Source organism: Mya arenaria, chromosome 9 (genome assembly GCF_026914265.1).
Source record: "Mya arenaria isolate MELC-2E11 chromosome 9, ASM2691426v1".
Taxonomy (NCBI): domain Eukaryota; kingdom Metazoa; phylum Mollusca; class Bivalvia; order Myida; family Myidae; genus Mya; species Mya arenaria.
Genome location: NC_069130.1, coordinates 1785326 through 1929504, shown reverse-complemented (window position 1 = coordinate 1929504; position 144179 = coordinate 1785326). Strand labels below are relative to the sequence as shown.

Below are 144179 nucleotides of genomic sequence, written 5' to 3'. Positions count from 1 at the left end.
AAAAAGACAAATGGGGATGTCCCTGGACCCAATAGTTTGATGACTGCACAACAAAATTCAGGTCTAGCTTAGCCCCTGGTAATTATATAAGACATGATTAATAATATGGACTAAATCATAAAAATCGCAAACTTATTTATTGACAAATTGTCAACATCTATATATACTTTATTAGAATGATACTACAAAATAATGGTTGAGGAGAACAAAAGAAACAAAATGTTGAGTAAAATATTTGTGCATAATGGGTGGCAATATATTGTCACTTTTATTGAGTCAATTAATAATATAAATTGTAAATTTAATTTTTAGTGGATGGGCTGATTTTTACAATTAATGAGCCATTAAGCATTGAAAATCGAACCATTGAAATATCACTTTCATTACCTTCTAATTTACACTTTTATGCAAAAGACAAGTATTAATTTTATGGCCGCATTGTCCCAGTAATATGAGGTTTAATAGTGCTTGTTTATTATACCCCCACAAACGAAGTTTGAGGGGGTATATAGGAGTGAGCTTGTCGGTCGGTATGTCGGTCGGTCGGTCGGTCTGTCGGTCTGTCTGTCGGTCGGTCGGTCGGTCTGTCTGTCTGTTGGTCGGTCGGTGGGTCTGTTGGTTTTCATGGTTTCCGGACGATAACTCATGAAAGGCTAGACAGATTTGAATTTTTTTTTGTACACAGGTGTAACATCAGAAGATACAGGTCAAGTTCGATATTGGGGCTGGTGGGGCCAAGGTCAAGGTCACTGTTACTAAAAATAGAAAAATGGTTTCCGGACGATAACTCATGAAAGGCTTGACAGATTTGAAATTTTTTTTGGTACACAGGTGTAACATCAGAAGATACAGGCCAAGTTCGATATTGGGGCTGGTGGGGCCAAGGTCAAGGTCACTGTTACTAAAAATAGAAAAACGGTTTCCGGACGATAACTCATGAAAGGCTTGACAGATTTGAAAAATTTTTGGTACACAGGTGTAACATCAGAAGATACAGGTCAAGTTCGATATTGGGGCTGGTGGGGCCAAGGTCAAGGTCACTGTAACTAAAAATAGAAAAACAGTTTCCGGATGATAACTCATGAAAGGCTTGACAGATTTGAAAATTTTTTGGTACACCGGTGTAACATCAGAAGATACAGATCAAGTTCGATATTGGGGCTGGTGGGGTCAAGGTCACTGTTACTAAAAATAGAAAAATGGTTTCCGGACGATAACTCATGAAAGGCTTGACAGATTTGAACATTTTTTGGTACACAGGTGAAACATCAGAAGATACAGGTCAAGTTCGATATTGGGGCTGGTGGGGCCAAGGTCAAGGTCACTGTTACTAAAAATAGAAAAATGGTTTCTGCTTCATAACTTTAATTGGGCATGAGATATTGTGATGGAACTTGCTGTATAGGCAGCCTCTGTGAAGACAATGCTTGTGATTGAAAATGGGGCCAGTGGAGTAAAGGTTTTTGTGCACTGTTACGAAAATAGAAAAACGGTTTCCGGACAAACAATACATGCATGATAAAAGAAGATGCATTAACCTTGGAGTTACGGCCTCTTTTCAAAGGAATGGTTTGCCATTCCTGTGTCCAGGCGGCATTTGGGGGTATTCGTCACTCCTGTGACAGCTCTAGTTAGGAAATAACCTTAAATGGAACGCAAATAAAACTTGAGTGGGCTCTTATTTAGTTTTTCACACACTTTTTGCTTAGCAATAACGGATCTATTTTTCCCTGGAAATGGTCAGTAGAACGGTTCTTTGTCATTATTCTCACCTTGCTTATATTTAGTACCACTCAGATAGTGGGTTGTAACACACGTTAGTATTCCTGTGGACAATGCTTCGATTACGCCAGCACCGGATAAAGCTAATCAATTTCCGTAAAGGCATGAAAAGCCAGCTTTCAGATTCTGAGAGTGGCCTTTATTGGACGAGCCCTCGGTGATAGGTGCTTCGATTGTGGATATTATGAAAGTAATTAAGACTATTGATTCATTTTGTGACTATCATGTTTTTTTTTTGAGGAGAAATGTGCCGACTTAAGTAATTGGCGTGAACTGATATTTAGTGCTTTTCTTCTCTTGCATTTCCTATAGATCCGTGCCGATGGAGAAAGCTCTGAAATTGTGCTAAAAATTACTCATGAGAAGTTTTGAGATGTAGTGAAACTTAAATTATTGTACTAATTTTTTATTTGAGTTTATTGCAAAAGTGATTGAATATTATATAATAAAAACTGTAGCGGAAATTTATAGTGCTCTGTGGCTTATATTCATGAGAGTGAATATGGATTAAATTGGTTTCTTTAGCAATGGAGATATTTAAATTAACTAAGACAATTTCTAATTTTAATTATTGTAGTAAAATGAGGATAAAAGGTTTTATCTGGTTTATATGTTTTCAGTTAAAAAAATTGTGTTTTCAGCTGATCTTTTTTTTTGAAGAAAAGAAATTTAGGTTTTGTGGTAGCGTTGGTGTCCTTGTCATCATCAAATTGAAAAAAACCCCACAACCTTTACACATATTGGTCATAACTCAATTTTTTTTCAAGATATGCAAATAAAACTTGGTAACCATGTTGCCAGCACCAATAAACACATTTGTAGCAAGCATACATGCCATATTTTCTGGAGACCATTCAGGGGGATTTGTTCAAAAGGCTGAAAATTCAGGGGGATTTTGGTTGTATTCAGGGGGATTTTTTAGCAGGTCTAAGTTGGCGAAATTTTAAAGTATTTTTAGACGCAAGTACGAAAAAATGTATTCACATAGTTTGCTTTGAAAACCTCATAACTTTTTCATTATACAGAATTATTTTATATCATGATTTATCATATTCTTATGATACACTGTCATGTCATACTGTAATGCACTTGCAGAACAAAATATGTCATTGGAAAAATATGTTTTCGAGACAAATAAATTAAATTTACCTTCCTCCAAAGTCTTTTAAAAAATTGTGCTTAATTCTATCAGCTTGATGACTTTCAGACAATAAGAGAATAGAATAAATATTATTAATTTCTTCCTTCCAAAATAGTAATATTTCTTTGCCTTTGATAATTACTACAAATTAATTGATCACTTGTTGTAAAAGTTTCCTTTTGGAATTTCACCCTTGTGGAGTTGTTAGTTGTTTCTTTACATTCAGTTTCACTCACATACTTTGGTTTCACTTACTTTGTCATTATTGCCTGATGTAAAATTTCTAAAAAAAAAAAAAAAAAAAAATATTTTTTATTTATTTTTTATTTTTTATAATTCCGGGGGATTTTTATCTCCCGCCAGGATACCGGGGGATGGATCAATAATCCGGGGGATTTTTGCTCCCGCCGGGGGATATGGCATGTATGGTAGCAAGGCTGGTAACTAATAATTGTGGAGTTGTGTGTCTTTTTGAATGAAAAACAAAACTACAGGTGAGCCTTGGCATATTTTTCATTGTGTTCTTGTTACATATCAGAATAAGTTTTCAAGGAAAAAAATAAAAGATAGCATGAAACTTGGTACAAATATTTTTACTGAATTCTTTCTCTTGTTTGATTCAGAGAAAAACTGACCAGCAATTGCATCTACTTGCAATGCTCTTGTTTAATAATAACTGCAGTTTTCATGACAAACAAATATAATAAATCTCATAATTATTGTTACCATTAATCAAAATAACATACCAATAAAAATTAAAAGACATTTTTCTTTGAAATTAGCAATTAGAAAAGTATGGAAAATTCAGAACTTTAAAGCTTCAAATTACAGTGATAAACAATTTAAGCTTTTATTATCAATGTTGTGGTATGAAGTTTATTAATATAAAGTTTAATCATAATGTTAATTTCAGTTAAAATTATTCAAGCTTTTTTTTTTGGGGGGGGGGGGGGTCTGGAGGGGTCTGAGTTTCTCCCCCCTTTTTTCATGACAGAAAAATATAAAACAAATCATTAATTATGTAACCATTATTCAAATAGCATAAGAATTACAAGATGTTTTTCTTCGAAATTTGCATTAGAAAAGCATGCCAGCTGAAGAAATTTAAAGCTTCAAACACCAGTGATAAACAAAGTTTATATTATCGATGTTGGGGAATGAAATATATTAATATAAATAATATAAAGTTTACTCAAGTTGAAATAAAAGTATTCTAGTTGTTTCCTGGCCTGTACTGTAGGCTGAAATATAATTATCAAAAATGGATGGAGGATTTGACATTGGGTGTATGTGTATGGATTGGGGAGCAATTTGGAGCCCCCCCCCCCCGCACCCCCCCCCCTGGAACTGGAAAATATAGACTTTACATATAGTATTGATGGTTTGGGGCTCTTCCTCTCAGAAAAAATGGCTTATAATAGTCTAAAGTGGTGAATTTTAGTGTACATTCTATTGTGTTCTTACTATTGTCATAAAAAGTTCACTCGGCCAATTTTAGGGGGTGTGTGCGCCAGGCCCTCCCCCCTGTGTCTGCGAGTAATTAACACAATAACTAATGAATGCGTTCCTTGCGTCAGTGAAATAGATAGCTTGGGTATTTAAATGGTGAATTTTGTCACCCTGCTTGTATGTGTGTCTAAGCTTCCAAATATTTTTTCCATCTCAGAATTTTTGCAATGCACAACAGTTACTGATGAAAACAATATTGGCCGGAACATCCTTGTAATGGAATTACATGTATTAGATTAAACTTGTCATTATTGAGTTACGAGAAAATAATTCAGGAAAATGTACTACGACTTTCATCCAATACTTGCACGCTGATTTGATTGGTGGTATTAAATCTAAACTTGCTTGCTACTGAAAATAATCGAGATTTTTGAGTCTGGAGGATAGATAATCATTATATTAGTAATTAAGTTTAATAACCATAAACGTCCAAAATGATGTGCACTATCAGATCTGAAATGATACCTCTTCTTAACTGTTCAAGGTAATAAAATTATGATTCGCTTATTTCTCGTTTCTTCTATATTTAAAACAAAATGTTTTTCATCATTTGGAAAAATGAGAATGTGAATAATTGAGAATTAATGAACAATGATGACATGTGGCCCTAATTTCCATTCTTAAGTATCCTATTTCATCTTGCAAAATTACATACTTATGGTACAGTCACATAATGATGTTTAAGTGAAACTTATGTCTAAGGATTGAATAAATAATGTCAACGCGTCGGCATGCTCCCCAAAAAAGCATACACAATTCTACAGCATGAACAAGCACATGCATAACATATTGAATGTATACAATATCTTATGTCTAACTTATAAGTAACCTATCACTAACTTATAACGATAACTTATGACCGTGTATCACAGTGTATGGCCAGTCACGGTCAGGATTCTCGACTTAATTTGCCCAAGGTATGTGTTGAAACCTGAAAGCAGTATGTTTGGCGTGTTGTCAACGTTCAAGTGACATTCTGCCTTAATACGACACCAATCTCTACAGTACCACATTCATAAAGTAGGCGCCCAGCTATCAACATCAACATGGTACCAAAGGTAAATTAAGAAGACAGCAACCGAGAAGTCTACCAGGAGCCAAGTTAGGGCAAACAAAAAACTGTTCTACACCATCATCGCCCAAAGCTGCCAGTTTACCAGCTCATTATTTCCCTGCCGTGCCCCGAACAGGTGGAGAAGTGATTGTGGGCTACCCACACGACCCCTTATATAAAGGGAACGCAAATTGCTGGCAAAACACCAATAATACGCTATTTGTACAATGGAAACATGTTCAATAAGTGACACCATCATCAAACATACATCTAGAATGTCTGAACATGTATGTATGCATTGCAGATATGTCTGATATGGGTTTGGAAGAAAGATACTCATAGGTTATCAAGAAGTTTGCTGTACAGTACACCTTCATGCCAGGGTACTCCACAGATGAGTAACCTGCCTCTAATGCATAATGTATGTCTAGAGTATGCCTAACGTAAGCCTAATCTTTGAAGAGGACGTCGGCATATGCCCAAAATTTTGTGCAGGCAAAACAAGTTATTTCGGACCCTGCATCCAAAAACGTATGCCAGTTTATACCAGTATTCTTTAACATATATTGAACTTACATCAAACCAACTCATGATTTATGTCAACGTACACCAGGGTGTTGGTGAAAATTCACATACACATACATGGGCATAAATTACTGCTATAATTAATATTGTGACTGTGCTATTAAACTTGATTTTATAAAACAAAAATTGGTTTATTGTGAATGTCATTGCGATGATTTTCTTTTAAAGACTTGGAACTCTTCAAAATGAGAAATTAACAGGTTATACTAAATCAGAAATAGTGTGTTAAGCTTGTCCCTTTCAAACAGGACTTAACAATATTTAAGGTCAGTGCTGACAGTATTCATGACATTTCAAAATTCAATTTTCTGGGTTTGAGTCTCGAACTGCGATTTAAAGTGACTAAATAACACCAGATTATACCATTGCAAGATAAAAAAAATCGTTAAAAACTTACGTAAAATTGAAATCGTTGTGTACTACGCATTGAATCTTACTGACTGATGTATCATGTATCTGTTGCAGTTTTTGCGTGTTTTTTTTCCAATTAGAGATTTACTGGGTTTGTCTACCAAGCAAATTGCGGTAAATTAAAAAATAGCCTCATTATATGTGTCTGTGCTAATCATGTGACTTTCGCATGCCTTAAACATAAACACTATAAACTGGGAAAGCATTATGGGCTATTTTTAAACAGGTAAATGCAGCTGAGACAGCAACAAAATATTCTTTGAATCGTGTAAAATGATGTATTATCGGCCTCATACTAGTTTATATTGATAAGCTTAGGCTTGTTTTGAAGTCAATTACTGTATTTGGCAATTTTGAGACCATCTGGTGTCTAGTCCCTTTAAGTCATTAGTGAATACAGACCCAGCTGTCAAAGTCACTAGAGTACTAAAACTTCTTCTCTACTTATATTATAAACATAAAAATCAAAATGTCAAAATGACTTTTAGTCTGTGTGTTTTTCTGTGCTCGCGATTCAATACAAAAAGTTCATAATTCAAATTATAAGTATGCAGAAAATGATAGTCTGGCAGCGACTTTAGTGCAAAATTTGACTTAAATGGTATCCACGAAGTAGGCCATTACTTTGCCATATTCTCGAGAGGAATTACATCTTAACCTTATTACTTTATCTGTAATTTCTCATCGTATCTTGACCTTTACATAAGACAAATTGAAGCATTATTTACCAAGGGGTATTGGAGACCTTTCCATGGAGACAAATCATAGCATTAACTAAGAAGTATTGAAGACCTTTGCACGAGACTTTCCTGATCTATTTCTTTTATTTTCTATCCATTTTGCCAGCAACACTCGAGGCAAATGAGTGTTGTGGCAGAGTTGACATTTAGCATTTTAGCTTTGATATAGTTAACGAATTAAGTCAAGGTGGGTTAACTGAGTTCAGAAGGAATACAAAAGCTTTTTATTTATTTTTACAGTGATTCAGGGCCTCTGAGATTTTTTAAAGGGAAAGCACATGTGTTTTGCAAGACATAAGAACGTCCTAATGGAATATAGCTGCATTTTTCCATTCACTGACTCCCATATTAAGGCTCTATGAATTGTTTCGTCCAGATGTTTTTTTTTAAGTCAATGGACAAACATAACCAATAGTTTTATTTTAAAATAAATTATAATCAACAAAGGAATTTCATTATATTAGGGCCTCATATAGTGTTTTGCAATTACTGTCAAACCTGTATTAAGTGACCAACTTTGGGAAAAGGTCAAAGTGGCTGCTTACTACAGGTGGCTGCTTATTAAAGGTGGGAATTTTGTCAATCTTTGTGAAATTTGATTTGGGAAATTTTGTCAGCAGGGGGGAAATTTGTCATACACATGTCAGATGCAGTGCAATTTTTGACAGTATTCACAGATTCTTTATTGGCCAATCAAATATGATAAGTAAACTGATTGAAATACCTGTTTATCCATTTTAATAATAAATAAGGCAACACTTTTCACAGATTTTCTTAAGGAAGAGCAATTCTTCATTGTCCTTTGTTATTGCCTGTCAAATGATAATCAATATCTTTACATGAAATTAGATAACAGGTTTTAAAGGAATCTAGGCACTGCTTGTTCAAGTCAGGGAAATTAAATGTAATGTGTATTGATGGTTTAGAATAATTTTTAAGCCATCAGGATTTATTTCAAGTGGTAGATTATGAGAAATGGGATATAATGGATGAATGTGGTTTTGCAGGAAATAAAAAAAAAGTCTATAAAAAGGAATATTTAGGCTACTTTGTATATGTACATCAAGAAGATATTCACATATGGAATTTTTATTTCTTTTTTTGTGACAATTTATTATTTTATTAATTGAAAGACATAACTTATTTTACAAAAGCCTATTTAATTTCGAAAACAAGTGCTTTAATTAATTGCTGCAATTATACTTAAGGGAAGCCATTTGGAGAGATGGGTATCGGAAAATAAATAAAGTAAAAACTTATATTTTTCCTGCATACTTAATTATAAGCACATACTTATATATGGATTTATGTTTAGGAACTGTTACCTTTGACATCCTCCTCTTCCTCTTTTTTTGTATACAGTACTTAGTTTTTTGAAGGAGTTTAAGAGTAATGTTATGCGAAACTTGAAGTTTGGCATTATTCAGTTATGCAGACTCTAAATTGTTCAATGTGATTTGTTAACGATGCCAAAATTAAATAAAAAAGAAGATAAATGTTTGTTGCAGTTTAAGATTGGAACATATTTCATAGAGTAAGCAACATAATTTAAAGCTACATTTTTAAAGCTTTAAACCACAAGTGAAATATGTACTTTTGGTGGTCACAATGTTGAATTATATTATATAAGACTTTGAGGGGGGAGGGGTATTCTTGAGAGTTACGGTTCGGTAAGATAAGTTTTGTTCTTATGCAATATTTGTGTAGAAAATGAAAATGTATTCGCACGCTAGTGGAAATTTAAAGGGGGTGGGGGGGGGGATGCATTGGGGTCAGGCGTACACCCTCAATGCTATTGTGGTAAAATAACATTTCCAACAGATTAGAACTTCATACTTTTCTCAGTGGAATATTAAATTAATATATGTCATGCAAACTGCAACATTACACTTGAAAACCTCATTAAACCATTTCACTTTGTTGACTTGTAGCAAAAAATGGCAATAATGGAATATTTAACTCCTGTAGAAAAATCTAAAATAGGTATTTTCATTTTAACAGTCTCTAGATCCATTAAACAGATATTAGAAGAGATTTATTTTTATGTTATAGTTTTTTTTCATCAGCAAATGGATAAAGTGATTTTATTAGGTGTCTTTTTCGTCAGCAGCAGGATAAAGTTATTTTGTTTGTGTATATAGGTCTCTTTTTCGTCAGCAACAGGATAAAGTTATTTTGTTTGTGTATAAAGGTCTCTTTTTCGTGAGCAACAGGATAAAGTTATTTCATTTGTGTGTATTTATAGGTCTCTATTTTGTCAGTTACTGGATAGAGTGATTTCATTTGTGTATATAGGTCTCTTTTTCGTCTGCGCAACTGGATAAAGTTATTTCATTTGCAACTGGATAATTCGTGTGGTTTGAATAAAAATGTGATTTTTTTTTGAAAATTAATTTAATAAATAAGTCTTATATTTCTTCAACAAATCAACTGATTTTCATAAAAGTACAAAGTGTAATTTAACCTACAAAGTACTAAGTGTGATTACTAGGAAAGTACTAAGTGTGATTCAAATAAAAGTGCAGTGACATTTAAAAAGCATGGTTATGTCCTTATGTGTGGATTTGTTATAAAACATGAAAGATGCTAGCCAGGTTGAACTAAAAGAGTGACTGCTCTGACCAGTGATTGCTCTGTCCACTGGGTCAGTAGGGGGCCATGTTTTTCTCTGACCCCCTAGTGCTGTGGTTTAGGGGTGGGGCACGGGAGATTACTACTCCACCCCTTACATTTGCAGGAGCTGGGTTCTTCTTCAGAGGTTGGTACAGAATGGTTGGTGAACATTGTCCACTAGATTGTTCTGTGTAATGTTTGTTGTTGTCTTAGTTTGTCATTTGAGGTTGGACTGGAGGATTGTATTTTCAAACATTCTAATGAACAGTCCAACATTCTTTGAAAATTACACCAAACTTTGACCAGTAACAATTGCGGTATATTATCATATACAACGAGGTGGTTTGTGGTCACCAAGCGGAACCAGTGGGTTTCCTCCATTAGTACTCCGGTCTTTCCCACAACACAAGACCACACTCTCGCATAACATCGTGCCAACGAGAGTGATTAATATAAGTCGCAGAAGTTTCACAATCGTTGCAAAATAAAGTTTAAACTATATACAACTTCTAAATCTTCAACTTTTCCGGATTTTAAAACTTGTTATTTCAGGATATGGAAAATGAATTTGTTTGCCCGAGCAAACTGTTGTAAGCCTTGTTACCCTTTGAATATCTCTCTTTCTGCCTTGGTTTTCAATTTGTCAGACCATATAATCATTAGATTAATTGAAAGGGCACTTGTCTGTCTGAAAAGGCAAGCAATTACCTTGTTTATTTTATGAGAGTTCCATTCTAGTGCAAGTATTTGCATATAAAGGCAATATTAATATAGGTATTTTCTATGATAGAGAATGTAAGATAGGTTTATCCCAACAGGAGCGTAGGGTGTTTTGCGGAAACAAGGTTTGCCAAGTTTCTGCAGAACACCATGCACAGTTGGTGGAATGAAAACTTTCTTAAACAAGCGGCTATGGTAGGTGCTTTTTCTCCCATCTCAGTTAAACAAAATATAGTAAAAATGTAGTTTAGTTTATTTTTCACTTACAGGTACTTTTTTATCTTTGTCTTGGCAGGATTTCCAGCATGGCCATTGCAAATATTTGGATTCTTAGGTTTAGAATTCTAAGAAACTGCCCCAAAGGTGGTACTTTTAGCTTTCAGCTTTCCTGACAGTTAAGCTATAGAAATCGGTATAATCTAACCTAATCATATTCTTTTCTATTTGCAGATGGAGCACGTGCAGCGAGTATGGATTCCCCTCTCACGTGCCACTACCCGGGATGCGATAGTTCCCTTCCGGAAGCAGTCAGGGTAGGTGCACTTTAGCATATAATGCTTTTGATTTCGTTTAGGCCATGAAATTATTTCGTAAGTTTGTCCCATTCCAAGGAAGCTTCACCAACAGCAGATCTTAGTTGGTGTCATTTATATTTAAAATTACAAACTAAATTCCCTATGTCAAAGTTGTTCGAACCTTAGGAAATACTTTGAGATAACGAATACTTGATATAACCAAAATAAAACTCACCACCACTACCCCCCCCCCCCCCCCCCCCCCCAAAAAAAAAAAATGAAAAAAAGTTCTACATACCCAGAAAATCGAGATAACAAAGTTCGACTGTATAATTTTATTTTGAATTCAAAGTAACCATAAATTAATTCAAACATTATTCTTAATTCTTAACCTGATTTTTAAGTAGATATTGGCTGAAAGGGACTTGTTCATGTTTTTGTAAAAGCATTTTTTTGTATGACGAAATAGTGTGAAAAACCATAAACAGTGTCGAATCTAAGATACTGACGGCTGGAACAAGTTCAACAAATGTTGATATATACTCAAATATTGCCTTTGAAATCCCTGATTATGAATAGCTTTAGAAATGCCATTCAACAAAGGCTTAAAGGTAAAGTTATCCTGGTGTCTGTGTATGAGTCTTTGTGGGCGTAACTTTTGTAGTCAATTTTCCTTGACTGTACCAATATGGGTATGCACCTAGTCCAAATAATTGTACGTTGATGGATTTTTTTTAGATTTTTGATATGGCAAATCCTTCACGTACAAATTGTTTAGTTTTAAAAGTGGCTAGTTGTTCCGATCAGAATTCCGGGTTAAAGCATATAGCGTCTATAAAATATCATAAAAACAAGAAATATTACCAGATAATGTTATTTTATATTAGTTCCGTACACAATTTTTTTTTATCCAACTTATAATTATGAATTTGACGGCTTTTCTTCATTTCATTCTGTCAAAACATAACGATATATACATGAAGGGCACCTGCAAGGCTTTAGGGCACAGTTTTAAATTGCTCGGAACATTTCGGCCATGGCCGAGTTGTTACGATTGTACAACGAGGTCTATCTCGAAGCTTTGTCGGAAGAGGCCGAGTTATTACGATTGTATCGAGTTGTTCCCATTCCCATAATTGTTATCTGTGTCAGTCAACTTTCGTTTTATTTGAAAGGTAAACAACTTGTTTTAATGCATTAAATGCTTGTTTAGTGCAAAATAACATTTCACTTACATGGTAAAATATGAATATAACTCTTTATGATCAATTTCAACCATAATATACTTCACTTAAAACAATTTCAATATTTTTAAAACACCCCCGTTTTTTGCACATTCCCGTTTAGACGTTAGGGATTGGAAGAATCCCGTATAACACGTATATTATTTTAGACTAGGTATGCACCCAACTTAAATACCAGATTATTACTTTATACTTAACTTTGTGCGTATTTTTTTCAGCTTTTTTGTTATTAAAGAGTTAAATAGTTAGAAGTGTTTTCAGAATCATTATCGGGAAGATTTTTTTTGTCAAAACATGATGGAGTCCCTTAAATGAGCACAATTCCGCATTAAATCGATTAAAAACAAACAATGAATAATGCAACTCGATTATTTTAAGATGCTGCACTTTCAGTTTTACTTTAAAACTGATGGATTATATTTCCAAACAGCTGTGTGCAACTATCCATCCTATCAGTATTTATGTGTGATGATGCTGTTTACGCTGTTTACCAATAACACTTGTGATCTTCCGACTGTTCTCTGTAAACCAATTAAATATTTTATGACCTGCCTGTTTTAAATGAAGTTAGCTACTTTGAAAGCTGTATTTTGTGGACATAGAGCTTCCTTTTTACATATCAAGTGAGTGCTTAACACTCATAGACTACTTTTATTAAATAATAAAAACTGAATTCTGAATCAGATTCTCAACTCAATGTATTTGTCAGTGTCATGCAATAAAGCCTTATATCTGAGACATTGCAGTTCTGAAAATAAGCACGAGCCTGCAAGCCCTGCGCTGTTAAAAGACTTACCAGCCTTGCTCAAGCTATGTAATGGTTATATGACTTGAAGTAAATTATTAATGATTAAGAATTGGCAGAGTGAGGGTAGCAAATGAGTCATTCTTAATCATTAAGATATTATTTTAAGTCATCTAACTGACTTAGAATACAACCTCATTGGCTGATACATTGTCAACACAAAATCTTACGCAGGGATTGCGTATCTGAGGAGTGGCAGGAGGCAGACCTTTATACACACGGGAAAGTTGAAATTCTTAATGATTAAGTCTACTACTTAATGGTTGCCTATCTGCAATACCATTGGCTGAAATTGTTGGTTGTACTCTAAGGATTATTATGTAACTGTGATTGTTGAATAATATTGAATGCAAGTTATTGTGTAAGAATTTGGGCATCCAAAAGTCCAATATTTACGACTGCAAATTTTGTTCAACCTCTGCAGCAGATGGAATTGGATATAAAAAAAATTCTTACTTAAAAAAGGACTTTTAGTTCTGCTAAGAAGTATGCAGTTTGAGAAGTTAATCATATTACTCAAAGATGAAACAAGAAAACGCAGATGCGCAAAGCTATTTCTAGATGAGTGAAGCAAAATGTTGTTATTGCTCTCCTGACATTGCTTTTTTCATCGAACGATTCTTTTAAAGTCTTGTATGAATGGAGAACAATATATTTTCTCATTACGAATTATCTTTGAACTTTGATGAAGTGATTGCAGTGTTCCCGTGATGTTATTACATTATGGTTCTTATGACTATCTGTCACGTCACTTCACGTCACACCTTCATTTTTTCGAAAATTAAGAATAAATTAATATCAAAAGCAATGGTTCTTATGAAGGATATCATGTTTTATTTGAAAGAAAGGTGCAGAAAATATTGTATTTCTACTTTATGAGATGATAGTTGATCACTGTAAATCTTTTTGGACTCACCAGTCATTTAATATTTGTGCTTTTTCAGCTATTAAATACACGTTTACAATCTTAATATCAGTGATTGATATTTTCCATTTATGCATTATTTAGTTAGTAGTTAAATGTTTTTCACTTAAAATTTATGTTTGTTACATTGATTATGAATACGAGTTTCACTATAAAGAAGGAATGTTGGAAGCTTATGAAACTTTATACATAAGTTCAAGGCAGACCAAACATGGCTTACATGCTATCACACTATTCTAACTGAATTTTAGGAGTTTTCTCCCTTGTTGAGATTTGAAAAAAAAGCTCCCATCTTATTCATTGAATATCATCCAGAAGGTTAGCGGCAAGTTTATCAAACATCACACGTAGGTTCATGTCAGGCAGTTTATTGCTGGCATACAGCACCATCACTGTGGCTGAACCTATGATTGAGTTAAACCCCTTGTAAAAAAAACAAAATAGTTTTTAAGTTGGAATTTATTTACAATATTTAAATAATATAAAGACAATATAATTGAATGAAATTTCACATATACTTATATGGTAGACAAAACATTGCTTACAGGCTGTCATATCATCCTGACAGAATTTGAGGAGTAATGTCCCTTGCAGAAATTTGAAAAATAAGTAGAATGTCATTCGGAGCACCTCGGCCATATTTATCGAAAACAACCTCGGATGTATGCTGGTACATCAGTTGAAGTAGTTTGTAAATTTTTGAATTATATCATTAATGAAATGTAGTGTTTAAGAGTATTAATTGATCTTAGTTTAAATTGATTGACAGTGAAGTATATTATTGCAAACATAATTAAGATTCCCAAGAGTTAAGTCATAAAGTTAACAGCTAAATAAAATCAATACGCAATCTACTTGCAGTGGACTAAAATGTACCATTTTTTGAGTATGTAAACCGCCCAAATATATCCGAGGTTGTTTTCGATAAAAATGGCCTAATGCCTCAACTGTATTGCTTGTCCTTCGCTATCTTAAAAAGGGCCCCAAAATACTTATATTAATATTAGTAAAAAATGGTTAGTTTTAAGCTATTTTAGGCTTTATAATTACTTTTAACAATTACTGTATTGAGAATAATATGTTTTATTTTAAAAAATGCCGAGGAAGGCCAGTTTGTTTAACTGAAAAAAAATGTTTGAGCATTTTGCATTCCCTAGCTGTGTTCACACATTTCATCATTCTGTTAATAGTAGATAAGATTACATATCTAACAGAATCTCAATGTCAGAGTTTTATCTTTCAAATAAGGAATATAATACCTCAGCTCTTAATCAAGTTTCACCTTCCTTTGTCGACAAAAAATGAGAATTGATTAGTTATGAAGGGAGATAATCCATGATGTGGTTGATCTACCAGAGTTTGTGGTATAGTATGCTGTCACTAGTTACTTCCCTTGGAAATGGATTTTTTTTTTTGTAACAAAGACAGTGGCATCTGTTTTTGTTTACTTGAAAAACTTTCTTGATTGCAATTATATAAGTTTTATTGTTTGTCATTTTGTTGATTAATGAGATAATGATAATTTGTATCACTTAATATGTTTATATTTTGCGGTTTTACAACATAAAATTTTAAATTGTAGTACCATACATATCTCCTTTATTAGACCTTTAAGCTGTTCTTAATACAAACTTAACTATGAATCATAGCTCTCTTTGAAGCAGATTTATTTTGCCTAATTTGCAATTTTAAAATGGATGACAGAGAATCCATCACTTTATAAAACATCTGTTGTTTGTGTAGCATGAGTCATAGCTTGTGTGTGTTCTGAGAGGTAACTGAATTTTAATACGCAGATTTCATTTCATGAAATGGTTTTAGCTGGAATTGATGGATTTATATATTTTTGAAATTTTTTTGCAACATGAAAATGTTGTGTATAAATTATTGTAATGTTGAATGTAAGTCATAGCCTTAATATTCAATCAAGGACTAAAGATGTATTACACCCTGCCCCACCCTGTCCCCTAACCCCCACCCCAAAAAAGTTTGAAAGGGGGAGTATTGGTTATTCAAGAAGCAAACTGGTGTTTACCATACATATTTCTTCAGTTGCAGCAAATTTGTTAGATTTATGGCTCTTTAACTGAATTTTCACTGTATCTTAATGGGGCTTTGTGTTTGCTCAAACTTCGCCGTATTGTTCTGAAACTTGGTACAATTGGTCATCCTGAAGTGTTCAAGTCAGCTTAACACATTTTGCATCAGTTTTGTTTTTAAGAGCATTGGCCAGTTCTTGTTTTTCCAATCTATCTGTGAATGAAAGGTTTTGAGGAGCAAATTACCTTCAAACTTTATTAGAAGTCTTTAGTACTTGTTTAGTCTTTCTTAATCACTATTAATTTGCCAAGCAACCTCATTGGTGGAGACATGACTGCAAACACTAAAAGTTCTTATTAATAATCAAGGCCGGCATATTAGGTTTCCAAAAATACATACTCTACAGAAGCCATGTTTTTTAACCACAAACATACTTCAAACTTAGAGATGTTTTTTCACTTGAAACTCAGACACATTGGAGAATTATACATTATAATGTTTGAAGGAGAGGTATTAGTTACCCACTTGAATGATCATCGAAAAGTTCAAGTGCTGTTTAAAAATGGGCAGAAAAATAGCCGCTAGCATTTAAATGGTAGCATTAATTAGAATTTTTACTGATGCATGTCTCATGTAAATTTAGTACTATATGCTTTCTAAAGTTTAGAATTTGAAATAGAGGCAGTAGTGATGAATTTTTTTTATGCAGTCTTTGTTATATTTCAGTTTAATCAATTCCATTTCATCTCAAAAGCTAATACAAATCTTAATTATAATTATCTTAATAGAGGCCATATTTGGCACACAAACCAGTATGACTGGTGTCCATTTTTTAGAAGGCTCAGGTTGGGCTCAAACCCTGGACATGGATGTCTTGGATGAAAGTTGGGACCTTTATTAATACCACTATATAAAAAAAAGGTAAAGGTAATTTAGCATTTTTGAGGGTATCATCACTTTTAGCAGGATTTTTCACAGAAATCGTTAAAAGACGATCCATTTCCAGAAAGTTGTAATCAGCATTTCATTGTTTTGAATCAGTAGCGGAGCTATTAAGGCAAAGGCTATGCAGTAAAATACATCAACATGCTGGTGGGAAAAGAACACATTTATAGCTGAAGTCATTAAGAATTAAACACATAACACAACGCTGATGGACATTTGACCATTCTTTGATCAATTAAGTGGTTATATTTCATCAATACTGAAATAACAGAACATGATTGTATATATTCCAAAGCATTATTTTAACTAACCCTGAAAAGTGACCAGGTCGAGCCAGGCTTCCAATAGCTTTATGTTTGTTATAGCTCTATGGGTATTTGAGGGAATGTTTTATGAGTTCCAATAAAGTAGCCTTTTAAGTCATTGATGTATATTTGAGTTTTGGTTATTTACCCTCAGCTGATTTTCAAAAGAAGTTTATATATCTTAGCTTTATAAATGACCACAGTGTGTATAAGACATGCATTAAAACTAGCCTTTGAAATGAGACAATCTTGTGTTATATTATTAAATAGCCTGCTGATTTATAGCCAGTATCGTATTTAACTAAACTGTTGATAGGTGATAGGGTTAAAGATTTGAAAGAAATCGGCAAGGATGGCTGAATTTAATGGTCATTAAAAGTCCCGTGTATCTTATATTGCTTCAGCAGATAAACCATCTTGTTAAACAACTTTTTGTACAGATTTTGATGAAATATTGATAGATCATATTGACCATTAATCATGATCGTTTTTCCTGTGTGATGTAAATGTAAATTATACCTAGTAACATTGAATTTTTCTATTCAATATTAAGTACCAGTCAATGGAAATATTATTGTATTATCAAACTTAAACATTTCATAAAACTGACTCAAATATCTAACAAAATAGAGCATTAAGCACTATAATAATACTGATTATGTTTCGTTTTATCGCTTGTAACAAATTCAATCCCTCCCAAAACAAGGTGACAAACTGTAAGCTCGGATGCTTTATATCGTAATCTGCGTTATCTGCGGGAGGCCTTTTGTCATATTGTCTACCTCAGTATCCCCTTTAAAGCTTGTGGCGCTAATTGTTTACTAATAGCAGATCTTCACAATGGAGGAGGATTAAGTCTATCAGGAAATCTTCACATATGGAGGCAGAAATGGTCACTTGCTCTTCAAATGGAGGTAGATTTAGTGGCTATGAGTCAATATGGCTCCAAAGATTTGAATCCTGCTGGAAATGATATAAGAATGTGAAACAGTGAAAGAAACAGTAGAAGACATTCAAGATGAAAATGTTGATGAAAAACATGATGTTTTGTATGGAATACTGTGAAAATAAAATTGGTGTGTAGCTGGCAGGAATATTCTTCAAAATGGTGATACATTTTAGTACATGATTGTAGTAAACCAAGAAACCATACAGTGGTCATTCATTTATTGATAGGATGCTATAAAATAAGCTTAATTGAAAACTCGCGTCTATCTTTGAGGTAAATGACTTCTTAAATTAACATTTTAATGTTGAGAGCCTCGTTCAAGGAATACAAATTATGATGACATTATCAGCGTTCGAAATCTTAATTCATTTCGTAATGGGACAAGTGTAATAGTAAAATGTTTTATTACATTATCCATCGTCAATCTTATATGTGAAATTGTATAAAACTGTGTGTCCTAGATAATAAAAACATCAAAGTCTTAAACGTAGAGAGGCGCAAGGTCAATGTTTCATTAAGACATCTTAATACGTACCAAATTCACCCATTATGTTCTTAAAGTTTCTGTTAAATTAAGTTTGTACAAGATGTTTTGATGGAAGACTTGTGTACAGTTAATTCAAAATGTGCATAATTCCTAAATTCATACTTCAAACATATCTGATATGAACATTTCAAGGGTTGTATTTTTTGTTCTATTGTAATAACATGCTATTTTATCTTGTCTGTTATCCATGAAAAAAAGTCAAGATATTTTTGCAATCAAGGTGTCTTTGTCCTCTTCGTAGACGATATCTCCACCCAAAAGCCTTTGACCTTGGCTATAACACAAAAAATGTGAAAAATGTTCAAACAGACTTGGTACACATGCTTGCCAGAGACAAAATACTCATTTATAGTTAAAGGCCCATAACTGTGTCTTTAACAATATTGAGTTGTGTCCCTTATTTGACTTATGAAATAACAACAGACAGGTGTTCAAACAAACTTGGTAATTTTTTAGAGACACTTTAAAAATACACATGTATAGTTAAAGGCCCATAACTCTGGCTTTAACAATATTGAGTTGTTTCCCTTGTTTGACTAATAAAAAAACAAGAGGCATGTTTTTTGCTCACTCTGTGGTGCTCTTCATTTTAAATTGTTTTGATGAAAGTTTTTATCATAGGGCAATGAAGACAATTGTAGGCTAAAGAATTTAAAATTGAGCTTAAAAGCGTCCATAGAAGCTGTACATACCACATGACTATTTAATAGGAAGCATTATGGATTGTTCACAGTTTTATAAACAACACAACTTTAGGAAACATAGGTACATATTATAACTGTACATGTTTGTAAGAAAATTACACATATCAGGTATGTGCAGAAATGATCATTGGTGTCTTTAATACTATTAGAGTTACGCCCCTTGATTGAGAACACAGAGGAGCATTGACCCTGCTTGTGGTGCTCTATTGATGAAGATGAAATTTTCTTTACTCAGCAAATAAGAGCATAAATCCATTTTTCCTGTGAGATACTCATATCATTCACTGAACCTCATTTAAGTTTGTAATTTACATGAGTCAAGATAAGAAAAGACATTTTCTAATCAGAATACAAGTTTATTACCTTGAATTTGATGAAAGATACTGATACATTTTTGTTACACCTTTTTAAATGCCCGAACATTATAATGAGTGTGGCTTGTCTTTAATAGCCCATTGAAAATGGGCGACCCTTGATCGTATGGGCATGTAAACCTTTCATATCTATTGATTTTTTCCTGCCGAAACTGACATTTTTTAATAGTCAGACTCAATTTTATGGTATTTTTCTGGATGATTTAAGATAGGATCAAAACTCAATCATGGTTACAGTAGGCTATTTTTGAACTGAACAAATTCAGAAGAGTTGAGTTAAAGTTGAGTAAATGCCCATAATTAAGCATTACTGTTAAATTGGCCTGAAAATTAGGTATTTTCTTTATTTAGAATGTTCGTGTTTTTCATTGGCAAGTATCAAAAGACCCTTAACAATTTATAGAAGGATGAGTACATAAGTTGTCTGTGAAGCAGATATCGTGTTCATAAATTATTGTCTTACACTGAGTTATCCAATGTTTTAGAAATTAACTTCCTAGTTTATTTAAACCCTTGGCTTCTTTGCATGATGCAAGACAATGTCAAGACTGTAGACTATTGTTCAAGGAGCAAGATACTGTCAAGTGATCCTCTACCAAGTTGGTACTCCTCTGCTGTGTAAGACTGTAGACTATTGTTCAAGGAGCAAGATACTGTCAAGTGATCCTCTACCAAGTTGGTTCTCACTCTGCTGTGTAAGACTGTGTAAGACTGTAGACTATTGTTCAAGGAGCAAGATACTGTCAAGTGATCCTCTACCAAGTTGGTTCTCACTCTGCTCTGTAAGACTGTAGACTATTGTTCAAGGAGCAAGATACTGTCAAGTGGTCCTCTACCAAGTTGGTTCTCACTCTGCTGTGTAAGACTGTAGACTATTGTTCAAGGAGCAAGATACTGTCAAGTGATACTCTACCAAGTTGGTACTCCTCTGCTGTGCAAGACTGTAGACTATTGTTCAAGGAGCAAGATACTTTCAAGTGATCCTCTACCAAGTTGGTTCACACTCTGCTGTGTAAGACTGTAGACTATTGTTCAAGGAGCAAGATACTGTCAAGTGATCTCCTACCAAGTTGGTACTCACTCTGCTGTGTAAGACTGTAGACTATTGTTCAAGGAGCAAGATACTGTCAAGTGATCCTCTACCAAGTTGGTACTCACTCTGCTGTGTAAGACTGTAGACTATTGTTCAAGGAGCAAGATACTGTCAAGTGATCCTCTACCAAGTTGGTACTCACTCTGCTGTGTAAGACTGCATACTATTGTTCAAGGAGCAATATACTGTCTAGTGGTTCTCTACCAAGTTGGTCCTCACTCTGCTGTGTAAGACTGTAGACTATTGTTCAAGGAGCAAGATACTGTCAAGTGATCCTCTACCAAGTTGGTTCACACTCTGCTGTGTAAGACTGTAGACTATTGTTCAAGAAGCAAGATACTGTCAAGTGATACTCTACCAAGTTGGTACTCACTCTGCTGTGTAAGACTGTAGACTATTGTTCAAGGAGCAAGATACTGTCTAGTGGTTCTCTACCAAGTTGGTCCTCACTCTGCTGTGTAAGACTGTAGACTATTGTTCAAGGAGCAAGATACTGTCAAGTGATCCTCTACCAAGTTGGTCCTCACTCTGCTGTGTAAGACTGTAGACTATTGTTCAAGGAGCAAGATACTGTCAAGTGATCCTCTACCAAGTTGGTTCTCACTCTGCTGTGTAAGACTGTAGACTATTGTTCAAGGAGCAAGATACTGTCAAGTGATCCTCTACCAAGTTGGTACTCACTCTGCTGTGTAAGACTGTAGACTATTGTTCAAGGAGCAATATACTGTCTAGTGGTTCTCTACCAAGTTGGTCCTCACTCTGCTGTGTAAGACTGTAGACTATTGTTCAAGGAGCAAGATACTGTCTAGTGGTTCTCTACCAAGTTGGTCCTCACTCTGCTGTGTAAGACTGTAGACTATTGTTCAAGGAGCAAGATACTGTCAAGTGATCCTCTACCAAGTTGGTTCTCACTCTGCTGTGCAAGACTGCAGACTATTGTTCAAGGAGCAAGATACTGTCAAGTGATCCTCTACCAAGTTGGTTCTAACTCTGCTGTGTAAGCTGTTTGCTTATGGAGCAAGTGATCTCTTATCAAGTTTTACTATCTTTTAAAGCATAGGGTGGCTATGTCCAGTACAGTTTTCAAAAAATTCAGTGGTTATAACACATTTAAATAATTAACATCCTCACTAGATTTAACCCTGGAACCCAGCTGAGATAGAGCCTATGGCGTGATGCCAATCAGCTCAGCAGGCATTATGTTATTGACCAAGAAAAGAGGATATTGGTTGTTATTCTCAGTAATTGCTTGCTCTGCCATTAGCTGTCTGGCTTGTTTGTGTTTCATGTCAATTTGCAAATGATGCCTTTTGTTGCAAGTACTGTATGGCTGTTTCATTTCTCTATTTCTGGTGTTGAAAATATTATCCAACTAGTGTAATACTGTAGACATTTTGTCTCAGGACTCACTGGGGGGACACAAGTGACATTTCACAATTAAATTAAGGGTTGATTATAAAACATTTGTTTGATTATGCATTATGAAGGCTCGGCTGTGATATTGTAAATCCATGAAATTCCGTACTGCTTCTTGGGAAATTTGCAAGATCACACCCGGCTACAGTGTTCATGATGCATGAACGAAATATGCTCAAGCCCGCAAGGCCTGCACTGGTAAAATGCTCCCTGGGCTTGCTCAATTTCTGGGTTTTATACAGTAGGGCTTGTGCAAAAATGTTATGCCAAGCAGTGGTATATGAATTTGGGCTTGTTCATCCAAAAGACTAATTTCAATGATCAATTGTTATATTTAATTTTTTCTCTGCTTATTCTTATTGCTTTGAATGTAAATAAGAACATAATTTAAGTAAAATAATGGAAAGAAATTTGAAATTGCATCTGCATTTTATGTCTATTAAAAAGAACAGTAACACATTTGAAACGTTGTTTACCATTGGATTAATGATGTGGCACTTGTCCAATAAGAATCTAGCTAGCTAAGCACTGAAATAAACAATGATGACATAATGCGTTGCAGCCCGGTAGTTCATGAAGAGAAGGGCAATGTAATTATTGTTTTATGTTTAATGTTTTTTTTGCTAAATGTTGTTGCATGATTTCAACAACTCAGACTAATTAATAAATATTTAAATCCGTATAATGGTTTTCTTAGAAGTTTGTCATTAAGATGTAATGAAGATTAATTGTATGCGAATTTCATTGTTTTAGATTAATTGGGACTTTGCTGTCTTAGGGTTTAATCTGTTTTAATATGTGTCTTTGTTAAACTGTTTATTGAGAGAACGATGAGATTTATCCTCTGACTTAAAATTTTGACATTAAATTAAATTGAGCCGACATGTGAAAAATCATGTAATTATTATTATTTAATATCTTGTTTAAAAGGGGCTGTACTCCGTATGATGAAGTAGCGAAAAAAAAAGAAGAAAATTGTCGAAAACTGACATAAACTTGGTATCGAAGTGTACAATCTAGCTGACTGAAGTACCACATAGTTTACAATTAATTTATTTTTGCAGTTTTTTGTTTTCTTCTAGATTACCAGGTATGTCTACCTAGTAGAATTCATTCCTTATGCGTGATTGGCTGGTCGATGTTATCACGTGATATTATCACGTTAGGAATATAGTTTAGATATTCCAAACATTTAGACTGGGCCTTTGTAGCACAGTGGATACAACGCTGGACTGCAATTTTGGCGACAACAGTTCGAACCCGGTCTCAGACTCGATTTTTTTACATTTTGGTATTTTTTTTACAATTATGATATAAAAGAGTAAAACATTTAATAAATAATTGTCCTGAGATTCATTACAGAAAAAAACTATTTTTGGTGCCAATCTGGTGTACAGTCCCTTTAAAGGATGTATCATTACCGGTTTTTATGTGAATACTTTGAGATACCTATCTTAATTATAAGATGAGAAATTGACATGTTTAAGTGACAACTTGCTTGATTTTATATCATCTTTGCCCATGGGCACATGTTATTGAATAAGAAATAAAAACATTTTGATTGATTGTGAAATTAAATTGAATATTTACTGCAAGCATAACTGCGATAATTTTCACCTTTTACCTTGTATTATTTTTATTTTTTTAAAAACATGTAAATGTATGTAAAACATGAAGCAAATGGCAGATTACAACATTTTAATTGGCTGTGACATCGGTATAAAAAGTGATAACAAGGTTTGCCTATTTGGTTTGAATTTACCTCAGATAAACGATCATCTTTAATAAATAATTCAAACTCTGAAAAATCTTTCAGTAAAAGCGTGATACTGAAAAATTGAAGTATTTCGATTTACATTTCTTGTTTTTAAACTTTCAAATTAAAAGCTGCAAGAAAAGATTGTTTGACTATAAACAAAGGCATTAAGATGCATTTTATATCTGAAAAGCATATCAGATGTTGACGAAAATGAAAATTCTGCATTTTCACGCGCTTGCTTCAGGTTAATTAGCGACCAAGGCATTTACATTACTTTAAAACAATTACAAGAGTCATCAAAAAACTGTCTATTTAACATAATTGTGAACAAATGCCATTTAAAGCTGCACTCTCAAAGATTGACAGTTTTGACTTATATTTTATTTGACTTATATTTTAATTTTTTTATTAGAATCAGCTGATTTTGGCATCGATGACTTCAATTCAGTCATATAAATTGTTTGGAAAACTGCGGAAAAACACATTTTTCTTTAAGCGTTAGTATCGGTTTCAGCCGTAAATATTGAAAACTTCGATCTGATCTTTTGTCAGCAGTCTTATATTACTGGTTTCCACTGACATTTATGCCAAATTTGTCTGATTCCACGAGAAAAAATAAAAAAATGTCAAAACTGTAAATCTGTGACAGTGCAGCTTTAAGTTTCAAAATGAGTCATTACTAATTTAGGTTTTATTTAACAATGAACACATAAACTAGATCTTGAAATCATGTCTCACTCATTAAATAAAGTATAGAATGATGATCATATGGAAAAACACTTTGATTGCGAAAAAAGCGCTCAAAATGGAATTAATGAATATTTAACGTAGTTCATTCAAAAGTTTCAGAAAAATAATAATAATTGTAAAATGATAGTTCATGAAGAGCGTTTTGCAAAGATGACACAAGTGAAGTATTAAATGGTTTATAGTATAAGGTAATTCATTGAGGCGTACTGGTCTTATGTTCAGATGAGTGTACGGTTCATGCTTGCTTTTCATTCATCATTTTGGTTTTCCAATTATCGACAGATTTGATAGGTGTTATACAGGAAAGGTTAGTCGAGACGTCAGACTTACTCCTGTGACAAGGAATTAAAATCAAAATCAAATGGACTGTGTCATTGGTTTAGCTGACTGGATAAATGATATTTTTGTGTTAAATATTGTGACCGATTTGAATAGAAAGTGATTTGTGGATGTTTTTGTGAATTGAAAAAATGCAATTTATATGGATTTTGGACAGACTTGGATGAAAAAGCATCTTCAATATAATTTTTTTATGGGGGTATATTGTGATTCAAATTTAAATATCTGCCATTTGAATGCGTCATTTCCATGTCCTTAATTAATACACAATTGTTTTCTATATAATGTTAAATTGCAATGATTAATGAAAATTTCCAATATAATTGTTAAACCTCCAAGATAGAAAATTAAGGGCTGAATTATATGTTATATATTTTAATCGTATGACCTTGACATTTTCTAAAGCTGTTATGTTTTTTTACTTTTAATATGACATGTAACAATGCCATTGGAAATTGGAATAATAACATTACTAGATTGATCAAGAATCTTGAGGAGTAAATGTTATAATCCGTGTTCTCAATGAGAACCGGCTGCCGGCCAAAATGGACGGTTCAAATGGCAATAGGGCCGGTTCAAATTTGGAAAACTAAATGAATTTTCCTTAGAATAAGTAGAAGCTGGTCGTTTACTATTTGAGACGGTTCAAACAAAACTTATTGAGAACCCTGTATAATATTCATATATTAAACTTTAAATTGAAATGTTCAAACTTGTTTTACCATCCTTACTTAATTGAACTAATGGTATAATTACTTCAGTTTAAATTGATCGCCTTATATAATCATTTGGTTGAATTTATACACTGATGTATTTACTGATAAATAACAAAACACATTTTCACCTGCATGTAATAATGCATCCTTGAAACATTATATTATACACACACTAGATGATCATGTTTGAAATAATTCATGCGTTATAATTCTTGATTTTTAACGAGATTTTTAGCAAAATAGTAATAATCACATCTCACAATTTTATGCATGATTTTCTATGAAATTGTTTGGGATTTATTTTGCTGTTTGAAGTTTTTTCCCCTATATCAATTAAAGCACGTGCTTCTAATTTATGTAATGTAACAATATGGTAAACAGAATTTATGATGAAGCAGCTAGCTAAGGCTCATAAAATCTATTAACTCAATGAATTTTATGCTTTCCAGTGGTTTATATAGATTTGTCAGTGAAATAAAATTAATATTTCACTGTTTCAAACAGTGAAAATATCAGTTTGATATTTTTCACTGTTTTTAAAAGTCATTGCGCACAGGGCTGAAACACTGTGAATTTCAACGACATTATTTCCTAAATGACATTAAGTGTGCAATTAAATTGGCATGTTTTTCTAATAAAGTGTGATTGAATTTTATCATAATTTGATGCATAATATAATAAAAAGAAAAAAATTGTTTATTTCACTGAAATATATTTCACCTTGTGAAATATTAATTTTGGTGCTCACTCGGTGAAACATATTATGATCTTACACTGAAATAAACAATTGTCCTTTTATTATTAGAGATTGAATTTTATTTATTGTGTTTTCATATCTTCATGAATTTAGCTCCACCAGATACAAATCTTCCTTTGATTTGCAACCTAAGAGGCATAAATTTTGTCGAAATCAATTTTGATGTTTTATTTGCTTTTCTACAATTGTCGACACTATAAACAACTGCGGTAGATTTTCACTACCACTGTGAACAATGTTTGCATTTGACGCATTTAAAAATAATGAATACGGCTCTTGAAAATGAAAACTGATCATTTACGCTATTCGGTTTTGTCATCTTCGACAATGAACAGACTTTGTATCGCAACTGAGTCGTTATATTTTAATTGAAAAGAAAACGAGGGGCGCTGGTCTTTTAAAATTTTGTCAATTTAAATTATTTGAATACATCTGGATTTACACGCCTATTTTAACAAATGTGTGAAATTTAAAGTGAAAAAAGGTTTTGAGGTTAGAATTAATCAATATTCCGGTCAGCTTACACACTTATTTCGAGTTCATTATTTGTCAACAGACAAGTTTGATAAGCAGTGAATATATATAGCCCGGAATTGACTTAACTGGGTTTTCCCATGCCGAAATTCATGTAACAGTCCAATGACTCTATTGTCTCCGAAGTAACGTGTGTATATAACAACGGTTTAATTTTGTTTGTACCGGAGGATTAGGCTGGGAAAACCCGAATAACTATAATTCCGGGCTTAAACTATTTGAATTTCAGAATATAAACATTTAAAATTATCTGTTTAGAAGGACATAAAAGTGTCATTTTGAAAGATTAATGTCAGATAATCAGAATATGGATTTATAAGGATTGACTGGATTAATACTATGGAACAGCTAGCTATTTACAGAGTGTAACAATAGTATGTTACATCTATTAATTCCGGATTAACTTTTTAATTTGTGCAAAAAAACACCAGACATTTAACATTGAAAACAATAATCAATGGAAAAATGTTTAAGTGACTCAATAAAAAAAGTGACTCAAGTTGGAGGATTTAATATGACTATGTTTTAAGATATTGTTGATAAGTTCTTGTGTTTATGTTGGCATTTAGTACTTGCCAAATTTCCACACGTTTTCTGGACATAAAACGACGTCAGTTATGCCGAAAAACAAAAACAAAGTTCTTGGGACAAGCTCCCTTAAAGTTAAGCCGAAGAAAAGACCAGGGTTGATTAAACAATTATCTCAGCCTTTCTTGACTTCCAACAAGAAGAATAAAAAGTCGACGTCAGAGGAGAAGGATGAGTTAAGACTTTTTAGTGGTTACGATGATATGTTTTTACCAGACAGTCATAAACATGCAGAAGACACAGTGTATTTATCATCAGAGATGGAACTGGAGTCGTTTTTACATTTCGATAAGTCACCACTTTGCATAAAGATTTCAGAAGGGAGGGAGAAATGTTTCAGCGGCGATAGTGGTTACATGTCACCACCGTGTCAAAGTGAACTTCTTTCCCCGGGGGTAGGGACTGCCCCCGCTAAAGGAATTCTGAAAAAGACAAGCGTTTCCCCCGAGGTGAGATGTGACTCACCGACAGTGAACTTTGTGCAGTTACAAAATGGCCGTGCAACGCCAGACCCGATTCGAGCTATGTCTCCAATTAACTGCGAACGTGCCAAGTCACCATTTGATCGTAGTCGTGCGATATCCCCAATTGATCGCGCAATGTCACCTATTGGAATGGAGAGTATCGAAAATGCTCTTGGATTCCTTGATGATATTATTGATGAGGAAAATACCAGAAAGAATGTTAAGAAGTCTGTCTCATTTGGTGATATCGCTGAAGTTAAGAACTTTCTCAGTGATTCTTCAGATAATGACCTGTTTGATGAGCTTATGCCAATTAGGCAAAATGTTTCATTTGGCGATGTTGAAAACTTGAAAAGACAGAAAGACGAGTGTAACCAGTCCTTCAAAAAAAGTGTTTCTTTCGAAGATATTTATGCCAAACCGTGTTCAAATTCAAGTATTCATTTTGACTTTCTGACACGCAGCCAGTCTTGCGAACAAATTCCCTTACATGATACAGACAGTTCAGAGGAGGAAATGGAAAATGAAATATTGGAAATAGAAGAAAAATCGGTGATAGAAAAATCGGAAATCGAGGATGACGGGAAGGAATGTGGTTGTGAATCGATATGTGAGTTTGAGGTAGAGGTCAAGGTTGTGGATATTCAGCCAAGGTCAAAGGTTGAAGGTCAGGAAGAGAATGAGGAAAATGAGGTTGCCATGGATACATGCACTGTGATAGATAGCTTTAATATTTTGGTAAGTGTAATTTCTTATGGTAATGGGATGTTTGTTTTCTTGCTGCAATTTACATGTTATAATTTTAGTTAAAGTTGATAAAAAAAATATTACTTATGAAACAATATTCTCAACTTATTATCACATTATTTGTACTTGATTGATAAAAGGATTATCTATTGTGCTTCAATTATCTCTCAAGATTCTTGTTTGAAATATTATCTTGAGAATTATTTTTTTTAAAGATTTTTTTCTAAATATTATTTTTAATTTCTAAATGGACATTAATTCAGTGTGAGCAACATTACCAACTTGATGGGACATGTTTTACAATCATGGTGCAGAAAATATTGATTAAACAAATGTGGTTGCGTCTAATGTCATCTTTTCTGCACAAATTATGAGTTTGTAAATTTGCTTTAAGATTAAGTTGTTGTGTGACTTAAGAGCCCTTGATAACATGATGGAATGTCAACAAAAAGTTGAGAAAAATTAAAATGAAATGATGATATTGTACATACAGTCACTACTTCTTAGCCCTTAACTCTGACTTTCATAACTATTGACTTATCTCCCTTGTTTGTCTGAAAAAATAACAGAGGAGCATTGTTTCTTGTTCAGTGGGTCCCTTGTGGTAGTTCATTGTTTATTGGCTGGTCAAACAGTGATTGACAATAATTAGTTGTGGTCATTTCATAATTGACCTTGTTAACTGATAAGACAATGTCTCGAGGGCTGTGATGGCCGTTTCTTTAGGTCATCGAATAGTTTTCTCTGTAAGTATATTATTAATTTGATGGATTAATAAAGATAAACATTTTTTATCAGTGTTGCAGTAATATTCAGGTGTACATGTATTTCATATATGTCAATTTAACAAATTTATTCAGGAGGAGCAACAGTGACTGTAGGAATAAATTTAATTTGTAAACATGAAATTAAACCATCTTATAGCTTATCATGAAAAATCAGGTAAGTAGATCATTGAGTATGACTTGATTCCCAATTTGGATCAATTCAGTAACATTGGCTAAAAAACAGAATAGAGGGCAAGAAATTCTTGGCTCTGGTTGGCTTGTTTGATTAGTGATGAACTGATAATAATTGGTTGAGTAGGAATTAATTTTTTTAGTACTTAAATTGTTTGTTTCATACAGTGGTTCTTTAGTTCAGGATTATAGACCTCACTCCAAAATCAGGATTGAAAGATTTAAACATAAGACTACAGTTGTAAAGACTGTACCTTAAAACAAATATAAAGTGCAAAAGAAAGAATTTCAAAAGGGGTGAGGTCAACCCCCCTCCCCCATCACCCCCCCCCCCCCCCTCCACGGCTTTTTTTCATGATTGACAATTATCAGCTGTTAGACACACTGTTCTCTTTAAAACAAAGACATATACTGATGTGTTGGTTTAACAGTAATCAATTAACAGTCATAAATTGAAATAAAACTCTTTGAACCGAAGTATATAATGAGACAATGAAATTTGACAGTGTGTAACTGACTCATTAAGATTTTTTGTATTTTAAATAAAATAATCATTAGTATGACATCATCGTTAGTTAGGTAAATCTTTAAGTACATGAATGATGAAAAGCTTCAATGTTAAAACTGTGATGGTCCGTCACCTTTGTGGTGCAATTTTTACTAAATTCTGTTTTTGCAGTGCGAAGCGAGACTGTGGGGGTTTTGCCTATTTAAAGCTGCACTCTCACAGATTAACCATTTTTTACAACTTTTTTAATTTTTGTCTTGGAAAGAGCAAATTTTTGCGTAAATATCTGCAAACTAATGGTATAAAATTGCTGACAATTTTTAAGATCAGATCGCAGATTTTGATACTTCCGTTCGAAAATTAATGTTTTATGGCTTAAACTGTTACTAGCAGTTTAAGAAAAAGGCATAAAACATCATTTTTTGAACTTAAATATAAAAATCTGTGATCTAATTTTTTGTCACCAGTCTTCTATCATTGGTTTGCAGATATTTATGCAAAAATTTGCTCTTTCCAAGACAAAAAATAAAAAAGTTGACAAAACGTTCAATCTGTGAGAATGCAGCTTTAAAGTGGGATTAAAACTTAAATAAATAAAATGTTTTGAACAAACTTTTCTATAACAGATGACCTTTTGAGTAAATATTTGCCTAAAGTTCATGAATCTTGTTCGACCTTTACCTGGTTATAATGTTATATATGTCATGGTATCATTCTTCATGCACTTTTGAGCAAATGTTCAAATTAAATTAAGAATATTTTCAGACTATAAGACAATTATTGCATCTCTGTCAAGATAGTGTAGCCTTTTCATTTGTGTTCACTTCAAGATAGAGTTTGATAGATTGTGTAGATGTTTACATCTCACCTTAGAGGTTGTGGGTCTGTCGAGCCCTACTGTTTTTATGTTTTTTCAGCCCATGACCATTTTGACATGGCTTCTCGGTTTTAGCCCTTACGTTTTCATGGTTTATGAAGCCCTACTGTTCCTATAGTTTCTCCATCCCCAATGTTCGTTATAGCCTATAGGTCCAACCCGCCCAGCCACCATCCCGAGATTATGGTTATAGACACTGTCATATTTGATTTACCATAGTATTATTTCTGCTTATTTCATTCTAAATAGTTTAATCTAAATTCGACCCTGCAGGGACATGTATATGTGTGTCTATTAATCATATTAATATTGTAATAACAAAATACATCAGCCCTGAATTCAGTTAATGCTAACTCAGTCACTGACATGTAAACTTCTAGCTGTTTTATATTGTGTCCATGTTGCATCACAGTGCATTCTTTGCAAGCTGCAGACAATGCGAATGTCCGTCGGACAGTCGGACATGTCCGGTATATTTCCATTTTGACCGACGAAACTTTTGTTTTGGTCGGTCACAATGTCCGGTGAAAAATTACAGTCAGCACCGTTTAATTTTCGGAAAATTTACTTTCAGTTTCTAAATAAATGTTCAGAGTTATTTTTAACTATTATATCATGATTATTCAGCGTGTTAATCCGTGTATCACTATTTGTAAACCCCGTTTCGACATGTTTCCGTAAAAGCCGATAAAACGCGTAAGGTTCCGATTTCAGCTCGTAATTTAATACTTTTATTTTACGGAAATGTTCGGAAATTACAAAATTCCGTATGTATTTATTTTCGGCTAAGTGGTTCCCGGCAATCGTTTTAATTTAGATATGATGATTAATATACCGAGCTGACTTTCTTTCCGCTCTGTTTAACTTTGCCAATAACAAGAAATCTACTTTTGTTTTTGCATAAATGTTGTGCAGACTTGTAGTACAATTCGTTACATTTTATAACCGTACTGTATCTTTAATTTAAAGATGAATTAAAAGAGTAAGATCTATCTGTTCCATGGGTAGACGAACCATATATGAGTTTTTTTGGGAGGCAAGGGAAGAAAAAAATTATGACATAAGATCCGAATATTGATTTTTTTACATGATATTTAGCTTTTTTTGTAATTTATTATAGAACTGTAAGACAAATCTATCCAAATAGATCTAAACCTGTTATAATGGGGATTTGCAAAACTTATTTAAAAAAAAGATGCTTAAAATCAAGGTTCCGGCTGATGTAACCGAATACTGTTTGTAACATTGCGACAGGTAAAAATTTGTTGCGACAGGTAAACTTAAGGTGTTTACCTGTCGCAATGTCCTGTGAAGAAAAAAAGTTTTCGCGTTGTCTTAAGCTGGGAACCAAATTGCAAATGTAGATCAGAAACACCTTTTAAAAAGTAAGCGTTAACTGAAATCAGGGTAGGAGTGATTTATCTTCAGCATCTGATTCCAGGGTTGCCTAGCAACAGTTGATATGGTGTCCCTCTGTTATTGGTCAGTTGGTAAATGTGGATAAAATGTACTAAGGTTACATCACACTAAATCAAATACAAAAATGTGTATTACAGTGCAAGACGGTTGGCATTTCTGGCATTGTTGTGTCGGTGTGTAGAGTTTGAATTCCTGTCTTTGATGACGATGAAAGGTGCACCAATTTATCATGGAATTTGGGATTGATAAAAACATACTGTGCAACGAGCTTATCTGACTATGTAATAATTATAACGCTTGTATAAATCAAAGAGTAAGGCAACAAGTAATAAATGGTTTGTTTGGCGTTACTCGACCAACATTTTAAGGTGTGGGTAGGTTACAGGTATGATTTATTTACTTTCTAACCTCATCATTTTGTAATAGAAAAAAATAACCGGAGAAGTTTAAATATATTTTGGGTTGCAAATTTTTTTTTTAGTTGCATATGGTCCAAACAAACTATCTATTAAATGTTGTAAACCAAGTATCATAGAACTTCTCCGCAAATGAATATTTACAAAATTAAAAATAGTTTTAATTGTTATATAAGGTTGAAACTTATAGTTAGTATAGGATTGGATTTTTTTATAAAAAGGGTACTAAATCTTATTGTTCGTTTTGGATCAGATATTAGTTAGTAAAGGACAGTTCCCATAAAAGGCTGAAACTTGTAGTTAGTATAGGATGGGGTAGTTTCGTAAAAAGGGTGAAACTTATAGTTAGTATAGGATGGGGTAGTTTCGTAAAAAGGGTGAAACTTGTAGTTAGTATAGGATGGGGTAGTTTCGCAAAAAGGGTGAAACTTGTAGTTAGTATAGGATGGGGTAGTTTCGCAAAAAGGGTGAAACTTGTAGTTAGTATAGGATGGGGTAGTTTTGTAAAAAGGGTGAAACTTGTAGTTAGTATAGGATGGGGTAGTTTCGTAAAAAGGGTGAATCTTGTAGTTAGTATAGGATGGGGTAGTTTCGTAAAAAGGGTGAAACTTGTAGTTAGTATAGGATGGGGTAGTTTTGTAAAAAGGGTGAAACTTGTAGTTAGTATAGGATGGGGTAGTTTCGTAAAAAGGGTGAAACTTGTAGTTAGTATAGGATGGGGTAGTTTCGTAAAAAGGGTGAAACTTATAGTTAGTATAGGATGGGGTAGTTTCGTAAAAAGGGTGAAACTTGTAGTTAGTATAGGATGGGGTAGTTTCGTAAAAAGGGTGAAACTTATAGTTAGTATAGGATGGGGTAGTTTCGCAAAAAGGGTGAAACTTGTAGTTAGTATAGGATGGAGTAGTTTCGTAAAAAGGGTGAAACTTGTAGTTAGTATAGGATGGGGTAGTTTCGTAAAAAGGGTGAAACTTATAGTTAGTATAGGATGGGGTAGTTTCGCAAAAAGGGTGAAACTTGTAGTTAGTATAGGATGGGGTAGTTTCGTAAAAAGGGTGAAACTTATAGTTAGTATAGGATGGGGTAGTTTCGCAAAAAGGGTGAAACTTGTAGTTAGTATAGGATGGGGTAGTTTCGTAAAAAGGGTGAAACTTGTAGTTAGTATAGGATGGAGTAGTTTCGTAAAAAGGGTGAATCTTGTAGTTAGTATAGGATGGGGTAGTTTCGCAAAAAGGGTGAAACTTGTAGTTAGTATAGGATAGGGTAGTTTCGTAAAAAGGGTGAAACTTATAGTTAGTATAGGATGGGGTAGTTTCGCAAAAAGGGTGAATCTTGTAATTAGTATTGGATGGGGTAGTTTCGCAAAAAGGGTGAAACTTGTAGTTAGTATAGGATGGGGTAGTTTTGTAAAAAGGGTGAAACTTGTAGTTAGTATAGGATGGGGTAGTTTCGTAAAAAGGGTGAAACTTGTAGTTAGTATAGGATGGGGTAGTTTCGCAAAAAGGGTGAATCTTGTAGTTAGTATAGGATGGGGTAGTTTCGCAAAAAGGGTGAAACTTGTAGTTAGTATAGGATGGGGTAGTTTCGTAAAAAGGGTGAATCTTGTAGTTAGTATAGGATGGGGTAGTTTCGTAAAAAGGGTGAATCTTGTAGTTAGTATAGGATGGGGTAGTTTCGTAAAAAGGGTGAAACTTATAGTTAGTATAGGATGGGGTAGTTTCGTAAAAAGGATGAATCTGATAGGATGAACCTTGTAGTTACATCAAAGATACTTTCGTTAAAGGGTTAAACAAATAGTTAATAAAGGATAATTTTATTACAAAGGTGATTTTGTGCAAGTTTTTATTTAATATAGAGATTTCAAGATGGATAAAAGCTCAATTTGTTATTTCGTTGGCCAGGAAGTTTAAATAATCTGACAAAAATTGAAATGGAATGTTTTCATATCTGGGATATGAAGATATTTGAGATTTGAAACGGATTTAAAGACAATTAAACTCATATTTTATAGTCGTTATTAATTGAATTGTAACCACTGGTTGGCTGTTTGTTGATGGGGAAAAATATGTTTATTGTGTTACAATTATATCTAAAGACGGTTTAATTTGGATGATTTCTTTTGCGTTCTGTAATTGAAAGTAATTGGAATAAAACCATGTGTTTACAATACTTGGAATTAAATTGTTTATAAGTTTGCAAAAATTGTGTTTGAAGTGAAGAAAGTGAACAAAACTTTGAAATATTCTTTTTATTTGCAAAAATTGTGTTAAAAGTGATTTTTATTTGCAATCTTATTATGGTAACAAACAATTTTGTGATGGAGTTAAGATACATAATTATGATTTGGGGCCAATTTGTGTTCATAGATTTAAACAAATTCAACCAATAAATCAAATATATTGAATAGGATTTTCTACCATTTTAGGGTATATTTTTAGATCTATTGTCTGTGATGATGTAAAGCATAGGAATTTTGGGTGATTTATCTGGGGTGGTGATATGAAATTATGAGCCCATTAAATTGTCAGCCCCGCCCCCAGCAAGTATCAAACTGGGGGCACCTTGATTGGTAGCTATAGTGAGATTGATTAATGATGGTTTTTAACTAGAGAGGGAGAACAATATTGTTTCTATCTTTATCTTTATCTTTATCGGATGTCACTTGGAACCTCCTTGCTGCAACACCACATATAATGGACTGATTGTTCTGAACTTTGTAACATTGACTTAGTTGTTGACGGCATGGTTGGAAACTTTTTAAGATAAAATATCTTATGATAATCTCGTATCTTTAAATGGAACAAGTACAGCTGAAACACTCTGGATCACAAGTGTATCCATGAAACGTTGATAACTTTAACATCTATGTTCAAATCAATCCGCTAAATAAATGCTTTATTGCATGCCAATTATCTTTACCCTTTGTTTTCCATAAGTCAAATAAGCTATGTTTAATTGATTTTTTATGAAAAGAAGATTCAATGTCAATTAAAGTGGATGGGGTAAAGTACTTGAATAAATGAATAGCAAAATGAAAATGATTCTTAAAGCAATGAAGCATAGAGATTGTGCATCTATGTTATACAAGTACCCTAATAAGAATGTTAGATGTTTATCATTAGTTATAATTTGTTTTAAGGTATACACATATAACAAAAATATTTTTTAAGTAGTAAACCTTTAACTACTTACTAAACTGATAGCAAGATTGTTACCATGCATTTAAAAGCTGAAAACGCACAAATATTAAATGACTGGTGAGTCCTAAATGATTTACAGTGATCAAATATTGTCTTATATGGAAGAAAGACCTTGTTTTCTGCACCTTTCTTTCAAATTAAGTACGGATAATGCTTTATAAGAACCATTGCTTTGATATCTATTCATCCTTTTGGGTAATTTGAAACAATTGTTTTAATTGTGGTACATCTTATTCGGTAGTAAGAGTGCATCCTTAGCATTAAGGTTGATGGAGCTTCCAGAGAGCTTTTGCTTATGTATTGGGGTTAAATACCTTAAGTGCAAGTTTTATACCCCCACAAACGAAGTTTGAGGGGGTATATAGGAGTGAGCTTGTCGGTCGGTCTGTCGGTCGGTCTGTCTGTCGGTCGGTCGGTCGGTCGGTCTGTCTGTCGGTTTTCATGGTTTCCGGAAGATAACTCATGAAAGGCTGGACGGATTTGAAAATATTTTGGTACACAGGTGTAACATCAAAAGATACAGGTCAAGTTCGATATTGGGGCTGGTGGGGTCAAGGTCAAGGTCACTGTTGCTAAAAATAGAAAAACGGTTTCCGGACGATAACTCATGAAAGGCTTGACAGATTTGAAAATTTTTTGGTACACAGGTGTAACATCAGAAGATACAGGTCAAGTTCAATATTGGGGCTGGTGGGGCCAAGATCAAGGTCACTGTTACTAAAAATAGAAAAACGGTTTCCGGACGATAACTCATGAAAGGCTAGTTTTTCTTGTCAGCAGTGTAACTTCTAAATTACTCAACAAATTTAAATAAAACAATACATGCATGATAAAAGAAGATGCAGTGTGCAGTAACCTTGGAGTTAGTTATGGCCTCTTTTAAAAGGAATGGTTTGCCATTCCTGTGTCCAGGTGGCATTTGGGGGTATTCGTCACTCCTGTGACAGCTCTAGTTGTTGTTAAACAAACCAGAACCGAAAATTTACTTCGACTTAAGCATAAACAGCTCATCGTCACATTGCACAAATACAAAATACACATTCAATATATACATACATTATTACATAATAATGCGTTTTGAATGTTTTTTCGATGTAAAGCTGCTTTTTTAAATAGAAAACCTCAACCATGTTACCCACATATCCAGCCTGACAGTATGATGGTTGATAAAAAAAATTTAAGTGAGGATGTTCAAAGTTAAATTATCAATCAGATTGTTACTGTCATTAATAATGAATGACTTCAGTTTTATACTAATGGTCCATCAACATAATAATTATTAATATTTGCTTGAGTAACTTGGATAACCAAACTATTGATGGTATGTCAATATTAGAATGAGTAAGTTTGTCATGACAGTCTTTCAATGGTTGTCAATTGCCATGAAAAATCATGCACTGTTGTAAAAGGAAAAAAAAACAGTTTTATTTATATAGAGTTTTGAACAAGAAGCCATATCTAGTTTATTTATTAACCAAGTATTTCAATTTAACAGCAGATAATTTGTGAATTTGTGTACAGCTGCTATTCACAATTTCATGTTTTTATTTTAAAGACGGGGTTTCAATGAATAAATCAACACTGATAAATGTCCTTGAAATATATTATCATTATTTCAAATGTTTACTTAAATGGGTATTTATTGTTTTTATTGTTATTGTAAAAAAATCAACATTTCATATATAACAGGGAAGTAACTTCTATAGCTCATTTTGGTGGTTATGTAATGAATTACCTCCCTTCATCACCCTTAGTGAACTCTTGACTCCCTTGTAAGTTATTAAAAAAGATTTATTGTTAGACACACGGCAGATTTTTACTTAGATAAGGTCATTCGATGTTTACCCCCCATTTGTTTACCCTATTGTCGGAGGTTTAGTCTATTTTTGCCCAAAGAAGCTTTTGATGTGTTAATAGGAGAACAGTTCGATGTTTGATTTAATGCCCTATTCTCTCATTATTCCATAAAAATGGACATTCTCGATCAAGTTCAATCAGTTTTGGGATATATTTATGTGACTTGGTAGTTAAATATTAAGATTCATAAAAGAAATTTATGTCCGAACAATATAAAAAAGTCCTGAAAAGATTGGGGAATAGGTCGTATATTTTAACGATGACAGTTTCAAAAGTGTCCTGGGGTTAATTTTGTTGTGAGAGAGCTGGATTTTTAAAGATGCCTTATAGACATAGTGATTGTATACATTTCAAGCTGCGAGGTTTTAATGTTGGAAAAAAAAGACTATATTTTTTGAATAGAATGTCTTAGGCCCAAATCCTAACTAGAAAATTAAACCATTACGCTGTTAAAAATATCAGTTATGGTACGAGTGCTTGTTAAACATTCAAACGAAGACAAACATTAAATGTTTTTATTCAAATATTTGTGGGGTTATTTATGAAGATTTGTGAGTTTTGTTCAAGTGAAATGCAAAATATATGATAGCTTGTTTGGATTTTATGAAGTTGCGTGTATTTTGAAATATTAATACCACGGTTAGGTTTTGTTAAATCATTAAAGGAATTTCCAGTTTGATTTTTCTGCATTAAATATATTTCATTTTAGGAAAAAATAACGTATGAATTCAAATTATCTATCATTGTTAAGTGTTTTAAAATGTGAATTGGATTAATGTGCTTTTTATGTTGCAAATATTTCAATAACTGGACTTCATTGTATTACCATATATATTCATATAAATGTGCTGGGTGGGTTTCTTATATGATTCCTGCTCATTGTGAATAACTTGTTCAAATTAAAAATATGTTTTGAATAATGTTAGTGTTTTTTAACCTTAAATTAGTTCTATAAATAGGTATAGATTTATTTAAAGGATTTCAGAATGCAGGTGCATTGTCATAATTGGATACTCCGATACTCTATATGCTTCGTTGTGGACTGTGGGACGATTTGGCAAGGAAAATCTCATAATCATGAATAATTAATGAAGCTGAGGTTAGGCAAGATACCTGATGCTTTTGCTAAGAAAAAATATTCTAATGAAAACCGGAACTGAACCAGGTCCGCAAGTTCAGTACAATGAGTTTTGTCAGCAGTCAAAACCACTCGGCCATGGAGGTTTCGGACATTACCGGATTGTTGAAGAAAATTTAATTACAGGAAGAGTTGTCTCCCCTGTCTCATGCAAAATGTTTAAAATGAGATTTTGTCAGTCAATTGTTTCACAGTATTTATGAGGTATAACGGAATTACGTCTCTTGGTTGCTGACGGTGGTGCATAAGAAATATCATAATCACTGCTCTGATGATTAACATAGAAATAAGCAAAAATTTAAATTAGTTTAATAAAACTAGACGAAATAGCTTATAAATTCAACTTTATTATTCTATTTTAAGTGCATGTAATCTATTATGACTGGCTGTGACAGGACACTATTACGGATCATATATTTTCCCTTGATTGCAAAAAAGGCTTATCATAAAAATTAAGGTAGAGCTGTCAATAACACTTTTTTTTTTTTTTTTTTACTTAAGGTGTATTTCATTTAAAGAAAAAATGATGTCTTATATATATTTTATTTCATTTTAGTTTAAAGGTTTCTAATTTTTTTGTTGTTAGCTTTTTATTCAGGCAGATAAAAGGACCGTAACTCTGTCAACAAATTGATAGATGTTTTTAAAAAAATATGCATATTTGAGATTTTAATGATGTTAGCTTTAAAATGAGATATCACATCATTATTTATATCACTTGAAAAATATATTAATATTATGATTTTAATACTAACTCAGCAGTAATTTATAAGAATAAAACTCAGTTAACAAATTTTAACAGTCTTAAAATTATTTTTTCATTAGTCATTTGAGACCAATTATTGGGCCGATTGTTCAGAACTTTGTTAAAGTTAACAAAGTTGTTAACGTCATCGTTGTTAACTTTCAAATCGATATGCCTCTGTATTAGTTTCACAGATACACTTATGATCTGCAGTATTTTTAGCAAGAGTTGAGACAACTGTTTCAGTTGCATATGTTTGTATTTAAATACATGAGCCCATCATCAAATAGTTCACATCTAAAAGTTAAAGGGGCTGTACTCCGTATGATGAAATAGCAAAAAAAAAGAGATAATTGTCAAAACATGACATAAACTTTGTATCGATGTGTACAATGCATTGAAACTTAACTAACTGAAGTACCACATAGTTTACAAATAGGTTTTTTTTCGCAGTTTTTTTTGTATTTTTCCATTATAAAAGATAACTAGGTATGTCTACCTAGTAGAATTCATTCCTTATACGTGATTGGCTAGTCGATTTTATCACTTGATATTACCAAGAAATATATATTACCAAGTGCTTTAATACTCAACCGGTTAGAGTAAGCCTTCGTAGCACAGTGGATATGATACTGGACTGCAATTTTGGCGACAATGGTTCGAAGTCGCTCCCTGACTCTATTTTTTTTTACATTTTTGTATTTTATTTTGACAATGATATCAATATGATATAAAATAGTAAAACATTTTATTAAATAATTGTCCTGAGATTCGTTACAGAAAAAAACTTTTTTTGGTGCGAACCTGGTGTACAGTTCCTTTAACAATGATGTCGTTAATCCTGTTTTTAACTTTAACAAAAACATCTGAACAATCGAGCCAATGATGATGAAAAATGTATCAAATGATTTTTCTAATGATCAAAATCAGTGGTTACAATCATGTGCGGATATATACTGTAAATGAAGTCCGCAGATTTGAAAGACCTTGCATGTTCCACTTTTCAAATCTAATCAAGCAGAGAATATTCTCATCTCCTAAATAGAAAGCTGTCTTAAGCTACGGTTTGACCTTTGAAAGTATTTCTTAATAGGAAAGAAAAAGATTACATAAAATCTAAGAATTAAAAATAAACCATTGAAAGAGTTTGAAATTATGCAATACAAGTAAACATTAATCATTACGGCGCGCAGTGTTTGTTTAATTCTCATTCAAACAGTCGGAAAACAATTGGGCAGTCGGAATAATTATTAATTTATCACTAAACCTTATTTATGGATTAAAACATATTGTGCGACGACTAAGTTTGAATTTTCAAAATTATTACAATCACTATTTTTTTTGAGATTCTTTAAACAGGATCTGTACAACTCTTTGAAACAAGTGTGCTATTGGATTTAAAATGTGTGCCGTTCATTTTTGTGTTATACATGATGAAAACTTTGATATATGCCTTGTAAATTGCAATTTAAAAACACGTAATTCCTTGGACTTACGTATAACAGCTGATGTCTGAGGGCTTTGAAGTTTTATCTATTTTCATTTGAAGTGTGGTTAATCTGTTTAAATTTAAATGGATTATGTTATTTTGAAATATGTCAAATCATTTTCAACAAGTTTAATAAAGAAATTTTAATTTTTAACACTTGAAGGTGAATTGGTGGACGATTATTACTGGGTCAAATTCATGCTAAGTGTCAAAGCCCTTAATAGAATAAAAACATATTTAAAATACTTATTTATTCAATGACATAATGCACTTCAAATTTGCTATTTCAATATTCAGTTGGACTATTCATGGGTGAAAAAAACTTTCATTTTGATGTTCATATATTGAAAGGAGGTTGAATAGTTATGAAATAAAAATTGTATATGAGCAATATTCATATTAAATTTGAGAGAGATTTCTCTTTCAATAAAAGGATGAATATGATTCACTGAGATTCGTTTGATGTTAATTTTGATCATTAAACAGTGTGGTGATAATTACCATTAATATTACATTAGTGTTGGAAAACATTTAAAAGAGAATTTTTGTGAAAATCTTTCTTTGCTTATAACAGCATCTATCTCCTTCGGAATCATAAATATTTATTTAGTATTATGCAGAAAAATATCTGCGAAGCATTCTGCATACAATAATTTACCTAGTGCTGACTTAAATAGTTATGTTAATGTCAGCGGAATTTGTTGAACCATTTTTCTTATGCGTTTAACTAGTTCTCGGATTGCGTTAAACTATTTCTGGGATTGTTTGTCTTCTAAGGTCATCCGCTGATATTTTCGGACAGGAGATTAACTTAACTGGTCAGTGTTGTGGCCAGTTGGTCTAGCTTGTAGCAGGAACCATATTCTGTGTTAATACAACTCAACTCAACTCAAAGTTTAATTGCTATTTTAGGCTTCCAGCCATTTTAAGCACTGTCAGAAGCAACATGGAATATATCAGAATTGTCACAAGATAAAACATTGTGCAAGTGAACAGTATGACAAAAAAACCCGTCTTTTTGTAATGATGGACAATTAATTTTTATGACAATCTCGTGGAAGAGGATGGTGCGGCCAGGGAGAAATAAAATGTTATTTTGCATCTAGCGGAACAATATTTGATTATGACAAGACATTGCTGTTCTTGCTACAAACGATCAGCGGAATATGTAATTTTATTTGGATATTATTGGTTATGTGTCTGCATATTTGTTCTGACATTTGATGCAGCTGAGTGAGTGTCGGTCAGTTAATTCTTGATGCTTTGGAGCTACTTTTTATTTTGACCTCATTAAGGCAATTAAAACAGGGTGGTCTACTGATGGAAAATGGATTATCTTACTAAAATTATTATACATGTATGACAAAACTGACAACTTGAATATATTACTAATTTGTGAATGGATAGTAACAATTTTTGCTTGTATTATAATATATTGATGCGAGAATTCAAGTTGTGGAATAAATTCAAATGTGAAAAATGGATGTACTTGGAGTATTAGGTTTTAACAAGGGGAAAAAGGCCTCCCTGCCTTATCGACGAAATCGGAGTTATAGTCTTCCTGAGAATCGATACGAACCAAAAAGTCGGAGCTATAGTTTGCCGACCACTGTCTTTGATGGATCTTGTGAGGCAAGTATTGAATTGATTTCGAAGAATTCTTAAGTTTGAAACCCAGCTGTTGCAGTATAAAATTTGACAATTGGTTAGACATGGTATATTAACATAAAAGTTATTATGTTTGACATGTTCTTAGAATTATGAATTTATGATGAAGCTGAAAAGGTTTATGAGATATTCATTTTTTTGGTAGAATTTAAGTTATGAAGCATTACAAATGTATCTTCATTTCAGGAACCATCTCATTAATGATTCGATGTGCACTTTTCTTTCAATCGCTATTAAGATTCAAGATCTCTGAGTAGTTATAATCTGTATAAACATAAATTAAAGCTAATGTTAGTTTAAACAAACTGTTTTTGATTTTGCAAGTTAAATTTTCAATTAAATTTTGACATTCATTTAATAATTTTTAAGTGAAATTCTTGATCTTACATTATTCCAATATTTTGTCCTGTGTTGATAGCTTATATGCTGATAAGCTGGCCCAATTGAAAAGTATGATGGCAGATACTTTTGATTCATTTCCAGAGTTGTTGGCCCTTCATTAAATAAATTGATCTCAGATCTTTTTTCTATATTCTGGGGGATAGCAAAATTCTCTCATCACTGAATTTGCTAACAAAAGTGTTGCACAAAATATAAACATTTTTAGCTGGCTCATTTGAGAGGTTTTAAGAGGGCAGATACTCTTGCCTTCATTTTCAGAGTTATTAGCCCTTCAAAAAATAAATTGATCTCAGTCTTGAATCTCTTTCTTCTATTTTCTGGGGGATAGCAAAATTTTCTCATCACTGAATTCGCTAACGAAACTGTCACACGAGAACACGTAATTTTTTGCTGGCCCCACTTAGAGTATTTGAGGTAGATACTTTTGCTTTCATTTTCAGAGTTATTAGCCCTTCAAAAAATGAAGTGATCTCATATATTTCTTCTATTTTCTGGGGGATAGCAAAATTTTCTCATCACTGAATTCGCTAACGAAACTGTCACACAAAAATCATGTCACATTTACTTTTTGAAAAGATTTATCAGTGATTCAATTTCTCTTTATGATTATAATTTATTCAAATTTGATTTATCGTATAAACGTAAGATTTAAGTAAGACGCAGTGCATGGGACTCAAATAAACCCACTAAATTATTTGTCCCAGCGTGTAGCTTTGAAATTCATTGCCATGGTAACATAAATAATTTATTTACCGCCTTCAGAAAATTGAAACATTAAAGTTGACTTGGTATTTGAGTCAGATAGTGTAACTGGAGATCTATTACGAAAAAACATACTTTTGGAAAGAAATTTACGATCACAATATGTTCGTTAATTTCCTTATATGACTGTGTGTGTTGAGTTCTACATTAAATTGATATTTGACGAAAAAAGTAATAGTGTCAATCATGGTGTTGTGTGTTCGTTATTTATGTGGATTTACACAAATGGATAAATAACACATTGGTGTGACTTTAATGAAGAACTGAAAGGACAGGATGTTGTTTAAATTGTATATGATTTTTCTGAATTAGGTAAACAAAGTAGTCGGACAATTTGAATCCCATCCAAAAATATTTATGAAAGATGTATCATTGATACATGCATACTTTTGTCGGCTGGGAAATGTTTCTATCAGCGTTCAAATCTTCTGTTTATCTGTTCTTTCATTAGGCTAATTATTCAAAGTCTGCCCTTGGCTACTTAAATTCGGCCTGGCAATTTAGTTGTTAAATAATTCGGATGAAGTGTTGTATTATTGGGAATAATGTTGTGGATTTTATGTTTGGTTCATTATCTATCATTTTTTATAAATAATTAAGAGTAATTCATGTATAGAATATTTATGGACCAAAATTGCATGTATTAGGTATTACATACAGTAAATTTACTTAATGTGAAATGATATATGAAATGTGAAAGTTACAGAAAAACATTCAAATAAAATAAATGGAGAACCATCTTTGCTAAACTTGTGTTGAATGGGCATACATGAATTAGAAGGATTTAAGCGAAGGATTTTGGAGTGCAGAAAAGTTCAAAACCATGTTATGATGGTCTAAAACCTGGACAATTATGTCCAGCGTTTCATCGCAGTTATTATAATGGCTGGAGATAATAAGAATACTTAAAAAGAAGATGCTAAAACAGTGTCATCGGCTTAAGTTTAATCAAGCATGTTAAGCCTGCAAAAATACTATATTTACCTAGTTTAACATCGTTGGATAAAACTTAATACACTGATGTTTCATTTCAAAGTTTGTAAACAAGGAGTTTAAAAGATTAATAAATGAAAAACTTATGTGTAGGTTGCAAAGAATTTTAACAAAATTTGAAAATATTGATCCAGAAATTCTTGTGAACATTTATTTGATAAAACCGCACATATTTGTATCGCAAATGGATATATTGCGGGGGAGTGGATCATTGGTAAATGTTTGCATGAGGTTTTGACAAACATGTTTATTTTCCAAAAAAGGCGCAAACTCAACAATGCGATGGTATGTTTAACCAATGTGGTTTTATAATAATCAGTCATGCTCAATTTGAAGATGTTGTAATGGTGCAGAATTATTGTTAACAAGATTTTGAAATGTTCTAGTCTTTTTTGTGTACTTTGTTGTGAAAACATAATAAATCTGTTCGTCTTATGCTTGTAAAAAATTTTGGATTGTAAATTTTAAGATTTGATGCTCAAATGATTTTTTCACAGGTTTGTCTTTGCAGTTTTATGTAAATTAGTTAAAAAATAGCCTTATTTAAACCATTGTAAACTTTATATGATAAAATATGTTCGAGAATTATCATGCAATAAGTCATGTTTAGTTTGATGGTTCAAACAAAAGTTTGTCTATTGTATTTCATGAGTTCTCTTGTAGACTTCTTGGCTGACTTACAACGCCCATGTTCCGGGTCATGATGTCTGCCCAATTGATAGGGAGACATATTTTTTTGCCCTGTCTGTCAGTCCATCTGTCAGTTAGTCTGTACGTCACACATTGTTTCCAATCAATTACTACAGAACGCTTGGACCCTGAAACTTCATTCATGGTATGCAGTTGGTCATCACCAGAAGTCCCTCTATTGATTTTGAGATCAGTAGGTCAAAGGTCAAGGTCACAGTGACCTTGAGGTGAAAAAACAGTGTTGACTGAATAACGTAAGAATGCTTGAGCCAAGGAACTTCACACTTGGTATGCAAGCAAGTTGGTCATGATAAGTAGATGACCCCGATTGACTTTGAGATGACTAGTCATATACAGTAGATGTTTACATATTAAAGCTGCACTCTCACAGATTTACCATTTTTACAACTTTTTATGCCCCCACAAAGTGGCGGCATATAGGGTTGCCCTTGTCCGTACGTACGTACGTACGTCCCGAAGATTGTTTCCGATCTAATTCTTGAAAACCGTTTGTCCAATCCTCACCAAACTTTAAACACATGTTTGTGACCATAATATCTTGATCAAGTTCGATAGTCATGGAAATCACTTTAGTCATTTAGGAGTTACGGCCCTTTTTTGCCAAAAATTCCCGAAGATTGTTTCCGATCTAATTCTTGAAAACCGTTTGTCCAATCCTCACCAAACTTTAAACACATGTTTGTGACCATAATATCTTGATCAAGTTCGATAGTCATGGAAATCGCTTTAGTCATTTAGGAGTTACGGCCCTTTTTTGCCAAAAATACTTCAAAAATATATGTTTCCAATCTAATTCTTGAAAAGTATGTGTCCAATCCTCACCAAACTTTACATACATGATTGTGACCATAATATCTTGATCAAGTTCGATAGCCATGGAAATCGCTTTTGTCATTTAGGAGTTACGGCCCTTTATTTGCAAAAAAAGACTTGAAAAATACGTCCCGAAGATTGTTTCCGATCTAATTCTTGAAAACTGTTTGTCCAATCCTCACCAAACTTTTAACACATGTTTGTGACCATAATATCTTGATCAAGTTCGATAGCCATGGAAATCGCTTTAATCATTTAGGAGTTAGGGCCCTCAGATTATCCTGAATAATCATTATGGCTTATTTTCTGTGACAAAAAATCGAAGTGGGGGCATCCGTGTCCTATGGACACATTTCTAGTTTATTTCTTGTCTTGGAAAGAGCAAATTTTTGTGTAAATATCTTCAAACTAATAATATAAGATTGCTAACAAAAAATCAGATCGTAGATTTTCATATTTCCGTTCAAATTTTTTTTTTTTTAATGGCCTGAATGGTTTAAGAAAAATGCATAAAACATCATTTTTTTAACTTTAATACAAATATCTGCGATCTAATTTTTTGTCAGCAGTCTTATTTAACTTGTTTCCATGGATTTTCGCAAAAATTGGCTCGTTCCAAGACAAACAATTAAAAAAAAGTTGTCCAAACGTTCAATCTGTGAGAGTGCAGCTTTAATATGTTTGAAAAGGCCATATTCAAGGTCACTGGTCATTCGTCTCCAGTCTAAAAGTATAAATATCATGTCCATCATTAATTATTTCTCAGCTACGACCACACAATGGGGGAGATAAGGGCTTTTTCAAAAAAAGCAATATCTAGTTTCAATCTCCAAGACATCCAGTTCTCACCATTTACCATAATTTTGTACCGTGGTTAATTTTCCAGTCTGTTGACCTTGGTGTATGGTGAATGTGAAGCACAAAATTTAAAAATGTTTTCAACTTTGTCTATTTCAGATCTGTCACCACCCGGCGTGTACAAAGAACAATGAGAATCGACCCATGTTGTTGTGTAAAGAGTGTGACTCGACGCTACACTCGCGACCCGAGTCTAGCGGCCATCTTGTACTGGATCTGCCAAAGAGAAAGGCTGGTATGTATCACACTTTTCACACTTAAGATAGGGCACATGTTGTTGTGTAAAGAGATATTGCTCGTTGAATCTAGTGGCCATCTCGTTCAGGCCCTGCCCAAAAGAAAAACCTGTATGTATCATCCTTTTAGTATCACACTTTTCACACTTAACATAGGGCACATGTTGTGTAAAGAGTGTGATTCCATGCTGCATGCACAACTCAAATCTTGTGGCCATCTTTTTCTTGAAATGTCCAGAAGACAATTCAGTATGTATCACACTTGTAAGTATTACACATTTCACATTTTAGAAACATGTAGACTCTTTACACCTTTCTGTCTATATGACCTGCCAAGTGTGTATCAGCAGTCTTTTCCTCAACTGACAAATATAATTGCTTGCATGTATCACACTTTTCACACTAAAAACGGACCTGGATGCTATGGAAAGTGTGTGAATGAAAATATTCTTACAGTACACAAGTCCTGAGCGAACAAAGTGTGATGGAACCGATTAATGAAGGCTAAAGAACATGAATATACTGGTGTTTTTTTTTAAGTGTGTAACTCTATCCTTTACCAGTAGACAAAGTCTAGCGGATACCTTTAAGTAGACTTTCTCCAAGAAATAAGTAACCATCACAATTTTTGCACATGTGAGAACATTAACTGTGACCATACCATGCTGTTGCCATAGTAAGTTTGTTTTTGGCTTGATGATGTGGGCATAACACGCAAGGCACAAGCATTTAAACATAGCAGATGGTCATTATTATTTCGCAGTCTTGAACAAGCTCGGAATGTTTGTCATAAATTTTGTCAGCTGAAATTGCTTGTGTGATATATGCCAGAGGTCAGTTTTACAAAGATGTTGAACAAGCCTGGAAAGTTGTAAAAAGCTATGTAGAAGCTCACCTTCTGAGGATGAAACATTGGTCAAGGCTTGTTTGACCATATGGTATTATTATCTAAGTTGGACATGTAAATCATTGGTTGGACTTCTGTTGCAGTATTACTTTACGCCAAACTGCAATACTGTTACAAGAAACTAGGATGTCCTCCGTGGATGAGCTACATTTTTCCATTCACTGACTTTATTTTATTAGGCCCTATAAGTTGTTTTGTTCAGATTTTCGTTTATTTATAAATTGATAAATGTAATCAATAGTTTGTTTTTAATAGAAGTTTTGTTAGGGCCTCAGTCAGAGTGTGCGATTATTTATCAAACACTATATAAATGGCATAAAAGCCAATTTCAGTGCAGTTATATCTTTCATCATTTAATTACCCTAATTTATCTTAATTTTAACTTTCATGTAACTCAGATGTATTAAAAAATAAGTTTTTTTTTATTTAACTTAAAGATGGATTAGCGGGCCTTGTTGTTGGATATGTAATTATATATATATATATAGTTTTCGTAATTAGATGTACAAATTCCTTGCTTACAATTATGGCACACTTTGTGAAACCCTAAAAATGAGGCCCTGATATCCTCATTTTTATACATAAACTTGTTTGAAAGTCCTGAGCAATAATGAATAAAGGTATATCTGGCTAAATCAATGATGAGGGCCTCGAATATTTGAATCAGTGAAGGGCCTCAAAGATATTTCTCTTTAAAAGAATGAAATATATATTTTTTGATAACCCAGTTTTGGGGACATTAAATTTTCAGTTAAGGTAACCCTCAGAAGATTGAGTCGTTCTCATCAAATACAAATATTTGTTCCTCTATAGAGTCTTTAACAAATATTAGCTTAATATTCAAACATTATTATTTGCACCAATTCTTTGCGCCATGAAAATTTTATGTCATTATTCGCTTGTTTGGTTTATTATCATGAGGTATTGGACATTCCAACTGGACACCTGCTTGTTAATTAACTTTCAGATAAATTATATTGATCTGACCCCGAAAAATAATAATAATGGCAAAATTTTAGCCACAGACTACTGGGGTCAAAGTGTGCTACTGTGATTGATTTAGGTAGAAGATTTTGTTCTTGCTTTTGGATATATTTGGATATTTGGAGTACTTCCCCAAAAAGATATGAAAGGTATTTTTTTGTTACAGTGACACTCTTATTCAAATTCAATACATATACATGTATAACAAACATAAATTTTAAGTGATATACCTTAAACTACTTATTATTTAATGCATTTATGGAAAAAAATAATCACTGTTAACAAGATTGTAACCATGTATTTAATAGCTGAAAACACAAAAATATTACTTGATTGGTGAGTGCTAAAAGATTTACTGTGATCTACTATCATCTCATTAGGTAGAAATGCAGCGTTTCCAGATGCATCTTTCTTTCAAAAAAAACACAGTATCCTTCATAAAAACCATTGTTTTCGACATTTATTCATCCTTTTTGGTATTAATTAAAACAATTGTATTAACTGTGGAAAATCTGTTTTGGGAGTTAAGAGTGCATCTTTAATCTTTTCCAATATTACCATAGACCATCTGTCATGGTCAACAAGTACAGGGTGAGAAATCATGTGACTTCAAAAGGGTTCTCACACTGGTCACCAGGGGTCACAACAGATGTAAACAAACAATGAAGTGACGTTAATTTCTAAATAACTTTTATGACAGAAAAGACATAAAAATATTTCTAAGCCTATAAAAGGCTATTTTTTCTGCTTATATGCACATGTAAAATATTTTAGATTTGCTGTATTTTAATTATGCAATCCTAGGCTAAATTTTCAACTCAACTGAATGTTGTCGAACATTATGCAACGCTGTAATTGTGGCCAAGGATTTCATCATTAAAATAAGCAGAAGCAGAAAAAGCAGTTTTTTAATTAAGGCTTAGAAATATTTTTATATCTTTTCTGTCATAAAAGTTTTTTTTAGAATTTAACCACACTTGTTTGTTAACATCGATTGTGACCCTTGTTAAGAATGCCTTTTAGGTCATGTGATTCCTCAGGTCACATCAGTCCGCCCGATTAGCTCAATAGGTAGTGCGTTGGACTGTGAATCCGACAACCCGGTTTCGATTCCCGGGCGGACCAGGTCACTTCTGTTGTGATTGGTTATGAAATCCTTTCTATGACCATTCGCACTGTACCACTGCCGTGCTTGGCATGTACAGAAGTTGTCAGTTCCTTGCAGAGGTGAAGGCACCTAGTACTGGTTAACCGCCTGATAGTCTGCCACGGTAAGGTGTGCAGTGGTTGAACTGTCACTCTGTGACCTTTTAATGTGCTCACGCCGGGACCCAGAGTATAAACTACTAACACCACCACCACCAGGTCACGTCATTCCTCACCCTGACCTAAGAGTAAATTAAAGTAGTTTGCAAAATGAGCAGAATTTGATAAAATAATTAAGTGCTTTTATATTTAACACTGTTATTTGATCAAGAAAAATTTGGCTGATCGTTCAGAACACTGTTCAAGTTAACAATGTGGTTAACGTCATCGTTGTTAACTTTCAAAATGTTACTATTCTGGAAAATTAATGGATTCACTTTCATCTGCTGTATTTCTAACACAATTTTAGACAAATGTTTCAGCTGTACTTGTTAATATTTAAATATGTAATCACGTACATTATTTAACATTTTACGCCTAGAAGTGAACAACAATGTTATTAATCATGTTGTGAACATTAACAAAGTTCTGAACAATCCGCCCGATGATTATCAATTATTCAATATTGATCGATAGAAATAGGAGTAAATTGCAAGGTGACAGCAAATTATTTTAGAAATCAATTGAAAGGGTTTTGTGTCTTAAAGAATAATACGTGAAAACATATTATAATATGTTTTTTTTGGGCCTCTAAAGCTGCACTCTTACAGATCGACCGTCTTGACAACTCTTTTATTTTTTGGCTTGATGTGATTCTTTTTTTTTGCGTAAATGTGTGGAAGTCTGATAAGACTGCTTAAACAAAAATCAGATCACTGTTTTTCATATTTACAATCGAAAGATGTTTTTATGGCTAAAAGCGTAACTTATAACGCTTTAAAAAAAAGGCCCATTCAGTGATTACTCCGACAAGATAATTAAGTCATCATAATGTTTTTGGAGCAAAGTGCACAGACAGAATGTTACCCTGGTTAGAGCTAAACTGGTTCTTTAGGACTAGTGTATAGCACTGTCACACAGGACCCCCATTAAACGTCCCTCCCAGAAGACAATAAGTATTTTTTTGTGGTGCAGCTGGGAATCGATCCAGCAAGCCCTTGATTGACAGTCAAGTGTGTTAATTACCACTAGTACTCCGATCAGCCACCATATATAAGTCATCAGCAATCAATTCTCTTTAAAATGGAACCAAAATAATATAGGGTCAGCATTGATGAAAAATAAATACTATATCCATAGTGGAAGATGAAAATGACAAGTTTAAACTTTACATTATAAACGTTGAGTGTTCTTTAAACTTCTACATAATTGTAACCTGTGAACACCCCCCCCCCCCCCCCCAGGTCCGGGGAATAGCAGTGACTTTGACTTGCAGTCCAGCCAAGCCCGGGTAAAATCCCTGTCATGTGGGGATGAACTGTTGATTAAATCCCTGCCAAATGCCCCCGCACCCCAGGGACCTTAGGTAAGACTCATTCCCCGCTATTTTGGTGCGAAGACAAAACCACCGCAGCACTACGGGGCCACCAGGAATGTAAAAATACAGCCCATTTCCTCGGTATACCCCCGTTCCCGGGAGGGGGGGGGGCGTTGTTACAATGAACTGGTGCATTACAGTCGCTTACAGTCATTGAAATTGCCAAACTTACAAAATATAAAAAAGTAATTTTTATGTTATGGCTCATTTTTATGATTACTGTATGTATAAATGAACTAGAACTATTCTTGGCATATTCTTATTCAAGATTTCTGTATAAGGTTTTGACAGCTCAAATGGCAGTTATGAAGGCCTTGGAATCAAACACAGTAAGAAACAAGTCACAAACATGTGTTGAGGCTTGGAAAATACATCAGTCATTCGATCAGTCTGCAAATTTGTGTCTGAAGTGATTAAGCGGTGCTTTGTAAATGCCAGTTTTTGTCTCTATAAGAGGATCTTTTCTGTGCTTACGTCTAAATTACGTTCATCTCAACGTCAGACTTTATAATTTCATAAGGATTGGAATTTTATACAGGGTTTTGCAAGGCAATGCTTTTAACAATAATTTCCAATGGTATTTTGTATGATTTCATTGTTTGTCAGTATATTTCTAACTAGAGAGAAGATAGCAGCCCGTATACACCCACAATATCAATCAATCACATTCAGAACAGTATGTGATATTTCAGCCAGTTCTAAGACGGCATGGTTTCATGCACACCAACTCTATCCAAACTCCTATTGACCAATCACTGAGCAGTTTGTTATTTCAGCCAGTTCAGAGATGGCACGGTTTCATGTACACCAACTCTATCCAAACTCCTATTGACCAATCACTGAGCAGTTTGTTATTTCAGCCAGTTCAGAGATGGCACGGTTTCATGTACACCAACTCTATCCAAACTCCTATTGACCAATCACTGAGCAGTTTGTTATTTCAGCCAGTTCTAAGACGGCATGGTTTCATGTACACCAACTCTATCCAAACTCCTATTGACCAATCACTGAGCAGTTTGTTATTTCAGCCAGTTCAGAGATGGCACGGTTTCATGTACACCAACTCTATCCAAACTCCTATTGACCAATCACTGAGCAGTTTGTTATTTCAGCCAGTTCAGAGATGGCACGGTTTCATGTACACCAACTCTATCCAAACTCCTATTGACCAATCACTGAGCAGTTTGTTATTTCAGCCAGTTCAGAGATGGCACGGTTTCATGTACACCAACTCTATCCAAACTCCTATTGACCAATCACTGAGCAGTTTGTTATTTCAGCCAGTTCAGAGATGGCACGGTTTCATGTACACCAACTCTATCCAAACTCCTATTGACCAATCACTCAGCAGTTTGTTATTTCAGCCAGTTCAGAGATGGCACGGTTTCATGTACACCAACTCTATCCAAACTCATATTGACCAATCACTGAGCAGTTTGTTATTTCAGCCAGTTCTAAGACGGCATGGTTTCATGTACACCAACTCTATCCAAACTCCTATTGACCAATCACTGAGCAGTTTGTTATTTCAGCCAGTTCAGAGATGGCATGGTTTCATGTACACCAACTCTATCCAAACTCCTATTGACCAATCACTGAGCAGTTTGTTATTTCAGCCAGTTCTAAGACGGCATGGTTTCATGTACACCAACTCTATCCAAACTCCTATTGACCAATCACTGAGCAGTTTGTTATTTCAGCCAGTTCAGAGATGGCACGGTTTCATGTACACCAACTCTATCCAAACTCCTATCGACCAATCACTGAGCAGTTTGTTATTTCAGCCAGTTCAGAGATGGCCAGTTTCTTGCACACCAACTTCATCCCAACTCTAATTGACCAATCACTGAGCAGTTTGTTATTTCAGCCAGTTCGAAGATGGCCAGTTTCTTGCACACCAACTTCATCCCAACTCTAATTGACCAATCACTGAGCAGTTTGTTATTTCAGCCAGTTCGAAGACGGCACGGTTTCATGGATACCAACTTTATACCAACTCTTACGGACCAATCACTGAGCAGTTTATTATTTCAGCCAGTTCTAAGACGGCATGGTTTCATGCACACCAACTCCAATCCAACTCTAATTGACCAATCACTGAGCAGTTTGTTATTTCAGCCAGTTCGAAGATGGCCAGTTTCTTGCACACCAACTTCATCTCAACTCTAATTGACCAATCACTGAGCAGTTTGTTATTTCAGCCAGTTCGAAGATGGCACGGTTTCATGCATACCAACTTTATCCCAACTCTTATGGACCAATCACTGAGCAGTTTGTTATTTCAGCTAGATCAAAGACTGCACAATTGCATGCACACCAACTACATCCTCAATTTTAAGGGACCAATCAATGAACAGTATGTTTTATTTCAGCCAATAATAAGATGGCAAAGGTACATGCACATACTCCACCCCAACTTTTATGGGCCAATCACTGAGCAGAATGTTGTATTTCAACCAATAAAAAGACTGCATAATTGATGAACACCAATTCAATCTGAATTTCATGAACCAATCACTAAGCTGCTGCATTTTATGTTTCAGTCAATGAGAAGACGGCGCGGTTCATGCACACAAACTCCACCCCAAACTTCATCAACCAATCACTGACAAGTATGGATATAGAGGAGATTGAGCCAGGAGAGGGGGATGATGACGGGGAACTGGTGGTTGCCATGGAGACGGACAGGAATAATTCTGTCAGGTATCACTAAAAAACATGTTTTTATTTAGTCTGTAAAACAAATGTTTTTTCTGATTCTATTTTTAGCTTGCCCTTTGAATTGAATAGGTTGAAAATTTGCCATAGCCCTTTTGTCTTTATTGCCGGCATCATACTTTAAAAAGTTATTTCAAGATATTCATATAAAACATGGTACACATGTTGCCAAAGACAATATGCACATATACCGCAAGGCTCATAACTCCGCCTTTTATGACAATTTAAAAATTTCCCCCGTTGGACTGTAAAAAAAAATCATCTGATGTTTATTGGTATTCGGTCCCAGGCATTCTCAGTATGACCCAATATTTGACTTTTATTGCAGCCATCTTAAAATACAATCAAAAAACTCAAGGTATAAATGTTGTAGCCTTTCCATTGTTCAAACTGATATCTCCAAAGAAAAGTGCTCTTTAATCAGATTTTATTAGATTTGCAAAGGCTCATTTGAACTGCTATGTAACACTTTTTGCACCTCTTAAAGCAAGGAAACAAAGTTGGGTGTATTGATTGTTATAGCTGTGTTGTTATGGGTGAATTTTAATGTTGGCCATAACTCAGAAACCATTGAAGATGTTGTTATGAAACTTGGTAAACATGTTTCCAATTTACTTAGGCGTTACCAAAAGAAATAATGGTTTCACAACCTATCTCTTATTTTTTACACCCGGTTCTAATTCGAATTGCCAATGGACAAACTTATTCCGACCATTTTGAGTATTTTAGCTATTACTTTTTTTGTGAATGTCCTGTTTTTTGTAGAGCAATAAGTCAGCAATGACCCAGCTAAAAAGGCTATTGTGTGAAAATGAAATGCAGACAAAGCTTAGTCTTACCTAATAAAATAATTCCTTAGAAATTGTTACTTTGGCCCTATCAAATTATTACTCAAAATATTAGTGTAATTTATTATACAGAGCTGCCTTTATAAATTTATGCTGTTATGTTTAGTGTATTAGGAGCCTTTCACCAGTTTTGATGGAAAATAATTCAGACATGAAATTAAAATAAGAACACTTGCTGAGAATTGACATTTTTATGTCAAACAGCAGTTGTATGGCTATTTGAGATAACTCATTAATTTTAAAGGAGGAAAATGCACATTCATAAATCCAGAACCAGTTTATCCAGGATCAGTCAGTTGACATCTTAACATATTTATTTGAAACTTGAAAACCATTTATCATCTATCTTCAAATATCAAATTAGGTCTTATCTGAACTTGTTGATGATAATAAAAAAATAACATAAGCAAATATTCATATCAATATTTATCGAATGTGAGTGTTTTACAGTGCGTTACAGTATAAAGATTTTAGGTACAAGCGATCGGTCGTAAAATCATATAGCTTTATTACTTCCCCTTAAGAGAGAATATCGTTTTATTGTCCGAGTTTGACTCCTATCATGAAATTTGACATCGTTTTGATACTTGGAGTTGATAATAAAACACTCTTAAAGTGCTTTCACATTTTTTGAAACGCAACGTTGCATGTCAGGGCCGTCTCTAAGGTTTGTGAGGAAATGGGCCGGGCCCTTTAAAGAGAGCAAGTTGTCCCCCAAAAAGGGCATTTCGAATTAAAGACAATAATAAATATTCTATTAGACTTTATGAAGTTTAAATGTACCAATGTTATACAAATACCACTAATAACATTCATTTATTATCTTTATTCTTGTGACAGCTTGTTGAGAAAGTCTATTAAATTGTCAAAGTTTACATTTATTTTAGTTGAGGAGAAAAAAGTAACAAAATACAACCAAGATGCACCATTTCAGACTAGAAATTGTTAAATTTTCTTTTCCTCAAAACCTCCTACAAACACTATATACTTAATAAATTTTGGTTATGAGTGAGGGGCAAAAGTTGAAAGGTTACGCCCACTCTAACATCAAATCCTGGAGCCGCCCCTGTAATATATACGGTAGAATACCTCCAAAATGGGCAAGATGAGTTTATTCAGGGATTTTATTCACTTATGAAAAAATTGGTAGAGGGGATTTCGTCTGTCTGACTAGATTTACACATGTATGCCATTTTATTTACCAAAACTATTTTTTTATTCCAGTAAAGACATTGTAGACGGGTCTGAAGCGGAGAAAAAACTGAAACGTAAAAAAGTTGTGAAAGCCAAACGACGTCACACTACGGTAAGCTTTGATCAATTGCTGTATTACCGTACATTGTGGAATAAATTTCTGTTTGTTTGTTTGCAGTGTTTTGGTGCAATTAGGCTTTTTTTGGTAACCATGACAACAATTTAATGGTGTCAGTCCCAGTGTGCTGTAGAAGTTTTGATACTTTCAGGTCTTGCTTTGGCTGTATGATTTTGAAAGTTTGGCACTGATTTGAATATTTTATTTTCCTTAGTTTTGACTCTTTTCAGTACCATTTTGTAATCAATTACATACTTTCAAAATCTAACAGCCCAAACAAGACCTTTTTCCTTAGTTTTGACTGTTTACAGTACCATTTTGTAAAATTGGCTCTCAATATGGAGATATTCCTACAACTTTCATCAGTGCTAGTGTTGTCAGATACAAGTTCAATTAGAGATCTTTGTTTTTAGTGTTTTCAGCCATATCATCTGGAATATTCAGTGAAGAAAGAGAAAAGTTATCTTTGTTTTAAGTCTTCATTTGAAGCAAAATGTTGCTTTCCGATGTAGCATTTATGACATAATTTATCAGGTGGTATACACACACTGATTTCCATGGAAGTATAGTATCTACCATGTCTTGTCCCAATTTTCATATCAACTTTCTTTGTTAGAACAACGAGAATTAGTTTAGTTTCTCATCGGTCTAAATATTAGGTCAAACCATTTGTCACGTATTAATTATGCCTCATCCATCCTTGGACCAAATTGCTGACTAATGTCTGGTATTCTGGTCAACATATACCGGCCATTCAGGAAATGAAAATCAGGCTTCACGCAGATTGCCGAAGACTTATATGGGCATATTACTAGGGCTTCATGAAGCTCCATAATTAGAACTGAACTGACACACAGGACACACTTATATAATAACAAAAATGAGCCGCTGTAGAATATGTGTTCACTGAATCTTGATGAGCATTGACTTTTGTGCCCTCTTGATAGGTTTTTTTCTAACTGGAATGTATTAAAGGGACAAGACACCAAATGTAAACCACAAGAAAAAAGATAATTGTTGAAGCTAACATAAGATTTATATCGTTGTGTGCAACACATTGAATTTTAATTTCTGATGTATCACAAAGCTTACAGCACAGTCATGTATCTTTTGACTTTTTTCCAATTTGAAAATTTACTGGGGTGTCTACCAGGTAAATCCGGGTAAATCTAAAAATAGCATTATTTATGTATTTGTACAAGTGACTTTCACCGGCTAAATACACCCACTTTAAGCTGGAAACCCATTATGTGCTATTTTTAAACGGGTGAACTCAGCTGTAACAGTGAAAATATATTCTCTAATCATGTAAAGTGATGTATTATCGGTCTCCTACTAGCTTGTATTGACAATTCTAGTCCTGTTTTGAGGAAATACTGCTTTTGCGGATTTTGGAACCATCTGTTGTCAAGTACCTTTAAGGGAGCGTTAAGCAGCAGCCAATTATATTAAACTTGGTTACAGTAAGTTGTTCAGAGGTTATCTTTTGGTTAGTTTGCACATTTATTTAATTGTTCAATAGTAATTATTGGTTTAATTATGACCAATCAGTAGACTTATCGTCTAACTTTGACTAAACCGAAGAATATAACTATTTTTTAACAATTGGCTGCTGGTCTGTTTTTCAAAGAACAAATTGAGGTATTTTGAAAGCGTCGTTGGTGAAAGCCATTGACGCATTGTTGGTGTATCATCAGCTGCTGGTGTAGTATGGCATGCAAAACCATCAAACTTGGCCATTACCCAAAACCTGTTAAAGATATTCAAACATAACTTTGTATTAGGTTAATATTCCTGGCAACTAAATGCTGTTTTCTAAAAGGAAAAAGTCTGAGCACTTTATATTTGATTTAATTGCCCCATCATTCTTCTTGCTGCTACATTAAAATGAGTCTTTGCAGAGTTGATTTACTTCAGTGTGCCCGAGATCTGATTGAAAATTGATTGTCCTGCTGTGCCAATTATGGATACTCAACGTTTTTGTTGTATTTTGTATTTTGATTTGCATAACGAAATAGTATTCCTCAGAAAATATGCAAATTGCTTTGTTTTAGGGAAAAATAGATAAAGACTTTAAGTACTTACATATTGAAGAGGCTTCGGTCGATTTTGTAGAAATGTGTTTGTAAATAATTACAAAAACTCAAACAAATGTTTTTAATATGTCTGATTTTAAGGAAATGATGTCTGGGTATTGTAATAGCTTTGATGTCCTCGGAGAGAGGGTGTCACCGTTGTTGCGCAGAGTGTTAATAACCATAACTCAAAATTGATTCAAAATATTCAAACGAAACTTGATGTACATGTTTCCAGAGACAACACACACTTGTATAGCAAGGACTATAACTCTGGTTTGGATAATTGTTGACTTATTGCCTTGTTTGACTGAAAAAGATGAAAGACCCATCCACAGCACTCGGTTGTTGGTATTTTAATGCATTTAAGAAGAGCTTTTAAGATTTGAAACTGAACAGAAAAAAATAGGAAATTTATTGCCTTTTTTATGTAAAAATAATGTTATAAATTTAAAACTCCAGTTATTCAAATCTTCATGATCTTCTGATATCATTCACCGCCCTCATGCTTCAAGAACAAATTTATTATGAAAGCAGATATCCCGAACAGTAACCTTTATCCTTATGTCAATTCTCAGACATGATCACTCTTTATTTCTTAGAACGCCAATGAAACATCTTGGGATCAAATTATAGAAAATTGCCATTTTTTGGCTCGTGTTAGAAGCTTCTTGTCATTTGGGCTAAAAACTACATCCGATAATGCTGTCTGTAACCTTTGTGGCCGGAAATTTCTGTCTTAGTAATATTTTCTCAATGTTTCATATCGTTTACCCAATATTTATGGCTATGAATTTCCAGCTTTTCTTTTTTCATCTTGTTGTTGATAGTTTCAAGACTTATTGAAATAAAAATAAGGTTTAATTTTAGAATTCATATCAGGGCTCGACGTTAACTTTTAAATCCACTGGTCCATTCGGACTAGTAGATATATTTTCTACTGGTCCTGACCTAATATCCACTGGTCCTGACCAAATTGATACTTTTTGATGATATGATTTTAATTCTTTGCCTGTGAAGGTTTATTATATACACACATGATGAAAATAATAGTGAGCTTTTAATTTTAATATAAAACTTTAACTGGTTAACATTACAACAATGAAACAATAGTATGAGGATTGACTAGAATATACGTTGGATTATCAGGCAGCAATAAAAGATATATAGTACATATCTGACTTGAATGTACATTAAAATTTGTCAATCACATTAGCAAATGGCTTTAATTTACTATGCATACGATAAATACTTAAAAACCAAATTCAATGCTATAAATATGGACGAAATGATTTGCTAAAATAAGTTATTGGAATTTTACATCGTAATAAAGATTGACCTAATTCCGATGATTTCACAGCTATCGTAAACTGTTCTGTGCTGTTTACTTCCGGTCGCAGATGTAACGCATGCGCAAGGGAATGGTAATAAAAACAACGAACGCTGCTTGCACTGCATTTATTTGTTGGATTATACATATTGTCAGATTTAGTCAGGGATCGTGCTTAACATTTCTGATTAAATTATTTCTTCTTGGAAATTTCACTGGTCCAGTCGGACTAGCCAGAACTGGTTTCTACTGGTCCGGACCATGAATCTGGTGGTCCCGGACCATCGGACCACCGTTAATGTCGAGCCCTGCATATATTTTTTGTATCATTTGGAACACCTTGGCCATTTTCCATCGAAAACAACCTCGGATGTATATGGACGGTTTATAATGTCAGAAATCTTTACATTCAACCAAGCTACAAGTAGATCCTGTAGTTATTTCAAAATTAAGCTGGTTAACTTAATGACTTTACTCTTTGGAATCTAAATTATTTATGCGATCATGTGCTTCATTTGCTATCCATTTAGTAAACTTAGTAATACAAAATATATGTTAAAACACTAGAATTAATAAATACTATTATTTAAAACTTTCCGAACTACTTCTACTGATGTACCGGCATACATTCCAGGTTGTTTTTGATGGAAAATGCAGAGGTTTTACAAACGTTTCTATGAATATTTTTTGAATCAAATAAGAAAATTGAAGGGGGACAATTAGGATAGAACTGTTTAATATACTGTAAGAGTTACTGTTCTTGACTCTATGGTTATAACACAGCCTTGAGAAGTTCTGTGGGCATATTTTTGTTAAGAAATCATATATCTGATAATCGATGTATTAAAATAATCTTGTCTGGTATAAAACAAATATATCATACATTAATTGCTTTGTGTTTGTTCAAGTCTTGTAATATCTTGGTTTGCTGTATATTTTAAGTCTAAAAAATAATATGCTTGTGTAAGGGTTTTTGATGTATACTCCCAATTATTATGCTTCTTGTAATGTATATAATGGCTTTTCAAAACAGGGATTTCGAAGTCATAGCGCCAGTGACATATTTGGTCACCCTGTTAACTCGGATGATGAAGGGTCACATGAGCATCGCTATAGTTACCATGGTAGTATTGACGAAAACACTCTAATGGCCTCGTCTGGACGATCACCAAACCAAGCTCTCCAGCGAGTCGGAAAGGTGTCTCATTATTGTTAGTCTGTGTACCTAGAGGCTTGGTAGTGGGCATTAATATGTTTTCGTTAATTTGGGTTTTGTGAAATGTACGTTATGTCATTATCACACATTGGTTGTATTTTGTGTTTTGTTGCATATATAGACGCATGTTACACATTTAGACTTTAGCAGTTGTGTTTGTTCCAGGATTCATATCGTAATTCACTTAAAACATTGGAAACCACTGATGTAATGGTTCTGCCAGAAGGCCATAATTAATAACTTATTTGTTTGGAGTTTCCTGAACGACCCTCAAAAATATCCGCGGCTCAAATGTTTTATTATATGGTCATAATTTTGTTGGTTGTTATTTTTCATTACGGAATTAAAAGGGTATGGAGCAGAAAAAATCACATAAAATTTGCATACCTACCCACACCTCAAAATGAAGGTAGGGAAACGCTAAACAAGCCATTTATTAATGATGGCTTTACGGAAACCCGTGAAATTTTGATCCAAGGCTTGGTCTAGGAGTAGAATTAAAAAAAAATACATTGGGAAAAGTTTATAGACTAGATTGCCTTGTACAAGACATTTTGTTACATATACTCAACACAGTGCTTTTCAGTTAAAATGAAATGCTAGTTTAAATCAAATGCCAGCGCCAAAGCAATAAATGATGATATCCCCTTGTTGCCAATGTGCACTGGTTTTCTGAGCCACTATCCCCTGAAAAGCCTTCCAGATATAGGGCATGTACGAAATAATGATGCATTATTTAGACATGTTTAAAATCCCCTGAGCACCAAAAGTAAATATGTTGGTGACAAACCTACCTCATGAAATATAACTTTTCGTGCTTACTCCTCCGTGAATTATATTTCTATTTTTCACTGAAACAAACTATCATCATCTATTTCTTTCTTTTTTTGGTCTTTTTAAAAAGAAAGTGTACTCTATGCATGGTTTTTACTCTCCATAATTTTTAAGTTTTCATCATTGCAAATTTTAGACAGAATGGTTGGGTAAATGGGATAAGAACATTTTTTTTTATTAATTTAGTATCGTCAATTTTAATTGTTTAAGCATGCTCAATTTTGCTCTTAAAATGTGTATGAAAAATATTATTTTCTATGTTTAATAACATTATGAGATAAGAATGTAGATTTTAAACAATAGGCAGATTGTTCAGAACTTAAAGATAACAAAGCAGGTAACAGAATCATTAAATTATAAAAGTTCACTATATCACGATCTGCCAATATGCTTAAATAAAATTTCAAAGCGGAAGCAGTTGTCTTAACTTAATCTTGTAAGAAGTCCTGCAAATCAAGAGTGTATTTATAAAACTTCCAGAGCAGTAAAGATTGAATAGTTAACGACGATAATCGGTAATGTTAACAATTTTGTTAACTTTAATTATTTTTCTGAACAACCTACCCGATGTTCACATCACTTTATATTGTATGAAAAAATAAACCCAAATATTATTGTAATATAGTGTAGATCAAATTCAAAAGATGTTTTTATTAACTTTATGTATCTTTAAAACACACTGATAAATATTACTTTTTTTAGCTTCTTTTTTTCAGAATGTTTCACATCAAGATTTTATTATAGCCAAAAAAAATTGTTGGTTCGTAAGAGTGAAATAATACTAACAATTTAATTAACACAAATAACACAATTATCTGTAAATCTTTACTGAAAGCTCTATAATCATGAATAATGACAAAAATGTGATTTACCATTTTCCAGGGGACAATAAACCATGAGACATTCACCTTGAAGATTTTACTCCCTTGCGGAGACGAGGACATTGAAATAATCGCTGCTGAAAAAAATGTCTCCCTCAGGTAAATCATTTACAATATTACTTGGTACTAGATGTCAACTTTAAAGATTTAACTCCCTTGCGGAAATGAGGACATTAAAATAATCACTGCCGAAAATATGTCTCCCTCGGGTAAATCAAAATTACTGGTAATAGACTTTCACTTTAAGATTTATCTCCCTTGCTGAGAGTATTGCTCACTTTAAGATTTATCTCCCTTGCTGAGAGTATTGCTCACTTTAAGATTTATCTCCCTTGCTGAGAGTATTGCTCACTTTAAGATTTATCTCCCTTGCGGAGAGTATTGCTCACTTTAAGATTTATCTCCCTTGCTGAGAGTATTGCTCACTTTAAGATTTATCTCCCTTGCGGAGAGGAGGACATTGAAATTAATTAGGAACCCCTCGGCCATTTTTATCGAAACCTTGGATGTATGCCGGTACTTCAGTTGAAGTAGTTCGTAAATTTTTTAATTATCATAAACTTAACATAGTGTTTTTATTGATCTCAGTTTAAATTGTTGCCAGTGAAGTGTATTATTGCAAAACATAATTAAGATTCCCTAGAGTTAAGTCATAAAGTTTAACTGCTTAATAAAATTACTACGCGATCTACTTGCAGCGGACTTAAAAGTACCACTGTTTGAATGTGTGTATATATATTTTGAGTATGTTAACCTTCCAAATACATCCAAGGTTGTTTTCAATAAAAATGGCCGAGGAGCTCCGAATGCATTGAAATTATCGCTGCCAAAAAAATGTCTCCCTGAGGTAGATCAATAACAATATTACTTGATAATAATGCACTGAGAATATTACTGTTTATTAGTTTGATTTACGCTTGAACATGCATTTTACCATTGTTTTAAACTGATTTATTCAGGCTCTGAATTGTTTTGTTTGTACAGTGATGTAAACATTGGCTAAGGGTAATGTCTGAAGTATACCTGCTTTTGTATGATGAACGTTTCTGATAAAGATGGGGAAGTGTTTTGATCAAGACAAAGATTCAAGGTGCACAATATTGGTTGATGCCATTTTTTAATATTTTTTTGTTCAATGCATTATCATGATAAACTTATTTGACTTTAAAGGGACTGTACACCAGATTAGCACCAAAAAAAGTTTTTTTCTGTAACGAATCTCAGGACAATTATTTAATAGAATGTGTTACACTTTGATATCATAATTGTAAAAAAGTACCAAAATGTAAAAAAAAAATTGTGTTGGAGACCGGGTTCGAACCTGTGTCGCCAAAATAGCAATCCAGTACTTTATCGACTGGGCTACGAAGGCTTACTCTAAACGAGTGGTATATTTAAGCTATATACCTAACTTGGTAATATCACGTGATAACATCGACCAGCCAATTACGCATAAGGAATTAATTCTACTAGGTAGACATACCCAGTAATCTTTTTTAATGGAAAAATACGAAATAACTGCTAAACTTGTAAAGATAAATTGTAAACTATGTGGTACTTCAGTTAGTAAGTTTCAATGCATTGTACACATTAATACCAAGTTTATGACAGTTTTCAACAATTTTCTTTTTTTCTTGTAATTTGATCATCTGGCACACAGTTGCTTTAATGATCAATTAAAAGAGGCATATGATTTAGCTACATATTATAATAATACTAGTGATATTCTGGCTCTTTTTTTAACTGGTAAATTTGTGGCCATGTAGTTATTAAATGAAAAAAAACCCATTTATATAGGCTAATATCTTTTAATCTGTTATTCTTTTTTGTTCCATCAATCTGTATTGTGCACCTTAAAATTTCCAAACTCCTTGTTTTCATTTCTTTGTGATAATGTTACTGGCTAAGACAAAAATGATTCTAAAACAGGTCTTGTTTTACATAAAATGCAGTTTATATCTCTGGAAAAAACCATTCTTATTAAGATTATTAATTTGTGAACATATTATTTTTAAGCTCATCATTTCTTATTGGAGAAAAAAATGTTTATGTATTATCGTAGCCTAAATGTCCTTGATCAGGCGTCATTACCGGCTTGCAAAAACTTCAACCTTGGCCATGACTCAAAAACTGGTCAAGATATTCAAATAAAACTTGGTACATATGCTGCCAAAGACAATATTCACATGTATAGCTAGGCAGGCATACATAACTCTGGCTATAATTATTGTTAAATTATTCCCCTTTCTCAACCGAAAAACTACAGACGACCGTTGGCTTTGTTTAAAATGCAATATCGAGGTTATTGCTTCTTTTTCCATTTTTAAGATTTACTGGGTTTATGTCTAACACATAATCCTAGTTAATTTGGAAAAACCTTCTGTATATGTCTCTGAACTAATCACTTGACTTTCACATGTTAAATATACACATTATAAAATGTTGAAACCATTAGGCGCTATTTTTAAACTTAGCTGAGACAGCATCAAAATATTATTTAAATCATAAAAAATTATTATTATTGGCCTCATACTAGTTGGTATTGATAATTCAAGGCTTGTTAAGAGGAAATACTGTATTTGAAGATTTGGGACAAAATGGTGTCAAGTCCCTTTAATGCTTTTAACATTAAACTCTCATACCATCATCTCAACAGAGAATCCATACAGCCCATTCTGGAGCGAAGAAGAATGGACATTGACGAGATCAACATATTCGTTGAGGCTTCGAAAACACCCCTCCCAATGAACTGTGAAACTTTCCTGCTAGGGGGGACAACTATGTTCATCAAACGTAAGTCATGTGTAGATGTAGCTAATTTCTTACAAAGAGTTGTATCCCTTGATGTGCAGAACTATCTTGTGTATAGGTGCTTCTTTTAAGGTTATCAATGAATTATTTATGTATGTAGTTTCTATAACATCTTTTGGGGCAGCCTTTTTTAGATTTAAGGTAAATTATGGATTTTTGTTTTTGTAATTGAGATATTTTTTTATCAGTCAGTTTTGGAAAAGAGAAATTACCAACACCACCACTACCATAATCATTATCATCATTGCTGCTTTTGTTATTGTCAACATAATTACAGTCACAATTGTCACCACAACAACAACAACAACAGCATCGTCATCGTCGTCACCGTCACCATCACCATCACCATCATCATCATCATCATCATCATCATCATCATCATCATCACCATCACCATCATCACCATCATCATCATCATCATCATCATCATCATCAGAAACAATATCTCTGATGACTATAAATATGGGTCTTTTTGGTAAAGACACAACAGGTTACTAGCTCAAATCTAAGGTATGCATAAACAAAAATCCGGCTTTACTCCGACGTTGCTGCATAAGCGTCTTGTTGTCTATAGAAAACAAAAACATCTCTAATTATTATAGTGAAAATGCTATTATCCAACAATAGTTTGAATATCAGTCACTTGAAAATGCAAAAAATACCCCTTCAATTTGGTTTTTCAAGTAGGAACGGAGTGGGCCGTTGGATATCTTTTGCCCAAGTTTATTTCGTTTTCCACTGAACATATCAGATTTTGTTTTCTCAGAATTACCAGAAATCATATTATAAAGTATTTTTTTATACTTTTTATACCAATCCCCTATTGTTTAATGTAAACTTGCAAGGTCATATTTTCCTTTAAATTCCAGAAATTTTATAAGCTGTCTGTATTATGAGTAAGGAAAATGGTTTGCTAAGTTTCATGCCAAATTGTAATGCACTAGTGTTTAAGATGATACTCGTAATCAATACATAAAAATGTAACTATAGCAAACATAAATTTTGAGTGATAAAACTTTAACAACTTACTAAATAATGCATTTGCGGAAAATATTAATTACTTAAAGATTGTAACCGTGTATTTAATAGCTGAAAACGAACAAATATTAAATGACTGGTGCGTCCTAAAAGATTTAAATATTTACTATCATCTCATAATGGGGAAGTACTGTGTAATCTGCATTAAACACAGTATCCTTCATAAGAACCATTGTTTTCGATATTTATTCATCCTTTTCGGTAAATTAAAACATTTTACTAGCTGTTTTAATTGTGGTACTGCTTGCTTGTGAATATGAGTGCATCTTTAAAGGGAGGCTACCAGTATATGATATTTTGCCGCTGAGCATTTATTTTTCTGAGAGCATCATGTCCAAAAAGTTGGTGGTAAAATCTGCCAGGGTAAGGTGATATTTTATTGAATTATATATTAATACAGCTTTTTATTAACCAAAGATGGGGCCCAATGATCAACACGATGTTTATTTAAAGGGGACTGTACTCCTGACTGGGAGTACAGTTCCTTTAAATGAATGTAGTGTTGGTCAGTGAACCGAATCGCTGTGATGAGATGTTTTTAGGATACCTTTGGAAACTTGAACAAATTTCTCCAACTAGATGCATGTTCAGGTGAGAATCCTGGTTGCTATTGAAAGATATGAGGGTAATGTGCATTTAGGCTTCATGTTTTTGATGCATCTTTTCGTTAGGGTACTTTTCATGGCATGTTTTTAGTACTCAAAACTTTCGAACAAATTTAAGTAGTTTAACTTTCAGATATTTAGGCATTTCACGATTTTCTGACATTGTTAAACTGCAGTAATTCATAGTTATTTTATGCTAAATAGTTGTTAGGAGTGACCCCTTTAATAAATCTGAAGAAATAAATATTTTAGGTTAATGTCACTAAATTTTTTACAGGTCATATGGCACCAAAGCATGAGATCATTCCCATCAAACTACCATGAAACAAACTATTAATTAATTGTGATTTTATGCATTAACCCTGAAGAAGAACTGGCCGCGTCACCTATCTATACCTGAAAATTATATTACGTAGAAGTACAGAAAAACAAACCCAATTGTTGTGTAACTGGTTAATCACGTTATCACATGTTGTGACCAATGTGTTCGATAAAGGTTAAAATATCCATCAAATGTTGTATGAGTCTTGGGCCAAGTGGTTCAGATATTGGTTTTCTAATATTTTTGTGACTATACTGTTGTATGTTCGCTCCGGCACTTAAACCAGAATATTTCTTATACCTTTATTTTTTCTCCTATTTCGGTATCAGCAAGTAATTAAGTTATAAAATATGTGTTTTTCAGATACTTTTTGGGGTAAACTAATTTTTGGTATTAAGAAAATGAGCAAGTCCGTTACAGGTTCATTAGAAAGTAACCCCCTCCCCCCCCCCCCCCAATTTTTTTTTTCAAAAGAAACCTCTTTACCTAAGTCACACCTAAAAATTTGGTTTGAGTAAGGCATAACAAACTACTAACAGTTATGGTCTGTTACGTATTAACCTTGGAGAAGAACTGGTCGAATGACCTGTCTTTACCTGAATATTATATTACGTATTAGTACAAAAAAACAAACCCACACATTGCTGACCTTGTAGATTAAGCAAGGTCTCAGATGTTGAATAATTTAAGATTTTGTCTCAATATGGTGATAAAACTTGGTTACTTATTAGATATAAACAATTAGCCAATTACCGACTGGGCAGTTTTCGACCTTATAATTATTGTCCTGTAATAAGTCCAAGCGGGGGACAAGAAAACATATGTCCGTTTTGTTTGGTTCCCTGGAATTGAGATTTTACTGCTCTGTTGGATTATTTTGGTGTTTGAATTATGGAATTATAGATCGCAGTTTCCTCGGAAAACTTATATTGCTGCTCAATGTCGTAGTTTTATCCTGAAGTTATCTCCTTTGATTTGACTGCCATATGCAGATTATATCTTTTCTTGGTCGTACAAATGCGGTTTTACGGATGAGAAAAACAACACACAACTGCTTTTCAGAGTGATTGTAATAAGAATGCTGAGAAAGTCGATTGGAAGTGCTTGTGTAATTATTTTAATATCTTCATGAATGATTTTTATAGATATTGGCAGGAAGTTTATTCTTTGGAGCTACTTATAATCTTCACAAGAATAAACTCATTAGATTTTATTCCATCGTGAATTATGTTTGCAAGTATTTGCCATTTCATTTGTAAAAGTGTCTATCCAAGGGCTATTATAATATTAGTATAACAATGTGGTCGGAAAACTCCCAAGAATTTCACTACGAAATTCACATATTTGTGCAAGTAGTGTTATTGATTGATATAATAGTATTAACAGGAGGAGCTTAATAAATTCTAGGAAACCCTGGTGCTAGAGTGATGGTCTAAGCACCTTTAATGCGACTTAATTAGTTAGCTTCTGACCTTATGTGTTGTGAGACTTTATTTCGATTATTTCGGATAATGCTAAATAGAAATTACAAAATGTTTGAAAACGAACTTCATCAGCCAGAAGTGGTTTTAACAAAGTTACAGTTGTGTGTGATAAAAGTGGGAACTGACGGAAATGATGAACGTTTCGAAATTGTTAAAACGGCGGAGACGGATGAAAATGAGGATGAAAAGGTTGTTAAGTCTGGAAAGAAGGCGACTAGATTTATAACAATACAAACAGATAACAGGGCTACTGATGAGGCTAAGCTGGAAAAGAAGACTTCAGAACTTAAAGTCATGAAAGAATTAGTTAAATCCAAAAGTGTAGATATTGAAGGGTTAGCAAGTTTGGATGTAGATTCGCCTCATCGTAGCCGGTCTAACACGTTTCCGGCCAAGCATAGCAACTGTTTCCATGTTGTCAGTAACCACAACGTGCGCAAAGCGGCGAGAAGAAGCAGTTTCGGTAAGGGGGACGGGGACCTCAATGGCTGGATCAGACGGAAGTTTTCTTTTACTATGAAGAGGATAGACGGTAGGTTTATTTCCAAAATGAATGATATACAGGCTCAAGTGGCCATTGGTCAAGTGGTAAAGACGTCTTGGGATAAACAGTCCAGATTATAGAAACATGCTCTTCTAATGCTAAAGTGGTCGAATATTAAAGGTGTCCATTATCGTAAATTCAAGAAAGAATATTAATTTTTCAAAGCATCACACCATCATTTGTAATGGTAGTGGTAAATGCTTTTTCCTCAAGCATTCATTGCCATTTTTATTAAAGGGACTAGACACCAAATGATACCATTGCAAGAAAAAAAGAAAAGAAATTTGTCAAAAACTTACATTAAATTGATATCCATCTGAACAATGCATTGAATATGATTTACTAATGTATCACATCGCATACAAAACATGTATCTTTCGCAGCTCGTATTGACAATTCTAGGCTTGTTTTGAGGAAAGACTGTATTTGCCAATTTTGGGAACCATCTGGTGTCAAGTCCCTTTAAAGCTATCAGCCCATAATAACACCTTAAAACAACTTGGAAGTTTTTATGGTGGTTTATTCAAAGGTGTTTGCCTCTCCTCCAAGTGGTCAGTTGGGGGAGGGAGGGTGGGGATCGTTCTGCAACAGGGGTAGTTCCTCATGGCCTCTCAAAGGACACAGTACTAATTTCTGCCCTGACACTGAGCTAGCGTGATTCACATGTCCACTTTGAGCTGTCGGCACAATCAAGCTAAAATAGATTAGTATAAATTTACTGAGTAGTTTCTCCTAATTCAATTATGTGGATGAAGATCAAGTACTGTGTAGAAGTAAGACAAGAACTAATTAGAGATTTCAAAAAACAACATCTAACGCTATAATAGGGTTGGCCGGAAAGAAGGCCATGACATTTAAAGGCGCACAATAAAGGCTGATACAAAAAAAATGTTCACGTAGAATAAATGGGTTTTTCGAATAAATGAATCTTAGTAACGTGACCTCAAATTCCTCCGTTAAAAACACACCAGAAAATCGCTAATATCTTTTTTATCTGTATCTCAATCATGTGTATTTGTGTGTTTTGAAGATTAAAGTCAAAATAGTTATAAAGATGATAGTGCATTTAAATGAAACAAAACTATTTTTGCATCCGCCTATGGTGTGTGCCTTTAAAGGCAGATATCCCTTGGGGTAATGTCCTTCTGTGTCTAATGAAAGCTGGTTATACCTGGATTACACTTTAACATGCACAAGGACCATGATCATCATTGCAGTGCATTTTGTGTGGCCCTGGCCGTAATTACTGGAAAGTTCTTTAACATAACAAGCTTAAAGGAGCTTATTTCATTGTCACGATCATGAGAATTGCTATTTTGAGCGGGGCATTCAAGATCAAAATGAATTTCAATACTTAAACGAACAGAGATACTCATTTTAATGTGACTATGTCCAAAATCTTCTGCAGCCAGTGGTTTAAAACTTCTTCCGTTTTGATTAAGTCAAATTTATCCAAATTATCAATTTTTTGGTCCCATCTACCGTATTATACTGTGTATAGAACACTAACATAGATTGGACGCAGGCAAAAAAAAAATCGGGTATAATTTTTTTATACCATATATGGGATGCAGTGAAAAAGGTTCAAAATCAGCAGCCACCATATTTTATTTGTCAAGTTTTATTGAATCATGAAATTTGCAAAGGTTATTAAATAGTACAGTACATAAAATAACAATTATAACAATCCAAATGTTGCTCTCCGTTGTCGCAAATAGTAAAAGCAATTAACAGCCGTATAATGTATGTAATTGTTATAGATTTTTTTTTATCCAATAATAACTCTTAACCAATCAAATTGTGTTGATGATCGAGTCAACTAGCCTGAAGAAATTGACCTTTGGATAACTTGTCAAAGTTTTATACTATTAGTTTCTGTACAGCACAGTGTCTATCAAGGATAACTCTTTCTAGCACACCGGATAGGCATTTCCGGTGACGTCAGCCGTGCTGGAAAATCCCATCTGGCATCCCCCCCTGCCAGATGAGTCACGCGCTGTGATGCAATACTTTTTATTTCTTTTATCATATACTTTAAGTAACCATAATTATGATGTTTCAATAGATGAGTTTCATAAACATTAACTTTGCAAAAATATATCTTCACAACAAAACGAAATAACCCTTCAAAGACTTGATATCGAAAAAACTTATTGACGTTGACAGTGAATAAAAATTACTGCGCGTCATGACGTCAGTAAACATTATCGCACGCGCTTTTTGGTGAAATGTACAAAAATGAGCTTTTTTATGCAGTTTCTTCACAAAAAAAATAATTAAGGTATGCTAGAAAAAATATCTATCATGTGTATCCGTTCCGGATAGAAAAATCCGACCCTCGGGCTTGCTGCGTAGCCGGTAACTCGGCAAGCCTCGTTACCAGGCAACGCAGGTGCCCTCGGGTCAGATTTTTCTATCCGGAACGGGAACACATGACAGATATTATTAGGATAAAACTTTTTTGAGTTATGTTCCCTGGGGAAAAAAAGAAGAGGAAAACACCTCCAGAATTAACAAACAAAGATAAAATAAAAAATACTGTTGGCAAAGTCCCATGTGGTTAGCTTTATAGAGTGTTTTTCTTCAAGGATGAGCTTTATGTCATGACTTTGCTATTTAAACCAACACTTAGCTTAATTCAATGCAAGAGAAAGGGCGGAAATTGCGAAAAGACGTTATGATAATATTTGCTGTTCTTTAAAATGTCTTGTACGGAGTGACAATGGCTTAAATAGCTCTATTTTGAAATATTTTTGTCGTCTGTTTGATCATTTTTGCACAAATATTTAATCTTACTGATTTGAATTGAATTCTTTTACATGGATATCAGGGGGAAGAAATTTTGATAAACTATTTTTACCGCAAAGTCGAAATCAGTAGCTCTACATTTAATGGAGGTGAGCATTTAGTGAAAATATTGTGAAAATAAAATGGAAAATTGAGGTATTTTTAACAGTGAAATTAAAAAAAAGGATGGTTTCGATAATAATTACACTCTATCATCTTTTATTGTAATAAAACTATTGCATAAATAATACAAAGTAAGTGCTGTTATTTAATTCACTTATATCTCCTTTATATTTGGTATAGTTTAATTTGTAAATGAAATATTTTTGAATTCACACTGGCTATTTACCATACTAAAAATTAACACAGTTTTTAACATTAGGACATAATACATAAAAAAATGCCAAAAATGTTTTCAATCTTTCAGAAAATTTTACTGTCATTTGGACTATGTCTAGACAATTCCATTATTATATTTCAAAAACTCCAGCCACATTCATGCATATTAATGATTACCAGTTGAATATTATTCAGCCTTTAGCTCGCACATTTTTATTATATTTATTACCATGATCAGGGCTTCTAAAACCGATAATTTACAGGTCTGGACCGATGTTGACCCTGCCAGACCAAAAGCAGTGAATGGCTTAAAAATTAGTTGGAAAATTCTTCTTCTTTTTAGATTTTGGTCCAAAACAGCTTAGTCAGTAAAATATGTAGAAATTTTGATACACAAACAGTGTTTGTCATTCACACATCCTCAAATACCAGGGGACATCATTGCGGGCGATCGCGCAATATCTTGCCACACTTTTGCTTCAAAGATCTATAATCATTAAAGGATGTCATTGATAAACTGCAAAAATTCTGATTAACCTAGTCGTGCCCTAATTCTATAGGTCCATCTCAACATTGACAAACTTTATTAACTGCAGAGTCTGACCACTGAGTGCGCTGCTAATACGTCATTTAAAAAAAATATTATGATTAAATTCTTGTCGCCTTTTGTCGCAAACGGCGAAAATGGTGATCGCCAGCGGGAACCCTTACTCGTGTACAGTACACTCATAGTGTAAGACCCACTTTTTATGACCGAAACGATGAATTTATCATCTGATGGCTGCTTGTTGGGTATCAATCAGCTGAAGAATAATAATTGCAGCATTCTTTGTAAGAAACCCCGCAGAAACTCTATAAGAATCTCGTTCAAAATTAATTTTGTAAAATAACAACGAAAATCAGCTATGATGATATGAAAGCACTGCTAACAACTTGCCACATCGGAAAAAAACATTGACAAAATATTACACAGGCCGCGAAAATGTATCACGGAATCCTTCAGACATATCTAAAATCCGACTATTATTTTTTGAGAGGCCCAGACTGATTGAGATTTCAAACATTTAAATGCCCTGATCATGATAATTTTTATAGCAATGAAATTTTAAGATTTTAAAGTAGCAATCATTATGTATTATGAAGTTGAAAACAGGTGGATAGAATTGTTACCACATCTGGACTGGATTTAATTTTCTATGAATAATTTGAATTTACACATTTTTCAATCCATCATTAATACAAGCAATTGCCACTGGAATTCTGCCTCAATTTAAATTTACAAAATGTAAAGTTAAAATGTGTTTAAAGTTTTCATCAACAGCATTTTTATAGATATTTATAGACAGAATATTATTTTAGAAACAAATTAATAAAACTGCTATATAATCGTGGTTAAATTTGATTTTATTACCTCCCTTTCGTATATCGTATCGTAACAGTAGAGTCATTATGTTTATATATATTCAAGGTGTAATCAATGAACAAATAATAAAATGGTTATATAAATCAATATTAATTACACATAGAAATTATCTTGACGTTGATATCTGAAATGCACTTACATATCCTTGCATTCCTATAATTGACGTCGTAACTTAATTGCGCAACGAGGAAGGTTTATCAACAGCTTTTAATTATTGACTTTTAACTTTTTAACAAAAATGAAAACGTTCGTTTTAAAGCGAGAACTAAAATTAAATTAAAATTTCAGCTTTTATTTGTCAGTTTTGCTCAAATCAATTACACACCTGTTAAATTGTGATAAACCAAAAAAAGGGATACTTGGACAAATGGAGCCACACCTGAGAAAATTGAGGTGTTTATTATGTGGTTCAAAATTTAGAATTCGATATAAATTCCAGTTATGTTGTGTTTTAACAGCAATCCTGGTTTAGGTGTAACAGTATCGCCAAATGAAATTAGAAAGAAAACTTGAATGTTTTATTAATGAATTGGAAAACTTGTATGTAAATTATTAATCTATAATTTTATTAAATAGTTTAAAAATGAAACAAAGGGAGGTAATATTATCATTTCTAAAGGGAGGTAATTTAGTTTAGGTGTAACAGTACTGGTAAAGGAAATAAAATAGTGAACTTGTATGTTTTATTATTGAATTGGAAAACTTGTATGTAAGTTATTAATCTACAATTTTATTAAATAGTTTGAAAATGAAACAAAGGGAGGTAACATCATTTCTAAAGGGAGGTAATTTATATTTATTTATTTTAAACCAGCCCATTATATAATGAGTGAGTTAACTAAATTATATACCCTCAAGCTAACAACTTAAGTCATAAATCCATCATACAGCCAGACTAAGACAGAACAATCATTAAACTTTGTAACCTACTGTAAATAATTCAAATTAGGCCAAACTAAAAACATTCTTAGTTTCCTTTTCACGACGGTTGATTATAAATTGATATCTATAATAGTTGATAAGTTGTTTCATTTATAATATTTTCTAGAATAGAGAACAAACTTACGTACATGTAGGCAATAATAGGTCCATATTTTTTATGCCCCCGAAGGTGTGCATATTAAAATCGCACCGTCCGTCCGTCCGTCAGTCGTGTCCCTACCTCAAAGGTCAAGGTCACACTTAGTGTTTATTCACCATAGAGTGCTGCATATAAGCATAGAGTATAGGTTGTCGTGTCCGGGCTGTAACTTTCCCTTGTATGGACAGATTTTAAAATAACTTGCCACATGTGTTCCACATACCAAGACGACGTGTCGCGTGCAAAACCCGTGTCCCTACCTCAAAGGTCAAGGTCACACTTAGTGTTTATTCACAATGGAGTGCTGCATACAAGGACATAGGGTATAGGTTGTCGTGTCCGTGCTGTAACTTTCCCTTGTAAGGACAGATTTTAAAATAACTTGCTACATGTGTTCCACATACGAAGACGACGTGTCCTGTGCAAGACCCATGTCCCTACCTCTAAGGTAAAAGATACACAGTGTTTATTCACAAGGGAATTCTGAATATAAGGACATAACAGTGTAGGTTGTCAAGTATGGGTGGTATTTTTTTATGTTCAGAGAAAATTTTAAATAACTTGCCATATGTATTTGACACATAAAGTCAAGATCAACTTTTCATGTACTGACCTTGTTCGTAGGTCAATGTCACATTCGGGGGCATTCGTCACATACTGTGAAAGCTCTTGTTTATTTATTTTTTTTAACTTGCTCTGATGCACAAAAGAAAACATACTGCTATAATTACTTTGCGCTTATAAATGTGGCTAGAATTTTTCTTTGTCATATGTGCATATGTTCTGCTTTTGAGAAGGGTAGTGCTGTTGAAACAATTTTTTTTTTCTTTCTAAGCTGGCTTGTACTAAATAAAAAAATATTTCTGCAATCATTTAACAATGATTTTTATGAGTCAGGTGTTTTTAGGGTTAGTCGAGAGAGAGAGAGGAAACAAGTATTGTCTATTTTTGGCCTGAATGGAAGTATTATTATGTGTCATTTCACAATGTAGACTACCAATGATATTAAAATAAAATTTCATAATTTATGATGAACAGACCAGACAGTTTATTTAAACTTATAAAACAGTATATCATTTCAATCCTTCTATGTAAATATATATTCATGTTTATTTATGCAATGGTATTTATTCAAAAGATAAAGTGTTATATATGAAGTGGAATATTTATGACAATCTGTGAAGACTAAATACGAAGAAGTAAAGAAAATGTTTGTGGACTTTTCTGGACCAAGTTTTGTTCATTCAAGGCACCGGAAAAAGGGTAATTGTATTTACAGTTTTAAATTTGAAAGATATGAAACTTGTTGTTTGATTTATTCTTTGCATATGTTTTGACAGACACTATTATATAAAAGGGTTTACATTACACTAGTGGATTTAGAGGGGGCGCACCCGGCATGCGCCCCCTCTAAAATAGTTTAAGTTTCCTTTTTATTTCAATCTGCATGGGCCCATAAACTGATTAGTTTTTGTTTTTTTGAATTGATAATATTTTATTGCATGAATGTTAAAATACACTGAAAATATAAAAAACAACATGAACAGGTTTATATAGTATTTGAGACAAATAATTAATTATAAAACATGCGAAGGGATGGAACCACGAGTGATACCAGCATCAGTTACGGCCCCTTTCCCAAATAAGTTTAAAGATTCAAGAATCAAGATTCAGGAATTATTTACAAAAATTCAAAAAGGCCATGGCCCATGTGGATATGCATTTACAATATTGTGTTTTTAAGTGATTCAATGCATATTTATTACAAAAATAAACAATTAACAAAAAAATTGACTAAATATTGACTATATAAGCATATTTATGAACAGCAACAGCATGATTGTTATAAGTAATTGTACTTTATCAGTCAAGAAAAACAACTGACTAATATTATGAGGTCTTCGTACTCTCAGTGATCACCTGGAACTGACATGACGCTTAATCAGATTTAAGACCATTTCTCGATAATTACCTAAATTGAATCCTGAAGTAAACGTGTATTTGTTTATCCAGGGATATCATGTGACCGCAGTTAATGTCTCCATTGGTTAAACAGTTATGAATATTCATATGAGGTTGGTTATATTAATAAAGTATTATGTCAATTTAGTCCCTTGATTTTGGCATGGATCGTACCCATATTTATATTGCGTATACTTACAAAAATGATACAACCTTAAGCGTATAGATATATAAATTATTATAATAATATTACTCCATTTGCAACTTTAATAGAAGGAAGAAGAAGGGGGGAGGGGGAGGGGGAGGGGGGACTGAGTAATAGCTGCACATGCATGCATATGACTGTCTTATGTAAGAGTCTGTAAGATTTTTTGAGAAGATGATAGAAAAAAAGTTCTAACTGACATTTGAAACAGAAGCAAAACACGGAGCCTTCTCGCTCTCACTTCAAATTGTAATGAAGAATCGAGTTTTGACAATTTTTTCTCCATGTGATAAAAACAACATGTGAAAAAAAAAACATGAGAAAAAAATAAATCAGAATTGCTGTTTGTAATACTAAGAAAAAAGCATTAACTGTGATTTTTACTTGAAGATAAGTTTTATAGCAGATCATTCTGATCAATAAGTCTGATCTCTACATGTTTGGGTAATAAGACATAGTTTTATCTCGGATAATCCTCATCAATAAGTCAGACCTCTTCATGTGTTTGATAATATGTTACCAAATGTACTGAATATTTTATAACTTGATAGGTAACAGCCAAGCCCAGTGTTTGAATTGCTGTGAACCCATGGACGAAATTAATAATAGAAAACTATGTCTTTGTATAAGGACAGGCATGTCAATATAGTGTCCAGTAACCGGTCAGTGTGATCGTGGAGCTTTTAAACTTGTAAACAGAACCAAATCCTTCTGTCAAACAATTCCACCCATGTCGCCATTGTTTATGTTTGAACTGTATCAAACTTCTTCTTTTGTATGGCTGTGTACTTTTGATTTAACGTGAACTTGCAAGATTAGATTAATTATTTCAGAATTTAAGGTTTAAGGTGGAAGCATTTTTTTCATATTAATTAAAGACACAATAAATGTTTGACTTCATAAAATGTGTTGCCTCGGAAGACAGTGGGTTTTGTTCTGTTTAATGCTCAAAACATGAAAATAAAATTCCCAATTTTTGTGAGTTTTAGACCTCAAGTTATTTTTGTTTGGAAGAATTGGGCAATTCTTCAAGAAACAAACTTCAACAATTTTTTTTTGTCTTTTTTTAAGCATTTTGTTAATTTCAAAGCCAATTTAACTTAGAATTCTCAATTTTCCTCAAAGACACTAATTTCCAGGCCAATCAAAAAGGCTCCAGCCCTCTTCCTCAGGTGAGAAAAAAAGGAAGTTTTGGACCGATTTAAAAAATATCTCTGCTATGCTATGGACAGGATGTATTTTTTACAAATATAAATAAGTGATACTTAAGTCTATAGCTACGTTTATAAATTGTCAATATCTTTGCTTTATTATTTTTGCTGCCTTTTTTTTTGTCATGATATTCGCCATACATTCACATATTATTAATTATAAAACTGTTAACACTCGACCAAATGGCGCGGCGGCTTATTGATTCTAATCCTTGATGATATTTGCATCTTTTATGGGATGAAATTGTTTCCAAGAAACTGAATACCAGGTGACTCATAATGAATGATTTATGATGACATTAAGTTATATCTTGTATTTCATAGTGTGATTATTGTTAAGATATTTAAGACAAATATCTTGAAGAAAATCGTTCCATAATGGATGAATATACACATTTATTGGATACTGACTATTTAATTCAGCGGGAGTATGTTGTTTTAAGTGGTAAGTTGATAAATTTGTCCAACAATCTGGTTCAAAACGAAAAGTCATTTTTCATGTTTTTGATTAATATCAACACAATATTTGATTAAATTGAGGGAATATTTGATACCAAGACAATTCAAGGGAATTTCATACACTAAGGCAAATCAAAGGATTTTCATTTACTTAGGACAACGAATTCAAGGGAATTTCATACACTTAGGATATTAATCAAGGGAATTTCATACATAAGGACAAATCAAGGGAATTTTATACATAAGGACAAATCAAGGGAATTTTATGCAGTGGGCCAACTCAAGGGATTTTTTTCATACATTAGGACAAATCAAGGGACTTTCATACACTAGGACAAATCCGGGGAATTTCATACACTAGGACAAATCAAGGGAGTTTCAAACACTAGGACAAATCCAGGGAATTTCATACACTAGGACAAATCCATGGAATTTCATACACAAGGACAAATCAACTTCAGATGTCAAGACAAATGAAGGGAATATCACATACCAAAACAAGGGAATTTCCAATAATAAATTTAATCAAAGGAATTTCCAATACCAAAACAAATCAAGGAATTACCAATACCAAAACAAATCAAGGGAATTACCAATACCAAAACAAATCATGAAGGGAATTTCCAATACCAAAAACAAATCAAGGGAATTACCAATACCAAAAAATCAAGGGAATTTCCAATACCAAAACAAATCAAGGGAATTTCCAATACCAAAAACAAAACAAGGGAATTACCAATACAAAAACAAACCAAGAAAGTTTCCAATGCCAAAACAAATCAAGGGAATTACCAATATCAAAACAAACCAAGAAATATTCCAATACCAAAACAAATCAAGGGAATTACCAATACCAAAACAAATCAAGGGAATTACCAATACCAAAGCAAATCAAGGGAATTACCAATACCAAATTAACAAAGAGATTTTCCAATACCAAAACAAATCAAGGGAATTACGTACTTATACCAAAACAAATCAGGGGGATTTCCAATAGTAAATCAAATCAAGGGAATTTACAATACCAAAACAAATCAAGGGAATTTCTGATACCAAAACAAATCAGGGGGATTTCCAATAGTAAATCAAATCAAGGGAATTTCCAATACCAAAACAAATCAAGGGAATTTCTGATATCAAATCAAGGGAATTTCTGATACCAAAACTAATCAAGGGAATTTCTAATGCCAAAACAAATAAAGTGAATTTCGAACACCAAAACAAATCAAGGGAATTTTTGATAGCAAAGCAAATCATGGGAATTTTCCAATTATATTTCCTTAACAGAGACAAGATCCTTACATTTCTGCAAGATTATAATGGCTACCAATCATTCTCAAGCAATATTTCCTTGTGTCAGATATTGATATTCCAGGATATTGATATTCTAGTGATTTCAGACAATGGCACAGATTCCTGAATGAATGTGCTCTTTCCATCAAGAAATGTTCCACTTTTTCTAAGTGATCCATATCTATGGAGATTACACTGAATTCCCTTAAATTATGTCTTACATGTTTGTGTGTCAAAAGCCAATTGAATTAAGTCAAAGGATTATTGATATGATCACATTCTGTTCTCTTCCCCTACTTTTTAACCAACTTTGGCCATATATTCATGACCCAAAGTTATTTATGAAGCTACATTATGTATAATACCTCGATAAATTGTGTGTACCTTAAACTCAATCCAATAACCTAATTTATGTCATTACTTTAGAAATTAATTCCTTTTTTGCTAGAAATATGGTGTGTTTTTTCCGGATTGTATGGCTTATTGGGACTTTAAAGAACATTGAGTTTAAAGGCACATTCTAAGTGGCCTATCTTTTTGGACCAAAAATTATTTTTCCAAAAATGCATCTGAAAACACTTAATTTTATAATAACCAAAATTACAAAAAAAATAAAATTAAAGTATTAACAAATATTCCGGTTTTAATGTGGAGCGAACCCACGCTGGTATATTGTCAGGTAAAAAATAGCAAACCGATACCTTACATTAGTTGGATAATTTAACATTTTATCACAGCATTGGTAACATCACATGATAATGTGATCAACCAATCATTCAACAACAACACATTGGCAAATCACATTGCTAACATTTGTTTCAAATTTGTTGTCTTTCAATGACAATATTTTAGCAAATGTCAGCATTTGTTGATGCATATATGGGTCCAGCTGTCAGTTTCTTAAATTTAACACTTCTAATCTTTAGATTTGCAACACATTTTTTTTCGTGAAAAGTGCATTTTATAAACCATGAGTGAGTCTCTTTAAACATCCAAATAAATTAAATTCTGACTAGACAGTTATTTTTTTGCAAGTTCTGCAGACTCTTACTAGGCTTCCTTTATTAACCTTACGACCTTTTGAAGTGTCCATTTCTTGTCATTTCTATCAGAAATGATATGGTCGTGATCATCAGAGACTTAGGAGATAGTCTTTTCCGTCAAATTTGCAACAGGAAAAGATAAGAGATTTTTATAATTTGATATCAGGGCTTCTGTGCTGATAATGAATATTTTTGATGACTAGTGGCAAGAATAATTTAACTGTTTTTTTTTTCAGAAACAGATAGGACGATCTTGCAACAGTCCTTAAAATTGTACTTTATCTCTAAAATAAGCGCAAAAATGGATATATCATGTCTTCCTTGACCTTATAAGTTCTTTGCATCCTGAAAAGGAATCATATATGTGCAATTAATTTTTAGACTTGTTCATGCTAACAAGACAAAACACAGATAAGAAGAAATGAGATTACTGTTATTCGTACTGAGCGACTTTATACAGCTAATAACTGAGATTTAGCTATTTGCATTTCGGGCAACAGCCAAATTGCTTTTGACTGTCGTAAAAGACAGGGAATCTTGTAGTCTTAAAGATTGAATCAGCTTCTTTTGAGTGACGAGATAGTTGTTGAATTTCTCCCAATCTTTCTCGTCTCTTTGATCGATGTTTTGTTAAAGGTTATCATTGCGCGGGACTCGGGGAATATAAGGAATATAAACGAGGCGGTTTCATGTATTGGAGCGAAAAGAAACATTTTTCAAAATCGTAGACTGCTCTTTGATATACGGCCAGTGGATCACATACAGGGGATTTGGATTAAAGTGCGCAGAGGAAGATTTGCTCATATATGGAAAATTGAGCAGTGAATTTGTATAATCTTGTGGGCTTCTTGGATTGGCATTTTTTAAGTAAAAAAGAAAAAAAATATATAAATGCATCGTGATACTTTGGAAATTGAAGTGAAATTGTTCTTTATTTGTGTCTTTGAATGGATTATTAGGTTTTTTTTCTAACCTTGCGCAATCTTATTTGAAAAATAAATTTGTAATGTTTACATTTCCTTGCAAGTTAAATTATTGCGGTTTTCGTGTATCGGTGTATGACAAAATTCTTTACTTCGATGATTTACAGTTTGCAATTACACAGTCTACAGTTGATAAGACACGTTAATTTGTACATGGTTGTTATCTATTTTTAACACTTAATTAACTAACTTATTTGTAAATATTTATGATATTTTGTAAAAATGTACACGCTAAAACACCTTAGGCCTTTTCTCAATTATCAAAGATCAACATGAAGCTAATAATCACATGGATATTACAATTATATTCACGACTGTTGTCTGGGTTAAATTTATTTGTTTGTTATTAAACTTAACTATTTAATATCCATAAATTAAAGACAACAAAAAGCTCAGCACAAATTACATTATACTCATGCATGTTACAGCTGCGGTGTGGTTTTGATGGAAATTACCAATCAGTGAGTCATTTAAGAACTTTTGGTAATCAACAATTTCTAAATTTGAGGTGGAAATTTGTAATTCATAAATGGTTTATTTTACATTGCATTTTCATTACCATGCTTTAAGAAGCCTTTAGCTATTGTTTCTGAGCTTTTTACAATTTGCTGAGCTTTGACCTTGTAATTGATAAGGGACCTTTCTCAAGGTCATCAGGATGCTTGTGTTTCCATTTTGTGATTTTATTCATTGATTCAAGGCCAGTTTTTTGCATCTTTATGTTTGTACACTTGTTTAAGCTCAATTATTTTATTTGTCATTGTCCTTATGCAAAATCTTAAACCATGCATAACTCAGAAAACATTCAAGGTTACTTCAACCAACTTTAGAGTTCATGTTGCCAGAGACAACATATGTGCACATTGTACTACAAGGCAGATGGCATTAAAGGGACACGACCCCAGATAGTCCTAAATTCGGAAAAAACAGTATTTCCTCAAACAAGCATAGAATTCTCAATGTGAGCAAGACTTGGATGCCAATAATACACATACATCATTGTATATGATTAAAATAATAAATGCAACAATTATGTTGTTGTTTCAATAAAATTCTCAGTGTTTCCCCATTTAAAAATAGGGCATAATGGTTTCCCAGTTAAATCATATTTGTTTATGGGTACAGATAAATATACCAACTCTACTTTACGTGGTAGACATCCCCAGTAAATTTTGACTTAAAAAAACGTGCAAAAATGTGAAAGGTGCCAGTGTTGTTAGCAATTTCTGATACATCAGTAAGTAAGTTTTGACATTTTTCTTTTTCTTGCAATTGAATCATCCTGTGTCTAGTCCCTTCAATAACAATTGAGTTGTTTATCCCTTGTTTGAGTGGTAAAAACAACAACCCTTGTTTGAGTGGTAAAAACAACAACCCTTGTTTGAGTGGTAAAAACAACAACCCTTGTTTGAGTGGTAAAAACAACAACCCTTGTTTGAGTGGTAAAAACAACAACCCTTGTTTGAGTGGGTAAAACAACAACCCTTGTTTGAGTGGTAAAAACAACAACCCTTGTTTGAGTGGGTAAAACAACAACCCTTGTTTGAGTGGTAAAAACAACAACCCTTGTTTGAGTGGTAAAAACAACAACCCTTGTTTGAGTGGTAAAAACAACAACCCTTGTTTGAGTGGTAAAAACAACAAAAGACGAGCATTGGTGTTGGCTATGTCGCTTTCTTGGTTGCATACGGTTGCATGCATTCATTTTGGTGATAAGCCATAGTAAATTGTCTTGGCAGTAGTAAGGTCATTGGTTTCCATATCAGAGGGTGCTGGGTTTGACTTGCACTGCTAGCTTTGGCTGTTTGTCAACTGTGTGATAAGGTCTGATTGTGTAACACAGACAAATTCAATGGTTCTGGGTTTTTTTTATCATACATAAGCTTTTTCAAATAACTGTTTATTGGTTTATTTAAGAGTTCATCCTGATGACATATTTTATATTTTAAATCCATACTTAAGATATATCTTTAGTTAATGCATACCAATGAAAAGTAGGGTAAATTAACAAAGGTGCAGGATAATTGATAGAAGTAACAATGCTATGTTGTCAATTTGTTTGAAGACAATGTTTTTTTCAGTAAGATTTTCTCAAATCCCAGTAAATACTTTGTAAAAACTGAACAGCTGTTTCCCATTGTTGTGCATAATTTCAATTAGTTTTTGTCATTTCTTAAAAGGCCACCTAATATAATCCTTTAACAAGTGGATTATGCTTTACCGTAGTCTCTCTGTTAACCAACAACTATTAATTTCTATATAAATCTTAGACCCCTTTTTTTGTTATGTGTTATTCAGGAGCTTTTAAAGAAGAATTTCAAATTGAAGAGTGTAAGTGATACGCAAGAAACACAAAGTTGGCATTATTTTGGTAAGCATACTGCATGAAAGATCAATATTATTTGATAGGCATGATTTTGGAATGGAAAATGAAGATGTACTGTATTCAGAAAGCAAGTGGGGAGCCCTTGTTATCAAGAATATATGTTAGCATAAAGAACCATAAAGGGTTTGTAAGCATTTAAACCAGGAGTCCACTTTGGGTTAATTGCAACAAGAATGCATCCCCAGCATACAGCAGATCTAACCCATGAACTCTTGGGTGAGATCGTCAAAGATTAAATCATTCCTTTTTGAATTCTTTAAGTTTCTTCATATATACATGAATTTTAATTTTTCACATTTGAAACGCCAATTGATTTCTGTAGGGTCCAAGGAGAGGCATTTTCTCACTTATGCCATACCCAAACTGTTGTTTTGTCGGAGATTTTTGGTACCTTTTTTCCTTTTTTTTGAAGTTCAGCTTCGTCTCACTTAGAACCATCTTCATTTTGTCTAAATAAAAAAATAGTACAATTATGTGTCTCGCTGTCACAAGAGTCTGTGGAAAAGAAATATATATTGCCCAAAAGGATGGAAAAAATTGACAGATTTTTTTTTTAATTCTGGTGTCAAAAAAAAAAAGTGAAGAGGTAGGGTCGGTTAGGTTTTTTGTGATGCATATTTTAATGACACTTAATTAATAGACGAAGTCAGCAATTTTTTAATGCATATTTCAATAAAATAATGCATAATCAATTTGCGGTCATTAATGCATTGATTACATTATGTTTGTTACAAAAGTAAGGGTAATTAAGCCATTCTTGTAGTTAACTTGATAAAACAGCAGATAACCTTTCAAGACAACAAATACTGAAGGACTATGGCTGATTTCTGTACTTGACAGAGTGCAAATAATGTGATAAATATGGTTTATGCTTCACAATGGTCATTGTTTTGACACCACACAAAAAGGGACTAAATTGTCTAATTAATTTCTACACCTACAGCATTATTGCCCTGATTTCAATTGTAAAGGCCCTAAGGGAATTTTGCAGGTCAATAGAAGAAATAAGGTATAGGTCATTTTCACAAATGTTTTTCAATAGATCATTGTTCTCAATAGACCATTCAGGAATGTGTAGTTAGTAAAACAGTATTTTATGGTGTTTTTGTTATTGGTGATATTAAAAATTTATGTTGGATATTGCTGCTGTATACTTTGTGGTGTTTTCAAGAATTCAAACAGTCGGATCATCTGCAAAAACTAACTGGTACATGTGCTTATATGCTCTGCTTTTTGCAAAGCCTTTTAGTTTTCATTTAATTTCATGTTACTAGGAACTAAGCGTTTGGAAATTTGATGAACTTTTAATAAGAATTTTTGATAAATTGACAACGGTTATCATAGGGGAGTAGGATATTATTGGTCCCAGTTTTCAAATAAGGATTTTTCCTTTTCTTGGTTCAACTGGCTGTTTCTCAAATTGCCATTTTTTTTTTTCAACATTTGACATGTTGTTTGAGAGAGCAGTTAAAAAAAGTGAAACAGAGAGTTAATATGACCGAACTGGGAATTGAACATGTGCAGGAACTCTAATTACTAGTGAGCAACACAACTTGGTTACTGAATAGAGTTTTGTTGTAAGTGGGGAATTTGTCTGTGTGTTGGAGGGGAACGGGGGGGGGGGTTGGGGGGGGGGGGGGGGAGGATTTATTTTAACCATTCATACAGAAACTGTTTGGAATTTTTAGTCTCTTTGGTCATATTATATGGCCAGATCTTCAGATAACATTTGGTGTACTTTATATTTCTGCGCGGAGTTTCTGCATTTCTTGTCGGTCCTGCGGGAAAAAAATATGTGTCAACAGATTTCCAGTGGCTGGCATTTCCAAAGCACCTTTCTTCAGTGCAAGAAGAGAAAATGAAATTATGCAAATCCTGTCTGAGAGCATGCAGTTGGAGAAATCATTGTCCCAGGTTTTTACGGCCATTGCATGGCGGGAGACAGAGTTTGACTGATACACAAGACGAGCAATTGTGGATAATAATATCACGATGGTGCTATTTCTGTCATTATGTTACTATTACAGGGTTGTGATACCATTTAGTCCCAAAATAAAATCATGTAGGTTGGAAATTGTACTTTTCTTCCTTAATAAAACTACTACGGCAATAAATATATACAGTTTAGAAAGGCTGTTTGCGAACTAATTCTCCGTGGAGCAATTTAAGAAGTAAATGTCATGGTATGACTATTCTGGTATATTACGGTACCATCTGAGAACTAAGTTCATTAACTGAGTATAAACATCCATGAGTTTTGGATATTTTAAAAAATTGAATGCCAATTATAAGTATTAAAAAGTGAATCCTTTAGTTTAAACATAGTTACTTCATGAAAATTTATGAGTGACAACATATATTTCATTTTAAATATTTATTTTAATAATTTGTTGGAAGCTAAAAGCTTATAAAGATAATTTCTTATGAATCCTTTTGTATTTTTAACTCTGTTTAAAATTAGAAAGATTTTGAGATATTCATAGCATAAAGCGGTATTCAATATTTGAATTTTTGATGTGAATTTTATGAATTATAACATTTTATCTTTACCTGAAGAATGTGTTTATTGATATGAAGCCAATGTTTGTTTATTGTTATTATGATAAAAATAATTTAAAAATAGTCGATCAGTGGGCTTAAAAGTGTGGATGTCACAATTGTAATATTAATACCGTATTTTCTCGACTATAAGGCGATTCGCTTATAAGACGGCCCCCTAACTTTGCCCATGAAATCTGGTGCTTTTTGTTTCGACTCGCTTATAAGACGGGGTAAATTTTTAAGCAAATCTAAAATGCTAAAATTCTTCCTAATGTGTGAAAATGTTCAAGCTCAACGGACAATTATCGACTTTCGCGGTAACTGTTTTTGTTTTACTCAAAGAAAATGGCGGTCAACTGTGAGCTCTCTATTTGGAGGTAGGTTAAAAATGAGTACATAAGTTTGCAGGACAGGTCGTTACTTATCGGAATTGTAATAATTAATCAATAACAACATATGTTTGTTTTAGTTTTTTTTTATTGAAGACACCAATGAAGTTCTTCGGCAAAATAAATGGCTTCAATAACATAACTGCGAAAAGCCGAGGCATGAATAGGTGTTTGTTTAGCAATAATGCTTTAGGCAATATTGTCCCTTGATTGGCGACGAACATAAAGGATTCATATTTGCATTGTCATTTGTTTGCTTAATCAAATTGACAGTAAGGTACCTACATCATAATTATTAAGATTCCAATTTATTGATTTGATATATCTGTCAAACTAATTATACTGACACGCGCCATGAAAAAATGCAGATATATCGGAACACTGTGTGACGTCAGAGCACGCGCGGTGAAGAGATTTCGTGTTGTTGTTTACTTAATTGCCCCATACTTGTATCAGCAGACGATATACTGGATAGACGAATACCCTATGTAAAATTTTACTGATTTTGACTTGAATCTTTTTTTAATATTTTATCGACTCGCTTATAAGACGGGTCCCCTACTTTGGGGGTAAAAATCGGGACCCAATTTCCCCGTCTTATAGTCGAGAAAATACGGTAGTCGTCAGTGCAATTTCTGTTATTCCAGACTATATAATGTGGGAGTAGTCAGGGGATGTGGCCTTGATCTTCTGTCCTGAGGGATTTGTCAACTAGAGCTTGTTGATGGCTATAGCTGACAACCAGACACCAGTTATGGGATATACGTCTTTTTTTGATCTGGAACATTGTCTGAGCCTGCTACTTATATAAGTAGAAACCATGGAATTACTATAATATCAGATTCTTCATTGCAGGAATGTGTTTCGATTTGAAGTGGGTATTGAAGAAAGTGTTAAATTTCCAGACTGCTCTTTATGATTTATATTTGTGTCAGTTTTATTTCATATGTGTCAAATTCTGATCATATGATAATGCGTTAGTTTCTACTTATAATAAACATTGTTTTTGATCATATCTTTCAGTGTTTCACAATCAATATTGTGTCAGTTCTGATCATATTTGTCAGTTTCTATTCATATCTGTTATTTTCTGATCAAATGTGTCAGCTCTGATCATATGTGTAAGTTTCCGATTAATTGTGCCAGCTCTGATCATATGTGAAAGTTTCCGTTTAAATTTGTCAGCTCTGATCATATGTGTAAGTGCTGATCATATGTGTAAGTTTCCGATCCTAAGTGTCAGTTTCTGATTAAATGTGTTATTTTTTATCATATGTGTTTGTTTCCAACATATGTGTCAGTTTCCAATCATATGTGTCAGTTTCCAATCATATGTGTCATGTTCTGCTCAAATGTGTCAGTTTCGTCAATAAAGGAATTGTTTTGCATTGAAAAGTGTTTTCTTGGATTGCATTTAGTCCAACAGTTGTAATTATTCTCCTTAGAAGTCTGGGGATTCTAGTTAGGTGAAGCTTTGGGCTTAGCTGGCCATTTATTATTCAACATGTTTCAGCTAAGTATGTGTTTTATCGGTGAAGAAATTCACTTTATATTGTCAATAAGATTGTTTCGAAGACATTTTTGTGGGGAAAGTGTTATCTTTGTAGACAGATCCTTGTCTAATTGTTTTATTTTTGTTTTGCCACTTTTAGGTGAAAATACCCGATTATATGCACTAAGAGCTTTTGACTGTAAAAGAGGCGCAATATTTTGTGAAATATATAAAATCTATGTGGATATTTGGATATGTGATTAATGATAAACACTTTGGATACATATTTGGTGATTGTTTTGGAAATAACAAATATGTTAGGAGTTGGATAATTAAACAGAAAAAACGAAACAGTAGGGAGTGAAAATTTGATATTTGTGAATAATATTGTGAACAGTTGTGAACTTTTTTTGTGAACACTTGCGAAGTATTACCCATAATGCCTAGAATGGGTGTGAAGACGCGGCGACATACAACTATATGCCAGATGCGTGGATTTTCCCTCGATTCGGGATATGATATCAATGGTAATAATTTCTTCTTTTTTTTCGAACTATTTTAAAGTAAATAATTTCAAGATATTCAAGTAGCAAAATTACAAATGTTATCAGACCTTGAATATTTTTAATACATGGAGCTGAAAATGATTAAGTCTGTTCCATTGTATTGACAAGATTTAATTATGTAGATTACAGAAGAATTATAGCCTCATTATAGTGATTCAGATATGTATTTTGCGCTTAATTTTCAGTCCAAATTGTTAAGGTACATTGTTACAATTCAGAACACAATGATTATCAGAGAGATTCAATTCTGATGAAGAATAGAAAATACTCCGGAAATTTAAACTTCAAACTTTCCTTGAAGTCCAAAATCATACATGCATTAAGTGTAAAACCTGCTGTCTGCATCTAGGAAGTGTAAATAGGTGCAGTCAGTGTTGGTTGCAAAACTATTCTTAAGAACATCAAGGGAGGTAATTGTTCAACCATTTTGTCAAGATCATCAAGGGAGGTAATTGTTCAACCATTTTATCCATATTATCAAGGGAGGTAATTGTTAAACCAATTTGTCAATAGCATCCAGGGAGGTAAATGTTCAACCATTTTGTCCATATCATCAAGGGAGATAATTTTGTAACCCTTTTTCTAGATAAACAAGGGAGGTTATTGTTGAACAATGTATCAAGATTGTCCAGGGAGGAAACAACTGTCAGTTTTGCCTCTTGCCCTAGAGAATCATGACACAAGGGCCATTATTCCTCACCATGTGGGCTAATACATCATAATTGAACCTCTCAGCATCAACTATCAGTGACAATTAGTTGACCCAGATGATGGAGCACATGATTTGGAGGAAAACTCAGACATAAGAAAAATAATTTTGCTCTCTTTGGTTGTAATTTGTTGCCACCTTTTGGACCCAGACATTTCTACAGTTTTTGAGGACACATGTTCTCAGTTTCTTTAAAAGTTAAAAATATTTTTATGCTTTAAATGGATTTTCATATACTGCTGCTGGTTTGTAAATAATCTATCATTTATTTTAAAGATAGTAATAAAACCATGAATGAGCCTTTTTTTATATGAGTGCCCATTTTTCATGTATTTCTTGTTCAAGTTGTTTTTTATATATATAAAAAATTATATTGGCTTATCAATGAACTTACCAGTTCAATTTGATTAGGTAGCTAAATATTGCTAGAAAGGAAAATGCTGAGTTTCACTTGAATATAAAAAGTCTACCATTCCCTTTTAGGTATAGTTAATATCACGATTTATCCCCGAAGTTCATTAAAAATTTATATACTGTAGAGTCGTAAAGTTAGCATATGAAGCTAAGAAGAGGGAAGGTATGAATATATTTGAGCTGACTGGTATATCTATATCATTAACTTACAATGACCTTGTTTATTGACATTGACAGTTGAAAGATATCTCCCTTGCTGTAGTTATTTATTTTTTGGTACTTTCTGCAAATTGAATATGACATAATTATGGCGATTACTGGAAATATGGAAAACCGCTAAGCCAGTGCTAAAAGGGTAATGGCACCCAGTATCCCATTAAGTAATAGTTATTGTTTATGTTTTTGCTTTTCTAAATCATTGAATCAACATATGATCTGCCATGGTAATAGTTAAGTATTGCAAATAATAAATAAATAATTTCTTTATTGTGTCAGTGAACGCATCAATGCTAGCTGGAGAGCTAATGTGCATTAGGTTCTAAATAAAACCACTTAATGACTTATTTGAGATTTGCAGTTGTTTTCATGAAAGACTTATCCTAAAAAATTCCATGTAAATCGGTCTGCTAGTGATATCTTGGGGGGAGGGGGTCATAAGCATAAACACTAAATAACTCTTAAGTTAAACCGAGTTTGTGTGTTTTTATACTTTGGCTGAATATCAACCGATAGGTGATTTCATTTCTTGAAAATGTTAATCCCCAGAGGCAAATATGTGTATATAAACTCAAGTTCGTCCCATGGGGTTAAATTCACCCATGGGGCAAATTTTCCAAAGACTTGAGGTGGAGTAAATTTACCCCGTGGATATTTCATGTCATATAAATGCAACATAAGACTAAGTTCACGATATGTAGAAATAAAAAGAGAGCCTATAAGTGAAGAACAGGAAAGGTCAAGATGTTGACAGCATTAAAAAGGAAACAAAACGTAAGGCTGGAATAGAAGTGCAGATAGGTCAGGAAAATAGATTCATACAATGAAGAAGGGCAAAGACATTATAAGCATTTTAATGGCTTTTCTCTCCGCTATCTTTGAAGTCATTGAACTTAATGAATAATTTCCGCACTAAAAGACTTAATAAGCATATCACTGATGTATTAAATGGGAGTTTCATGTGGCGGTTCTGATATGTTATTTCCCTTGCCTGTTTGCCGAAGAAAAGAAGTCGGGTAACATGATAGCCTATGGGGTCATTTTCAGTGTTAAACTTTTTAAGATATCCAGAGACTTAATGCCAAGTACAACAAGGTCTTAAAGGCCTAGTTTAATCTTTCTTTAATTGACCCCCCCCCCCCCCCCCCCCTAAAAAAAAAACACACAAAAAACAAAACAAAAACATACAAACAAACTAACTAACTGCATATTTCTCTTATTAGATCTCTGATCAGAGTATCCTGCTGTACAGTTTTGGAAGTTTTTATTATAGAAATGGACCTAAAATGGCCCTAAACCAATAAACAAATACACAGGAAATTGGCCCCTACTGTGACAACAGTACAATGAGCAGGAGATGCACAGCAGGGGCTTGTCATGCCAAACATTCCTGAAACCAGGCCTTTAAACTCTGGTTTTAATAATTGCCCAGTAATGCCCTTTGTTTCAATAAAATTACATCACTAAAAACAGAAGAGCATTGAGGTTCACTCCGTGGTGCTCTTGTTACCTATTTAGACATGAAAGGCGCACAATATAGGTTGTAACGGTTTAAGCCATAAAAACATTGCTCTTACCAAAACAAAAAATAAAAAAAGTAGTAAAAATGGTATATCTGTGCGAGTGCAGCTTAAATGATGAAAAAAATGCATATGATTTAGGCACAGATAAAAAATATTTGCAATATTTAAACACTTTTTTTAAATAGGGACTTTGGGGCCACAAAATTAATTATTAAAAACAAATAAATTAATATAGGCTGATATTTTTTTAATCTGAACGTGTAAGGTTAAAGAGTTTAATGATCCTTGATATATCACAAAAAATCAATTATTTGGGTTGATCGAAGAATTGCGTGTTGGTGAAGTAAAAACAAAACCAGATGACCTATAGGAAAAGGTCATGTCTGAGAAAGTGCTTAGACAGACCTGATATAGTTGCTTTTAGTGTCCATTTTCCTCCCATTCATCATTCTGCAGACCTTTTATGATCCCAACATATGCAGTCTGAAACAATGAGTTCCAGAACTAAATCGCTCTGTAAGATATATAGTCAGTTACTTCCCTTGTTAACATATTTGCCACTGATGTTTAAACTTTGTTACAGTCACCAATGAAGGATCATAGCCATTTTTTGTGGTTTTAAAGAAGTATAAAAAACTAGTTGAGAGATATACATATTAATTACTCATTTTCAGGTATATTTAGGCATAATTGTACTTTGAGGTCAGTCATTAATGTTTAAACTTTATCAACTAACAAAATGTCAAGTTCCACAAAAATAGACCAAGGTATTTGTCTAATAACTATGAAATCCGACATCATACAGACTTTCAAAGAAATGTTTCACATTAAGCTGATATTAAAATGTGGTAATAAACATTTGTTGAAATAGTCAAAGGACTGTCGATAACTAGTTTGAAGGACTTTGGGACTTGAGTTCTTATCTCTGAGGCCTTTTGACAATTTATAGTCACCGTTATTGAATGGTGGCAGTAAATATTTTACCAGCTACGTATGTTAGAAGTGGCAGAGTCACAGTTAAGATTTCCCAACTGTTTTCCCATTTGCTACAGTTTAAAAAGTTGCAGTTAATGTTACTGTGATCATCCTCATTGTTATCATCATTGGTATCATCATCATTATCATCATCATCATCATCATCATCATCATCATCATCATCATCATCATTGTCATCATTGTCATCATTCTCATTCTCATTATCGCCATCATCATTATCATCATCATCATCGTCGTATATGATATACTTTTGTATACAAAATAAAGAAATTTGGATGAAATGGTTCAAGGTACATGATAGTTTGATCACAATCCTGGACCCTTGTAACATTTATGGTAGTTTGGGTATTTTGGTAGCTGTATGGTGAGGTCACAGTCAACAGTATTGTAAATTAATTGGCAATAAATGATGTGAAAATCTAAAATTGTCAGGTACAGGATGTTTAGGATTAAACTAAAAATTTGCAGCCACGATTTTTCAACTCATAATGATTGAGGAGAAATTTGGGATGTACTCTACGATTTACAAAGCCTTATTATAATGTGTATCAGTAAACTTTCGGCTGAATGAAAAATTTTATTGGGAAGGCGTGGTATTAATATTTTGGTGTCAAATTTTTAAATGCTGGTTTTGTGTTACATAATATTCAATTTAGAACTTGCTTTTTGGGGTGGATTTAATCTGATTTTATGGAAGTTTGAGAATGGAAATAAAGAAAAATTGTTTAGCCAAAAATTATACAGAAAATAAAAGTGATGAAAAAAATTATGTGATTAGGTAGTAAATTATTTTTTTGAATTTTCATATATCAATAATGTCATGGTTTCAATGACTTTAATATTGCAAATAAATGATTAAACACTTGTAAGTGATTTTAAACTGAGATGGAAAATAGTGCAATAGAGGCATTAATCAAGATGAAAATTCACAACAACTGGGAAGAATTAGAAAATCTTGTCAACCTTCCAACGATCCAAGGTAAGAGGGCGAAAACTAGAGAATATAAACTTAACAAACTTTATCAGAAAACTATACAAAGTCCTGTATGAAATACAGGATACCTAAGCAGGTCAAATAAACAGCAAAACGAACTTTGGAAAATGACTTGCTATAATTTTTTAATGCTAAAAAAGTTCAAAAAATAAATAATTAAAAGTCTGGTTCAGTTCAAAACAAATTAGAAGCATTATTAATAGATGGATATTTTTTTCACGACTGCTTTGTAATATTTGTAAAATACTAAGGCTCAATTCTCCTTCATTTATACTGAAAAAAAGTGGAGAATATTTTTCAGAAAAGTTAAAATACAGACAGATAAATACAGATCATATAAAAAAAAAATCGTTTGTGTCGGTATAATTACATTAATGTCTTTTTCGAGAGAAGACTATGGGAATGCTAAAATTCTCTGGTGCCGGGCTTAAAGAACCATCAACCTCTTCTGTGATGGGCTGACATTTGATCAGGTTGATTTTGTGCAAGAAGCAATAACCAATAATTGCTTTTCGATGCAGTTCAAGGGAAAACCTATTTACTGTGTTTTTCTTGGCTCCATTTTTTTCTTGGCCTAGTATTACCAGACTAATTTATAGCCTCGTAAAAAAGGCAGTTTAGATTCTGTGAGCCTTAGGGATAATAATTCATATTGCAACATAGCTCTTGAAGGGGCATTCGGAGCTCCTCGGCCATTTTATCGAAAACAACCTCGGATGTATTTGGACGGTTTACATACTCAAAAAGTGGTACGTTTAAGTCCGCTGCAAGTAGATCGCGTAGTAATTTTATTTAGCAGTTAAAATTTGTGACATTACTCTTGGGATTCTTAAATATGTTTGCAATAATACAATTCAATGGCAATCAACTTAAACTTAGATCAATAAATACAACTCTAAAACACTACATTTAATTAATGATATAATTCAAAATTTTACGAACTACTTCAACTGATGTACCCGCATACATCCGAGGTTTTTTTTGAAAAAAAATGGCCGAGGAGTTCCGAATGTTGAAGGGGGGCTAAGTATTTTCTATTTTTTTTCGTTACATAAGCATCTAACGCAATGTTAAGTTAATTAAAGACAAACTTCGATACCAATATTGGAACCTGAGTTTACTTACACAGTTTTTTGTTGTTTTGTTTTGGTTCATGGCAAAGAATTCCTATTTTGTTAGGTACCGATATCACTGATTAGTTTAGAATATTCTAGCAACTGTGCTTCGATCAGTTATAAATCAATTTGAAAGGAACATTAGGAAAATTATCTTGATCTGCAAACACCACCTGGTTTTCCGTTCAGTTGAATTGTTTAGTTCTTTACTATTAATTTACTTAAACCGACATACATTTTGTAGATAAATCCAGCTGACATGGATATAAGCTTAGTAAATTGACCAATCACCAGGGCCGGTATTCATAAAACTCATTTCCTAACTTTAAGTCAATTAAATTAATTAAAAATTTTCAAAGTCAAATGAAAAGTAATGTAGTAGTGTTTTTAACATTAAAGTATTTTTTAATTTTATTTCATATGACTAAAGAGATACTCAAATTAGGAAAGTGACTTAAGTTAAAAAATGACTAAAGAAGTTTTATGAATACTGCCCAAGGTCTTCAGTTAATGCAATGAGGTGCTTTTGTTTAGTTCAAATATAATCAAATTATTGGTCAACTGATATGTTTGACCTCTGAAGGCTGGACCAGCCACTATTATCCATCTCCAATAAGATTTAGTTTCTTATGCAACAGTCGATTGTAATGGGGCATTTGACTTTTGGTCCAGCAAGTCCTGGGTAAAATCTCTGCCCTGCGGGGACAGACTGCTGGAAAAATCCCCCGCACCACAGGGACCCTAGGTAAGGCCCATTCCCTGCTATTTTTGGCAGGAAGACAAAACCACCGCATTCACCAGGCTCTGCAGGGTCACCTGGAAGGTAAAAGCATGGGGGTGGGGGGGGGGGGCTGTAAGTGCATTATAGATTGCAAGATCTGAAAACTTTATCAGAACAACACGATGAGTTCAACTTTAATTATAAAGATTTTTTTTTTAAAGTCTTCCCATTAAATTCCATGAAAATGGATAATGGGAAAAAACAACTAGAAAAGGCAAGCTTAATGGTGCCAGTAATACAAAAGGTAGTAAAATGAGGAATTTCAATTAATATTATGTCACTATTACTAATAAAATTGAATGTTTTGCATGCAAAAACAATTAAAATATGTTTGAACTGACGAATACAGCTATAACTTTGGAATTAGATCTATTTCTACTACACAGATTTATCTGTTCGAATAACCAATTATATCCTACGATTATTGATTAGATGGCAGCGAAGACGCCAATGTAAGTTTTGTTGTACTCATACTGCACTCTTTATGAATGGCGGCCAAAGTCTGTACCAAGAAATGCATTTTGCGGAAAAAAAGTTAAAAAAAAAATTAGCATCCAAGGTCGTCTATATGAAACCTGAGTGATAAGACATCGGAACTCTCGTTGTGTAATAACTATTGCAGGTCTGTAAGATTTTTTCCTATTGTAGAAATTGGTGCAATTCATTACGTTTTACAAGCCTGGAAAATACCATGATGCATTCTGACAGCGAAGTCATAATATAAAGAATATGTGAACATACCTACTGCAAAGAGTCGCAAACTTGTACGTGGAATAATGTTTAGTAATACTGATGTGTAGCGTTATGATAACTTAATATCTTTATTATGAAAGAGTTGATGGGATTATATAGCGATAGAACATTTTATGACATTTTAATGCATTTACCTGGTAATTGCAAAAATATTATTATACACACTTGCAAGTCAGAGGTGTCTAAACTTCTGAGGTGTAGCTACACCATAATTGCGGGCACGATGAACTAGGGCGGTTTGCGAGCAATAATATAGTGCTCCCAAACTTCTTTTTTTTTAGCGTAGAATGCGCTGAGGCCTGTTTCCCATTAATCATATATTTAAAAAGATCAATTTAGACACAAACACACACACACAAACACACACCACACACACACACAGAAAAAGAATACTACAAAGAATTCTATAAGGGGCCTCTTTTGACTAATGCCTAATCTAAAATAGTGTAATTTGGTGTAATTTATGTATTATTTATTTACCCATATTGACATGAAATGTTCACCAAGACAAAAAAAATGGGGGGGGGGGAGGGGGGTCTTGGGGTAGCAGGTGCTTGCATAATGAAGTGATGAAGTGATTAACTTTCTCATTATGCCACACATCATTATTATTAAATATTCCTTCATCCAATTTTGAGACTCCATGCAGTAGGTATGTTCACAGTTTTAGCAGATCATAAAACATGAATAGCATAAAGAAACTATTAGTTACAACCATAATTCTATTCAAAATATCTGCTCAGAAGTGAAAATGTCAATGTGTTGCCAGGTTACAACAGAAAAATATGATATGATCACAAGACAGAACTGGTGCTTTTATGTGTGCCGAGAAATGATTGTTTGAAATGGTGTAGGCTTAATGAGTATTATGAATTATACGGTTTAATTATTTTTGTAAATTGCAGCTTAAAGTCAAATAACACTGCTGATGATGTCTAACAGGATCTCTGTGAAAGAAAATAGTTCTGTTTGATGATAAGACGGCCATTGGAATAACCTTTACATGAAAGTAAAAAACCTGATCGTTATTATTATATAGTGACTGCATACAATCGGGTTGTGTTTCTTAATTTACTTGGAAGGATAACTGATTGGAATTGCAGACTTCTGCTTTGGAAATTGGAATATGGTGGCCTGTAACCTTGATGCATGGAGAGTGATTTCGGTGATGATCGATGGCTAATACTATGATTTGGGGAATTATGGTTCGAAACTGTAATTTGGCATCTTAGAAGCATATTAATTCCATGGTGAAGGTTACAGTCTAGCGAATAAGAATTTCTGGAATTATCATTGTAATTTGTGGAATATTGGATACAGACATGGAATAAAATCACGTTTTCAGCACTAACTTAAACCAGAAATGTTACAGTCACTGTGGCCACCTAATCGACATGCATTGAACAAAATTTCATAAATTTCAAGAAATTTAGAAGTATGCAGAGTGAATTTTTGAAAATTGAAAGAAAAAAAACACTAATTTTCTGCCAATCAATTTGATTAAAATATAATTTATAACAACCAAGAACAAAATATTTGAAAAAATCGATTGAAAGACATGCTTGTTGATAAGATGGTCCGATTAAATAATCGATAATTTCTAGGAAGTGTGGACATGATGGTGAATAATCGGTTTAATTGAATATATAAGCTAATTCAATGAGAACGATTTGTTGAAAATCGAGTCTAAATGTCCAAAAAGTGGCAAAAGGTTAGAAAAAAGATGAGAATTGAACTGCGAATTGAGGATTATGATAAAGACAATGATGATAAAACCCCGGGTAAGATTTTGGAAATCTTGATTGTCTATGAAATGTATAATTAGAACTGACAAATTTGCTACTCTTGTTGGCAATTAGTTTGCTTCTATGCTGAGTTCACAATTACCATGTCATCAACCTTGCCATGCTTACATTCAGTAACATGATAATTAAAGCTTCATCATCACCACCACCTCCTACATCATTGCTGTCATCATCATTATCATCATTGTCATCGTCGTCATTGTCTTTATCATCATCTTTATCATCATCAGCATCAGCATCATCATCTTCTTTGTCATCACTATCATCGTTGTTGTTTTAGTCAGCATCATCATAAACAACAACAACAACAATATCATCATCATCCTCATCATCACTGTCATCATCATCGTCGTCGTCGTCATTTCAAAAAATAATTGTATGAGAGGCTTTTTTCTTGGAAAACAATTTCTTAAATAAGATTACCTTCAAACTTCTGAGCCTAGCTAGTTTCCTGAATATTGGAAATGTAATTGACTTCTGCCTGATTAAATTTAAATCTCTAAGCGCAGACATCCTGTGAAAGAAATAGTCCTACTAGAATTACACAGATTTCCACCTTTCAGCTTTATATAAGGCTCTAAGAAGATATAAAATTATGTGTGTTTATGGGTCCATTTTTGAAGACAAAAACCAGAACCAAAAGTTTCTGGGATTCGCAGCCCCTAAATATAATATGAATCTTAATCTGACCTGAAATTAAAAGAATTTGTATCATTGGAAGGTACTGTTTTCCATGCCAAATTATGCATATAAAAACAATTGTTATACAATACCTACCCACCAACCCCTATATTTTTTCAGGCTGTTATCAAAAACAAACCTATTCTTTTATTTGGTCTACCTGACAAAACAAATTTGTGACATTGTTCAGCTTGTCTGGGTTATTTTCTCAAAATGTATCATCATAATATTGATGGCATTGTCAATGTGCACACAATTAAATAAAGGCTATGACTTAAAAACTGTTAAAATTTTGACTTCAACATGAGACTTGGTACACATGTTCAATTAAGAAAATTTTCAAATGTCTAGCAAGTCCCATTACACTTGGTTCATTGACTGTTTCAATAATTTTGTTTTAAAATGTCTATTTTCAGAGAAGGATGGAGAGCCCAGTCTACCGTCTGGTTCCCAGTCTCTGAGTAAGGCAACTGGTTCCAAGCTCTCTGGTGGAAAGAGTCAGAGCACCAAGTCAAAATCAGGGGTGAGTAACTCTTGTAGCTTAAAGCTTTATTTTGTAGAGGGTGCGAGGGTTAGAGATTTATTATGAAAGCCAAAATAGAAACCAATTTTCATGACCATCAATCCATTGGAGTTTGATTTTAATTTATTCTCTAGATTTTTATAATGAGATCCTTTGTTTAGGGGATTTAAGTTGAAGAAGTATGCATTAATTATAGATATGCTGTAAGTGATGCATCCAGGGAATTGTTTGATCTATAATAGGGCCGATTCTTCAGAACTTTTTTAAAGTTAACAGCGTGATTAACGACTTTGTTGTTAATTTTTAAATCATGAGTTTTAAGATGATAATTGCTCACATATTTAAATATGAACAAGTACAGCTGAAACAATTGTCTCAACTCGTTTGACAAATTCAGCATAACACAATTGGATCGATTAAACTTCCAGAACTGTTACGATTTAAGGTTAACAACGATGACGTTAACACCGTTGTTTACTTTAACAAAGTTCTGAACAGTTGGCCCAATGTGCAACGATGCAACGTCTGCATAATACTGTTTTGGCTTTAATATACATGTGCTGTGTGGCTTGGTGGAATAACGATCACAATATAACATGAATGGCTGACTATGTCAGGTGTGTGCGATTTGGCTCGAAGGCTTGTTAATGCCATAATATACTCTTCCTGTTTATTGTAGTCCACCTCCATATTGACCTGATGGTTTTTTTTGTGTGAACTATCACCAAGTGCAATAACTCTTTGATGATTTTTTTTTTAAATATATTTTTCAAACAAAATATCCTTCTAACTTATGAATCAATGTGCTAAAAGGAATATGCAGGTTCATTCAACTATAAGATTTGTTTAGGGTCAGTCTAAAAGATACTTACGCCTGAACGCAACGAATATCATGCGGTGGATTTGTCTCTGTTGTTGTGGGTGGTTGATTTACATATCAACCGATTCAAAGGTCAGATTACTAGACAATAGCTAAGAGTTGCCTGCCAGACTGTGTTTACCCTTACATCAATTCTGTAAGTTAAGACATTCTTGCGAGCAGCCCTTGTTGTGTCCACTTCTTATTAGCATTGCTGCTGTTGGTAATCCAACATAAACCATCAGGATAATGTGGGTGGATTACATGAATTGATAATTTTGCTGACTTGGTTTGCTATGACTTAGCCTGGTGGACAATTTTCACATATTGTAATGAACTAGTAAAAATCAATGGTGAATAGGGGGCTTATTTGTTGCTTGTACTATGTTGAAGTGTGTTTCCTTTATTATCGGCCATACATTTTGTCCTATATCAGAATTGTTAAACAGATAGGTGGAGCTTAACCATTCAGTACCTAGCATGCGGATAAATTGCAGTGCTATTCACTTATACCCCATGCTAGTTATTGAACGCTATTGAACGTTACTGAATGTTTTTGGATGTTATTAAACGTTGTCCTTGACAATGTGGTATAAAATATGTAGGTCACCGACTTCCGTCATCATTGAAATAATACATTCATGCTGAATTGCTTGTGTATAATTTTGATAACGCTGTAACTTTTGCATAATGATTACTACACAGAATCATAATAACATCATAAAAGTGTTCATGTGTGCAGGCCGAGCACATGTATAATTGCAGGGTGACTTTCTGAAAATTAAGTGTTACATTTTTGAACATTTTAAAGGGTTTTTAGATTTGTAAGCATGTACCAATGTCATCTCATCATCATTATTATTTGAAATTTTATTGTCATAAAGAAATTGGTTTCTGTGTCTCTTTTCTTTAATATCACTCGTAAATATTTGTCCTATGAATCTTTTGACATGTTGTAGAGACTAACATCATGACCTGCAGTATATATATCCAAACTTTCCAAAAGTCTTAATATAAAATAATATTTTCTTTTTTTTGGGGTTTTTTTTTGAGATAGACAATTAATTGTCACAGCCTTGGCATCACTTGCATCGTTGTCATCGGCGCTTGCATTGCTGTTGTTGTCTTTGTCAGTGGCATGCAACAAATTTAACCTCGGACATAGCTAAAAAAAAAAATTCAAACTATTTACATGAAACTTCACACCAATGTAAACCAGTGACAATGACTCCATATGTAGCAAGCCCCATGACTCCGAAATTGAAATTGTTAAATTATGTCCATTGTTTCAAAGAATAAACGGACGAGCATCGGCATCTCCTTGCGACACTTTTGTTTACGTTAATATGATTTTTTTAAGCTGAAACTTGTTTCTTGTTCTTTTAAACGTCGCTTAATCAGATGTCGAGGCGAGAATCAGTGATTGGTAGGGCTCAGTCCATGCTCGAAGCTCCGATGTCTAAGCAACGTCGGAGTTCCCTACAACTTCCGTTTCAAGCCTTTTTTCCCTCGCCTAAGCTCGGCGAAAACTCCCGAGCAAACCATGATGAGTCGTCCGTAAGTTCTGGGAAGATGGAGGAAGTCAGTTACAATATTTATATTGTTACATATTCCCCCTACCAACCGTATTTTCTGTACTGGTCTCGCTTATTATTCTTGTATGCGCACTCTCTCACATCCCCACTTTGTGTTGAGGAAAGTTATTATTATGTAGTAGTCTCCCTTAGTTAGAAAACTGACATAGTGACTTACCCCCCTTTGTCTTGTATTTCCCATTGTAGTTTGTTTATTCTTGCAACTGCTTTATATGTTAGAAGCAAACTAATTCAATGTTAATGAATTGGTTACAATAATACCTTGTAAGTTTGATCTGTCGGGGGGATTAGATTTTGGGAACATGGGACCATTTTAAATTTGACTTTGCAATACACTTATGTAATTTACTAAAAATGAAATCATATATGATTCGAATTTTTCATATTGTTATAACTGAGCATAATAATGTTCATGCCAGGGCTTCTAAAAACCGGCAATTTGCCGGTCTGGACCGATTTTGACCAAGCCAGACTGATTTAAGTTTCAATAAGTGTAAAAAAAATCGGTCCGAAATTTTCTCTTTTTTTATAATTTCGGTCCAAAACGACAAGGCCAGTAAAAGTTGCAGCAATTGTAATCAGGGCTTCTAAAACTTTGGAACCTCAATCGGTCCGAACCCGGCGACGACCCCCCCCCCCCCCCCAAAAAAAAAAAAAAAAAAATCAAAAAAAATCCCCCCCCCCCCACTCAAAAAAGAAAGAACTGTTCAAAAGTCCGATTTTATGGAAATGTCATACATTTTCGCGACGTCTTTTCTGTCAATATTGTTTGCGATGTGGCAATTCGTAAGAGGGCTCTAGGGCCAGCATAGCCGATTTGGATAGTCATTAATACAACTTTAATTCAAATGAGATTCTCATTGAGTTCTGCAGCGTTTCTGACAAGAAAGACTGCGATGTAATTAACTGTGGCTGTCGGGAGGCGGTCAGACGACTAAAAGTGAAACAGTATTATGATTGCTTAATGCTTCTTTTGTGGGTCAACATTCAACTGATAATCTTGGATAATAGTATATATCTAGATTTATAATCGGGGCAACAAGCTTAAAGTGTGATATCGACAACATTTTTTTCATTACTGCGAATAAATATGACGTAAGCGGCGGACTCAGCTGTCAGACTATGTAGTTAATCAAGCGTATCGCTGTTGATATCCTATATATTATAACGTTAATTAATTCGGTATTTTAATGCTTTTACGGATTAACAACGACATGCATTTATCTTTAAAGCCGTTTTTAACCAGCAATGGTTCTTTATAACAATTTAAATTTAGCCGTTTTGTAATCACCAAACGGATATCATGTAATGATCGACGATGACATAGCATATTGCCATGTGAAAATATGGACCGATTTTAACACTTAATCAGGAAAGCTGCAAGCAGATAATTAACACACAGTTTGTTTAATTGTGTCTTCTGCTTATACCAAAACACGTGATTGGACCAATTGCAAGCGTCTGCTAATTAACAGATAGGCTATAGAGTGATCAGCGTGTGTTATGCTATGTTGTCGTCGATCATTACATGATTTATCTGTTTGATGATTACCAAAATGTTAAATTTAAATTGTTCCTTTAAATTGCATATGTCATTGTTAATCCGAACCTAGTCATATATAGGATATCAACAGCGACACGCTTGATTAACTACTTAGTCTGGAAGCTGAGTGCGCTTACGTCATTTTTATTTGCAGTAATGAAAAAATCGTTGAAAAAAATATTGACAGAAAAGACATCGCGAAAATGTGTGACATTTCCAAATAAACGGACTTTTGAACAGGCCTTTCTTTTTTTTTTGGGGGGGGGGGGGTTGTCGCCGGGTCGAGACCGATTGTGGCTGGGTCCGGACAGATTGAGGTTCCAAAATTTTAGAAGCCCTGTTCTGAGCTATAAATATTTCCTTAAAGAAACATTAAAAGTCATTATGGCTCCAATATATATCACAACAGGTCAAAATGGCTTGGTTATTGAATAAATTATTCACACATTTTATATAAATTATGTATGCAATGTAGTACTGATTGGTATCATAACTCACATATTTGTGTATTTATTATGTTATAGCAATTACTAATGAATGCTAAAAACTGAAGTACAAGCTAACAGCTAGCATATTATATAGGTCAAAAATAAGTATTACATACAAAATAAAAAAAAAGAATATTTTCAAAGCAATTGTACTTTTAAATTTTTAACATCCTGCACATGGGGTTAAAGGGACTCGACACCAGATGATAACTTTGCAAGTAAAGAAAGAAAAAGAAAATTGCCAAATACTTATTGATAACGTTGTGTACAACACATTAAATATGACCTACTGATGTATTACAGCACGAACGACAAATGTATCTTTCGCAGTTATTGCATATTTTTCCATTGCGAAATATACCGGGTAAATCCCAGTAATTTTAAAATATCAACAGTATGTGTATCTGTACTAATCACATGACTTTCACAAGCTAAATATACACACTTTAAACTTCGGAAACCAATATGCGCTAAATTTAAACGGGTAAACTCAGCTTAGACGGAGATAAAATATTCCTGTAATCATGTAAAATGATTTATTATCGGCCTCAAACTAACTATTGACAATTCAAGGCTTGTTTTGAGGAAATAATGTTTTGGCCAATTTTAGGCCCATCTGGTGTCTAGTCCCTTTAATGGCAGAAGGTAGCAAGCAACATAAAAATATGGAAAGTAAAGATATCTTCTGACATTAACCCCCATGCTGTAGATGTTCTTTTTGATTTATTTAAATTTGTTTGGTGGATTACGTCATGGTAACAGACTGTTATAATTACTGAGAAAGCCTAAAGATAAAATTAATTTATGACATCAGTAAGTATTTCTGGAATTATATATATAGTCTTATGTAACACCAACATAATTACTGTTTTAGAAAAAAACAGTAATATATAGCATGCAACAATAACAATTCTGACATTCTTGTAAAAAACGGTAACAAAATGCTGACTTAAAAGAATCCGAATTAGCACCCAGCCTTCTGTTTGAGAATTACAAAAGTCAGGAAAAACTTTCAAAGTAGAAAAAATAGTAGAAAAACAACTTACTGACTTTGCATTTTAAGCCAGCTTAATTGTTTTCACAGATTACAGAAATAAGGCCATGAAAAATAATCTTCGGTTCTTAGGCACAATTTTAATGAAAAATGTGGAGTTAGTTTCAGATTTTTTAAATTTAAAACAACTCTTTTTATATAAAGAAATAAGCCATTTATGCATTTAAAATTTGAAAAAATGACACAGTCCTAAAGCTGTCGACCCATTTTTGGCATGATTCAATATGATTTTTTGTGTGATCGACAGAAGGTAGAAAAAGTAGAAATAGTATAAATTTTGCGGAATCAAAATAAATGGAGCTTATAATAATGTAAAGAACGTATGCTACCGGGCATAAGAAACTAATCTTCTTGTTTTTTGGCCTTTCTGAGAGCTGGCTCAATGCTGAAGAAACCATTAAGAAGAAATTATTTGGAACAAATCAGCTGCTGTTGAAAAAATGATATGTTTTGCCTATCAATACAATTTATGTTAAATGGTGTTAAAGCATATTATTAAATACCATAAATTAGTGTGTGTTTTTTGGGCAGAAAACGATATGTTTTGTTTAGAAATGAAATATATGTTTGGTTGCTAAATATATTATTAATACAAAGATTGATTATGTTCTTATTGGGGGATGTTGGCTTCTAGTTTTTGTCCTGTTTTAAAAGTACAGATTTATAATAATTATGTTGTAATAATTTTATTGTTTAATGATAGATTGTAAACAATATTTTTTTTAAACAAATATATGGAATGATATTTGCATGAAAATTAGTCAAAGATGGTCCTTGGTTTTAGAAAAGCTAATAATATGTATATATTTTTGAGTTGACAATGCCTAAAAGAATGTAATGGTTTATAAGGAATATTAGGTATATTTTAGAGTGACAGACATTGTTGTTTCCATTTTTCTGATAAAGACCCAAGAAATAAAAAAAAAAAAGATATATGTAATGTTGTTAAATCATGAATATGATGAAGTTCAGTTATATAATTATGATAGTTCATTTTGACATTCTGCAGAAAATGATGGAGGAAAGTGTGTAATAAAAACAGGATCAATTCTTTAAAAATCCTTAACCGTGATTGGCCAAGAAATTGTGCAATCTCCAGGCAGCCTTGTCTTAACAAATTCCAGTATAAGAGGGACAAATCGTATTGTATTTTGATAGCAAAAAGAGAAGCAATTTTAATAAGCTCAACTCCTGGACTGCAAGGTCATAATGTTTGCGACTTTGCTGACATAACGAGATGTTATTTGTCTCCTGTGATGACCTGGAAAGGAAATTGTCGTGATTCATCATTGTTTTACCCGAACGTTGGCAGAATTGTGTTACCACAAAACTTAAAATTAGCTGAGGAAAGTAAAAAAATGAAGAAACAAGACAAAGTAGCTCAATTGTTGGCCTACTTGCGCTTATTTTAGTCAAAGTACATCATTATAGTTAGGTTGAGATTTTTTTTCCGAAGATTGGGACAAGGTCAAGGGCTTTAACGTATTCAATAAAGCATTCACGAAAAGTATGTGTCACATAGAAACATTCATTCTGAGATTGGAGCATGAAAATGAATAACTGTAAATAAGCGCAGAAAAGTTGATTATTACGTTAACCTCCGCATTTCTGAGATCGAAAATAACTTGACAATTGTCATCAATTTATCTCATGTCGTGCATCAATAATATGGGTTAAGACTCTATTAGATGAAAATTGACATATTCTGTATTTGCTTGGTGTTTATTCTCATGTTTCCTCTAGTGGGATCACCAAATGGACTCTGATTTCCAACAATCATTTAGAAAGCTTCTGAGGAAGATGTTGGCAAAAGTTTCATATAATCTTTAGTTGGTTTTATGAAATATGTTATTTAGCAGAACGCACGTGTGATCTGGCTTAGTATAGAGACAGTTGGCGGCAGCACTAATATAGTGCTGAAGGTTATGCTGATTCATTGGTTTAGTGAAGAAAAAAAAAGATCATTTATGTACATGCTTTTATATTTAAATTAGAAAGCAGCGTTACTGGCTAAGGTCACAAATCCGAACACTTTTTGATGTTTTTTACAATTATCTTGGAGAGTTTATGTTGTAGTAAGTTAAACTTTCGTATGAAACATCTTTGGTTCATGTGGAAACAGCTGTCAAAGTACAGATTCGCGATCTCGTCAATTTTATGTCGAAAATCGTTCATTTTATAGACAGTAAATCACCCTTCAAATTATGCTATGGAGGGCACAAATACCGAACACTTGAAAAGCGAAAATACATGGTCATACAATTATAATTAAAAAGTATGCTATATTAAATAAACACTTAGCTGCAAAGTGATTTATTGTTTCCGAGGTTTTTTTAAAAAAAAATCGCTTCAAGTGTAAACCGTGATTTCTATTTATAAATATCTTGAATGTAGGTCAACATAACTGCAAAACCTAAAGATGCGCATGCGCCCTCTGACGTTATTCCCCCATGTGCTACATTTTGATCTTTAAGCGTATAAACATTGAATGGCATTTTTTAGAAAAATACTTAACAAAACAAGATGAAACTTCGCAAGTGTGACCAAGGCAAGCCTCTGTATTGATCTAGATCATCGAATAATCGATCACGGTAAACAAACGCGTGTTTTAGTCGGTGTTCGGTATTGGTGCCCTGTTCGGAAATGTACCCTCAGCCAGTACCATTAGTTGCTCGTTCACAAAACAATGTACAGCTTTGAATTATTAGCGATAGTTCGCAGCAAGCATGAGCTTTTTTAGTATCTCTCAGGGGAGGTAACTATAGTTGTGCATGTACTGACTTTGCAAGAGTTGTCTTTCTTTGTAGACACATTTAATACACTTCATTGCCAGAGTTTTTCTTAAATAAGCATGTCACGGACACTTTAACGAAAGAGGAAGTAAAAAAGACATTCTTTTTTAGTATTTCTTGTAAGTGGACAGGAAAAGGCATGGTTTTGCAGTAATAAATAAATATTCAAGATAAGAATCTGTCATAGAAGTATGTTACTATGTTATAAGCATTATTAAACATCTTGTGAAAATTTATATGTTTAAACTTGATCTTAATTTTGAACTTGATTTTGATAGATTTGCACCTGGCGGTGTCATTTTAATGTTATATAAGGATTTTATTGTTGAAGAATTATATCTACATTTTACATTGTTTTTTAGGGAAGTTTACGAAGTCGACGGGGAATAAACCTTTCTATCGACGACACATCTTTTCCGATGGAGCTCAAAGCTTCGATAAGTCCGCAGGGAACGCTTCGTGAAAATGATACGCGAAAACAGAAGCAGCCGAGTAAACTGACCACACTCTTCAGTCCAATGAATAAGGTAAGAAATTAAGAACAGAAACATTTTAAAGGTGGAGTTTAATTTTCTTATAATTGGACGATAAGAGTTAAGTGGTGTAATTGTCTTATTATGCCAAGTTTAGAGTTGTGATTATTTGGTATAACTTCTGACAGCCTTGCAAATTCAGTTATCTGTTACTGAATAACATTAAAATAATCTTGACTTTTTGCTTTGCCAAGGCAATTCTGATTATTTTGTTCCACTTTCTTACAAATGAACCAGAAAATAAATAAATTTAATATCGTTCTGCTAAAATAAATCATTTTATTATGATAGCCATAATGTTTGTAAAGGTCAAGGTCCACTAAAAGAGAGTGCAAATCACTTATCTTATGGAAAATGTGTGAATTTCTAATTAAATAGAAAACTGAAATTGCTTAAATTGGCCATATTTCACATTTTATGGTGCTTGAACGTTTGGTCAAGGGTCAGCCATTTAGTGGACAAACATTTATTGGCTATTTTCGGTTTTGAATTTACAATCAGAAATTTTAGTATTGTGAATGCCTTTTCATTGGCATTTTAAGTTATAAATGCTAATAATATAAACAAAGACATAATAGGGCTAACACTTGAAATAAAACACTTTTCTTTAAAAGCAGTATTTTCTTTTTATGAATATAAATTATAAAGTAACTGTTATTTAATTTTGATTGGCAATGTTAAAATGTTGTCTATAAGCTAGCAAAAAAAATGACAATGTTGAACAGACATATTAAATAAACAAGAATTGTGTCAAATCACACCGCTTTTGTTTTGTTCAAGTTTACCTGGGCCAAAAAATCACTGTCTTGATAAAACAGTGACATATTTCTTTTTCTTGTATGTTTTTGATAATCAAAATCCAATCTGAAATTATCCAAAGAAGAGCCATCTGACAATTAAATGACATAAAGGGGTTATTTATGGAGATCATTAAGGATTATATTTTTTTTTCCGACATTTTGACCGCAATATCTACGACATAATTTTTCTATAAATATATTATATTATACTATATTTTTATCCATAATTACAGTTCAAGGCTAAAAACAAGAGTTTCATGCGATGACTGAATGGTATTTCTCAATTTGAACACTTAACATTCCATGAAATTGATATAAACAAATCGATGAAATATTAGACACAATGAAAAAAATGAAACCGAAAGTTGATTCAAACCGTACTGACATTTATTGCATTCCTCCCACAGAATTATGAAACAATATGGTTTATTTTTGTAATAACTTGGTTTTTGTGTTAAGTTTTAATTGATTCATGGATGTACCTAATTAATTGTTGGGGTAAAATTAATTGGTCTGGTAAAATGAAAAACCTGTCGGCTGAATTACGCCCCCACCTTCAATTTAATTGATCGGTTTCAAATCGGTTATTTTTTTATTTTTTTGATGTTTTAGAATAAATGTGCTCATCAATGGATGAAAATGCATGTTTCAAAGCATGTCTTCTATCTAATGTGTAATATGATTCCTTACTGAAGTGCAGTCATCATTACAAACAAACAAACATGTTTACAAATAGCAATCAAAATGGATATAACAGCAACGTAAACAGTCTTATATTACATTTTAATACACGCATCTTTGTAAAACATGTTCAATGTCCTTAAAACCGCTTACAGAAACTTCTCTGTAATTAACTCACGAGGTCTCTAATAAATACTGCAGTGAATGCACATGATTTTAACTGCGCTCGGTACCCCTGACACAACTTTAAGGCTTGTCATCAAATGGTTACTTGTGGTTGAAGGGATTGGGAAAAAGTCCCGAACAATGTTTTGGTATTACATTAAGGTAAAGAAGTTTGGTAGCATTAAAGTCATGGTGTCTTTGTCATGGACGTTGTTGCCATCTCGAAAATATGTTTAATTTTAACCTAATAAATTTAAAGTCCTCAAAAGAAGATTGGTATCTTCATCATCGATGTTGTTGCCAACTCACAAAATATGTTAATCATTAACCTTAAATTGCAAGTCCTCAAAGAAGTTTGGTATCATTAAAGTCATGGTGTCTTCATCATCGATGTTGTTGCCAGCTCGGAATATATGTTTATTGTTTACCTTAATTGAAAGTCCTCACTTGATTTGTAATATAAAGTGTAAAAGTTTTCCATCATCAAAGTATTGGTGTCATCATCATCATCGATGTTGTTGCGAACTCACAAAATGTCCTCAATGTGTGCCTTAGCTTAAAAGTCCTCACTTAATTTGTATTACAAAGCAAAAATATCTGTTATTGTCGAAGAGTTGGTGTCATCACCTTTGATGTTGTTGTAGCCTGTATTATTAAAAAGCTTTTAGTGTTTGCCTAAACTCAGCTGAGACATAAACAATGATCACGAAACTTGATACACATGTTTTTGATTTTCTAGGTATTACAGGGGACATTATTTTGTATTAAAAAACTGTTCAGTAATGTCCCTTGGTCAAGTATGTCACTATTAAATGTTTTATTGACCGCTTTAAAGGACTAATTTAAGGAGTAAAATTTAATGGAATAAATTTAAAGAACGCGCATGAATTGATAAACCTCGAAATTTGCCCTTATTAAGTTAAATTGTCAGTACTGAAGTGTCATTGTCAAGGTCATATTTGTCATTATGGCATGCATACACTTATAAAGTCATTCCTAGAAAATCTATTTTTGCAATTTCGATAAACAGATACCCAAGTGCATTATAATTAAATTAAAGCTTTAAAAATGTATGTAACATAATACTCATGGGAATGGGTGCATTTGTGCATTAATTAAGAATGAAAAAGTAGCATTTATGACCCTGACTGCATTAAAAGGCCAGTTTATCTGGGTTTGACTTTGAAGTTAAATTATGTATGAACATATTTTCATTTTCTTGGAAGCTAATTTAAGTATATTTGTCATAAAACCAGATCTATTCATGAAAGGAACTGTTAAACGAACTCTATCACAGATTTCATATTGGAGACAATAGTCAAGTTGTTCAGAATTTTGTTAATGTTAACAACGTTGTTAACTGCATATTTGTTAACTTAATCATTGTTAACTGCATAGTTGTTAACTTAATCATTGTTAACTGCATAGTTGTTAACTTAATCATTGTTAACTTTAAAAAGTGAACTATTTCAGGATGTGCGCACATATTTACATGAAACAAGTTCAGCTGAAACAGTTGTCTCAAATCTTGTACATGTTTTTCTTAGTTAATCAAGGGACATGATTCCACATATTTCAGCTAGACTTATTGAAATATAACTAACTAAATTACCTGTATATATATTGAAACCAATATCAGTATCATAAATTCTTGTTTTAAAGAAGGCCAAAACCTCAGGGGACTCATTTTTGAGCTGTACCAATTATTATACATGATTTATATGATAGACATATATGGTTTATACGACTGATTGTAATCTTTGGTATTTTCACAGTCCAGTGACTGACTGGCCAACTTCTGACTGTAACAATCAAATATCTAACAGGTTTATTGTTTTAAGAATGTTAATGCTCCTAACCCTGGGGGACAACACTTTTTATGCATGTTTTGTAGTTTTACCAGGGCAGACTTAACTGATGTCTGATACAAAGATACAAAGATCGTTTCAAGTTGCTTCTGAAATATGTTGAATTATGTCCCTTGTTAAACTAAGAAAAACATGTACTTTCGCCTTGTGTGTTCTTTGTAATTAACTGTTCTGATCTTCAAAGAGAAATCTTTTAAATTATTAAATAAAAAAAGGTTATTTTGAGTAAGTCAGTATTTTGACATTTGTGACCTTGCATAATCTTCAATGTAAAAAAACAACAACCAAAAATGTTTTCATGAAAGTATAACATAAAATGAATCAATTTCCCAAAATAACAGTATGCATGTTTGTAGTAAGTTTCATTATTCTGGGTGAATTCTTTCTGCAGTTATGCCCCTTGAACTAAAGAACAATGGTTATTTATAGTTTATGAGAAATTTTGTTATAACTTGAGGTTTTGTTAACAACTTCAATTCATATAAAAATAGTATTTTATTGATATCTCAATTTAAAGACTACCCTAGGGAAGAGTGAAATGGGGGAAGAAATCTCCTATTGTCCATTTATGACAGTTGGAGCGAGGTATTGTGACAATCAAGAACAGCTAGGGTACGCTGGTTTAGCAGTTACTGACAGTCCGGCCAATTAAACGTTTGACAATACTTTAAACAGCTGATGGCTGTGGTCAGTGTGGCATGGAGAAATAGTTTTGATTTTTGAAGTGTTTCACAGTGTGGATATAAGGTTTTGTTATTAAGTTTGGATGATAAAATTCGGATATTCTGTAGACATTTAAAGACATTATAACAACACATTCCATGTGTTTGTGTTGGCATATGGCAAAGTTTCATTGAATTTGAACCATTAATGGTTAGATTACATATATATATCTAAGTTTGCAACGGGCGGATTGTTTAGAACTTTGTAAATGTTCACAATGTTGTTGACATCATGGTTGTTAACTTTTAAATCGTTTCTGTTCTGGAGGTTTAATACATACACTTGTGATCTGAAGTATTTATAACAAAATTTAAGACAATAATGGTTTAGCTGTACTTGTTTATATTTAAACAGGAAAACACATCATCAAATATTTCACATATAAAAGTTAACAATGCTGTTGTAAATCATGTTGTTAACATTAAAAAAGTTCTTAACAATCGGCCAAGTGTGTGCATAATTGGCTTCAACGAATGTATTATTTTATTAATTTTGAAGTTGAAATAGTTCTCTGCCAAGTTTCATTCTCGATCTATTATTAAGTGCACTGGGTTGAAGTATGCTAAGGCTGCAAAATATATTTCATGCAAGCTTCGATCACAATTCTTAACTATATATGGAGTTTTGTTAAACGGCTCAGTAATATTTCAAGATTTTAAGTTTTGAATTAATTCATAAGTTGTGTGAAACTTGTATTTGCTTGAGTCATATAGTTTGATAATTTAAGTGTGTTTGCATTGAATGAAAGATTGGGGGGAGATTTTTTTTAGAGTTCTTCTTAAAATAAATGATAAAGAAAAATTCTCTGAAGTGGATTTGATTTCTTAATCTTAGTAGAAAACGGATGGATGGTTATTCATATTTAACTTAAATTAATATTAATTTAAATTAATATAAATCATACAACATTTAATGTATTACCGGGTATGAAGCAACTGACAAATATATATATTATAGTGTAATGATACCAGTGATAAAATTATTTAAGTGTGAAGATGCGACAGAAAAATATATTTTAGTGTAATGATGCGACTGACAATATATTTTAGTGTTACAAATAAAGTGTTGACATATTTATTTTAGTGTAATAGTGTGACTGATCAATTATGAAAGGAGATTTTTCTGACTATTGGCGTATTGTGTGAAATAAAATCCATGGGAAAGCTCTATATGGAAAGTAGTCTTTATTTCTGATGATGTTCTTTATTATATAGAAAAGCTGAGGCAGGCAATTTGCAGCATATGGTTAAAATAGATCGGTGTTGGTATTGATTGTGTTTTCTGCAAGATTTTCCCGTAAGCTGAGAAAAAATGTAGACTGTATACCTTTTATAGCAAACACAAAATATTGAATTGAGGTAACACATGTTAAAGCTGTCTGCTATAATTTATTGTTTATTTTATTATTAGTTGTTGTTCATGTAGGCATTTTTTGTGAAATAATTGAATTATTGAGCCTTAATTCTATGTAGAATTGATGTCCTAAACATTTAACTCAATATTTTTTTTTGGCAAATTTTTTAGAGTTTCAATCAAATAAAGAAATAGTTTCACCTTAAATTAAAATGGAGGGTATACAGCTTAAACCTTTTGTATTCAAAATATAATATCTCTTAAAAAAAATGGATAAATATTTCACTTCATTTCCATACCATTGTTAACCATTTCTGAATTACATACCTGTCAAGGTCTTTTGGTACCGACCAATGAAAATCAATTATTCATTAGCTGCTGCGTGATCTAAATATAGACAGCATTAAGTCTGATGTTCCTGCCTTTCCTGGCGAATAATTGCTATTTGGATGATGGACAATATCTCATTAACGTAATAGTATTGATAAACTGTATAGACTTGTTTATAGAAAATTCATTTGTGTCTATATTCTGGAAGTTTTCTAATTTTTGTTGTTGAAATTTGGCGTTTCTACACAAAAGTGTTGTCAGATGGATTTTCCTGTTTCTACTGGACTTAAATTGATCGTAAGGTGACTTAATTGTGTCATTAAATATTTAAAACGCCATAACACTCATCCGAGAGTGACGTCTAAGTATCGAGACTCCAGTGTAAATTGACAGTTAAATTTTACAAATATGTGAAAATTGCACATTGTAAATTTTACAACTTTTCTAAATTTGTTGCAAATTCTTTATTTCGTGGATTTTGGATGTGATATTACACAAACTGTCACCATGGTATATAGCGATTGTTATCTAGATTTCATAAATTGTATGGAAGTTGTGTCGCGGTGTTTCTTTTCAATGATAATTTCACTGGAGTGAATCATTAAGGGAGTTTTGTGAAGCATATAATATTATAATACAAATATGTCTGCCTGTCTCCATGGATGTAATTATATTCAAAGTTTTATTTCATAAAGTTAAGACTTACAGACTTTTCAGGTATAAACAAGTGGAAATTTAACTGAATTGTATGTGACTTGTTGATTATTGAACATTCGTGAAGGAGTTGTCTTCAAAATGCTTTGATGTAAAGATTTTAAACTAGCACATTATGTAGATATGTATATATAGGGTATTGAAACAGAATGATCATTATTAAGTGGATACTTTCATTAGAAATTACATGGATTAATTGGTATAATTATCTCGTTTGGAGTGTTTCTTAACGTGCCAATCATATTTTCAATTAAGTAACGGAAGTGACAAAGTGTGAACAAAAAACATGGAAATGAGCATATTAAGGCTTTTGTCTCGCTGCCAATTTTAGACAGGTACTCTTATACTCCCTTGTCTGGCTGCCAATTATAGGCAGGTACTCGAGTGCTCGTTCTGCCCGAAAGAAAGAAACTTTAAACCAAAAGAAAGAGAGCGGAAATACTGCCACTTTCATTACAATTTGGTCTGAAGGGTCTTTTGTTCGTGTAGCAGATTTTCTAGTCAGTTCAGTGCACAAATGTGGGAAGAATGGTCGAAATTCTGCATCGTGACCTTGCAAAATTTCTTCAGATATTTTGGTTAAAGGTTCAAGCTTTTATTCAGCGATAGTCGACGTTTGAATATCAAAGTGCTTAATAGATAGTGACTATGCGATTAATAGTGTGAAAAGAAATTTGTTTGTACTTTCAATTCGTCTTATCTAAAGCACGATTAAAAGCGATTTTGAGAAATTGTCGTCTCAGTGATGTTTAAAATTTGAATTTCAAAAATGTCTGTTTAAACATTTATGTATGGTTCGACAGTTCATATGACCTTTATAGTAGAATGTTTTTCATTTTAAACCTCTTAAACGTTTCTTTGTGGAAAATAACGTATTTGTTCAAATCTTTTCTTTGTGCAATTTTCTTTTTAAGTGTTATGCGAAATGTCGTATAATACCTGGGCAGCACTAAATGTTTACGTTTCAAAGTGTTTTAAAGTAATTGAATTATAAAATACCTTCAATGCCTGTTTTTCTTTGAGCTAATCAGTGGATTAAACTGTAAAATCAATTTAAATATAATATATTTGTAATGTTAAACATTATTGATTAAAATATTAATAATCGTGGATACGTGATTTTATCCATTCTTAACCTTGTTTTAATGTTTGCGACTGTTTACATGCTAAATTGGAATGATTTTTCATCCAGATTAATATTAACTGACTCATTTTGGGCGCGCATTTCAGTTTGTTTGGTTTAATCGAGATCAGAATTATTACGAGTTTTATTGGGTACAGGATATGGGTTAAAGACGCGAATAGATCGCTATCATGGTAATTCATTTTCCAATCGTAGGTGGGACAGCGAATGAAAATATAATGTTTTTGTAATGATTAAATTCCATCGAAATATTAAGTGAATTCATTTAAGGTAAAATTAAATGGATGATTGAGAAGGTCGATTTGTGGTAAAGTTAAATGATTGTTATATGGTTTATTTGTTATTTTTCTTTAGGGTAATTATTGTTTGAATTGAGACACAAATTCTGACTGTAATGAGTGTTCAATTGTGTTTAAGTCGACAGCTGATTGGATGTCGACTTTCAGTTTTGGATTTTAAATCGGATAAATAAAGTCAAACGACAAAGTTGACAATTTAATGAACGATTCTGAACAATACACAGAAATTATTCAAATTTGTGTGAATGTTATAAACTAATGGAGAATAATTATAATAACCGACAGTACATGGTGAAAATGAGTGTTTTAATAGAATGTGTTCATTAATAATTCAAACAACAAAAGTGATATACTATACTTATGATACACACAGTTTTGTGGTGAAAAGGATGCGTAAGTGATTGATAATAGTAATACATATAATAAATACATGCGCTGAACGCTAAACTTGAAGCCAGGATGCATATGGAAGGCAGTCGTAGCGAGATTAAACGTCGACACCCACATCGACAGTTACACATAAATCCGGTTAATCGCCGGTCATGGCCCATGGGACCAAGCTCGCCACTTAGATTAAAGGTAAGCAGCTGGTTCTTGAAGCCCCCATTCACACTGGAGCGGTTGGATGGACAGTAAATTTTGGACTTATTTTAAATAATTTACAGCTATTAATTACGTACAATAGTATCAGATACCATATAAGTTGACTTTGTTACATCACATAGGACTTATTGTACATAACATTGTTAAAGTTAAAAACTTAACATCGTCACCTTAGTGCAAGTACTCAATATCTGCTTCTATTTCAATAGGCAGTTATGGAGTTATTGCACTAAGGTGATGACATCATTGTTGTTAGCTATTTTTCAGCTGTACTTGTTTATAGTTAAATATGTGAGCACATGATAAAATATTTCACTTGTAAAAGTTAACAACGATGTTGCTAATCATGTTGTTAACTCAAATTAACAAAGCTCTGAACAATCGGCCCATTAACTTACAAAACTTGTCACCACATTATATTTCTAGTTGCCAGCGACAATATGCTTATGTGTAGCAAAGCCCTTATCTCGAGCTTCAATTATTGTAGAGTTATACCCCTTTAAAACAATTATAATAAGGATGAAATCAATGTTAATGTCTTAACTTTCATTATTCTTGTTTTTTGTCACAGTGAAGCATTTTTATCGTATGTGCCAGGATTTTAACCCGGGTGACTGGATTGGCAATCCTCTATTCTAACCATGCACACCCACCCACGCACGAATGCACACTATTTTGCACAGGAAACATAAAGGTCTTGTTTCAATTGTTGAATTAAAGCAAAATACACAAATTCTTACAATAGAAAACCTCAATTTAAGGGTCTTTCCCCAATAAAAGGTCTCTTTTCCAATGAATTATAGATGAAAACCATCTTGTTTCACATTCATCTATTGTTGTGTATCGGTTCCGGTTCCAGCATATAATGGTTTGATTTATACAGACTTGTAAATAGCCTGAGGAATTTCGCCTTTTGTAGCAGGCATCCAAGAACAGATTGATTTATTTGTATATTGATTGTGTCTTCTGGTTCAAATGAACTTCTGTTGTTGGAAGTGTGAATCACTGTCAGTTTTGAAAATATCGGCAATGATTTTCGGATAAGCTTTGATATAATATGCAGCGGCAAAGTAGATTTTAACTGATCTGTATAACTTGTTTCACAAAAAACAAGGCAAAGATATAAAGCTCAGTAAGAAATATTATCTTAACAAATTTTACCATCAAAAACAGAAATAAACCCCCCACCCCACTGTATTTATCAGGTTCTTATGCAGTACTTGAGACTCAATGGTGTAGGTTTGCGGTTCAAAATTAAGCATGCTCAGACACTCAAAATTGTATGATATTTACACATTATTTGATAAATTTAAGTAGTGGTAGAAATATTGAAGGAATATTTAGTACCTAAGTTAGGAGGTGGAAGGGAGGGTACGTAGCCAACTAGAACTGAAGGGGAATTATCCTGGTTAAGGCTCAAGGGGAAGTCACTGGTTAATTAGACAGTATTCAAAGGGGAGCCGGGCTACAGTACTCAATGGGAGGGGGTTATGGTACTCTAGGGGGAGGGGGTTACAATTGAGGTGTCAAACCAAGGTCAAGGTCACAACCTTATGTCAATGGTTTGAGCTTTAAGTTGGCATTTATTCAGTTGTCCATTACCCCAGATACCTGAAATGACATTAATGCGTTATACATTCTACTTATGAAAGACCGCATTCATGCAAAACCCATACAAGGTCAAGGTGACACAGTACTTTATCTTGGGCCCTCAGCCCCATTATTTGTCTTTAATATCTATATCTCTTTTACCAAAATAGAAGGATATTGCCCAATCTTGAATAATAATTATTTTTTACTTGAGCTATAAGTCGAAGGTGACTTTCAAATCCTTATGTCTCATCATTCTGTCTGTGGAGACACAGAATTGTGCTGGCAATCCAACCACATGTACAGAAATAACTTTATTTCTGTTTTTGATGGTAAAATTTGTTAAGATAATATTTCTTACTGAGCTTTATATCTTTGCCTTTATGTGTGTGGACACATTTATGGTTCTAGTTTACACTTATTGAAATATTTCAATCTCAACAGGGCAGTATTTGTTCAAATGGAAATGTTTGAAATTCCAAATGAAATTGAAATCTAAGAAAAAGCAAATAAAACTAACAATATTTTCAATGAATCAGCATATTTCTATTACAAATGCTTAAATATTAGATTTCATATTTCATGTAGTCTATTTACATGTATATTAACAAATTTAGATGTTTTTTGAAGCTTGATGGAATGACATCCATCTTGTTTTGACAGATGGGCAATGTTTTTTTATTTAAAACTTTGAAATAAAAAGTAAGATTGTCCTTAGTTTAGGACCCTGAATAAAGCTGTACAGTATGTAGGATGCAAGTATTGACTTTGTGTAACAATAAATAATTCAAAAACTAGTGAGAAGGGTGTGACTATATTAGGAAGTGCTCTTCAGATGGAGGTGCACTTTTCCTATCTCCTTTATTGAAGAGTACTCAAGTGTGGGAGGCTTTAATGTCGTTGTATTCCAAAATCACTAAAGCAATTCATGAGTAATAATCACATTACTTATTTTATTATATTTTGCTTCGTAACGCTTGCATAACCTGGGGGTACACAAATGTTATTTACGATATAATTATGCGAATCCATTTAGATGTTAGATCCATATAGTATATTTTTCACATACTAGCCTAGGTTTTAGTACAGGTATAAAATAGCTGTCTACGTCAGACAAAGTCAAGCCCTGATTAAACGCTGTCACAACAAAAAATGTTGGCCAATAAAAAAACAGAGAAGTTATAGTAATGTATGACACCATTCAGTTATGTTTATTTTTAGAACATGTTTTTTCCAGTAATTGTTTTAGTTTTTCACACGCTTTTTTTGAGAATCAATCAGTAAAGGAATTTGTAACAGCTTTGGATAATTTGAGAAGTAATTGTTGTTAATGTCAGTGGTGTTTCTATCTTTTTGATTTAATTAAATCTGCAACATAATGGTTATTTATAAGTGGGTAACAGGACCTTAATATAGATTCAAAGTTTCAATACAGTTTTATTAAAATTTAGTGTAATGTGGCCTAATGTAAGTGTGTTTTCATTGAATATTATTTTTTAAATGAAATTTCTCAGAGGAGCTAATTTAAAAGGAGGAATGTATAAACGGGAAAATCTGCAGAGTTTATTGGAGCATTATAATCCGCATGGAATAACGTTCATCAAGCGACATGGAGTGGAAATATACGGAGGCCGTAGATTTAATGTACACATTAATAACAATCATAGTTTACTGGCAAATCAGCATACTGTTTTCGGCCAGAATAAGGTATACCTAGAATGTAAGATTAGCTTTATTTTAAGTCAGTAAATAATGAACAGGGTAAAATTGGTATTCATAAAGCATTTACTAATGTCATTTTCTAATTTACATGTTAGTCACATTCCTAATACATATATATATAAGTATGGGTCATATATACTAAGGGTCATATATACTAAGATATATTTATCTCATAATTTCTTAAGAACATAATTTTCATTTACCTTATTAGAAAAACATACTTTCATGTTAGACTAAAAACACTCATATAGTAATCATCATTTTATTTCACTGTAAACATTTCAGAAATCGATTTATTTAGGAAATGACTTAATAATACCGCGCTCTACAGAGCTTTTTGTACCATTAGATATAGATAGATAGTAAATAGAATTTAACTCTAAGATTTAATAGCTTTGATAAATCAATTTCTATATAATAATTAAGCATTTCAGAACAATTATGATAAATATTTTGGTAATTAAAAAATGTTCAATTCAATAGTCTAGTTATAATAATAAACTCTATTGTTTACCCTAAAAATTAGCAAAATTCCTAAAAATGACTCTTTTTCTGTATAACAGAGAACAAAAGTAAATTCTAAATAATATCATAATCAGAAAAGATAACTAAATTAATTGGAACTTTAAATGTTCACATTAGTTGTTTTTTTTAACTAGTTTTGTTTGTTATTTGAACACAATGCTTAATACAATACTAAAACCAAGTAAAAGAACTCGACTTAAGACTTGAAATGAGGCTATTTTTTTATTTTGCTATCATAAAAATCTATGAGTTATTGCTTTGTTAATATTTCTAGGGCAAAGAGTGTATTCTGTGAGTCAATATACTTACAAATCATTGTTACACCACAAATATGAAAATAATTGTTATTGACATGATTTGTATAACCAAGGTATTCATGAGCTTTCATTAGCTCAGTTGAAAGACCTTTTTGTGACAATTATAATATCATGACGAGGGGAAATTTAAGTAAGCCCCCCAAAATGAGATTTTAAATACACCTCAGATTTTAAAACTGATAAGTTTGAACATTATGTAAACAACAAACAGGTTGAAATGACAATGTTTTTTTTCAAAGACTCTAATTATAATCTCAAAGACTCCATAAAAGTGACATTTTGTTTCATGTTACAATTGAAAATTTTGAATTGTTAATAATTGTTTCTCAACACACCTTGGTCATCAAGGACATTGTTGTTCACAGCCATTTTTTGTCAAAGGATTGTTTTAAATCCACTCTTTTCTTTGAAGCACTTGTTCCAGATCAACATTTTCCGCAAGGACTTGTTCTAAATCATCGTTTTTGTCAAGTGCTTGTTCTAGATCATCTTTTTTGTCATGGACTGGCATTGACCCATACTTTCATCACTGAGTTTTTTAGATTAAAAAAAAATGTCTTAATGAATTTGTGCCAGACTTGAAATATGATTATCAAATTTGTCACGAGTTTTGATCCACAGATCCAAAGCCTTTTTGCGAAGGATTTGTTTAGAAAACAAAACATTTTTTGATTATTATTTGACATTTTTTTTATCAAAGGTATTGAAGTAGAAAGTTAGAGGCTATCATTTTGCCAGTTTATGCCAAAAAGTACCAGGTAACATTTCGGCCAAGATTACGGTATACAGTGGTTGCATCAGTCCCTTCTAGTAGACATTCCTCAAATGACATAAGCTAAATTGATTACATCCAGCTTTGATAGTTACATTCTTAGTTTAACAAAATAATATTATGAATCCAACTTTACATCCGTTTGTAACAAAAAAACTGACCAATTAGGGCTGTCATGTGACTATCAAAAACTCGCCATTGGTTGAAGAGTTAGGATATATTTATAACATCCTGGTAGGGACATCATGTCAATTTCTTCAGTCAAACAAACTGGCCCATTCAACTAAAATAAAACACATTCCTTCCTTTAGTTTTGCGAAAACTTAAATTGTCATGACTTTTATCATTGGCAGATTGAAAGCGATACGAATCTATCGCCGTCTTTAATAATGTTGTTTAAAACGTTTTTGTTTCCACAAGTCGAAACATCTAACCTCACAGTAAGATTGTTTATTCCCTTGGATTAATGACTTAAGTCAGTAACTTGACACCTTGATGGATGCTTATAACATTAATCAGATTAACGAAATCATGGTTTGTCTGTTCAGATTGAATTAATAGAATGTATGTTGTATGTTGTCTGATCAATGGCTGTCAATAACGACACCTGGCGTTAAAGAAATGTCAACTTTATGTGAACGATGCTTTTGATCTTACGGCAGGTTTTATTTACACAGCCTGGTCACACTTAAAAACAATCTCTGAACAGTAAACATCGGTATCAACAGTTTTGAACAAACCGCCATTTGAACCGTGGCTGACAAATAGGCCGATTCCTGATGATTCGTCACCCAGTAAGAACGTTCCCCTTGACGCTTACAAATGATTGGCGATTGCAAATTTTGATGAATTGACAAAGAATGGAGATTGACTGTTGATTGATTTTATGATTATGTAGGTCAGTTGGGTGTTGTTTTTCTGCAGATGTTCTGAATCACTGATTTCAGGAAAATGTAGATCATTTGTTTTACCAGCCTTAAATGTATTGGTCATTTCAAGTTTTTTTACTGACCTTAATGTAGGTCATTTTGATTTTTTTACTTGACTTTAATAGCAGGTTTGATCTTTTTAATTGATGTTAAAATCACTTTGCATTCAAATCAAACAAAACAGTTTATGTAAACAGTTCAAATTTTTATGGTTATTATACTAGACTGTGACTTGACACTTTTCGGAGATTTATTGAGAAATTGCTGTTATTAAAAGGAATGTTCTGTCATTTATATTTAACATGATGTGATTTTGTGAACTTTCTTTTTGTAAATTGAGGCCCATTAGAAGTGATTTAGGTTTCTGTAAAAGACACTATTACAAATTCATGATCAAAAGGTTTAAAGATTGTGTGAAATCTGATATTTGACATCAGTAAGTATGTCCTAGATGACATCTGGCTCAAATTAGCATTATTATCAACTTAATTGTTCTTGTATTCATTGAATAATTTGACAAGTCAATTTATTCTTTGGTGTAAAAAGACATTGTCTGGTCTACTTTTATGAAAAGGAATGTCTTTTAAGAATGCAAATGTGTGAACCTATGTTATTTTTATGAATAATTCAGCTTTAGCTTGAGGCTGTCAGAAGTGGAAAAAGTATTGATTACAGATTTGAGGGTTTTAAACAAAGATATGAAATGTCTGCTTTATTATTATATTTCCCAACAACATCAGAGAGAAAAATAATTATGACCACACTAAACATAGAAGTTACATGATTTCATCACCATTTATTTATAAATACGAATAAAAAATTTCAGGAAAAAGAAAAACAAGAGCAATTAAGCGAGATGCTGAACAACTACAGTACCAATGAATTACCTCCCTTCCCAGAGTTGATGAAAATAGGGCAGATCCAGTTCGACGATGAAACCTTCTCCATTGAAAATGACTGGCGGGAAATTGTTGGAAATTCACAGGTTAGTATGACTTAAAGGATGATATTAATAGCTCTTTTGTTTTAAAGGAAAAACGTCATGGTATTGTCATACACGTTGGTATCTATTGTCTATCCTTGTGCTTAGCAACATCGTCAGCATTCAATAACGTTCCTGCTGGTTAAAATTTAAAATTTAATTATTTGGAAAGGTATTAATATTTTCTTCGTGCTGTACATTTTAACAATGACAATAAAAATATGCAGATTTGTAGCATATTTATCTTCAATTAATCTATGTAACTATTTTAATAACTGCAGAGGTAAGCCCCCATGGTTAACGTCCTAGAACATCCTAATTCGCAAAAGGACAATTCTGTCATTTACCATCATTTTCAGCACATTCTTCAATATTGAGGCAAACATTATATAAAGGAAAATAAAATGCAGTGGAGGAAATTGCCCAATCGGAAACAAGGGGAACCCCCTCCAGTGTTTCCTGAGCTGGAAATTTTTGTCAATTTATTGCTCTTTCGGGGAAACAAAGTGCCCATTTTGCATCATAATCTTAAGTGATCGCCTCACTCAACTTGAGCATTCTCCTGATGTGAAAATACACCTTAGTAAATATTCCGTGCATAAGGAAACTGTTCTGGTAACACTTCAGTGGAATCCCCTTGTTTCCTGATCTGAAAATTTCCTTCACTAAAAACTGTTGTCAATTTATTACTCGGTCAGGAAAACTAGATACCCATTTTTCATTTGCCTTACCTTTTGTCCATTACATATTTAAGGAAAGATAGGGGAATTCCATTGCTTCCTGATCGGAAAATTTCCTCCTCTAAAATGAGCATTTTTTTCTTGTCTGCTACCTGAGGAAACAGGATCATTTATTGCCATTATGCAAGCTTAGCTTTAGTGTTCTTATTGCATCTGGCCTTTATATATATATATGCAGTGCCGTAGCTACACTGAGGCACACCGAGGCACCTGCCTCGGTGTTTTTTGGCATATAACAATTTCTATAGCCCTTTTTTCGACTTACTTCATTTGACTCAATGTACACAATGCCCCCGGACCCCCAATACACCGTTCTGCCTTGGTGTATTTTTAAGTCTGGCTACGGCACTGATATGTGTATTTTTGGATAAAAGATATGGGAAAATGTGTGCCATATTATTCCTAACCGGACTAATAAGCTTGGACCCTGCTGTAAAAATAAACGGAGTACTTGATAAAAAAAAACAGGGTACTTGATAATGTTTCAAAACTGGGCTTGTCCCAGTAGTTTCCATTGTATTAGTAGTTAACTTTGTTGTCATTCTTAAGTATACATTTCCCTCCTTGTCAAAAATATGAAATAGGTACATATTTAATATGCAAAATGACCGTAACATTAATTGCATAACTTAATAAACAGACCATAATTAGTGTTCTGTAACCTTTAATTAGTGTAACTGTCCCACTTACAAGAGTATGGTTGACATAATGTGTCATTTCATGAAAATAATAAACTATCGTCAACATATGACGACAACTCTAATGCTCGTTATTGTATGTGTAAGAACATGTGTATGCCTCAAAACATATATCCATCACAATCGCTAATTGTCCGGCATGTTGGTAATTACATAGTCGGCACGCATGTCAAGAAAGGTGCCAGTCCATGTTTAACAAATTGAAAGACCATGTAGGTGTAGGCATTTCAAGAAAATTGGGATGGATATTTAGCTGGTTGAATGATTAATATTTGCTAAGGATTCGGTAAAGATCTTTTTTGGTTGACATTAAATGTTGAAGCATACTAGGAAGAACGCTTTTGAAGATATCTGAATGTTCATATCAGACTATGGATAATAATGACTTAATAGGTTCGGTTGTGTACCAATTTCAGCCCATTGCTTTTAGAAGTCGCAGGTTTGAACTGAGACTGAATCACTTGTAATGGACACCATTACTGGTTTCTATACAGAATAAATTGAATCGATCCCCATTTATTCTTTGTAAAAATTGAATGAATTATAAGTATAGATAGACTGAAATTAATATTTAAGTATTTGTGTATTGGAACAACATGAATGCATTAAACAGCCCAAGGGTTACAGTTGACATGTTTACAAACAGATGCTTGGAGATGTGTAAAAAGTCATTTGTTGTCTGTGTTATTATTGTGACAGACAACAGTAATATGCCCCAAGGTCATTCCTATAAGCAATAGAAAGCTAGACTTGTTAACTTGTAAGTTTGTTGTTTTTCAGATAATTAAATACTGATAATAGTTAACGGTTACATCAGAATCATAATATTTAATGACTTAAATGGGTGTCAGCATACTATCTGTCTGCATGATCAACGTTAAGGTCATCTCTTTAATTTTAAATCAGTCTAGCGATCACTTTGCCTAATTGATTGTAATAATTGAAAACAATAATACTTTGGGTATAGATTTCATGTACTACATATAGGACTCAGATAATGTAGCACTTTAATATATTTCTTTTCTATAGTACATTATCCAAATTTAAGCTGGTAAACATTGTATTCCTTAGTGTTGTTTTTTAGTCAGTAAAAAGTAGACCAAATTTTTACTTAAGAATGGTCAGCGTTTATGGAGACAAGAATTACCCCACAAAGGAAATCACCTATAGTATAGGAATTGTACAATCTCGGCCCGCCGGGTGCACACCTGATATAGTCTAGCCACATCCCTGACGATTATGTTAAAAAAATGCCATCAAAATTATGTCAAAGCATTTAGCCTAAAAAAACATGCCCAAACTGATTAAGAGGCTCAAAACGCATTCTGAAACGTGGTTAGTAAGTTTGTGTACAGATTTGGAGAATGTATCACATCATAATAATCCAACTGTTCTGTCATATTTTCCAGGACTTGACGAAGCGCCAACAGGATCAGCAGGAAGCGATATGGGAACTTTTACAGACAGAACTCCAGTATATACGCTCGACACGAGTCATATCCGATGTAAGTAGGCGTCATAACTGACTCAAGTTTTCCTTGATATTTACTGCAATATGGGAACTTAATTGTGGACAGAGTTTCAGTGTAATAATTTCGCTCAATACAGGTCAAATCCCATGTAAGTATAGGTAATATCTGACTTTAAAAGTTTTTATTGATATTAAGGGCAATATTTGGACTTACGTTTAAAACCTAAAAAGTCTAATATGAAGGCCATTTGCAACGTAGGTCTTGTATGATGTGTAAGTCAACATGGAGTTGTTAATACTTTCATGGTTGAACAAATAATATGCATTTTACCTTTAAATGCATCGCTTAATATGAGCAATTTAATTAATGGTGACAAATATGATGTGTTTTAACTTAAATTTGCTCATTTCATTATAATGCCTTCAAACATTTTTGTGATGATATAGATGTTCATTTCATGCATATGTTTTTGAGATGTCTGATTGTTAAATGATAAATTGTTATATTTCTTGATGATGTGTCTATAATGTTATTTCTTTTCTTTTTCAGTTATTTTTATGCGTCCTCCTTAATCTACAAAATGAGCTCATATTAAACGAGGTAAGCTCTTCGTAATTAAGTAATTATTCTATTTAATCATGAAACATCACAATGGATATTTAATCTGTTTTGATCTGTTAGGGCGGATATTTTTCCATGACCCTCAGACCTATAATTGTGTAATGTTTAAGATTCATTTCACAAAATACTTAATATATTAACTGGCTTAGGATACAGTCTGATTAATCGGGATTAATCACGATTATGGGTATTGAATTGAAGAACAAATATCCCGTTTTTGTTACAAATAATAAAGAAAGGTTTACAGCTTGGGAGATGATCTATCTCTTTTAAATGCTTTGCACTGACCATCTGTAAATGTTGTCTTTGTCATTCATGAGTTGTCACAAACTTTAAATATGTCTGTTGTTCAAAGAAATAAGTAAAGCTGTTGTCATACTCTAAGTGTCAGTGTTGTCTGCACCATTGTGTAAAAACTAAAATCTTTGTCATACTCAAAAAAAAATCCACTTGGCATACAAGTTACGAGTCACAATATGCACATATTTAGCAAGAATCATAACTTTATTATTTAAATACATGCCCTTTTGACTGAAAAGACACCAGACAAGCAGTGTTGATTGCTCTACCGCACTTGTGATTCTTTATGTTTCAATGGAGATATGAAAATGTAGCACCGTATATTGGTATTTTCAAATTATTATGCTGATCCAGAGTAGAGGAAAGTTCTGTAGAACACTAAGTGAGTTGTGAGGTATCACCTTGTTATTTTGTATGAAATTTTAACAGTTAATAACTGCGCAAATTGCTATCTGCCTGTGGTGGGGATTGAACCCACAACTTCTAAGTCTGCATACTACAGTCCATGTCATCGCCATAAAAATCTAGCACGATTACCAGACAGTAGAAGTGCCACTAAATGCATATCAAATTATAGCTGATTAAAGGGATATATTTAATGTTAATATGAAATAATATATATGATATAATCATTCTAAAAACTGATTATTTTCTTTTCCTAGATTGAGACTCACAAGTTGTTTAACAACATATCGGAGATCTCCGCAGCTAACGCAGAGTTCTGGCGTAACCATCTCCGGAAAGTCCTGGAGGAGACGCGGAATAACGCCACACCCCTCAACCCCTCCCTCATGAAACAAGGCTTCCATATGGTATGGAAACGTGTAATTGTCTGGAACTATTTAATGATTATATTATATTATATAACATTGAAATAATCATGTATCGCCTAAAGGTCCCATTTTGTTCAGCTTTATGAAAATGTCCCTCAACGCCTCTCTGATACAGCGAGGTCTCAATATAAAAGGGAAATAGTAAATGTTTTTAGTTAAATAGCTTTAGGAAAATGGGGTTTCGCTAACAATCCCTGAAATGAGAATTATAAGAGTCATATCAAAGAGTAGTTTAAGCGTCTTTTATTCATACAATGGCATTTCTAGTGAGTGAGAAGTAACTACTATATGGATATTTGTTAAGTTCTAAATGTGACAGTCTTTATCCTACAGGCAACCAATAATGGACAATGAATATGCCGCTTATTTTTAAAGAACATTGAACTCGGGACGCAACAAACTTAGCTTTGTCATGCTGCTTAAACTTCCAATTGATAACTTATACACTAGAATATCCGTTGTAAATAAAGAATAACACAAATATAAAATAAATTTAAAATGCCATACTGTGATTTTTTTCTGATCAAGGGATGCAACTCATATTTATTTTCCATCAAAGGGACATTACGAGTTTACACTTCAAATAAATATAAATGGAATCATTTATTTTTATTATTGATATAATTATTATCATTATTATTATTATTATTATTATTATTATTATTATTATTATTATTATTATTATTATTATAGGTATCTTAAAAGAGGACAAATATTAGTCTCAATTTTTATGTCTTAAAAAGTTATTGCCTACAAAGTTCATTAGAAATTTGGATGAAAAAATAACTTTATCTTTTAATAAAACAAATGTTGATGGAGGGCACCATATAAAATGATGTTATATTTACTGGCAGAAAAACTGCGCTTCTGTCAATATGACTTTCTATGAAAGAGTACCAGATCATATTTTATGGCTCGCTGGTCAATAATTGTATTTTACTAATGTAGTCATCATCTGGTTTCTAGACATTCATTCTCACTGAATCTTCCACCACAATATTTTTAGCTTACCATTGAATCTTCAACCGCAATATTTCTAAGCTTACCACTGAATCTTCCACCGCAATATTTCTAAGCTTACCACTGAATCTTCCGCTGCAATATTTCTAAGCTTACCACTGAATCTTCCACCGCAATATTTCTAAGCTTACCACTGAATCTTCCACTGCAATATTTCTAAGCTGACCACTGAATCTTCCACCGCAATATTTCTTAGCTGACCATACTTGTGTTTTCTATTTCAGTACCATGATATTTTCCAACCCTATGTGCAATACTGTGCCAGACAGAAGGTCTGCACCGACTACATGAAATCCCAGTATAATGAAAACGACCTCTTCAAAACATTTGTCATTGTAAGTGTATCTTGTTCTTGCAAATATACAATGAAGAATGATGACTATAGGTTAATTTGAAAGTGTTTTAACTTTATATCCTGCACCAATATCTTCATAGATCTCAGATTTCAGACAATGATTATACAGACTTAACAATAATTTTAATTTGAGAATTTACACCTGCAGCGCTTTTCACTTTGACCATTTTTGAGCATTTCAAAATTTGAATAGTTTGTGTCATTTATTGCAAATTGTGCAACTATTGATAATACACACATGTACTTCACATATAACATCAAAAATTCGACCTTTAATGTCCCCTATGTGAATTGGCAGAGAAATCAGAAGTGGTCTACAACTTACCAATCTATTTATCAAGCAAAACTGTACCATTATCCTGTATATAAAAAGGCAGATGACATTCGTACATTCTGATGACCATAAGCTGGACTCATTGGAGCTCAGAAAGATCTAAACTAGAGACTCCCCAGTGAAAAGCAAGTGCACTATGCTCTAGTAGGACTAATAGAACAATGATTCATATCTTTTATTCCAAAAACTATTTCTATGTTTTTTGCAGTGGGCAGAGGCACAGAGCCGGTGTAACCGTCTCAAGCTGACCGATCTACTGGTCAAGCCAATGCAGAGACTGACCAAGTACTCGCTTCTCCTCCAGGCGATACTGAGAAAAACAGAAGATGACCACCAGAGAAGAGATTTACTTGAAATGGTACGTTTTTATTGAGCTGCACTCTCACAGATGGACCGTTTCAGCACTTAAAAAAAATATATCCTTGAATGAGACATTTTTCGTGCAAATGTCTAAGATCCAGTGATATAAGACTACCAACAAAACATCAGATCACAGTTTCTCTATATACGATCAAAAATTTATCTCTTTTGCCGAAAAAAAAAAATTTTCTTAAATTTTATAATCTGTGATTTTACATTTTGGTACCTGTCTTATATCACAGGTTTCCAGATATTTACTCAAAGATTGGTTCAATCCAAGACAAAAAAAATCAAGTTAATGTTGTTTGTGAGTGTACAAAATGAATTCACATCAACTTGTACGCTATTTTAGCTCTACTGGCCAACGTAGTATGTGCATCCGTGTGTCGGTGCGTTCGTGCGTCTGTAAACAATTGCTTGTGAACACGATACAGTCTTCAGTTTTGATTGTATCTCGATGAAACTTGTACAGTATCCAGTTCAACAAGAGGCTTAATGATTTGTTCCTCTCTATCATAGATAGCCAGTGTGGATCGGTTTGTCCACCACGTGAACGCAACGCTACATCAGCAACACGAGGAGGAGAAACTACAGGCAATCGTGGACAAGATAGAGCCGTACGATGCGGTAGATGCGCCAAATGATGAATGTCTTAAGGTATGTGACCAACAAAGATGGGAATTTTGGTTGCTTGATGACACCAAACTATTTCGGTATCTTGTAAAAGAATATTTAATGTGGAGAAAGAATTTTTCAAAATTATACTTGAAATAATATTATGAAATACAGTCAAACCCTGTTGGCTGGAACAGTCTTAGCTCAAATTCCTTGTTGGCTGGAACTGGATGTAAAGGATCGATTACTTTATACTGAAGCTAAGCATTACTAGTTGGCTTATATTTTCGCCAGTCCCTGGGAGTTCGAGTTAACGGGGTCTGACTGTACCTTTTGAAATCTTTGAATATTACAAAATAGGTTGTTTGACGTCCAATTTCATTTAAAAGAAAGTTGTTAGAACTTAAAAAAAAAAATGCAATAACATTATCTTTATTATGTTTACAGTCATTAATGTTATGTATTAGTTGTTAGCAAGTGTTACCGTTTTAAATGATAACTAAATTATATTGAGTCAGCAGGCATCAAACTTTAACATTACTGACAAAGGCTCCATACAATGACAAGCTTAATTGTCGCATACCTGAAGATACAATACAATAATGTACTAGACACGATTCCAGAGGATTTGGCACTGTTTCTAACTGAACAATTCATACAATGTATAAAGAATAAATATTCGGAGCAATTTTTCCTTTAATTTATAACAATTTTTGTTGCTTTGCTTTGTAACGTTACGAAAAGAACCAAAAAAATTATGTATGCACAAAACATTTATTAGTCCAGCATATGACTTACATGAAGATAAAATTTTCTTATTATAAAAATTGTAATCTGGTTTATACAGAAGCAACAACTTTATTATCAATGCATTTAAACCGAACCGTTGTCTATTTTTAGCTCATTCAGCCGTACAACAGCAACTTTAACTTGACAGCGCCAATGCCAGGCTGTACGGCCGGTCAGACTCGAGGGCTTGTGATGCAGTCGCCACTCAAGATGAAGGAATACCAAAATAGGGTAAGACTTGTAGGAAAATTATGTAAGCAATTGGAATTAAGCAACTTCTATAAAGTTAAGTCTGCCAGATGTGTTAGGTACTTGAGGGTGGGATGGAAAGGGCTATGGTACTTCAGGGCCGGATAAAAAGGGCTGCTTGAGGGCGGAATAGAAAGTGCTGTTCTGGGCACATGGTGACTAATTGATTGTATATGATCATATTGTATATTTCAGATGGATGTTGAATGTCTGCTATTTACGGATCTGCTTCTGATTTGCAAGGCAAACAAGCGCATGGACAAATACAAGATCGTTAAACCTCCGATGAGGGTGGATAGGATAATTACGCATGAACTGAAAGACAAAGGTAAGGGCTCGCCTGATTCAAAAATATTTTTACCGTGTCATGCCACTTTATCCTGATCAAAATTGTATAGCGCCTTTAGAACGACTTGGCACATTTTAATGTAACATCATGAACGGCATGTTGCAACTAAGGAAAGCTGTATTTTGGAACAATTAAGAAAAAGGCATAGTTAGGCCAAAAGAAATAAAACAGTTTGTATGGCGGTCCCCAACTGACTCACTAAAGTAAACCTGACTGCAACTTTGGGCCAAGGGTGAAACTTCTCTCTCCCTTTTTTCTTTACAGAATTAAGTAAGTAAAAACAACAACAGCAACAACAACAACAACAAACACTACCAAGCTACCCACACCTAATGTTGTGGGTCAAGTAATAACCAACAAACTGTTTATTGATTGTGGCCTAATATTGAAATATTATTCTTATTTATATGCAAATTGATGAAGTACAAATTTATGAACTGATTCTAGTATCTTGTGCATGTACAAAGTACAACTGCATGTTTCTACAATTGCAGGCAGTTTCCTGTTGATCTACGTGAATGAGTACCATGTTCCCGTGTCGTCATTCACCTTCCATGGTGATCAGAACGCTGTGCACATCTGGGTCACACATATCAAAAAGGCTCAGGTAAGGGACATCACTCTTGTGCCAACATTTGTTTCCCCTGATGCTTTTTAGAATTTTAAAGGTCATAGTTCATGTTTTACAAGAAAAAAATCCAAAGGAGAGATAGTGATTCGTTAAATTCTCGCTCATAGTTAAATTATTGAAATTCAGTAGATCATATATTTCGAAGTTTTGGCAATAGATGTATTCCAATTGATTGCTATATTTTAGTTGATTCCTATACTCCAATTGATTGCTCTATTCTAATTAACAACTATTTCCCTTGTTATAGGACCTGTTCCAAGAGGCGAAGGTGGCATCAGCCCATCACGATAAGGCAATGTTCCCACAGTCCGAAATTATCACCGAAGAAGTTATCGGCTACACCCCACTCGGTATGGTCGAAGGCTCCGACGGTCTACCTCTCTTGCAGCTTACACGCTGCGCTAGCGAAGAACCTGACAGCCTTCGTGCTGACAGTGTCAGTTCCCCAATTAATCGATCAAGGTCGTGGAATGAGATGACATCAAGTAGCTCAGAATCGAGATCGACAAATTCTCATGTGCCTCAGTACGTTGACGCTGGGACCGGGACGAGTGGTAACCATGGGGTAGTGATGGTGTCCAGTGCTAGTGACTTAGAACGCGTGTCTAATAACGTGACTCCAAATACAGGTGGACATGCAACAGTGCAATATTCGAAATCTGATCCAACTGTGTTTAGCCAGTATATCGGAGATGACAAACTCCAAGTGCCCGGTTTGTCAGTGTCGGCAGGCACGAGTGAAAGTGACATGTCAAGTCTGCCAGAGTTTGTTGACGTGAACATGAAGTCAAAATTATACCAGCGAAGGCAATCTAGGACAGAGAAACGCTACCACACAGCTGACGCTGTGCAGGAGCTGAATAAAAATCAGGATCGTGATAACAGTATACACAAACGCCTCAGTTGGAATTTTCCAAACGGGGACATTGGGTCTGATAAACAGGGTGTGCTTAAATCTAAGGTTATGAGCTCAGACTCTATTCGCAGTATTCCAAGCTCTAGTGGTGTATCTTCGACGGGCTCGCTCCACTTAAGCCCTGATGGTGACATTTGTGAAGTGGACAGTGACCTCGAAATGAACGACTTTGATCACCAGATACCTCATGATATGAACGAAGACGATATCGATTATTACACAAATAGCTCACAACACACAAAGTCAAAATCGACACCGGATATCGTGAGTCTTATGCAGGATTTGAATACGGGGGAAATTGGAGAGATGAAGGATGGCATTAAATCGGTCGATTTGCCATACTGTGAGGACCCGAATATCAGACTATCGCACGCTCAGCTGTTGAGAATGAAGAAACAGCTGTTACTGAGCTCAAATGTTGAGGCCAGGTAAGATAATTATACCATGTTCATATGCATGTAGTATATTATAAAACTTGATTTTTAAAATGTATTTTCCTACATTTTGAAATTGCTATATTATTATTTTGCTTTAAGCTCCACAAAAGTGGTTTTGAAACAAGATAATAATTAAAAAAAATTCAAGTCAAGTCAATATTTGTTAATTGTTGGATATCGTGTAACATTTAAAACATAAGCTATTTAAAGCTTATTACCGACATATTATGAACAAAAATCAGGAGAGCTGCAGCATACCTTGGAGTAGAATTAAGTTTTGTTCTTCGTCCCAGATCATATTCATTTTAGCAGAATTGTTTAAATCCAGGCCAGAAATAAATCAGTAGCGTTTAACTAACACTTTTCAGCAAATATAGTATTTTCTGTCACATTTTCAAATAATGTTTATATAGGAGCGCTAATTTCAATTTTTGAGAATGTTTAGTCAGTATAATAATCATTTTTTTCACATTTCATATAAAATAAAATAAAAATGATGTTTGACACTATAAAATATGAATAAGTTTTTTTAATTAATAAAGAACAGCATAAGCTGTAACGATATTGTAATATAAAAGCTAATGTGTATTATTACATTATTTCTAATATAAAAGCTAATGTGTATTATTACATTATTTGTAATATAAAAGCTAATGTGTATTATTACATTATTTCTAATATAAAAGCTAATGTGTATTATTACAATATTTGTAATATAAAAGCTAATGTGTATTATTACATTAATTATATATAATTATTTTTATGTTTTCAGTGAGGTTTAGAGCGAGGCTGTTCCAATCACCTCCCCCCGCTGGTAGTCATGACATCTCATCTGTGATACTGTACCCCACCCACTTTCACCATTATACTTACAACTGACTCATCCTTGTCAACCATCGCTATGGAAACCACATAAACATCTTATATTCTAGAATCTTTATATACACATTGAAAATGTCTCAAATAATTAACTGAATATCTATATGCATTTATTATTGTACTGTTTTTTGAGCAGGTAATATTATATATAGTTATTAATTGTTACTATATACTAAAATTTCTAACTGTTACATTTTTGTTATAAAATGAATGTTAATATACATTAAACATCATATCCATTTTTACAGCAGAAAAGTTTATACGTGGAATTTATCGCTATATGCATTTAACAATTGGCTATGTTGAAATCAACTATTGAATAAGTTAAATTGAATAAATATGTATTATATTTTATAATTTGTTAGAAGAATTTATTGGTTTAAAAACGATCATGATCTGAAGTTAAAGGTTTTTTTATGCATTACCTTTAAGTGTGTTCAATTTTAATGTCTACAAATCACAAGTGCTTGATATTAATGCAAAACTGTAGATTAGAATTTTTCCAAAAATTAATCACTTTAATTTGATTTATATGGGGTACTTAAATATGTTATGATTAAGCAACGAATCGCAATATTACCAATAGTTCTCCCATGGAGCCAATTTTTCGAAACATCTTAACCCTTATTACAGTATTAAGCTAAGCTTACTTTTTTGTTTTGGTTATTTATTTGTGAAAAATTTACATTCTTAAAATTTTTTGGACTTTGGAATTGACCTTTATGATAGTCACAATAAACTAATTGTCATTTGGTAAAATAAAGATTAAGTAAAGAATATGGACCAATGAAATGAGTTATATTAGGTTTTTAGGCGTAAGAACTTTCAAGAAAATGGGGACTGCCAATTAATTGTTGAAAAAAATGTTTTGAAATATTTAAGAGTCTTTATGTTATACTTTGATGCAATTTTTTAAGTACCGGTAAAGGTTAAAAACATTAATTTGAAAGGATAGATATTTTTTCTAGAGTCATACGTGTTGTAATAAGTAATAACAGCTGCAGTGTATTCTTGGGACTGTTAATAAAGATCTTAGTCATAAAACAAAATTATCTGAGTATCATAGTTTCATTATTTTGTTTCATATTTGATTGAACAGAGATTTAGCCAGTATTAAAAATGTACGTGAAGTTAAGGAAATAAAGGAAATCAATATCTTGCCATTTGTAACATTTATGTTTATGCAGGTTTAAGATTATTGAAGTTACGGCTTAAATTGCTTTATTGAAACAGCCCCAAGATCACATTAAAGGGATTGTGCCTCTCTTAGATTTCACAGCTTCGGTTGTTTTATTTAATTATAACACAAGTTCACATCAAACAGTAATTAGGGAATCAAATTTTCAGTAGGATAACTTATGCTTATCAGCAAAATTTCTGTAACGTTTTCAAATATTTCGGAACACAATAATAATTGTAAAAACTTCTGATGTTATGAGCAGTTGGTCCTCATTTCACACTAACATATAAATTTTGATGTCTGACTCTTTAAAATTTGAGAGAGTCCCTTTAATACTTCCATACAGTCGAAACCCTTTGGCTCGTTATCGATATCGCTTGGCTCGATTTCCTTGTTGGCTTGAACTGGATGTTAAGGACAAATTTTGTTTAACACTTTGTAAGCATTCTCTCTTGGCTTTAAATTCACTAGGCTCTAAGTATTTTGGCCAGTCCCTGGGATATCGAGCCAATGGGTTTCAACTGTACAAGGGGAGAAAGTCCCTGTAATACCTGTATACATATAAGATCATGATATCTCATAAATTAACTAACAATTGATACTGCATAAAAGTTGAAGGAACTAACAAATATGAATAGTGTTTGAATATCACATAAATGGAAAGCCTATTATTTTATGTTTCAACTGAATTGTTCAATTTTGTCGTGTTTGAGAAAATATGATAGTTAACTTTTTGAATGCTTGAGAGAAATTAATAAGTTATTCTCTGACCTTAGGGCAAACGTCTTTCAACAAACTGAAGTTTTTTTCCTTTTGGAAAAGAATCATATTTAAATGGATATCGCACTGTGACCAATCGCATAGAAGCCAATATTCAGTGTTTTAGTACAAATATATAATGACTTAAATTTCATACTAGCCTTCATTGTAACTAAAAGCAATGTTTTAATTGAAATAATATTGTTGAATATAACATAAAGTTTCATATAATTGGTTAAGTACTCAATGAATGTGTTAAAAATATATTTTACAAGTAAGTTTAAAAAATACTGTGGTAATCTTTTTGTGTTGTCTTGGTGAATTTTAAATATAAATACTATATGTACATGCATTATCAAATCCAGACGGGAGCCTCTTTGGCTCCCGCACCAAAAAAATCCATGTAAAAAAAATCAAGTCAATATAATGGTAGAAAAATTATGCATAGTTACACCAAAATACAGCATTTAAAGCTGCACTCTCACAGATTGATCATTTTAACAACTTTTTTATTTTTGTCTTTATAAGAGCCATTTTTTCCTTAAATGTCTTGAAACCAGTGATATAAGACTGCTGCCAATAGATCAGATTACAGTTTATTATATTTACGTTTAAATTGATGTTATATGGCTAAAAGCTTTACTAACAACGCTGTAAGAAAAAGGAAATTTTGGGCAGTTTACCAAACTATTGAAATCCGTTATATTATGAATGATCTAATATGACCGAATTGGAGACATCGATGCCTAACTCAGACGATTTTGAGACAAATGAAATAAAATTAAGTGTCTAAACTGACAATCCCTGAGAGTGCAGCTTCAAGATTAAAAATAGTCCAATGTTTCTGGGGGGAACTCCCTTTGTCATGTTTAGAGCCTATTTTGGGGATTCCTGTAAGGAGGTGGGCACTTCCAAGATTCGCCCCTATAGTGTGCCACCTCTTACATCAGATCCTTGATCCCTCACATGCATAAGATTATTATCTGTTATGATAATTTAGATCTTAATGTTGAACATTATTGTGTATTATATGAGTATTTATTAAAGTGTATATTAGCATTTTTTAAGAATTAAAACGTTAAAATGTTCACTTGTTGTAGTTAATATATGTTTATTTTTATACTGAATCTTGGAGTAGGATAATTGGTCCCAGACTAAGTGTAAGGTGCAGTTTATGGTTTTCAACGTTGATTGCAAGAACTTCGACCTTGGCCATTACTCAAAAGCCATTCAAGATATTTGAATGAAACTTGGTATACATGTTGCCAGAGACACAACACACATGTGTATCAAGGCCTACATGTATAACTGTGGTTTTTAATAAGGATTGGGTCATGCCTTTGTTTGACTGATAACAATAGATGAGCATTGACATTCACTCTACAGCTCTCTTGTTTTAATTACCTAAAACGAGAAAATTATAGTAAAAATACAATATCAAGAGGGTAATTTTATTGCTGGCATTGTCATGTTACCTTATAAACATAGCAATTTATTGAGTTTCAATGAACTCTACTGTTTTTTCATGGACATAAATACCAGCGAAGGTTTTTTTAAGAAACATAAGTGTAAGCCTGAGCCTTGTAGAAGTCTGCGGCCGCGTTGTTGCAAACATATTCATAAAACTTGGTACATCTATGGCTCAAATATTTTTTGAGTTATCCCGCTTATTTTTCTGAAGAAAACAGACATAGTCACTTGATCTAACCCGCAAACCCCAAACATGACTATGTATTGACCCTTAATTATATAGTCAATCATCTCAATGTATTTATGAAGTTTGGTTAAAATATGCCGATTTAATTATTGCATTATTCTTGACCTAGTGCCTAGTTTCGACCTGACGTGATTTCTTATTGAACTTCGGACATAACATTAAAACTGTTCACGAAAAAAATGGAATTTCGTGCAATTAATAACCGATATAATACGCGCACGTGGAGCAAGGCCCACAACCCTGGCTAAAACAGTTGTCGAATTATGACCCTACGAGTTGGATTGAGGAGATCTCCTCTTGCAGTGATAATGTTTAATTCATTTTTAGTTTGTATGATCATGAAAGTCATAATAACAATACTCATTGCGCTAGCATCGCTAAATCTTGATGAAAATGGTCACGAAGTCCGATAATGAAGCCGGTCGACCGAGGCCGACCTACTGAAAAGATAAAATGTCTGGGTCGGACAAAGGGAAACCAAAAGGATTATGTTCCAACAAGGCTCCTTCGCCACTCGGGGCTTCGTCGATCACCAAGCAATGTTTTCACAAAAGTGATTTAATTTTCTTCATTTAAAAATACAAACTATGTATAGTTGATCTATGGGTAGAAAAGTAAACTCAATAAGAACATTTTTTGTTTATCCAACGGAAGTATGGTTTACTCTCTGATCATATACAGGACAGATTTTAACGGCTCTATACATGTAAATGCACGTGTTGCCGGTGCACTAAGTAAACACATCTTAGGACGGAGTCTGCAGTCGCAGATATGTCTTATTTTCTATCTAAAATGTGTGCTTCATCATGCATAATCTTTTGTTTTTTCGAAGAAGAAAGTTACAGCGTTTGCGCTAATTCATCGGCGTGCAATCAATTTTATTCTTATTGTAGTATACGTCAGAATAGAATTCATAAAAAAATTATTTAACAGAAGATTTCATACTGGAATAAGATAGTTTTATGATAACATGCTAAGAACTATAACAGTTATTAAATGATATATAAATAAATATCGTTTGCATCAGTTTTTAACTCCAGTATTCGAAGAATAAGGAGAGCTATACTACTCACTTTAGCGTCGGCGTCACACCGTGGATAAGGTTTTGCATGTAAGCACCTTTAAGTCATTATCTCAGTAAATACATCAGTTATTGCATTGAAACTTTGGATATGTATTCCAAACTATCTAACCTACTAAATTAATGAAGTTAGATAACACTTTTTTGAATAAAATGCAAATAATGGACCTTTATTATTTGACTTAGAAATTCTGGTTAAGGTTTTGCATGTAAGCACACATAGGTTAATATCTCAGCAACTACTTGATGTATTGCATTGAGACTTGATACAATGGTACTCAACCATCCGACACATTTATGTTAAAATCTCAGCAAATACATCATGTATTGCATTGAAATCTAATCTAATTTTACAGTAATCCATGTTTCGCCAAAACTTTCCAATCCTTACACTGAAAAGCGGCGGAATAGTCGAGCGCCCTGTCTCTGTGACAGCTCTAGTTAGAATACAACCTACATTTTAAGCCAATGAAATTGCAGATAGGCATTCATTATTAAGTACTAGACGTAATCATTAAGATTTTCAAGTTTCGCGGGTGTTTAAAGGTCCGCCCACTGCCAATCATCCGATACACAATCCTTGCGTCAGAGTTTGCGTTTCAGCTAATGAGCTTGGCGTATTCTATGTCAGCTTCGCTCACTCCGCCCATTCTTAATCATTAAGAATTCACTTCACATGTCATCTAACTATTACATAAATTATATAAGTAACTCGATTTAAATGTCCAATCCTGTAAGAGAAGAACAACAACAAATACTTTAAATGTTCAAGAGTTATGTGACTTATGTCCCTTCTTTGCTAAAATTAAAAAATACAGACGAGCGTTGTCGTCCTCTTGCATTGCTCTCGTTTACGTTGATTGTTCTTTAATAAAAAAAATGTTTTAAGTCAATATCAATGCATTTCCTAGTATTTGATGGAATGTTTATCTTGGGCAGCTGTTAAGACAGGCACACCTGGGGGCTCATTTAAATGACCCTTAAATACCTATCTGTCTGTGATTTATTGTAACCAAATTAGGATTTGTAATGACTTAATTAGGGACATACCCTGGTTCGATCTGATTTTCATCAAAACAATCATGTCCCTCAAGTGCTTGGTGACTTTGAAGCGTATTGTTTATAAGTAAGGGACACTTTTGGGGGAATATTCGATATTAGTTATTGGTGGATTGGAACTCGCGGCATTACAAGGTATATTTCTATATTTTATTGTTTTGCTATTTTTTTTTCATTATACGGTGATTTATTTTCTTATTAAGATTTTTAGTCAATGGATTATACATGTTTTAGACATTTTTTTAACATTTTTGACATTTATAATTCATGTTTGAAATAATCGTCCCTTCATTTTGTTGGCCAAAATGTTTTAAGATTCACCAAATACCACATGCGTTTCCGACTTACTATGGTCAAACTAAAACAGCCGTGGGATTTTCCGAGATTTGTTTATTTACACTCTGGACTAACAAACAATGTTAATTATACATGTGTTATTAATTTCTTTCATAATCGAGCAGTTTTAGTTTTTTGATTATACAAATAAATATAAATAATTGACTCCGATCTTCATACAATTTCAGATCTTACAGAACAACAAATGTTTGAAAAATGAATGAGACCAACATTCCGTACGAAATTTCACCGGAAGCGTTCACAACGTCATCTGAGCATGCGCGAAACACCAGTGCGCTTCCGGAAGTCGAGAGTCCCGAGACGGCATCCACCTTTATCAACCTCCTCGTGCCACCCGTGCTGATCACCGTGGGTGTCACGTGCAACGCAATGACCATCATGACCATGCGCACTAAGCACTTCCGGAAAGTTTCCACTTCCGTTTACTTCAAATCAGGAGCAATGAATGATATACTGGCCCTGCTTATTTCTTTAACAGCGCATTGGTTATATCTAAACCTGCCGGATGTGTACATTAGAACCGATTCCTCTCATGTCATGTGCAAGTTCTTTAATTTCTACGGAAGCGGAAATAACGATCTTGGATTACTGTTGACGGCGACAATGACAGCAGAACGCGCAGTGGCTATTGCCTCCCCATTTGGGGCAACCAGATATTGTACCGTG

At 33.2% G+C, this 144179-nt stretch overlaps 1 protein-coding gene across 3 annotated transcripts; it reads left to right on the top strand.

The window, feature by feature from the left end:
• The first annotated feature begins 27471 nt into the window (after positions 1-27471).
• On the top strand, positions 27472-140389 carry LOC128202652 (pleckstrin homology domain-containing family G member 5-like). 3 transcript variants are annotated; one of them, XM_052903676.1, is made up of 22 exons: positions 27472-29062; positions 47983-48118; positions 55237-55396; positions 57484-57565; positions 62010-62174; positions 63909-64006; positions 66564-66700; positions 101275-101381; positions 103642-103797; positions 110075-110239; positions 125607-125765; positions 128610-128705; positions 129222-129272; positions 130256-130405; positions 131671-131781; positions 132344-132493; positions 133015-133152; positions 134011-134130; positions 134344-134476; positions 134992-135104; positions 135376-136472; positions 137254-140389. In XM_052903676.1, exons 1-22 carry the CDS (start codon positions 27890-27892, stop codon positions 137261-137263), a joined length of 4707 nt encoding a protein of 1568 aa, XP_052759636.1. In that variant the 5' UTR covers positions 27472-27889; the 3' UTR covers positions 137264-140389. The 3 variants fall into 3 exon arrangements, with proteins under 3 accessions (XP_052759636.1, XP_052759638.1, XP_052759637.1); XM_052903678.1 differs by lacking the exon at positions 62010-62174 and having other exon boundaries at positions 27473-29062; XM_052903677.1 differs by lacking the exon at positions 103642-103797 and having other exon boundaries at positions 27473-29062.
• The last annotated feature ends 3790 nt before the right edge of the window (positions 140390-144179 follow it).

Bases quoted from the DNA above. Each gene is read 5' to 3' on its own strand.
- LOC128202652 (XM_052903676.1), top strand. From the start codon at position 27,890: ATGCCGAAAAACAAAAACAAAGTTCTTGGGACAAGCTCCCTTAAAGTT. The intron at 110,240-125,606 runs GTAAGAAATTAA...AAAAAATTTCAG, and splicing joins TCTTCAGTCCAATGAATAAG to GAAAAAGAAAAACAAGAGCA. The intron at 125,766-128,609 runs GTTAGTATGACT...CATATTTTCCAG, and splicing joins AAATTGTTGGAAATTCACAG to GACTTGACGAAGCGCCAACA.